This window comes from Panthera pardus, unplaced genomic scaffold (genome assembly GCF_024362965.1).
Source record: "Panthera pardus isolate Hobbes unplaced genomic scaffold, ASM2436296v1 HiC_scaffold_1, whole genome shotgun sequence".
Classification (NCBI taxonomy): Eukaryota; Metazoa; Chordata; class Mammalia; order Carnivora; family Felidae; genus Panthera; species Panthera pardus.
This window is the reverse complement of record NW_026526654.1, coordinates 37345806-37489984: the sequence shown is the minus strand read 5'-3', so window position 1 is coordinate 37489984 and position 144179 is coordinate 37345806. Positions and strand designations below refer to the sequence as shown.

The following is a 144179-nucleotide window of genomic DNA, read 5'->3' as shown; positions in this document are numbered from 1 at the left end:
CCCACCTCCCACAGGGAAGAAGAAATGGGAATAAATGCATGAACTTTCAGAAGAGGGAAAGTACAGACCTTGAAAAGAGGGAGAAAAACTTTAAAATTCCTTACTGCTGGTGGCTGTTCCAGTGTGAACTGGACCACAGAAGATGCAGTATGTTGTGAAATAATGAATATAATCACAGAAGACTGGAGGAAGGTTGCCTGCTTAGGATTCAAAGAATATCTGCCCACAAAATTGGCTTAGCCTTGGTCTGGTCCGTATATGGACATGAAAAAGTAAACTAATCAAAAAATAAAGAAAAGGGGCACCTGGGTGGCTCAGTCGGTTGAGTGTCTGACTTTGGCTCAGGGTATGATCTAGTGGTTCATGAGTTCAAGCCCCACATTGGGCTTGCTGCTGTCAACATGGAGCCCACTTTGGATCCTCTGTCCCCCTTCTCTCACTTTCCCTCTCCTGCTCGTGCACGTGCTCTCTCTCTCTCTCTCTCTCTCAAAAATAAATAAACCTTTAAAAATAAAAGAATAAAAGACTTTAAAAATATAATAATTAAAAGTAAATAAATAAATAAATAAATAAATAAATAGTAAATAAAAAGTAACATCAATGGTTAGCTTGAAAAATGGCAAAATGTAGACTTCTCTGGATTAATTAATATTTTGGGTGTTGTCTCTCTGTTTAAGTTGAGATGTATACTTTATACTTACCTCAAGTATCTCTGATATGTTCCCGGAGATTTTGTCCACTATAAATATAGACTAGTTGGGAACTTTTCACCTGCTAATTGTGTAGCCTGTGATAATATCAGAACACCATGGGCCAAAGGTACTTCAGAAAAAATAAATAAGAAAATGGTGCAAATTAAAGATGTTTATGGAGGAGTCATTGCCCTGAATCAGGGAATCTACTAAACAACCAAGAAGCTACCTTAGGAGTCATCTCTTTGGAAGACCACCCAAATAAGGGTGAGGAAGATATTTATTCACAGGAAGAAAAACAAAGAAAATGTTTGCCGAGGGTATCAAACTTTTTGGCACCCAGAATATTTCTTGGTCCATTACTCTGTTATCTTCGAATAGTGCCATTAGCTAACTTCAGACCTAAAGGAGGAAATGGGTATTGTGTATACTTAAAATTTTAGTGCACCACAGGGCTCCAAATCCACTGAAAGAAGTGGAACCAGTCCTGTCTCAAAAGACAGTTCAGTAATTTGGGAAAGGCCAGATGAAGTTCCAAGTAAAATACTGATCACAAAGGAAGGCAGATGAAACAGATTATAGCCCACAGCTAGGTTGATTTGTTTTTAATATTATATCAGTGAATTCATGATGCATGTATATCCGAAGGCCACAGCTGCTTAAAATGCCTTTGTCCTATTCAGCATAAGTTTGCATGCCTTCCCGGAGAATGGTTTCTGAGAACCTGATTTTCTTCACTCCCTGAGTCCCTCCCCTTTTGAGTAAAACAAAGGGCACACAGGCAGCATCCATCTCTTCATGTGGTTGTGTTCAGTGTCCTGATTCATGCTTATACCGAGGCTCTCATCTGGACCCCATCTCCCAAAGTAGCAAGAACATCACTGTTCTCATTTCCATTAATTATCACTGACCTTTGATTATGTGGAAAGAACCTGGGCTACAGAGTAATTTCTAACTGGACTGGGATACCAGTGCTCTCCTCTCCTGACTATGTGGCTCAGGCTAAGTTGTTTTCCCTTCTCTAGGTCTCAGTGGACCTTTGGTAGGTGAATTCTATTGCTTTTATCCCAGAAGTGCTCTTTTAGTGATTGTTGCTTTCCTGTGTGGCTACCAATGCAGCAACTTAGAAAGAAGATGGACATTGTCTCTGAGGGGAAATAATGAGTTAATGTTTGGACACGCTGGGCTTGAATAGATAGGAATGTGACCAGCCAGGTGAACCCATTGTTGTTTTCAGTTTTACCTGACGCTTAGTTGAGGATCTAAGCTAACTACCCCTGGAGTGGTATGTACATTATCTGAACTTGTTCCAAGCAGGGTGCTTTTAAAACCTCCCATGGCTCACAGCTTTCTTCAGGTCCAAGTCCAAATATGGCATGAAGTTTAACGCTATCTGTGCACCCTGCCTCCTCTCTCCAAGTGTGATGATGTTCTGTATATACGGGGTGTGAGATGACTCTGCCTTGCTGGAGATTACAGTGTAGAGCAGGCAGAACTCATCTGGGTACACACGCACAGCCTGGAGATTAAAGGTCTGTAGGCATCAAGGAAAGCAACCTGAGGGGTGACCCAATCCTTAATATTGAAGAGGAGGAAAACCTCTCATCTTATTCCCTTACAACAATGAAATATATATCCTTTGTATTCAGTATCTTTGAAGAAGAATCCTCTATACACTGTGTGTGTAGCCCATTGTTTGTAATCTTTCCAGGTACAATGCTTTTCTAGTGTCTAATTTAAATCTCTTGCTATGATATAGGCCTCCTCCCTGCTCTACTCAGTGAAATAAGTCCACTTAAATAGCATTCCTTTGTATATGTTTACATTATCTGAAGTATCTTCTCTTCCACAAAATCTGCAAACCCCATCTCTTTAACTTCTCTCAGCAATGCAATATCTCTAAAACTTTTTAGTGGAAGTGTTTCTTTTTATCTGAAGTCTCTATCAAAAGCCAAGTTCTATTTCAACAAAAGTGGATATCATTTATTACACGTAAACACACCTTTGTATAGGTAACAGAATGATGACATTCTGTTAAACAAATAATATTCTAGGAGAGATTCATGATCCATATGGAGTCAGTATTTCTTTTCTACTTAGAACCCTGTGATGGTTCTATGTCTGTTTCAGTCCTACCTTTCAGTAAAATGCTAAACTTCCATATTTGTCTTTTCTTAACCTAATTTTCACATATTTCAAGAAAGTGTTAGTGAACTTTATCTTAAAGTCTTAATCTTTATGTCATTCAAATGATACAGATGACGTTTGAGGTCTACAATAATCTCATTATGGTTATTTTTATTATTTAAAACCGAGTTATTTTAAAATCCATTCTGTGATCTTTGAATACAGGCTAAGAAAAGTGATCTTGTCTGGGAGGGATGATTTTGATTTCTTCCACTAATAGTGGAAACTTTAATGATTTGTCTAGGTCACTTAAGTGTGTGTGTGCGTGTTTCCTAATTCTACTTGACCTTGCAGTAGTCTTTATTTTCTCTTTGAAAATATTGACTCTAAATTTATTTTGAACTGCCTTATATTCATAACACATTCATCGTATTTTTGACCTCCAGTGTTTCTGATAAATTCTTCACCCTGCTAGAAATCAATATGGAAATAGATTTTGTTAAGGCTTCCATTAGGCCTGATTTTCTTAGGGATAATATGTGATATGGTAGTAAACATCTTGTTTCTGCTTCTGTGGTACTTCTGGGAATTGAACAGTCTGCCCTCAAGCAAATGCATCTCAAGCCAAGGAGGGATGCACCCTCATATTCTGTTAATTGATTGAAAGGGCAAATGATCTATAGGAAAAGTTGCATCATTAACTTAATTGAGGGCAAAGCCTAATTAGAGGGGAAATGAAGTAGACAGTGCCAGAGACCCAGCAGGCCTTCATGTGTGATGTCAACAAACAGACCTTGTAACTAGAACCAGACAGAGACTGCAGGCCTTCATTTACATCTTCAGTTTCAATGTGAAAACATTCACTCTGCGTGTGTGTGTGTGTGTGTGTGTGTGTGTGTGTGTTCAGCAAAGAGAAAGGCAAAAATTTACATAGTTAGATAGAAATCAGTTCCTCCCAGGTGGAGCTGCCTAGTGGGGAATCAATATGTTTTAAACAAGTTAACGGGGTCGTATGTGTTTGAGAGGGCAATCTGAAACACATTTGAACTTTAAATTTGGGGAAGGGGTCAATCCTATTCTCAATGATAGAATGGCCTTAGAAGTAAATCAAATACAAAGGTTTTTTTTCCAACTTGAATGTGGGCACATCACAGTGGGAATTTATTTGGGACCTGATGATATTACCATAGGAACAGATATGAACTATTTGAACACATTTTGATAGACACCAATTTATCCTATAATAAATAGCCTTCTTGAAATAGGTACAAAATTATAGTCATTACAGAACATCAGAGAGATTGATTCCACTGCAATGTAAGTTGGAAGTGAAGATATTCAGCTTCCTCTGTAGTCTTTAACTGAACTGCTTTCTAGCAACACCTGACAACTTGGGTATTAGAATCAGAAGCTGCTGCATCATAAACAGCAATATTAAAGTTTAGATGTTTCTTAAGTGTTGTAAATTTAGGTTCAGATCTGAACTGAGATAGGTGGTGATGGTCAGAACATGTGCTCTTTGTCCTTCCAGAAAATTTTCCATGTCCAACTCGCCATTGAGTGTGCTTTCCTCTGACTGCAGCAACACAAACAACATCTTTCACAAGAAATGCCACTTGAAAGAAATAAAGATTGCAAGCAGACACACTGCGGCTACAACACTAGTTGTTAAAATACATAGGCATTATTTCTCAATCCAACTGTTGTCCTTGACTGTAAAAACTGGGCCCCATTTCATATTTCTCATGCATACACAGATGTCTATATTTAAATAAGAAAATCACAACAATGTTAATAAGTAGAAAAGATGGCTAATAATATAGTTCAGCTAAGAAAGAGAAAAGTCACACATTAATTCACTAAAATTTTATTTAGCTGAGCATACCAACCAGATGCTATATTTGATCAATAAAATCAGACTTGTGTATATACGTTAAAAAAAAATCCTAATGACACTGGGGAGGACACTGGTAACAATTTGCACTGGTAGGAACTTAAACTTATATGGATACGTTGTCTTAGAAATCTGGATCAATAATGATATTTTCAGACTTGATTAGGAAATTCTCTTTTTCTTCTACCATTTATTTCTCTGAAAACTTATACTTCTGCTTTTCAATTTTGATTCATGCACAGACTGCTGACGATTTTCAAATTGTCAAAACCATATCAACAGAAAGAACTAATTGCAGACGAAGTTCGTTCTTTTTTTTATGTTTGTTTATTTTTGACAGAGAGAGACAGCGCGAGCAAGCAGGGGAGGGTCAGAGGGGGAGGGGAGACATAATCCGAAGCAGGCTCCAGGCTCTCAGCTGTCAGTGCAGAGCCAGAAGCGGGGCTCAAACCCGCAAACCATGAGATCATGACCTGAGCCAAAGTTGGACGCTTAACCGACTGAGCCACCCAGGTGTCCTGGACAAAGTTTGTTCTTACTGGTCATGTGGTCATAAAGAATGAATCTATTTTGCAGCCACTTTCTTATCATCAGTAGAAACATTCATGCTTCCACAATCAATCTTTTCTTTGTAAATTCTAAAATCACAAATTTCATCCAAAAAATAACAAAGGAATCAGTGGTCTATGTTTTAATGATTTCCCTCAACTGTAGAGCTAGAATCGAATTAACAACTGAGTGTTACATTTTGTTTAAATACAGAGATAATCTCATTTTCCTCTAGGATTGCATTTGTTGAGAGATTATTGTCAGGCAATACGACATGTAATTTTTAAAGTAATAATAACAGCATATTCATTTTCTCAAATTGAAAACCAAGGAGTTCTTGGCTTGGTATGTTTAGTAGCAATGTTTTCACTACAAATCCACAAAAATTTTTTATAGATTTTTAACATTTTTCTCATCATGTCTGTAAAACAGAAAATGTGAATCTGAGATAATAATTCAGACCTCTGGTGGATTGGTAGTTTTCGATTAATTAACTTAAGTTCCACATCATACTGCATTTGCTTCTGGAGAAACATCAGTGAGAGCTTTTGCTACCTAATGAGCATTGGAGAGGAATGCAAAGTTCAGGTTTCCATGTGGTTCAGATTCTACTGCCTGAGCTGATAATAAACACTGGCTGGAATTGGGCAATGAAGAATACAGAACATAGACCTTCCAAATCATGGAATTCAAATTCCTCCTAGAGCCCCCTTTTTTTTTACATTTATTTATTTTTGATAGAGAGAGACAGAGCACAAGTGGGGGAGGGAGATAGAGACAGAAGGAGACACAGAATCCAAAGCAGACTCCAGGCTCTCAGCTGTCAGCACAGAGCCCAACACGGGGCTCGAACTCACAAACCGCAAGATCATGACCTGAGCTGAAGTCGGACGCTTAACCGACTGAGCCACCCAGGCACCCCCCTCCTGGAGTCTTAAATTCCATTATTACAGAATCCAAACAGCACTACATAGAAGAATCTGTAGCTTAAATTTTTAAAATTTCATGAAATAATCCTGGTATTTTGTCTAGTGTCAAATCTATACGATTAATATTTTTATTTTCTTCTAAATCCTTAATATTAAGTCATCAAAATGTTCATTCTCATGTTGAGTCCCCATTCTTGTGTTTTCAAGGAAAGTATTTGGGATTCTCTTTATCAGAAAGACCTGGATTTGAATCTGAAAGCTATCACTTGCTAGTCACGTGTTCTTGACGTACCTCTGAAACTTAAAATTTTTCATATATAAAGTTGGAATAATAATAATAACATGTATCTCATCATATAATTGTAAAAGTTCATGAAAGTTAAATGAGACAGGGGTGGGGAGATGTTTTATCAAATGAGATAGGGGTGGGATCAACCTTTTATTCTAAGCACAACTATTCTCTCAGGAGTCACAACCCTTGTTCCAACTCCAAGCAAGTGGAAAAGGGAATAAACTGATAACAATAAAGGGAAGATAGAAAGTGGGGGTAGTCAGTAGTAGATAAGAGATTTCAACAAATTCTGGTTAGATAGGACCAATGGAAAGCTTCTGACCAAAGAAACAAAGGGGAGGAATCTGCATTCCAGAGAGGCCCATGAAGAAGCTTGATGGGAGCCAATCTTCTGGGCAGCAGCACTGTGGGCTCAGAGTTGACCACATGGAGAGTGGGAGTAAGGAATGGAGCTAAGAGAGGGGCATTAAAAGAACTTCTGTGCTCCACCTTTCCATCCCCAGTCCCTCAACCCTCCTGCCGACAGAAAGACTGGAATTGCAGGCCAGCATTTACCTCCAGGCTAAACAGTATAAGGCTTTATGGGAGCAAGGGGTGGAGTTCACAAGCTTTCCATTTAAAGCTAAGACTTCCAGTATGGATAAGGAAGATCAAACACTCCTTGCACTAGCCTTTGAAGGCCCAGCTGACCTCTGGCTTTCTTCCTGCCCACAGCACCACACTGTAGTAAAGTGAAGTGAAGTCTGCCAACTGAGCTGGAGAACTTCATTTGCATCCTGAATAGCTTTCCTATGTGGGGGAGAAGTCATTGTGGAAACTGACCTGTCTATAACACATTTACCTCTATCTCCATTGGCCACCTACAATAAGTCAGGCCTTCATGTTTTCTGTTTTCTGTAAAAACAGAAAAACGTGAATCATCAGGATAATGTAGAGAACCAGTAATTACAACTACAATTTATTAGTACTTATATATGATAGATACCAGTCTATGTCTTTACAGTTTTTAATAATTTAATCCTTTTAGAAATAAAATCTCATTTAGATAGGTAATTATAATTACTATTTTACAGTTGAGGAAACTAAGTCGCATTAGAAGCATAAGCATCTATCCAGAGCCACATAGTTAATAAATGATAGCGCTGAGATTGAAAGCCAGAAGTCTGACTCCAAGAAACTACATTCTTAAGAGCTATAAAGTACTATCTAGCTCTTTAAGTTCATTTTTAAAGTTTTTTTTAAAAATGATAAAAAAATATAAACAATTCAGAGAGTACAAAAAAAAGTTTACCTTTAATTACTATGCTCAAAGAGATATGATAGCTTATTTCATGAACACAGAAACAGAGAAAAAGAGAGTTCTTACAAATTAAAAATATGACTGCCAAGCATAAAAAAAAATCAATGAATGGAAGCTAGAAGCAAAAAAGCATCTGTACTGACAACACAGAGCCTGCTTGGCTCGCTTGCTCTCTCTCTCTCTCTCTCTGCCCCTCCCCCCTCTCAAAATAAATAAATAAAACTTTAAAAAAAAGGTGAAAAACATTTGCTTATAATTGAAGAAGGACCACCACAATGAAAACTAAGAATTTTTTTAACAGCTATACTGGATGCAGATAAGTCTTTGGAGTAAATCCTTTCAGGTACTGAGAGAAAATTTTCTTCAGACCATAATACAGTATAAATTCAACTATAAATCAGGGGTGGCAGCAAAAGGAAGATATTTTCACACTAAAATGGATGAAACAAGATATAGTGGCATAAGCATATTATTTGTATCTATGTATGTAACCACCAGAAAAACGAAAAATTTCAGTAGTTGAAAATGTATAATTCTGAGAAGTGAGTATGGACATAAGAATGTATGAGTCAGGAGACAATTTTAGTGTATGCCATTTTGTACTCTGATTTTATTTTACCATTTTCGATTACTTATTTTTATATGCTTTATTAAAATTGAAAATGTATTTAAAGCATTTAGTCAATTTTTAGTATAGATAGCCATTAAATGTTGGTGACCCACTCTATACCATGGTACCATTTACAAACCCTAGGTATATCACATGTTTGCTATATGAGCTTGATGAATTATTGAACTTTTCTCTGCCTCAGTTGTGCCTTCTATAAAACTGGAAAAAGGGAGCAATCATTGTACTTATATGTGCTTAGAATGTTTTACCATTCAGTAAATATTAACAATTACTAGTATCATTTTAGTTTCCTTTGTAACAAACTGACCCTGTTCTTTATGATTTTACAGCAATTTTTTATTGTCCACTGCTTCAAAACTAGATTTAGACAAAATACTTTTTAGTTATGCAGTGGGGTTCTAAACCAGTTCTGAGAAACAAGATTTTTAAATGTTAAACATTACTTGCTCTTAATTTAAACAAATTAATGCCATTCAATTTGAAATTTGACTTTATCCTCTAAAGCAGGGAACAAGACTGGGATATCCACTCTCACCATTGTTATTTAACGTAATACTGAAAGTCCTAGCCTCAGCAATCATACAACAAAAAGAAATAAAAGGCATCCAAATAGGCAATGAAGAAGTCAAACTTTCACTATTTGCAGATGACATGATATTCTATATAGAAAACCCAAAGGACTCCACCAAAAAGTTGCTAGAACTGATACACAAATTCAGCAAAGTCGCAAGATACAAAATCAATGTACAGAAGCCTGTTGCATTTCTATACACCGATAATGATGCAGCAGAAAGAAGAATCAAGGAATCAATCCCATTTGCAATTGCACCAAAAACCATAAGATACCTAGGAATAAACCTAACCAAAGAGGTAAAAAGATCTGTACTCTGAAAACTATAGAACACTTATGAAAAAAATTGAAGCAGACACAAAGAAATGGAAAAACATTCCATGCTCATGGATTGGAAGAAAAATATTGTTAAAATGTTTATACTACCCAAAGCAATCCACACATTTAATTCAATCCCTATCAAAAAAAACCCACCAGCATTTTTTATAGAGTTACAATAAAGAATCCTAAAATTTGTATAGAACCACAAAGACCCTGAATAGCCAAAGAAATCTTGAAAAAGAAAAGCAAAGCTAGAAGCATCACCAACAGAATATGGTCAACTAATCTTTGAGAAAGCAGGAAAGAATATCCAGTGGAAAAAAAGATGGTCTCTTCAGCAAATGGTGTTGGGAAAACTAGAGAGCAACATGCAGAAGAATGAAATTAGACCACTTTCTTACCATACATAAAAATAAATTCAAAATGGTTGGAAGACCTAAATGTGAGACAGGAAACCATCAAAATCCTAAAGGAAAACACAGTCCATAGCAACTTCTTACTAGACACATCTCTGGAGGCAAGGGAAACAAAAGCAAAAATGAACAATTGGGATTTCACTGAGATAAAAAGCTTCTGCACAGCGAAGGAAACAATCAGCAAAACTAAAAGGCAACCGACAGAATGGGAGAAGATATTTGCAAATGACATATCTGATAAAGGGTTAGTATCCAAAATCTATAAAGAACTTATCAAACTCAACACCCAAAAAACAAATAATCCAGTGAAGAGATGGGCAAAAGACATGAATAGACACTTCTCCAAAGAAGATATCCAGATGGCTAACAGACACATGAAAAAAGCCTCAACATCACTCATTATCAGGGAAATACAAATCAAAACCACATTGAGATACCACTTCACACCAGTCAGACTGGCTACAATTAATGACTCATGAAATAGCAGGTGTTGGAGAAGAGGATGTGGGGTGTGTGTGTGTGTGTGTATGTGTGTGTGTATGTGTATATATATATATATGTGTGTATATATATGTGTATATATGTGTGTGTGTGTGTGTGTGTGTGTGTGTGTAATGGAATATTACTCAGCCATCAAAAAGAATGTGATTGGTACACCTGGGTGGCTCAGTCAGTTAAGCATCTCGGTCTTGATTTTGGCTGAGGTCATGATCTCACAATTCCTGGGATTAAGTGCAGAGCCTGCTTAGGATTCTCTCTCTCCCTCTCCCCCTCCCCTGCTTGTATGTGTGCTCTCTCTCTCTCTCTCAAAATAAATAAATAAAACTTTAAAAAAGGAATGAAATCTTGCCATTTGCAATAGCATGGTTGGATCTGGAGTATATTATGCAAGCAAAATAAATCAGTTAGAGAAAGGGAGAGAAAGTCATAGAGAATGAACTGAGGGTTGAATGGAGGGAGGTGGGTGGAGGAGGGCTAAATGCATGATGGGTATTTAGGAGGGCACTTGTGATGAGCACTGGGTGTTATATGTAAATGATGAATCACTAAATTCTACACCTGACACCAATTTTACCATATAAGTTTCCAACTAGAACTTAAATAAAACTTGAAGAGAAAAGAAAAATAAAATTGAACTTTACCCTGATTATTTAAAATTTTATATTCATACTAACATAGAGAGTTCATATATTTTATATTTATAGAATACAGTTATTAAACATTTTTTGAATCTCAAAATTTTTTAATCTTAATCACATTTGCTTTATAATTTTCCTAAAGATTGTCTTACAGGATATGACTCTTTCATACATAAGGGTTGGCACACTGCGGTTTTGAGAATTGTGTTCATAGGTACTTGTCAACCTTGGAAGAAAGTGTCGTCATGGGAAACATATTTAATTTGTGTCCACAATATCACTGCTCCCAAGGGTGGTGGTTTAAATAATAATACAGAAGACATCCATGACCTGAAAGAGTTACTGCAACAAAGTACCGGCCATCAGAGTTGGATGCTGTTACTTCCTAACGTTTCCATTTGAAATATGACTCTAAAAAATTATCAAGACCTTTACCAAAAATACATTTTATGGTTCTGGAGGTCAGAAATATGTAATGAGTTTCACGGGGCCAAAACCAAAGTGTTGGTAGGACTGCATTCTTCTGGAGGATGTAGGGAAAAGGGGTCAGTTTCCCTGTTTTTCCAGCTTCTAGAGGCCTTCTTTACTCCTTGGCATGTGGCCCCTCTATCTGCAAAGTCCATCGCTTCAACTTCTGTTTCCACTGTCACATCTCTCCTCTGACTCTCATCCTCCCATCCCCCTCTTTTAAGGACTCTTTTGACTACATTGGGCCCAAGCAGATAATCCAGGATAGAACCCACCATCTCAGCATCCTGAATTGAATCACATCTGCAAAATCCCTTTCACCGTGTAAGGCAACATATTGGCAGGTTCCAGGGATTAGGATAAGGGTATCTTTGGATAACTTTTATTCTGTCCACCACACTGAAGTATGAAATTAATCTCAATAATAGTAATATAAAGGCAGCAGCCATCTTGAAAGAAGCCAACAAATGTCATCAAAATGAGTAAACAAATGATACACATTAGAACCAACTTTATTCTATGACTAACACCTAGAACAGAAAATACTATTTGACATATAACTATTATATTTGATTGACATGGTGACTCAGGAGTTCATATTTTAAAAAAATACTTTACCTTCATGGATGCAGTATATTAATGAATATGTGGGAGGTAGGAGGAGGCTGGGGAAGTTATGGAGGGAGGGAGTAAAGCATGACTCATTTATCATTTTATACCTAAATGACTCATGAAAGTTATAAAATGGAAACTTTGTTATCCACTAAAATAATTTCTCAATGCAATCTAAAGTAAAGGTCAAGAAAGCAGAGTTTTAATGGCATGTGGTGGAAAGAAGAACTTTGAATCCATATCCCATCTCTTATACATGACCTTGAACAAGTATCCTAACCTCTCTAAGCTTTATATCTGTATAAAATGGGGCTGTAAAAGCTGCCTTATAGATAGGTTTAAGGGCCTAATGTAATCCTCTCAATCTCATGGTATGCAGTGAATTATATATAGTCTCCTCAGTCTCTACCAATGCATTAACCCTCGATATATTATATAACCATCCAAGTTTATATTTCATACATTATCTGTCTTCAGATAAACTACATCAGACGATACTCATTTAGGAGTCACTAAACTGGAGAATCACCTTTATTATTTTTTATGGTTTCATTGAGTCTCAAAAGACATTTCTGAGGTTAATTCTAACCAATCTTCAAAAATTAATGTAAAAGCCTGCTGTCTGATTCAGACACATATGTAACTTTATTTTTTTTCTGTTTTGTACTGGTTGCATCAAAATTTAGGGCTAAGTGATTTTAAATAGCTGACTGACAGGATGTTTACTTCAGTGAAATACTGTTCACCATCATGTCTAGGACTTCCTCCAATTCTCTAATTTATTCTAATACTACAATATAATACAATACATACTATATCTAATATTGTATAAAAAACACAATCTCTACCTTTTTGCTCTTTAAATTTTGTAGACATATGAGCATTATTTTTCTATATTCCATAGTTGAAAATTACTTTGCCTGTATTACTGATTTTGACCCCAGGATCTCAACCATATATTCAGGAAAAATAAAGCCACATGAAATTATACAATCTCAGCATTATAAGGGCCCTTGACAACCTCTTATAGCAATGTTTAAATTTTCCATGGGCATACGGTACAAATATCCATTTCTTAATGAAATGTGTGATAATTAAGACTTATTGGAAGCAAAACCTCTGACATTGTCATCTAACACATAGACTATTGTGAGGTATTTTAGAACTTCTCAAGTCATACCCAGCATAGGGCATAATATCTACATACATGTTTCAAAGCTGATTATAATTTGAAATAATGACAAAATAGATTTGCAAATAGGGTTTGCAAATATCTCATGAAATTTGAAATGGTTCCCCATTTCATAAACCTGTAGTCCTGGAAAGCAACTTGTGAAGTTTAGTAAATCATCTTTAATTAAGAATAAGAACCTGGCAATTGCTTTCCGAGATCCAAGGGAGATGGATGAATTAATTACTAGATTTGAAAGATTTTTATCATTACATCTATCTATATCGATCGATAGATAGATATTTAATTTTTTGTTACCTACTGGTAATTACATTAATTTAGTCCAGTGACATTAAAAAAATTTTTTTAATGTTTATTTTTGAGAGACAGAGAGACAGTGCAAGCAGAGGAAGGGCAGAGAGAGAGGGAGACACAGAATCTGAAGCAGGCTCCAGGCTCTGAGCTGTCAGCACAGAGCCTGACATGGGTCTTGAACCCACAAACTGTGAGATCATGACCTGAACCCAAATCGAATGCTTAACTGACTGAGCCACCCAGGCGCCCCAGTCCAGTGATATTTATATACCCTCTGCTCAGAAAACAATCAATTCAAATATTCAGGTAGATTTTTCAATATTGAAAAAATAATTAAGACACTGCCATGTTAGGGGCACCTGGGTGGCTCAGTTTGGCTAAGTGTCTGACTCTTGAGATTAACTCAGGTCAGGGTCCCAGGATCATGGGATTGAGCCTTGCATCAGGCTATGCACTGAGCATGGAGCCTGCTTAAGATTCTCCCTCTGCCTCTCTTTCTCTTCTCTTAAAAACAGCAACAAATAAACGAAAGAGACACTGAAATTTTATTATCAAGGATTAATTAAAATGTATTTAAGGAGGAAAATTATCAGAGCATTAAAGAAATTAAGAAACACTGTAGTTTTTCCAGTGAATGGTCTGAGGACTGCCAGCATCAGGTGGCCAAGTGTACTTGTTAAAAATGTAGCTCCGTGGCCTATGGAACCCACTAAGTCAGATTATGGGGGAATAGCAGGAATTTCTTTGCTTAACAAATGCACTATAGTTTGCAAACTATTAATTCAACCACAAATATTTGCTGAGTACCTACTATGCACCAGGCACTATTCTAGACTGGGGATTAGCAAACTATAGCCTGAAGACCAAATCCAGCCTGCCACCTGTTTTTATGTGGTTTACGAACCAAGAATGGCTTTATGTTTTTAAGTGGTTTTAAAAATCAAAAGAAAAATATTTTCTGACACATAAAAATTATATGAAAGTGAAATTTTAGTGTCTATAAGTGAAGATTTATTGGCACACAGCTACATTCATTAATTTCAATATTGTCTGGAAGGAGGCACCTGGCTGACTCAGTTGGTGGAGTGTGTGACTCTTGATCTCAGAGTTGTAACTTTGAGCCCTAGGTTGTGTGTAGAGATTACTTTAAAAAAATGAAATCTTTACTTATTATTTTAATTGTTTTTAATATTTGTTTATTTTTAAGAGAGAGAGGGAGACAGAGCGTGAGCAGGGGAGGGGCAGAGAGAGAGGGAGACACAGAATCCCAAGCAAGCTCCAGGCTCTGAGCTGTCAGCACAGAGACCCATGTGGGGCTTGAACTCACAGACCACGAGATCATGACCTGAGCTGAAGTCAGACACTTAACTGACTGAACCACCCAGGCGCCCCAAAAAATAAAATCTTAAAAATAGTATAAAAAAATCAATATTGTCTGCATGCATTCATGCTACAAAGGCACAGTTGAGCAGCTGTGGCAAACTTGTTCATTTCACAGTGGAACGAAGCACAGCACAAATAATAGAGACATGGCTACAACTCAACAGCATGTCAAGTGTCATACATATCCCTGTACTGAGGCATTTTACCTTGATTTTTATTATCAGCATAAATCCATCATATCAAAACAACAAAATACAAGTAGACTTTGAATGTCACACGTTTAAGGCACAGATGAGTATGGATTATTTTGTCATGAAATTAAATGGCAGGGGTGCCTGGGTGGCTTAGTCGGTTAAGCGGCCGATTTCGGCTCAGGTCATGATCTCGTGGTCTGTGAGTTCTAGCCCTGCGTCGGGCTCTGTGCTGACAGCTCAGAGCCTGGAGCCTGCTTCAGATTCTGTGTCTCCCTCTCTCTCTGCCCCTCCCCCGTTCATGCTCTGTCTCTCTCTGTCCCAAAAATAAATAAAAAACGTTGGAAAAAAAAAATTTAAAAAAAAAATAAATAAACGTTAAAAAAAATTAAAAAAAAAATTAAATGGCAAAGCATTATGTTTCTTATGCAAAGGCAACATAGCTGCACTAAAAGAATACAATATGTTTCAACATTTCTAGACCAAGAACTCATTACAATATTCTCAACTTGCAGGAGAGCAGGACCGGAAAATTAGAAAAGTTAAAACAAAATGTCTCATCTTAGCAGATTTTTTTCACAAAATAAAGTACTATGCCGAGCTACAACCAGAAAAGTTGTATTTGTTAGCCATGCAAGTAAACATATTTATTGATGGTGATGTAAATAAACTGACTTTGACATAATAGCCAAAGAAACATGTCTGGAGAAAACAAACTTATTTAAGAATATTTACTCAAAAAATTGAGGATATTGAGGGCAGCATCAATAGCCAAATAAAATATGAAGCAAATGATTTTGAAAAATATTCCTTGGCTTTTGATGAATCGATAGATGTTAAAGATGCTGCGCCCTGTTTTTTACGTGAGGAGGCAACATGGAGTTCTTCAGAGGTGACTGAAGAATCAACCCCTATGAAGACTTAGCATATAACAACTATAGGTTAAAATACTTTCAAAGATGTTGAGAAAACACTAAATCAGTACAACCTGAATTGGAATCTGCTAAGATGTGTTAAAACTAATAGTGGTAAATGATTTAGTCAAAAGAAGGTAGAAAGTGTTTAAATGCAAAGTGTTTAAATCCCACTTTTATTCATTGTATTTATTTCGTCAGCAGGGCTTTGCAGAAAATCAATCTACCATAGGCTCCAAACCAATAGTGTCAGTAGCAAATTTCATTTACTCTTATGGGCTAACCATCATCACTTCTATGAATTTTTGTCATAAATAGGAGATGAATATTCTGACTTGCCTATAACGCAGAAACCCACTGGTTTAGCAGTGAGAGGGTTTTGTTGTGATTTCTTTTATGTGCAACTCAGGGTCAAGACTTTAAAATTTTTATGAATGAGAAGAATTGCCTTCAACCACTGTTTTCAAACACTGAATGGCCTTGGAAGTTAGCTTTTGCTGTGGACTTGATGCTGTTTCTTTATGAATTCAACCTAAAATTACCACACCAAACAGCACCGTATGAGAAACATGTACTGCAATAAAGTCACTTGGACAAAAACTAATACTATCTGAATCACAAGCAATGTCCAGCTACTTGGAAATTCACTTTCCAATTTTATCAAAGGTTAAAGTAAGGAGCAAGATCTCCATTCCTCCACAAATGTGTAGTAGATATATTTTCTGACCTCCAATAACATTTCTGAAACATGATTTAAGTGTGAAGGAAATTTTCATATTTCAAAAATCCATTGAACTGTGCATTTGATGGCTAAAATTAACAACTCAGGAAACAACAGATATTGGCAAGGGTGTGGAGAAAGGGGGACTCTCTTGCACTGTTGGTGAGAATACAAACTGGTACATGCACTCTGGAAAACAGTGTGGAATTTCCTCAAAAAATTAAAAATAGATCTACCCTATGACCCACCAATTGCACTACTAGGAATTTATCCAAAGGATACAAAAATGCTGATATGAAGGGGCACATGTACCCCAGTGTTTATAGCAGTGGTATCAACAATAGCCAAATTATGAGAAGAGCTTAAATGGCCATCAACTGATGAATGGATTAAGAAGGTGTGGTATATATATAATGAAATACTACTTGGTGATGAAAAAGAATGAAATCTTACCATTTGCAACAACGTGGATGGAACTGGAGGGTATTATGCTAAGCAAAATAAGTCAGCAGAGAAAGAGAGATATCATATGATTTCACTCATATGTGGAATTTGAGAAACTTAACAGATGAACATAGGGTAAGGGAAGGAAAAATAAGATAAAAATAGAGAGGAAGGCAAACCATTAGAGACTTCTAAACACAGAGAGCAAACTGAGGGTTGATGGGGGTGGGAGGTGACGGGTAGGTTAAATGGATGACAGACATTAAGGAGGGCACTTATTGGGATGAGCACTGGGTGTCATATGTAAGAGATGAATCACTGGTTCTACTCCTGAAGCCAAGACTACACTGTCTGTTAACTAACTTGAGAATAGAAAACAAAACAAAAAAACCAAGAAGACACACACACATACATACACAAAAATAAATAAATAAGTGTTTAGTGTAGTGCTACAGTCCCTACATCTCAGTGGGAAAAAAAGGACGTATTATTTGCACATAATGATGTAGTTTTCTTCAATTGTCTTTTACATGGATTACTGGCTATTTTCTAACATTCAAATAGTATATTGCCTATGCAAGACATTTAGAAAATACAAAATAATAAAAAAATATAATTACTTGAGTCAAAAAAAATAAATGTACATGTGAGGAGCTTCCAATGTTCAGGTGGAAATTAATAATCAAGTGGAAATTAATAATTAATAATGTGATCACTTGCTAAAATGCAAATATCAAGAGAAGAATCTAATAGAATGCTCTAAATGCCTTCCAAATGATGACTATGCTCAATTAAAGTCAGATGCTAATGGATACCTATCTGTCTGAAAGGACATTTTTAAAGGTGTAATATATAGAGGCAACTAGGTGGCTCAGTTGGTTAAATGTCTGACTCTTGGTTTTGGCTCAGGTCATGATCTCATGGTTGGTGAGTTGGAGTCCCACGTCAGGCTCCGTGCTGACAGTGCAGAGCCTGCTTGCGATTCTTTCTCTCCCTCTCTCTGCCCCTCCCCTGATTGTGCTCCCTCTCTCTCTTTCAAAATAAATAAACTTTAAAAAAATCATTGAAAAATCAAAATAAATAAATAAAGGCAAATATACAAAATCTCATACACATTTTACAAATCAGCATTAACAGATAAACATTTACAGTCAATTTTGATGATAGAGAACTAATTTTGTACTAACATTGAACCATAAGTAAGGAAATGCTATCACTTCCCAAGAAAGAATTATATTCTTATTAGTAGATCTATATTACAAAAATTACACTTTGTTGTTATTATTATTGAAAATGTTGTCAATGCAAAATTTGTGGAAAATTTTCCTCTCTTACATAATATTCTTCATTTTGCCTCTTTGACCACAAAGCACAAAATATATTTACTATCTGGCCCTTTACAGAAAAAGTTTTCTGACTTCTTCTCTGAATCCCCATTGATTATAATCCCTTTGAGGGAAAAGACTGGGCCCTATACATTTTGCTGCTTCCTCAGTGACCAAAACAATTGTTGCTACCCAATGAATGATAATGGTACGAGATGACTAGACAGAACTTTGCGGTGAGTTGAGAAAGGATTCCTTTGATTGACATGATGATGATGATGATGATGGTGATTTTGAGATAATATCATGTAGAAATTGCCCTCTTTAATATGTTGCTGGAAATAAATTCAAGGCATATAAATGATTAATCAAAGCAATTACAAGCAATTTCTAACAAATTAATTCTGTCAACTTCTCCACAGAGAATTAGTGGATACAGGGATATATGATAGGCAGAATCTAATTTTGTTTGTTTGCTTTATACAAAGGAAAATGATTTCCACCAAACATAACTTAAACTTTGCATTTTAAAGGAGCTCATTTCATGGTGTATGTTTACATTTCAAGTGGAAAATTATATTCTAAAAATCAAGTAATCAAATCACAGTGCTAGGAATAATGGTATTTCCATACATTAAATTTACATAATTGAGCTTTCACAATGAGGATATTTGAAGTGCTTGCAAATTATCTCTTTTCTCCCTCTACCTTATACATATTAATCTCTCTATTTTATAAGTGAATTTTTTTCTCTTTTTTTAGATGTTTATTTTTGAGAGAAAGAGTGCATGCAGGGGAGGAGCAGAGGGAGAGGGAGACAGAGGATCGGAAGCAGGTTCCAAGCTGACAGCAGTGAGCCTGATGCGGGGCTCAAACTCAAGAACTGTGGAATCATGACCTGAGCTGAAATCTGATACTTAACTAATTGAGCCACCCAGGTGCCCCTCTAACTTCTTCATTCATCCCTACTTTCACTGGCTGTTTTTTTTTTCTTTCTCATTTTTCTTCTGACTTGTCTCTGAATCATTGAGCTGGGCCACTGTTGGAGGTACAGTTATCAGGTTGACCTCACTCAACTCTTTCTCATCCATCCACCATACTCAAAATGATCTTTCTAAAATTCAAAACAGATCTTGTCACTCCCTGGCATAATGATCTCTCCTCGGTGGCTTCAGTTTAAAACCCCACATCCCTAACATGATGTATAAGACCTTTCATAACATGACCCAAGTCTACTTCAGCCCAATACCAGCCACATCCTGTACTGATTTCCCTTTTACCTGTTCTCGGTGTTCCCAAAGCATCAGGATTATTTCTCCTCCTCCTCCTCCTCCTCCTTCTTCTTCTTCTTCTTCAATTTGATACTTTGGTCATATGGTTCACTCTATTTATATCTGACTCTCTCTTTTCTCTTTCACTTTCTGGATAGTTCTTTATTTTCAAAGGTCTTGTCCTCTGAATATTTTTCCCTGAGTCTGTGTTCCCTGCACCCGAGTTAAGTGCTTGCCCATAGCTCCTATCACACTAATGCATAAATATGTGTTTATTCATCTGGCTGTCCTACTCAACATGAGCTCCTTAAATGCATCCAGTCATTTCTTCATCCATCCATTTATGTGTTGTGTTCTCATACTTATCCTAATGTCTGGAATATAATCAGTTCTCAAGAGTGTATCTTGTGAATCAAAGCCAAGCCTTTGTAGGAGGCAAGGCCCTGGTCTCCATGGAACAAAAAAGTAACTAATATTTACCAAGTGCCTTCTATGATTAAAAAAACTCTTTCACATTTTATCCTCACAGCAACACTATTAGGTAGGTATCATTGTTCCCTTTTCCCAGATGAAGGAACTGAGACGAAATATGGACTCAAGGTCATATAGCAAGGGAGTGTTATAGACAGGTTCCAAGCCTGGTCTGTCAATTATACTTCCATGTTCTACAAATCCACCTACTGGGCAATGGATTTTGACAAATATGTTACTTTTTTCCTTGGTTTCTAATTTGCTAAATCTAGCTAATCTCATGAACTACCTCCTACCATGATGTTAATGGGTTTATACACTGGCACTCATTATCACTTCCCAGAGAAAGTATTTTAACATCAAGGAAATATTCTACAGAAGCTATTTTCAGCCTAACTGGGAGACATTTGGGGGTCATGATCTTTCCAAGGTTCAAGAAATTAGGAAAGAAGCTGCCTGGTTCAATTAGTGGGATTCAGATATGTGACTTTGCATAAAAATGAACTCTAAGAGCATACACTGACATTGTTACTTATAAAGAGTAATATATGTAATATGCAACCCTCAGGTATAGTATATAATCCACACAGCTGGCCCCAGAAACGGAATAAAGAAAGTACCAGATCCTCAGACTTGTTTGCTAAAATCCCAAGGAATCTTATATAAATATATTTTAGCAAAAAAAAAAAAAGGCACACAAACAAAAAAACCACTATCGATAGCTGCCATTTGTTATATGAATATCTATTTCATTCTTCATTTACTGAGCACTATATGCTGGGTAATATGGTAAGCATTTATTTTTTACACAAACCTCTAAGAGAGATACTATTACACAAGTTACCTTAACCCTGGAATAGGCAGGTTTGAGGGTTAAGATATCTAAACTTTGTATAAGAATACCTCACATCTAGGGATATATAAATAAGAAAATGTCAAGGTTCAAAGTCAATGCCCAAGTTCTTTCCAGGGTCCTAGACTTCTTAGAAAATGATGTTGATCTCAGGACACACTCAACATGGGAATCAGATCAGGGACTTTGCAGGACTGGAAGAGAAACAGGAGGAAAGGGGGGCAGTGAGTGTGGGTGTGGGAGGGTGTGTGGAGAGGTGGAAGGGTGCATGCACAATAAAGGAGCTCCAGAAGAAATGGAGTATGGTGGGGCACTGAGGAGGTGCAACTTTACCTCTGTTTATCCAAATTTCCTCCTGACCCCCATTCTGAGTGTGAAGGAGATACGCACAAGCCCCCAGAAGGTCAGGGCTATTGGGTGCTACGGAATGCAGCCAGCTTCTCAGTACCCATGTCTACTTTTTATTAGAAGGAAATAAGGAGTGAAGGAGGACTTGGGCCATGGTAGGCCAGTTTCCACAGACCGTTTCCAAGAGGCGATGTGTCCTCAGAAAACATCCACTTATGGGTTTCTTTCTTTCTTTCTTTCTTTCTTTCTTTCTTTCTTTCTTTCTTTCTTTCTTATTTTTTTAATTTTTTTTATTTTTATAAAGTTTTTTTTTTCAATTCCAGTTAGTTAACATGCAGCATAATATTACCCTTATGGGTTTCTAACACAACAGAATCAATATATTATTGAAGAAATGAAAGATTTGCTGACACCCACCACCAACACAAATCAAAGATGTGTGTGTGGGTCTAGGTCACATTTTCTTTTTGTTGTGCTGCTCTGCCTTTAATTATTCCTTTTTTTTCTGCTGGTAGCTGTTTTATTTTAATATAAATTATTGTCAAATTGGCTAACATACAGTGTGTTAAGTGTGCTCTTGGTTTTTGGGGTAGATTCCCATGGTTCATCGCTTACATACAACACCCAGTGCTCATCCCAAAAAGCACCCTCCTCAATGCCCATCACCCATTTTGCCCTCTCCCCCTAATTATTACTATTTTTAAAAACTGCTAAATGACCAGTGCCTTCTGAAAAACGCAAGTGCTACCAGATTATGTTAGGCAGATAATGACAATGAACTAACTGCTTACGTCCTTTTCTATGTCCTTAGGAATGGCCTGTTCATGGGCTGGTACATAACTCTCCAGAACTCTTTTTTGTATACAAACACTTTTTTAAGGTTTTTTCAATGACATACTTCTATACATATTATTTGCTACCTAACTCTTCATTCAAAAGTGATCATGGACATCTTTTCATGTATCATAGACCCACCCCTCTCTTTTTCTATTTTCTTTTTTGCCTTTCTTGCCTTCTTTCTTTTCTCTCCTCCTCCTCCTCCTCCTCCTCCTCCTCCTCCTCCTCCTCCTCCTCCTCGTAGTATCCCATAGTTTGGTTATGGTCTAGTTTATTTAACTGGTAACTACTTTGGTTGCCTACAGTACTTTATCATTAAAAACAATCTAGAAAGAACAAAGAACATATTTGGGTACATATCCATGTGCCTCTGGATAAACTTTTCTAACAGGATCAATTCCTAAAAACATCATCTCAGGGACAAAGGGTATTTGCAATGAAGATAGATTCTCAAGGTTTTTAACACCAACTATCTAAATTTATGTTAGAAAAAGATCTATGAGAAAAAATGTAAAGGCTGCCAAGGATTACTCCTGTGAATTCTTGCAGATGTGATTTTGATTAAAAAAAAATTTTTTTTAAGAAAGAGTGAATAACAAAGATATGCGTGCAGCCATTAAAAACTCTGGGGGTGGGGGTGGAGTAAATAATCTGGTAATCAAGACTTGTTATCATTCTAACTTTTTTCATTCCCATAATCTATTTTGGTCTTAAAAATCTATAGTTTCTTTAAATCTTTAAGCTTTGATTTCTAAATCTAAGAATAACTTTTAAATATGGTAGTTAAATTCTTGAAAAGAGTAGCACCACAAATCAAAACTATTACATTTGTATCTTAGAGATTTAGATAAAAATTAAAAAAGGTACAAACTATATTTGTGAAATTTTCTCATGTAGTTCACAATATTTGTGTTAATTTTATCTGAAAGGGAATTTGTACTTAAGGTATAATCAAATTTGTTTATAAGGCCCGACATATCAATTGTTCCAGAAAATGTTTAGCTGGATCTCTACAGAAAGTGTTTAGTTTATACTACAGCTACTGTGATAGTTAGCACATTACACTTATTTATGAGCATATCCTTGCTAAAATGTAAATTATTTTAGTGACGTCTTTGTTGTATTTATTTTTACGGCTCCCCGTTTCAAGCACTGAACTCAATCAAGTCATCAAATATTGGTTTCATATATCTTTTTGGAGCAAGAACTGTAGAAATTGTGTGTGATGAAAGGTTTTAACTACTGTTAAAGAGAAAAAGAAATTGTGTGGTTTATATTTAAAGTGTGCACTCACACACACACACAAAGTAGTAGAGTTGAAAGGAGAGAAAAAAGAGTAAAAGTTCATTGGAACCCTGTGATTTATAGGAAAAGGCTCAGCGAGCTCACATAAAAACCAAAGGGGGGAAGTGGTCGGACATTGGGTCAAATCTCCATTCAATGTTGTGTAATAAAAGGCTGACTGTAGGCTTTCAGCCTTGCTTCCAGTCATAGACAATGGCAATTGCAGAGCAAGACTAATAACAGGATTTAGCATAAATCCACCACAGGAAGTGAACAGTTGTACTGGCAAATAATTAGCCAGGAAACATTTTATAGCAGCATCAGGATGCGTCCGTGAGCTTTCAGACTCAATGCATTTGTGATCGTGAAAACATAATTAGTTCTCGGTGATTGTAATTTTTGTGTGTGTTTGTTGTGGAATAGTTCTTTCCCCCTCCTTTCTTTTCACAAGCGGGCCTTATTTTTCCTGTCCTAATTTAGCAGCCCCAGCAAGGGTTTTGAAGTCTCAAGGGAGGGGTTTAGAATGTTCTCTTTTTTCTCCTGCTGATGCTTTTTTATTGCAAGGTGGATGGTGTTTATTTTGCACGGCTAACAAGTGAGTTCAAAGCAACACGTTGCTCTTGAACTCCTGCCAGATTCCCAAAGCTGAAAGCCCCCCTGCCTGGTAGAGCCGACCTGTACTATCAAAGCCTGACTAATTTGCAAAGGAATGTCAAAATGACTGGTGCACCGCATTTTCCACCACCCGCTTCATTTGACACTTAAAGGAAAGCTAAGTGGGAGTGTAAAAGGAAGGAAATTCATTCAAGGCAGCACACCCTATAATGTGAATTAATTTCACAAGAAAAATGGGAGCTCTCTGCTGAGTACTTCCCGTTTTCATCTTCTTTGCTCTTTCTTTTAGCTACTGTTTTAGTGAGGGCTGCTAATAAACATTATGTTTCTGTTCTCACATCATCCATATTAAGAGTAAATGCTGTCATTAGACTTGGCTCTGAAATTCTTTGTGTCAAAGTGCCTACATGAGGCTGCTTCATCTGATTCAGTCACACCACTTAAGCAGCAGCCCCATGAAGACAAACACTTGGTTCAGGCCAACATTTTTCTCCTTTCAACACTTTAAAAAAATCATTTCAATCAGAACCAAGGGATCTATGTTTATGAACAAATACAAATTGTTGTCAGAGGATGCAAGACTGATGAAACAAAGTCCTGGATGGGACTTTTGAAGGTATAATTCAGACATGATTGGAAATTCAATTCAGCTCACATATGTATTAATGCTAAAACAAAGACCACAGAGTCAGAAAAGCCAAACACAAGACCTTGATTTGATTTAGTCGGATTTTAATCTCTGTGTCCTGATTGCATTTTATAATCTCAAACTTTATTTAAAACTTGTATTGAAAATACGATATTCACATATTCTCACCAAGTAAGATCATCTACAAATCATTTCCCTTGGCCCTAGAACTTCATTTAAGCTGATACCTGATTGTTCTCCCAATGCATTCGCATAATTTATATAAATTGCTATTGTTACCATCTAGGTGAACAGTAGTCTCACCTTCAGCTTGTTCCCTGTGCTTGAGTTTTTACCATGAGTTTCTCTCCTGTTACCTTTTGCCTGACATTGAACTGTGTATCTCAACATGCCTTATCTCTGTTACCAGAATATGAGGTAAGCTGGAGGTAAATCTTCTGGCAATGCCTCAGTTGCTTGGAAGTGAATTACTGAGGTATGGTCAAGCTGTATTTGTCTAAAACTGAGTGCGTGTCAAACTGAGTGCCATGATGCCGAAGGGTGAAGGCCGTAGTCAGACAAACCCAGGTTTGGATTGCAACTGAAGCACTTAATGGTTATGTGAGCAAGACTAATTAATGAAACTTTCAAAGCCTTAGCTTCCTCATGTGTACAATGAGGCTGTTAATAGCGCCTACCTGGTGGCTTATTGTGCTCGGTGCTATTCATGTCAAATAGTAAGCACTCAATGAATATTAGCAATTGCAAAATCATAGCACATTAGAAATGATATGCTGCAAGAATCAAGAATTTCCTCAAACACTCAGGTGCCTGGGTGGCTCAGTTGACTGAGTGTCTGATTCTTGATTTTGGCTCAGGTCATGATTCCAAAGTCATGGGATCAAGCCCAGAGTTGGTCTCCACACTGAGCATGGAGTCTGCTTAAGATTCTCTCTCTCCTTCTGCCTCTCACCCCACTCATGTGCTTGCTCGCTCCTTCTGTCTCTTAAAAAATAAATAAATAAATAAATAAATAAATAAATAAATAAATAAGAAACATCTTATCTTGTGGGACAGGAATCTAGAAGTAAGCCATATTCCAGGTTTGGTGTGATCAAGTCTTCAGTTTTGTCTTGGCAATGCTGTTGGACCTCTTTTTTGGTTTAATTTTGTCCCCAGGCTGGCTCCCCTCACAGTTGCAAAATAGCTACCAGCAACAATTAAGATAGCCATCTTCTTTGTTCAAGTTCAGCAGAAGAGATAGGAGATAAAAGCCTTTCTTCAACCATTAAATAAAACTTCTCCTTATAGTATGACTGGGGACACCTTAACCTCTGTGCCCATCACATGAGGCATGATGGCAGCCATCAGCTACCCTAATTATTTTAAGCCTGTTTTTCTGGGCCCATTTCTAGTAAGAGAGAAGAGATTTTCATGATAGCCTTTACCAATAAAGATCTCACCCTGGATTTGAAGATGGTGATCATCTTTTCCCAAGGCACATAAGCTGAGACAGAAGGGTAGATGCATAAATCAATTTGGAGTCCTGTTAGGAAAATTGAAAGGAATGATGGGGTCTATCGGTCAGTGTTCCAGGAGGACAGAAATGGTACACTAAACTGAATAGTTTAATATAAAGTTCAAATTACAAAGGTGAGAGTACGGTGTTTCTTTTAGTTAGCAACAGCCAGGAGCTGTTCCCATCCCTAAACCTGAAGGAGGAGGGAGAGAAGTAGTGAGGGAAACCAGGAAATAGGAATGTGAACTGTATCAAGAGACTCAGACAATACTCCAACCATCCTGAACAAGCTTGCAGGAGGTACTTACGGGGATTTTCTGTGGTATCACTCTCCTTCCACCCCTAATTTCCTTGCTGGTATCTCCTATTGGTGGAAAGCAACCAGAAACCAGAGCACAAGGGAGTTTGTTGATGCAGGTCACAGAGGGCAGCCTCTGGGGACACAGGGCCAGGGAGAGAGACCAGTGAAAAATATCCAGGAGAGGAGGACAGAACTAGCAACTTCCTGGTAAGCAGCCAATAGATTGCCTATTTTTTCTATAAGATGGAATGAAAATGAAAAGAGAGAAAAAGGGAGAAAAGGAGAAATTGAAGTATTAAAGAAGAGTGGACGTCTGGGGAGGAGAGAGAAAACTGCACAATGAACAAAACAGAAACAGATTGGAAACCCAAAACTTAATGCTAAAAGTGTACATACTTTGCTAAGCAGAAATGGAAGAATATTTTCAGCAGTTAGGGAAGACAATCAGAAACACTCTGCTGGAAGGAAATGCATTAATTCATTTTGCAAAGATTTTTTTTTACATGCCCACTCTAAAAGGAACTACAAGAAGGTACTTAAAAGCTGGAATTTGGGGCTAGTTTCTCTGGTTTCAAATTCTGAAAGTGCCATTTACCAGCCATGCGACCTTGGGCAAATGACTTCATCTCTCTGTGTGTCCACGTCCCCATCTGTTAATGATACCTCTCTGACAGGACTGTTTGAAAGTTACATGAACTAAAATGGGTAAAAGCACTTTGAATTACCTGATACATACTAAGTATAGGATAGATGTTTAGCCTTTCTTATGACCTTGTATCAGGCCCTATGTTAGGTGTTCTTTTAAATCTCATCATCACAGGGCTTACTTTCTAGTAGAGGGATATAGGGTCTAAATAAATAAGCTCAATAAAATGTTGTACATGGTATGATGAAAATTTATAGCCATATACAGATGGGTCAGAGGAAAAAGTGGCCAGTTGGTTTAGATGAGACATTTAGACAGTGGTAATCTTTGATTTGAGTCTTCAATAAAGATTAGGTGTTTGCCAGGCAGGTTGGGGCTTGGGAAACAAAAGCATTTCAAGCGAATGTTACACAAACAAATATAAGAAAATGGGATCTTTGAGCAACTGAGTATTGGAGTTGGGGGAAGAGGGAGGAAGAGAGGAGGACATGGTGTAAAGGGTGTAACTAAATGGGAGGACACACTGAGGGAGGATATCTTATATGTGATGCTAAAGAGATTGCCATCCATAGCACCCCCCCCCTTTATCCTCAAAACACTGAGAAGATGGGGGAGTTTTTACAGCAGGAGTGTGATCCAATCAGATTTGTATATAGAAAAAATGCAGAGTGGATGGTGGAGACAGCATTGTGACTGCTCTTGGGGGTGTGGAGAGCACAGGTGGGGATACCAACATTGCAGAGAAGAGATGCTGATAGTTGGGACCAGGATGCTGGTGGTGAAAAGTCAGTGGATTCAAGCAATATTCAGTAGGTGAAATCAATGCCTTGATGTCAGATTGGATGAGGATGGGGGAGACGTGGGTTAAGGATGATGCTCAGGTGATACTGAGAGAAGAGCAGGACTGGGAAGACCAAAATGTTGTTCTGCCATGTTGAATCTTTTGGTGCCTTTGAGAAGTGAAGAGGAGATAACAAATGGTCAAAGGATAGCAAATATCAAATATGAGTGTAAACCTCAGAGGAGAGATTTGGGCTAGAAGTAAATGTTTGTGCATCAATTTTGCATAGCTGATAGCTGAATTCTTAACGCGTGAATGAATGGGGGTGGGGAGAGGAGAGAGAGAGAAGAGGAAACTGTCTGCACTAAGGGTCTACATCTACAGATAAGTAGAGGAGAATGATCCTGCTAAAGATCAGGAAAGGAGCAGCTAGAGAGGAATGAGAAATTCTGGGAGAGGGTCATCTACAGGCACTAAGTAAAGTGAAGTTAGAAGAAGGTTCACAGAAGAACCTTGCATATGATCAATGGAGAGAATCGGACAAAGTGCCATCAGACAGTACTATGGAAGCCAAGGGAGGAGAGAACTGCAAAAGGAATGAACTGGTCAAGAGTTTAACAAAAATTATACCCAGCACTGATTGTGTGCTTATGTCTGTCAGGTGTTTCATCTAATTCTCCGGCAACCCTATGTAAAGCACATCTGTAAAAATGAACTTCATTTCACAGATGAGCAAACTTAATCACAGAGAATCAAATAATTCACCCATGATGACACAGCTTCTAAGTGCTAAATACAGAATTGGAACCCACACGGACCTGATTCTAGAATCTGCAGGCAGTGTTATTTCTCTGTTGCTGCCAAGAATCCTATGATTTGAGCTATCAGAAGGTTATTGGTGATCTTTGTCATAACAGTTTCTTTGGTGCATTACAAACATTAGCCTCAGGTATATTGGGTTTTTTAAAAAGCACAGACAGTGAAGAAATGAAATCAGCAACGAATTTTGTAACTAAGAAACAGAAGCATCACAAACTCTCAGAATAGGGAAATTATTAAATACATTGTGAAATGAACTGTGATAAAATATTGCAAAGCTGCTAAATTTAGGTTTTTGAAGAATGTTTCCTGATATCATATACTCACATCTCAATACCAAATTTTAAAAGTAGAATAAAAAATGATATGCATGTTGTGATCCCAGTTATCAAAAAACACATGAACATTTTCATGTAAATGAAATTCTAAGATATATTAAAAATACTCATTTACTCTGGGTGGTATAATTTGGGGTCATTTTCATTTTTTTTAATGTGCGCATCATTTCTATTTTCTCTACAGTGAATATGTATAATTGTTATAACAAGAGAAAGTGATAACAATTATTTTATAAGGCCTATTTTTACTTACTGAATTTTTGTGTTAATTTTCTATATAATTTATGTGTGTGTGCACATACACAAACTTATTCTGTACTACATTTCATCCTTTTATTTTTTTAATGTTTATTTTTTTAATGTTCATTTATTTTTGACAGAGAGACAGAGTGCAAGTGGGGGAGGGGCAGAGAGAGAAGGAGACACAGAATCCAAAGCATGTTTCCAGGGTGCGAGCTGTCAGCACAGAGCCTGATGTGGGGCCTGAACCCAAGGACCGTGAGATCATGACCTGAGCTGAAGTTAGATGCTTAACCGACTGAGCCACCCAGGCGCCCCTACATTTCATTCTTTTAAAGATGACCCTGAGATAATTGGGAGAAAAAAATGTTTTTCTACTTAGTCACTAAGGAATAAAAAGTGCCTAATGTTCTTCTAAGAGATTTCTTTTTTTCAGGAAAAGGTTAATATTATTTAGAATCACCAATTACAACTTAAACTTCAGTTATGGTTAAAGTTTGTTTAAGTGCTGCATGAGTTTCGTTTTGTTTTTGAGAGAGAGAGAGAGAGAGAGAGAGAGAGAGAGAGAGAGAAGAGAATGCAAGCAAAGGACGGGCAGAGAGTGAGAGGGAGACACAGAATCCGAAGCAGGCTCCAGGCTCTGAGCTGTCAGCACAGAGCCTGACGCGGGGCTCAAACTCAGAAACCGCGAGATCATGACCTGAGCTGAGGTCGGACGCTCAACCGACTGAGCCACCCAGGTGCCCCAGTGCTGGGTGAGTTTTAAGGGCCAGCAATGAGATAGCAAGATGAAAAGATAATGCAGTTATCTCTAAAGGGCTCACAAAGATGTGAACAAATGTGAACACAGATGTAGATGTGCACATATACCTACATGGCTGGATTGGAAGTGGGATGAGCATTGAGGAGTCAGGGAAAAGTTCAGAGCACAGAATGGCGCGTGAGTGGAACTTGAAGGCTGGGTAGTAGCTCGCGATTCTACTGCGTAGTGTGCATATATGATGTGTTCTGGAGTTGGTGCTGTATCTGGTGAGGACTTGGGCACATCGGAAGGTGCAGAATGTGATGAGCCTGTATTTTCATGTTACGAAGAGGGAGTTACGCACTGTACACAGTGAACAGACACTACCAGACTTTAATCACCAAATTCGATGATTGCAGATTTTCATTACAGAAAGAAAATTCTAGCGGCACTAAAGAAGGAAACTGGGGACAGACAATGTTCTCTGAGGATGTACTCTGAGACAGAGAGAGAAAGGGCCTGAATCAGGATCCTGGCGTGAGATAATGTAATAAAGGGGACCCATTTGGAAGATGTGTCTTAGTCAACAAACATGTTTGGTGAATAAGGCCATGGGAGAAGTTAAGGGCGCACTGCTTTCCTACTCAATCCATGCTTCTTAAGCGATGTCCTTCACCCATGGTCAGCTGTCACATATCTGTTTATATCTTTCAAACACGTATCTTCAGGATGGCTGCACATCATCCAGCATCTCCCTGTTGTAACCAGCTGGATGTCCCATAAGCGTTTCAAAGTCAACAGACTGGATTAAAGCAGAACTTATAAACTTCCCTTCCAAATATATTTCTAGATACACTCCGTTGCTTAAAAGGTGGTGCCTCCCTGGAGTCTCCATAAGTCTTTTACTTGCCTCCACCCTTCCACTTAATCACCAAGTCTGGCTGATTTTGACCCTTGAAATATATTTTTTCCAAATCTGCCCTTGCCTTTCTGTCAATACTATTGCTATCTCCGGGTCATCCATTTCCTTCAACTCCCCTCCTTCCTTTATTCCATCCAGTTCATCAAAACCTCGTTCCAATTTTGTCTCCTAAAGATTCATTTTAATTCTATCTTGGTTCAGGTCATCACCATTTCTCAGTTTTATTAAAATAATAAAATAATAGTTAAAATAATGCTTTGTAATCTCCTCACCAGTTTGGTTCCTCAGCAAATTTCACCTAGCCTATTAAGGCACGTATAACCGGCCTCTCTGCTTCCCATTCAGGCCATTCTCCACCACCCCTTCCCCAGGCAAGTCATCTAAAACATGATTTGCCCATGCCACACCTCTGCTTACCACCTTTCATGGTCTGTCACCAACACTATGAAGGCCAAGATTTTAGCAGGGCTGACAGTGTTCTTTAAGCCTCCACCTCCTTCTCCCCACCAACTCCCACTGCTCCCGTTTTCACTAAGTAGTTTCTAATTACATACATTAGCATAACCATAAATACAAGTTTCCAAAATCAAAACTATTTAGTCATTTCCTGTTCTTTTATGCACAACCTGTGGTTCTTCAATACCTCTAATTATTGAATTAGAATATATTACCACATTCTCTACAGAGCATACAGTAGTCCAGTATTCTTGCATAATCATAATTACAAATGTAGTCCTAAAGTTCTGTATTAAGATTGTGAATCTTTAATGGCATTTCCACGATTGAATTATGGAACAATTACTATGGCTTAAGTTTATCTGGTTTATCCTTAACCCGGCAAATAATGATAGCTGTAAATAATGATGATGATGACAGCTACCATGTATTGAGGACCAGCAGTGTGTCAGCTGTTAGTAAATACGGTTGATTCCAACAGTGTGGGGGTTAGAAGCGCCAAGCCCTGTGCAGTTGAAAATCTGCGCATTACATTCAACTCCCTAAAAGCTTAACTGCTAATAGCTTACTGTTGACTGGAAGACTTTATCAATAACATAAACAGTTGATTGGCACATCTTTTGTATATTATATGTATTACATACTGTTTCCTCTCAATAAAGTCAGCTGGAGAAAAGAAAATGTTATTAAGAAAATCAGAAAATAGAGAAAATACATTTAGAGTGCTCTACTGTATTTATTGGGGAAAATCCCCATGTAAGTGGAGCTATGAAGTTCAAACCCATGCTGTTTAAGGGTCACCTGTACTTTGTCCACGTTATCTCAACAGTTCTCAAAGTATATATTATTGTCTCCATTTTACAGATGAATAGACTAAGTCTAAAAGAGCCCCACCTTCTTCCGCAGAACAGTAATGCCAAAGTGAAGATTCAATCTCAAATCTGATTCCAAAGGTCACTCTTGCAATCATGAGACAACATTTAACAAGAGTTTGTTAAATGTGTGAATAATTACATTAATTATAATAACAAAGTATATAAAGTTATCTTTAATTCTGTGCTTAAATTCATGCTTTATTTTTACCAGCTTGTGCAAAACAGTTGCCAATGCTTAAACACTTACAATAATGTTCAAAGGATAGCAACATAATATCTTTGCAGATGGCTGTAGAGTTTACACTTAAGTTAATTGCATGTCAAAAAAAAAAAAAAAAACAACAACTCTAAACATACCTGGGTGTCTGCCGGTGCTGATCCTCATGGAAGCTTCCTGCTATTATAAACTTCCTCAGGGAAGACTGCCTTCCCCCCATACACATTAGGTTAGACCCCCACTCCTTGTACTATGTTGCAAGCCCTGGTCTTCTTCTATCATCCAATTTTTAAAAATTATAATTTATAAGTTTTTCTGTAATTATTTCTTCAGAAATATCTCCCACAGAGAGATAAGAAGCCCATGGTTGGAGGGAACCGGTCTCTTCTTTTCATTGTCTCCTATCATCTAGTCCTGTGCCTGGCACAGGCATTTGCTTTGCAACTGTCAGATGAATGAATGCATGCACAAAAATGGCAAGGAATACAGATATGTGAAAATCCTTTCAATGTTAAAAATCATCTAACACGGATCACAGGAACTGAGGAATGGGAGCTGTTGAAAGAGGTAAATATCCAATTTCAGAAGACCATGAGTGCCATGCTAAAGAGTCATAAACAGTAATTAGCAGGAAGTACAATGACTAACACAGTGTGTTGATTATAGCAGTCTTACGATGGAAAGTAGTAAATGATCAATTTGATTACTTTAAGTTCCTAGTTACATGAGCTGGTTGTTTAATAGCTAAACAATAATTCAGAAAATTCACCTGATGATTACTACATATTTTTTCACTTACTGCTTTGTAAATAAAAGCCTTAACCGCATTTAAGCTTTCTCAAAGACACCATCCACATTACTCTCTCATAGAACTCTCTGTGCTCATGACATAAAGGGGCTGTGCAGTCACAACTCCCCACCTTACAACTTCTGCTGTGGCTGACATAAAATGAAACTAGGGAAGAGAGTGTGATCCAAAATTAAACAGGAGGCATTACATTTTCCATCTAAACGGTGCCCTAGTTCAATGTATGGCTGATAGGAAAGGTACATGTGCAGCAAGCCTCACTTTCTTTGCTTGAAAAACTAGCAGTCATAAATTGAAAAACATCTCATGAAGTCCAGTAACTTAATTTTTTAACTGGTACATTTTTATCATCATGTAAAAACCAATGATCATAGGGAAAAAAACTAACTTCTGAAGAGCATGAGCTTCTCATGTAGAAAATTAATTGCCACATTCAAAACCACAAAATTATGTGTATGATCTACAACAAGGCAGTTGTTTCCCAGGCCCTCATGTGGTTCAGCTTTATAACACCCGATTGCCTTTTGTGGTAGCCAGCCTCCCAAATGGTCTCCAGTGATCTTCACCTGTTGGAGTTCACAGCCGTCTGTAGCCCCTCTCACATTGTACTATGGTAAATCTGTGACCAACAACTTACAACAGTAGTAATGGTATGTCCCTTCTGAGATTAGGTTATTAAAAAGACTGCGGCTTCTTAGATGATGATGCCTTTTCCTTCTCCTCCTCCTTCTCTGTCTCTGTCTCTCTGTCTGTCCCTCATCTGGAATCACCCAGTTGCCATTAACATTAAATCAGCCTATGAGGAGGCCCAGATGGCAAGAAACTAAAGTCTCTGGCCAACAGACAGTGAGGAGGTGAAGTCTGCCAATAACCATGAAAGTGAACTTGCAACTAGATCCTTCGACCTGGTCAAGTCTTGAGATGACTACAGCACCATCTGGCATCTTGACTGTAACCTCTAGAGAGACCCTGAGCCAGAAACAATCAGGTATGTTTCCAGATTCCACCCCTTGGGAATTGGAGATAATAAGTGTTTTAAGCTGCTAAGGTTAAGCATAATTTCTTACACAGCACCTACCTCAGAAAATTCTTATGAGGGTAAAATAAGAGAAAGTACTTAGAAAAATGAAAATTAAAGTGCTATCCTAAGGTCAACACATCATCATGGCTAATTCCATTTCCCACTCACTCTAGTAATAGACACAGTGTCTCAGTGTCTGAAGAGAGATTTCTGCATAACAAAGTCAGCTATGAACATGTTCTCCTCAAATCTCGTAAAATAAAAGGTCTCTGAAATATCACCAGCTGTGTTCATTATTACAGCCAGCCTAAAATTCACTCTGTTCTGCCTTCATTTAGTGAAAATTAAACTATAGTAATTTGTTTTTATAAGAAATTTTCTTAATGTGTACTTTTCCTCACTAAAGGGATACTACTTTTTAGCACTAAGAAGATAATCCTGCTGGGAATAAAAAATACCAATGTTACATTCATAATTTTAGCATTCACTTTAAAAGCGATCCAGTGTGTGACCATCACATATGTATAACCAGAGATGTCCCCCAAGAAATACTTACCTTTTGAAGAAGCTAAAATCTTGGCATTGTTCTTCCAAACTGAAACTGGTAATAGCCCTAATAGCCTGTAGGAAAGAAAGAAAGAGATATGTCATTACTGAAAGTAACTCTAGTTTGAAAAAATATGATAACAGTTAATGCTTTATAGCTTTAAATTCCAGGAGTAATATATTTCAGAAATGACTTAACCTCCAGGATTAATATAATTCTGAAAGTAGTTAAAAGAAAACTATTTCTGGCAGTAGATAGTCTACAACAATATTATGCTTCATTTATGACTCATTTTCCACATGAAAAAAAAGTTTTAACAAATACATTTATAAGAAGCAAAATGTAATAAATAAACCAAAGAAATGAAAGTACTTTATAAAGCTGTAAAAAAATCAGATAAACAACAGGTATTAGAACATTGGCAATGTTATTATAAAAGCAAACCGTAAAATGGCATTTGGGGAAAAATGCAGACAGTGAGAAAATAAAAGCTACATAAAAGAACAAGGGAGGAAATTTAGACTCAGTCATGTCAAGAGCAATGTGTTTCTTAACCACTGAAAAAAAGCATTTCCATTAGAAGGACAGATTCAAGTGGTTTAACACTGGAAGACCATAATCTTCTGAAGGACGGAAATCTATGAAAAGATTTGTGAATAATAAAAGAATTGAAAATAGAATAAAGGGCAGAGGGAGGACAGGAGGAGAAAAATGAGTAAAAAGATGCTTCTTAACAATATAATTTGAATTTAAAACTCAAAACATCTGCTTTTATAAAAATCTGAGTGTATTAGCTTATAATAATTAGTATCTTCAATTGCAAGAAAGAAATAAAAGGACTATTAGGAAAAGAAAAAACCACACACCATCTTGAGGACAATAAAATTTTCTCTGATTCAAAAGGGGAGCTTCTTACAGACCAGTAGCAGCTGTATGTGCGTCTTTCAAAGGGCATTCTTCTGAAAGAATTTAGATCAGACAGTCCATTTATTTTTGCTAATAAAAAATTATATCTGTAAAATGATATTTGTTCTCTGTTTGATCTTCTTTTCTAACCTTACCATCATTTAAGAGCTATGCACAATAAAAAGAAGGTTCTCTTCTGTTTTAAAAAGTTAAAATTTTAATTTGATAGAGTCCTCGAGCCTATCAAAGAATTGTTAGAAATACTCCTTATCTGAAAAAGAAAAATCTAGATTCCAAATTTTCACTCAAGGCTATAAATTCTTCTTTTGGCAATAATTGCTATAAGTATTTCGTTTCCGTAAAGGTGATTTTAAAACTGCATTTTCTGGGAATTATGTGACTTATTTTTATAAATTTCTGGGAATAAGATGCATCACTATAAACTTCTTTAGGTTCTAGGGGCAAAATACCTAATAATAGTATTTACTTCCTGAGAATATTGTTTCTCCTCTTGATATAGCAAAATTCTATGACCCTCAGATTCTCATTGGTTTTCTACCTCTGGTTATATTCATCTTTGATTTTATATGTATTAAAATTACTACTTTCTAACTTGTTTTTACAAATCACCATGTTTACAGTATGCCTGAATCCCCTTCCATATTTCATATAGTTTAGAAAAACAATAAGCTTTTGTAGGATTTGAGTGTTTTGTGATCACATTATGTCTCACGTGCATCAGGTTACCATCACCTGGAAGAAAGAATCTAGTTTGAAGGAAGTTGCAAGACAAGAGGGTCCAGACAGAGCAATCTAACCCATCAAGTGCAGATGCGTAAGAGTTTTGTAGTTCTTCAGTGTCATCTTTCCAGCCCAGCCTACAGATTTCTAGCTATTCTACTTACTGCAATGGCTTAAATTGTCTACTTTACTGCCCAAATGATTGGCTACTTGCCAAACCACAAATTTGCTTTAGAAAGCACCCCTTAAGTGGAGAGTTAAGACAATTATTGAGATAATTCATCCCAAAAGAAATGCATTGGGAAAAACCTGCCTTTTTTTTTTTTTTTTTTTTTACTTTATCAAGATTGATATTGTCTACGTGGATGAAATTCATTGCACAGTTTTTGTATTTTGCCTCCTCTAAACTAGACTAGTCAGGTCTGTAAACTAGAAGAGACTTCATCCTGCTATCTAATCTGACCAGCTCTGACTTTAACTGCCTCCTGACAAAGTTTTTCAGAGGCATATCTATGTTAACACACAAGAGAGCTGGCTTTTGTGTTACCTACCTAACTCATCATGAAGTAAATGATGGAATGGATTTTTGAAAGCTCGATTGACCATTGACAAAGACCAGTTATTTTATTTATGTTGCATAAAGATCATGTACAGTTTTTTTGCAAGAGGATTTAACATTCCATCTAAACAATATTTGATAAGAAAATATATTCTGAATTTGTGTGTGTATTTGGAGTGATAAAATTGATATTTCTCCTCCCAGCTCTATTTTCATCAATGAAAGGATATCAATAATCTTTTAAACATGAAAATCATCTAAATGTAATAATGATTATATAAACTCAGAAATAGAATGACATAAATAAAATATAAGAATTACACAAAAGTCTCCCAGAGAATATATTAACCACTCATGGTCTCCATGTAAGTTGTTAGTCCTATAAAAAAAAAATACATTGTATAAATTATTTTTTTAACTTTAGTTCATATAATAGAACTTACTCTATGCTTAAGTGTTAATATAAATCCTCACAATAAACAATGAGGTAAGAACTATTATTATCACCTGGCTCCTTCATCAAATATTAGTGGTAGTCACTAGAGGATGCCCACATATGGGTCATCTAATGCTCATCCTTCTCGACACATGCTAAGTTAGGAACAAATGGATAACTTTTTTGGTCAAAGAAAGGTGTGCAAAAGTAGTCTCTGTCATTTCCATGAAAAAATTTTAAGTGTTCATGTATGATTCTCAGCATTCCTTTCCACTACCTCAATAATTATGGAAATTCTTATCAGGATGGTATTTTCATTAACCTGAATCCAAGAATGATTATGACAAATAAAGGCCCCCTGAAGAACAGCTTAAACATATAGAATAATTAGAAAAAACTGTTGTTGTTTTTTTTTCTGTTGAGTTACTGGGATTTGGAGACTTGTTTGTCGTTGCCCCATAACCTAGTTTTTCCTAACTCATACACTAATTATTTCTTGCAACTTACCATTGTTAGTCTGGAACACATAAAGCTATCTTGTTGTTGTTGTTGTTGTTGTTGTTTGTTTGCTTTTTAAAAAGATTGGAAGAGGAATGATGAGCAAGGAAGGAAGAAAAAGAGGGAGTAATACCTTTATGCTACTACTACTCCTTCTCATCTTTTCCTTCTTTCATTTTCCATCTTCCTATGATAAATCTTGAGCCCTAAAATGGAATTTTATACACTCAGGGGCAGAAGTGGAGAGAGTTTGTTTCTAGATATGGAAAAGAAACATGGAAGCTTCCCATTTAGGACTCAATAGAAATACTCTTAATTGCTATGTTGGGAATATGATGGAAAAAAACCAGCTGACTAAAATATCAAATATCTTCTTCCTACTATAAAAAACTCTGAAGAATTAGCTTGCACCATGTGAAATTATCATTCATATGCATCAAAATGACTAATAATAAAATAACTTCAAGATAGTCACCTCTGACCCCTTCCTCATATAACATTGGAAAGAATGTGGGAGGAAAAGTAGAAAAATTATGCTTATCTCTTTAATTAGTACAACACTCAATAGATTGGCAGATTGGAAGTGTGAAAGGAAAGGGAAAAGCTAAGAAGGAACAAAATTTGAAAATCATTGGAATTTCAGAAACAGGTACAAATTACACAATTTCAGTGACAGCCAACAGGGTGGATCAGGATTGTGAACTAAAAGGTTAAAGGCGAGGTATAAAGCAAGAAAATTATAGTTATAGAACAAAACTATTAATAAAAGATTTTTAGTAGTAGAAAGGGAATTTTGACAGATCCGTCAACACTTTCTCATAACTTTCCAGCATTGATCTTCAACATGGGGGCCAGAGCATAGACATTAGTTGTAGAAAGTTGCTAGTAATGGGGATAGAGGAACAGAACATAGTAAAAAGTCAAGGAGATGAGAGATGTTGGATGCCAATGAAGAGATTACTGAAATCACTACTGGAGGTCAGAGGATGTTTATATAACTTCGTGGATTAAAGTATTCTATTCTCCTGAATTTCCCACCATCTTGGGATTTTACATGAGGAAGGCAACTAGATGTGAGGATGGGCTGTTTGTTTTTTTATCTCTGTTAGAGGAGCCAATCCAATGTTTTAATCTAATTTATTTTATTTTAATGTATTCTTTCCCCCAGGCAAGAGTTTTGCTTAGGGGAGATGGTATAAAGCTAACGGATAAGATGAAATAGCTAGAAGTATTTAAATTTTCTATTTTTTAATTTTTTTTTCCAATTTTGAAATACAAATGGAAGATGAAAGCAATTCATATTAAGAGTTTTATAAGTTGAAAACAGGCTTCCTGTGAATCATGTGCAAAGTAGCTGTAAAAAAAAACAATTCAATAGAAATGGAATTGCCAAGTCATAAGAGATTCACAAATTGCCCTCAATTAGGCTGCTGAATTGATCTGTGGTCTCCATATCCACGGAGGAGGATGTTTACTGTCCTTGGCACAATAGAACAATCCTATCCAAATCACTACATCCAATCCTTGATGCATTCTTTTTGTTTTTGTTTTTGATGCATTCTTTTAAGGAACGTTGACATTTTGTGCATCCAGAGGGCAATAATGGGAGGGTACAGATGAGCAAACTAGAGTTTTGCAGCTTCAACAACTCTTGAAATATTTCAACCTTCTGTCACTTGAGAGAAAGAGATTTGACTCAGTGCTGTAGCAAAGGATTCAGCATATTTCATTTGGCTTTAAAAATCATGTTAGGTTGCTATTGAAAAAAATAAATAAAGGGCATTCAGAAATTCTGGGGAAAATGGTGGAGTAGGAGGACCCTAAACTGAACCTGGCCCAGGGATACAACTAGATAACATCCACATTAGTGTAAATAATCCAGAAAATGGAAGGAAGACTGGCAGAACAGACTTTCCACAACTAAATGTAGAGAAGAGGCCACATCAAAGAGAGTAGGAAGGGCAGAGACACGGTTGGGAACTAACAGACCAGCAGTACTGTCTGTGGAAGGGAGGACACTGCAGGCACAGAATGGGGGGTGGGGGGGGTGGGGTGGGGGGTGGGGGGGGGGGGAGAAAATAAGAGCCTCGCACCAGAAAACCCAATCAAAATAGGAGAGATAGAGTTTTTCAGACAAACCAAAGTTAAAGAAATTCATCACCACTAAACCAGCTCTGCAAGAAATGTTAAAGGTGACTGAGCGGAAAGGAAAGACCATATAGTAGGAGTAAGAAAGTAGGAAACACAAAAGCAGTAAAAATAGATACATCTATAAAAATTAGTCAAGGGATTCACAATACATGAGTGTGGAGTATTATACCATATACCTAAATCATCGTTGGTGGGGGAAGAGGAGTGAAGAACGGATTGAAACTTAAGTGACCATTAACTTAATATAGACTGCTATATGCAAAAAATGTTATATAAAAAAAAGGGGGGCACCTGGGTGGTTCAGTCGGTTAAGCATCTGACTTTGGCTCAGGTCATGATCTCATGGTTGTAGGATCGAGCCCTGCATCGGGCTTTGTGCTGAGCATGAAGCCTGCTTGGGATTCTCTTTTTCCCTCTCTCTGCCCCTCCTCCTCCTCAAAAATAAATAAGTAAACATTTGAAACAATAAAAATAAAAAAATTAAAATGCAAACAATGTAAAGTAGTATCTAATGAAGTCAGTCTCCCTCCTTTATCTGAGCCTGGTTAGATTTCTGCTCTGATAATTTGTGATTCTCTGTAAATGCCTGTCTCTTCAATTTCGGGGAAATGGTCTGTCCTGGGATCTTACTTCTCTGAAGGATCTAAGAAGAGTTGATTTTTCAGTTTGTCCAGTTTTCACTTGCTAAGATGGAGTGGTGACATCCAAGCCCCTTGCATGAAAAACTGGGATCTGGGAGTCCCTGTGCTTTATTTTCTATAGTTCCAATGGTATGTTTTAAGACCAATGAAATTTCTTCATCATATAATTTGCAGTGAAATTTTCATGTAAGATATGAGTTTTTTAAAAGTTTATTTATTTTGAGAGAGAGAGAGGCTGCATGAGTGGGGGAGGGGCAGAGAGAGAGGGAGAGAATCCCAAGCAGGCTCCATGCTGTCAGTGTGGAGCCCCAGGCAGGGCTGGATCCCACGAATTATGAGATCATGACCTGAGCTGAAATCAAGAGTCAGATGCTTAACCAACTGAGCCAACCCAGGAACCCCAAGATATAACATTTTTGACTAAATTTCCGTTTGCTCCTCATTAGATCTTCCACCATTGTCTTCATTATACTTGTGCTTTCCTCTATAATCCTTGAGTCATTTTAATATTGTTTGACAAGTCTACTATCTCTGCCATTTGGGGTCTCTTTCTGTTGGGCCCTTTTTTTTCCTGGCTGTGGGTCACATTTGTCTACCTCTTTTCATGCATAGTAATTTTTGTGGTTGATGGTCAATTCTGGACATTGTAAATTTTACACTGTAGCTTTTTAATTTCCTCTAAAGACAATTATACTCTGTTCTAGTAGAACAGAGTTAAGTTCTTAGAATCAGTTTGTTCTAAGTTAAGTTACTTAGAATCAGTTTGCTCCTCTCCAGGTACATTGTGATGCATTGTAAAGATGCCTCTTGAAATGCCTGGCTGGCTCAGTGGGTAGAGCATGTGACTCTTGGTCTCCAGGAGGTAGCTTCAGCCCCACTTTGGGCCTGGGACCTACTTAAAAAATAATCTCTTTTTCAATCCCTCCCCCTTCTCTCTGGTAACCTTCCTCCTTTTTCAGCACAACTTTCATTACTCTGCAGGCTCTGGTGTTTTCACATCAAATCATCCCTAAGAAAGAGAGCCTGGAAAACAAATTCATTCTAAGAAAGAAGTGACCCTATCTCACCAGAATGGTCACCCAAGGGAATAACCTCAAAATGATCAAGTTTTGACACTGACTTCACTGGGTAAATAGGTTTTTGAGAGTTTGATGTTCTCCAAGCTCCCTTATAAATCATAGCACATGGGAATATCTAAGCCTAACCTACATTTGAGGAATTACTAGTCTCTTTTACTCACTGTAAGGCTGTCAGCTTCTATGAGCTCCCCTCACTGTTCTGATAGTCTGGATATCCTTAAGGAACAGGTGAAACAGATTCTGCACCCAAGGGTGGGGAATCTTTTCCTAAAGAACTGGCTTTGACTTCTACTTGGGAAAATTACATGGGTGGTGCCAAATACTGAATTGCTAATGTGAAGAAGAGTGCACATAGCCAAGAGAGAGAGCCTGACATCATTACCCAACTTCTAAAAGTGGCACATCAAAGGGGGGGGGGGGGACACCAAATCAGGTGATATCTCAGTATGCCCATCTGAGCTCTGCTCTAGACCCCACGATTCTAGACTAACAAGTTATCCATGGATTTCCCATGAAATTTGGCCCATAAAAAGGAAAAATCCATTCAAATCAAATGAGAATATTTCCTTGACTCTGTTCCTTAGAGGACATATCCAGCCTTGGGTGACGTGACCGCCTTTGCTCTTCAAAAGCTACTGCCTTTCTCCACAGTTTAATGTTAAAAGTTATTACTTATTAAAGATTATGGCATGATGTCCTCAGAAACTATCAGAAAGTCCCCAAATAACCCAGGTAATTTAAACTCCTCATGACTTCTGAATAACTGTAGTCATTACAGTTACTTAGGATTTGTATCAAAAAAAAAAATTAAATTTAAAGCTCATGTTAATGAAGGCACCATTTCCCCAAAAAAATTTAACTATAACTACTCTTCAAATTGTATTTGATTTAAAATTTTTCATTTCCCTTAAAATTCATATGTAAAAGAAGAATAATCATATGAATTTTTGGTCTTTTAATAAATGCATTTTAAAACTGTACTTAGAAACTGAGAATTATGCACAGAATTATGCTGCCAAGTATAGATTTCTACTAACTGCCTCCTTATGGCAATCCCAAGGCTATTGGTTTTTGGGGAAACTTGTCAGACTTTGAAGGTAGCTGTCAATAATTTAGAAACAGATATATCAATGACAAAATGTATTATTTTTATTCAGTAACTCTTGGCTTTTATTAAGTTCTCTTTCTCATCTTGGTTGTCTAATCGGTGGCATTTCTTTCCTCCAGAGAATCCAAATATTGTATTTTAGGATAATGCAATGTTTTTCTAAGCCGTTCTCCGCATATTTCACTATTATACTAACCTTGTGAAAGAAACAAGGTAGGGTTGTTATCCTTATTCTATTAATTAAAAAAGAAAACAAAACTGAAGCACAGAGATGACAAATGACTTGTCTAAAGACATGAAGTTGGCAGTACATTAAAAACTATTATTAAAAAATGATGACTAATCTCAAAATATATTAGTGATGCAAAATGTTTACTTCTTCCCATTTTCAGAATCATACATAGCAAGAGCCCATTATATAGCTATCTTTACCTCACTTCCAAAACATGTACACTCTCATCCATCCTGACTCTCTTTTCATGTTGCTGTTACAAAATGGGTACCTGAGAGTGAGCCATGAAACGATGTCACCAAATAATCAAAAGTAAGTGAAAATCATAAAGAGCCAGTTTCTATCCATCCCTGCCCCCTTCCCCAGTGCCCACCGGGGGTAAAAAAAAAAAAAAAAAAAAACACGACAGGCTTGTAAGCATCCAGCTATGGCCACAGAGCTGTTTGATTGCTTAAGCCGGGTGGTCAGACAATAGGACCAGAAAGAATGGCTGCTTCCTTCCTTCCTGTTGAGTGTTCTGCCTGAGTGAGCAAATTCAATAGCACTTCGCTTCACAGCAACACTAGGCTCTAGCACGAGGGAAAATCAACAAAGAGCCATTCTAGGGCATTTCCAACCCCACCTAAGCCAAGCCTCTGAGCTATAGAACCATGGGGGAGGGGCTGGCCAGGTTTGGCACTCCTGGGAGTGTGTGCAGGAAAGCCCATAGACATGCAGGTTATTGTTTATATTAAGACCGCTGGTTACACAGCTTCAGGAATCTGTAATTGCCCAGTTGAGTTGTTATCATTTTGCACTTTCTAATATACAATTCTCTGAAATGTTTCAAAATGTTCCTCACTGTGGCAACAAAGACAAAATTGGTATGGACAAGTGTGATGACAGTAATTCTAGAATCACCTGGCAGCCTCCTGCAGCAAACCATCTTTCTCTTCCTCCACTGACTTTTATATCTATGTGTATAATAATTTAGCCAATTTGGCAGTTAAGAATGGGAACCAGAGAAAGTGTAAAAGTCATTAAATATTTAATACTGTGTAGTTTTAACTAAACCTAAATTTCTAAGTTAATACTGAAGTAATTTTGTATTATCTGTAGAAGCGTGTGTATATATATATATATATATATATATATATATATATACACACACATATATATATGTATGTATATATATGTGTGTGTGTGTGTGTGTGTATATATATATATATATATATATATATATATATATATATATATGCATGCTGAGTGTATAACTTCAAATATCCTCAAAATTACCTATGTTGTAATTATACATAGGAGAACTAATATTGAGGATGATTCTCTTCATGTTGGTTCAATTTTTTCCTCTTACCATTTATGTGTATATACCTATGCTGTTGACATTTCAAGAAAATGTACTTCTAAATTGCCCATCAAAAATTAAATATCATCTTACAGAATAATGCATTATGTTACTCTCCCTCCCCCTGCTCTATGTCAGTAGGCTGAATTTCTAGAGACAGTCCTCAAAATTCCACAGCCTAGTTACTGGAGCCTATGAATGTGATAAGATATTACTCCCATGATTGTGTTATGTTATATGGCGCAACTGGTCTAAAAAAAAGATTATCCAGGTGGGCCTGATCTAACCATACAAGCCCTTTTTAAGCAAAGGACTTTCTCTAGATCCCACATAAGAGAGATTCAGAGTGTGCAAAGGACTTGACCCACCAAGGTTGGTTTGAAGATGGAAGGAGCTACATGAGAAGGGGTATAGGTGGTCTGGAGGAGCTCCGTGTGACTTCCAGACAACAGCCAGCAAGGAAACAGGAGCCTCGGTGCTATCTATATGTGCTAGGAACTAGATTTTGCCAACAATCTGAACAAACGTAGAAGGGAATTCTCCTCCAGAGCCTCTAAATAAGGGCCTAGCCCAGGAGATAACTGATTCCAGTCTGTGATACCCTGAGCAAAGAATCAAGCCAAGCCCATCCAAATCTGTATCTACAGAACAGTGAGATAATAAATGGATTTTATTTTAGGCCAGGTTCGTGGTAATTTGTCAAGGCAGGAAAAAAAAAAAGGACCAAAGACAAATTTCCTTCTCTTCACTACATTGAATTTTCTTAATTGCAAGTGCAAAGTTATGAATATGAATATGTATTTTGTCATCTATTGTTATTGATATGGACACAATTTCTGCCACTGTGACATCCATGATGTTTCAATATTTCTGGCAGTGGAAGTATATGTGTATTTATACACAGACATTTCCGTAACTGGAACTTGGTGGCATCCAACATTGTCATTATAGAGACATTTAGAGTACATGAAGCTATAATATGGTTAAACTAAATTATATTATTCATCTGATGGATTTGAACTGAAACATATCTTGGATTCACAATTGAAGATGAAAGATGAGATTCTTTATTATAAAGTTAAAAGATAAGATTCTGTATTAAGTGACTAAAGAATGTATAATGCTTAATCCTTTGATATGAAAAATTGAACTCGCCATGCATTCTCATTTGTAGTCATTTACACACGACTGCATTATAGCCTTTATTTCATTCCATAAAAATGAGTAAGGAAGGGGCGCTGTTGGTTAAGCCTCGGAGATCAGCTCAGGTCATGATCTCATGGTTTGTGAGTTGGAGCCCCACCTTGGGCTCTGGGCTGACAGCTTCAGATTCTGGAGCATGCTTCAGATTCTGTGTCTCCTCTCTCTGCCCCTCCCCCACTCATACTCTGTCTCTCTCTCCTTCAAAAATAAACATTGAAAACAATTTTTTAAAAATGAGTACGTAAAATAACCTCTAATGAAGAAAAATAATTCCTACAAACTAGAAATTATGTGAAGGCCTTTTACATTGAAACTTTATTTTCTTATCTTTTTTCAAGTTTATTTATTTATTTTAAGGGAGAGAGAGTGGCTAGTGCAAGTGGGGGAAGGGCAGAGAGAGAGAGAGAGAGAGAGAGAGAGAGAGGGAGAGAATCCCAAGCAGTCTCTGCACTGTCCGTGCAGAGACCAATACTCGAACTCAGGAACCATGAGATCATGACCTGAGCCGGGATCAAGAGTTGGATGCTTAACCAACTGAATCACCCAGGCGCCCCTTTCACTGAAATTTTAAAACAACCCTTTTAAGAAGTTACTACTCTGATACCCCTTTCACAGAGGAAGCAACAGCAGCTCAGAGAGGTTACAGGATTTAACCAAGCTCACAGACCGAAGCTGGAATATGAAACAAGACGACACCAGAGCCCTGGATCTTATTTTTAATAATGTAAAATATGATTTTGTTTTGAATTTCCAACATATTTAAGAGTTGCAGGTACAGAACAAAGAACTTTTTTTTCCCTGAGCCATTTGAGAATTAGTAGCTGATCTGATATCCCATTACCACCAAATGCTAAGTGTATATATCCTACAAATAGGACATTTTCTCACATAAGCACAATACAGTGATCAACATTAAGAAGTTAACCTTGGTACATTAGCACCATCTAACCCTTAGACCCCATTTAATATTTGCTAATTGACCCAATAATCTCCTTTATGAATATGGATCCAGTCAGAATTACACATTTCACTTATGTGTCATGTTTCTTTAATCTCCTTCATTCTGGAAGAGGTCCTCAGTCTTTGCTTAATTTTCAGGACTTTTGAAAATTCTAGGCCACTTGTTTTGCAGAATATCTTTCAATTTCTGTTTTGCTGTTGTTTCCTTTTCATTACATTCAAAGTATCACAAGGTAATTCTGAGTTCTCATTATACCTTATCTAGTGGCCTACAATGATGTTGTTCACTTTAATCTCTCTCTTTTTAAAAAATGTTTATTAATTTATTTTTGAGAGAGAAAGGGAGCATGAGCGGGGAGGGGCACGTACAGAGGGGGAACAGAGGATCTGAAGCAGGCTCTGTTCTGACAGCTGCGAACTGGACATGGGGCTTGAACTCAAAAACCCTGAGATCATGACCTGAGCCAAAGTTCGACACTCAACCAACTGAGCCACCCAGATGCTCCCACTTTAATCTCTTGATCAAGGTGATATTTGACAGATTTTTGTGCTATAAAGTTTTTTTTGTTCCTTTACAATTAAAGTATTTTGTGAGGGAGGTTATTTGAAGGTATAAAATATCCTATTCCTAAGTAAAGTTTCAGTTTATTCATTTATTATATCAGTATCATCTCATAGATTTTTACTTTATTCAGTGACTAATAATCCATTACTATCATTATTATATTTATCTTTATTTTGGCCAATGGGAGGTCATATAGGGTGGCTTCTATATTCATTCATTTGACACATTAACTTTTTATTTAAATCACTTCCTTACTTTCTGATACAATTGCTTTCTAAAAAAAGGTCCCAGAATCAGCTATTTCTTCAAGGTTCTTTGGTTCCTTTGTGTAGAGAATGATATGTAGAAGCCCAGATTTGGGTGCTAGACGTATTCATTGCTATTGGGGTATTATCCTGAGATCCTTTCACAGAACTAGGGAATGTACGTATGTATATACATACACATTAACATCTATTTTTATTTCTGTATAAAATATATTTAATATATGTTAAGAAGATATATATATATATATATATAAAGATATATATAATAGATAGATAGATAGATAGATAGATAGATTTAATGTATATCTTTGTGCATTGAAATCTACGAGTCCACACCAATACTTCCTATTCCAATGCAACATCACAGGGTTAACTGTCATTTCCCCCTTTCCTCATTTATAACTTTCTTGTCAGAAAATAGGAACCTATCTCACTTTATCTACATATTCTACATTTGATCAATCACACAGTATGGAACAAAAATCATATCACCACAATTACCCCTCATTTTTATCAGGGCATAATGACCCTCTCTGAGACACCCCACATGTAGAAACCCTCCTCATCTGCTTCAGCTCTAGAACTCCATCGGGCCTTTTCTCCAAATGGAAAATTTCATCACTTTGCTTGGACTCTATACCTTACACCCAGCTGACACCCCCCTCCCACTCCCAACCACCATCACCATGTACTTGCTATTATCACCCTACGTGGGCTAAACATGCTGGCCAGCCCAACTTGAATACCCTTCCTGGGCAGTGACACTGATACCAGGACACAGCACAGGTGAACACCTTTCTCACCTTGCTTGGTATCCCACATCCTCATCAGGCCTTTCTCCTTTGGGAAACCTTCTTCACACTAGACCCTGGTTCTTATGCACTCACATGAACAAGGAGAAGGATGAAGCTATTACACTTGAATAATAATTTCATTTGTATTTGCACCTGACATGATGAGTAACAGCTGCTACTGAATCTACCTGCACAGGAAAAGACAGAGAGGATTAAGTAATTCATTTTCCCCTGAACTTAGAGATACCCTAATCAAAATAAACCAAGTTGGAGAAGTTTGCTCTTAGTGATTCCATCCTGCTCAGTTACCTTTCTTTTCCAGGACATGAGACCTTTCTCTTTGACTAGTTTCTTTAAGGCATCAGGCAAATTTAGGCTTAATGAGCAAGACAGGTTTCATTTTATTTTTTCAAGAAAATGCTGAAGCATTCACCCCTTTTTTGTCTCCTATAAATAGCTCAGGCTCTGCCTACATAAAGGATAGATTCCTTTGGTGCTAAACTCTGCTCATACATAAAAAGGCACCACTCCTAAGTCAGCTTCCAATACTATCATATTAGCTAATTGTTTCATTTGTGCTCCCAACTAATTTAGAAGTTTCAAGGACCATATTGTATTCATCTTTTTACCCCTAATGCCTGTAACACAATAGGCTCTTAATAAATTTTTAATGAATGATTGAATAATTGAGTAAATGAGTGAACAGCAGGAGCTATAAATGAAACTTCTTTCAATCCTTGGCATAGTACAAACAAATAATGAGGGTTTGTAACCAAACTGTTGGCTTACATGTAAATATATATATCCGATTTTGTCCTCCATCTCATGCTGCTGTGAGGGACAAGAATTCTCAAATTCCTTGGGTGACATGTGAGTCATTATAATTTCAAAGTCACTTCTTTCTCATTCACTAAAACACCTGAGCTCAATACTGTTTATGATGAGAAGACAGAGAGTTTTCCCTCATATCTGCCTCTGTTCCCTCCACATCATACATTTGAGCATAAAAGACCATCTCCCCAAGCACTTATTGTGCTCTGAGGGCACAATAAGCCAAACATTATCATATTTGTGCTTTAACAGACACACACAGACAGTACTGAAAAAAGATTTGCTAATTCTAGCTCCCAATCTATCAAAATCTGTTACATGCTTTCAATACACATATACAGTTCTAAAGCAAATTAACCTGTTTATAGCTATCTAGAATTCAATAAATCTAGTACTCACTACAAAATTCCCACAGATAGCTGATAAGATTCGCATAGTTAATGAGTGCTAAACAGAAAATCTTTTAGTCTGCTTGAGTAGGAAGACTGACATATATTTTAACTGCATTAACATTTTGACTGATTCAAACCACAGTATAATCAAACTAAAATGATGACAAAGCCTGTTGTTTCTATTTATGAGGAAAGAGTTATAAAGGGAAATATATCTACACCATCCAGTTAGAATACCTCTTTCAATAACCTAATTTTCATTAGGAAAATTAATAACACTTAGAGTTTACAAGAAGAATTTACTGTAAATTTTACTAAAACTTAGAGTTGAAGATTCTCAGGTGCATCGGTCTGTAAAAAGTGTCAGAGGGGCGGGGCATCTGGGTGGCTCGGTTGGTTGAGCTGGTTGAACGTCCTGCTTCGGCTCAGGTCATGATCTCACAGTTTGTGGGTTTGAGCCCCGCATCAGGCTCTGTGCTGACCGCTTGCGCAGAACCTGGAGCCTGCTTCAGATTCTGTGTCTCCTTCTCTCTCTGCCTCTCCCCTGCTCATGCTGTGTCTCACTCTGTTTCTCAAAAATAAGTAAATGTAAAAAAAAAAAAAAGTTTTCAAAAAAAGTGTCAGAGGGGCACCTGGCTGGCTCAGTTGGTAGAACACGCAGCTCTTGATCTCGGAGTTTTGAGTTTGAGCCTCATGTTGAGTGTAGAGATTACTTAAAAATAAATCTGTTTAAAAAAAAAAATGTTAGATGGTCATGAGATCAGGTCCTGTGTCGGGCTCCACGCTGAGCATAGACCTGCTGAAGGTTCTCTCCTTTGCCCCCGCCCCCACTCCTGTGCTTGCATGCTCTCTCTCTCAAAAAGAAAAAAAAAATTGAAATAATTGAAAAACTTAAAAATAACTAGAAATTTAAAAGTTAAGAGATTTGGGGAAATACACACACAGAAACAGACACAGGTGTGCCTGGGTGGCTCAGTTGGTTAAGCCTCCGGATCAGGTCATGATCTCCTGGTCTGTGAGTTTGAGCCCTGGATCCAGCTGTCTGCTATCAGCAGAGATGACTTCAGATCCTCTCTCTCCCTCTCTTTCTGTCCCTCCCCAGTTCTCGCTCTCAAAAATAAATAAACATTTTTTTAATCAAAAAAAAAAAAAGCACACAAAGACACAGTGTATACCTATTAAAAGAGGTCTGCTCAGATTAAGGTAAAATGCTATACATTGCTATACATTAAGATGCTATACACTGAGTGGTGTTATGAAAAATAGCAAACCAGGAAGCCCCAAAAGTCAATCATTTTATCCAAAGAAAAATTAAACTGGGAAAAAAAAACCATCAGGATCACTTATTTTGGAACTTGGGAACAGGATTAGACATTTATGATAACCAGAGGAGTATTTGATAAAGGAAGAGGCTGTTGAACTTCGGTAGAGAGTGACCTGTGCGAACCAGCTATCATCCGCCATACCTCAGCCTCCCCTTGGACATGGGGATGGCAACCCCTCCTAGAGCAATGGGCTAAATCTAAGGTGTGCGTGAAGGGCATTATCTTTCACATATTTAGGATTGTGTGTTTTGGAAGATCTGGCAGTTCCTTAAGGGACAAATGCAGACATTACCTTTGTTTTGTCCCCCTCAGACTGCAGGGAAGTCCCTGGCAACTGATTCTACTGGAATATTTAGACATATATACCCTTCATATATATATATATATATATACATATATATATGTATATATATATATGTATATATATATATACATATACATATACATACACATGTATATGTATATATATATATATAAATGAGAGAAAGAGAGAATTATGTGTGTATATATATATGGAGATATATATATATATATATATATATATATATATATATATATATAAATAATTCAAGCATTTAAGAAAATAGGTCATAGACTGACCTGCAGAAATAATGGTACAGAATGTTTTGTGGTCACATATAGCAAGGAATACAAACCTTGCAAAAATAGGAAAAGTCACTGTACAAATGGACAACCAAAGCCCTCAACAAAGAACAAAAGTAATCTCTGAGGAGGAAGTGAATCTGATTTCCAGGCTTACTTCATTATAATATTCAATCTGTCCAGTCCTCAACAAAAAATTACAGTGCATACAAAGAAAAAAGAAAACATGGCTCATTCACAAAAATAATAATAATAATATGATTTGACAGAAACTATCCTTGAGGAAAATATCTTAAATGTCTTAAATATGCTTAATTCAGTTAAAGGAATTAATATCTTAATGTCTTAATCTTAAGATTAAGATTAAATATCTTAAATGTCTTAAATATGCTTAATTCAGTTAAAGGAAATCATGGACAAAGAACTAAAGGAAATCAGGAAGGGGTATCTGAGTGGCTCAGTTGGTTAAGCGACTGACTCTTGGTTTTGGCTCAGGTCAGGATCTCACAGTTCATGGGATCAAGCCCTGTGGCTGCCTGTAGGCTGACAGCATGGAGCATGTATGAATTTCTCTCTCTCGCTCTCTTTCCCCCTCCCCCCTCCCTCTCTCAAAACAAATAAATCTTTAAAAAAAATAAAGGAAATCAGGAAAAAAATATATAGACAAATGGAGAATGTCAACAAATAGTTAGAAATTATAAGAAACCTAATAGATATTCTGGAGCAGAAAAGTATAATAGTTGAAATAAAAAATCCACTAGAGGGGCTTAATAGTAGATTTGAACAAGCAGAAAAATCAGTGAACTTGAAGATAAGGAAATTGAAATTACTCAGTCTGAGGAGTCAGAAAGAAAGAAGAATAAAGAAAAATGAACAAATCCTGTAGGACACAATTAAATATGCCAACACATGCATCATGGAAGTCTCAGAAAAAGAAGAGAGAAAAGGGGGAAATATTGAAGAAATAAAGGCTGACACTTCTTAAGTGTGATGAAAGACATTAATCTGTGCATTCAAAAACTTGAACAAACTCCAAAAAGAATTAAACTCAAAAGAGATCCACATCAAAACATCAATTATAGCCAAAAGACAGAGAGAATCTTAGAAACATCAAGAGAGAAAGGACTCGTCATGTACAAGGGAAGCATTAATAAAATTAGCTGATTCCCCATCAGAAATCATGGAGGCCATGAGGCAGTGGAATGACATATTTAAAACACTGAAAGAAAATAAACTGTTAACTAAGAATTCTATATCTCTAAAAATAAAGGAGAAATTAAGACATTCTCAAATAAACAAATTCAGGAATTTTGTTATGTTCTAAAAGAAATGCTAAAGGGAGTCCTTCAGGCTTAAATGAAAGGACAGCAGACAATAAATAGAAGTCATGTGACAAAAATACAGGACAGTGATAAAAATAACTAGATGAGTAAATATTAAAGCCTATATGATTTTACTTTTGATTGATGACTTCTCTTTTTTTCTTTTATGCAAAAGTGTAAAACAATGATTATAAAAGTATGTTAACAGCCACACATAGCATGTAATCTGTTATAATAATAACATAAAGGGAGTGGGCAGAGACAAAAGTTCAGAGTGTTGCATACTATTGAAACTAAGTTGGTATTAGTCAAAATAGTTTGTTATAAATTTAAGATGTTAATTGTAAATTCCAAGGTAATCACTAAGAAAATAACAACAACAAAGCAGAAAACAAAGGAAAAGAATCAAAATGATACCTTACAAAAAATTAACCACAAAAAATCATTAATAGAAGAATTGAATAAAAAAATGTATAAGACATATAGAAAATGAAGAACTGAATGGTAGAAATAAGCCCTTCCCTATTAACAATTACTTTAGACATACATAGATTAAACTCTCCAATGAAAAGACAGACATCGGCAGAATGGATATTTAAAAAAAAAAATGATTTTCTATTTATAAGAGACTTACTTCAGATACGAAGACACAAAGAAGAAGAAAGTAAAAGAATGGAGGGATGCCTGGCTGACTCAGTCGATGGAGCATGGGACTCTTGATCTCAGGGCCAATAGTTCAAGCTCCACTTTGGGCATAGAGCTTACTTTAAAATTTTTAAAATACAAAACATATATTAAAAAAAAGGAAAGAATGGAAAATAATATTTCATACATATAGTAACCAAAACAGAGCAGTGGTGGCTATATTATTAATCAGAGTTTAAATTAAACAGATTTTAAATCAAAAAGATTAAGAGAAAAATGGGGCACTTGTCTGGCTTAGTTGGATTACAATACAACTAAGTTGGATTAACATACAACTCTTGATCCTTGGGGTTGTAAGTTCGAGCCCTGTGTTGTGCGTGGAGGTTACTTAAAAAAAAAAAAAAAAAGATTAAGAACAAAGAATGACGTTATATACTGATAAAAGATGCAATCCATCAAGAAGATGTAACAATTATTCTTAAAATTATGCACCTACCAGAGCAATTAGGGAAGAAGAATAAATGAAAGGCACACAAATTGGAAAGGAAGTAAAACTATTTTTGTACATAGATGACTTAATCTTATATGTAGAGAATCCAACAAATCCATACACACACAAACGTGAAAGCAAATAAATTCTGCAAAGTTACAAGGTACAACATCAAATGCAAAGTCATTTGCATTTCTATACAACAGCAGTGAAGAATCCAAAAAGAAAATTTTAAAAACATTCCATATACAATATCATCAAAAAAGGAATAAAACAGTCAGGAATAAATTTAACCAAGAAGGATCAAGACTGGTACACTGAGGGATGCCTGGGTGGTTCAGTCGGTTGTATCTGATTCTTGATTTTGGCTCAGGTCATGATCCCAGAGTCATGGGATCCAGCCCTACGTTGGGCTTCGTGCTGAGTGTGGAGCCTACTTGAGATTCTCTCTCTCTCTCTCTCTCTCTCTCTCTCTCTCTCTCCCCCTCTGCCCCTCCCCTGTGCTCTCTCTCTCTTTAAAAAACAAAACAAAAGATTAGTACACTGAAAACTATAAAACATTACTGAAAGAAATTAAAGAGGATATACATAAATGGAAAGACATCTCGTGAGATCATGATCTGACCCTAAATCAAGAGTCAGACACTTAACCGACTGAGCCACCCAGGTGCCTCAAAAAATTCTAAGAGTTTTAAAATATATGTGCCTGGAACCTGGACAAGTACCAGACATGTTTTTGTTTTTTGTTTTTAATCTCACACATGTAAGAAAGTACTGGCAATACTATAAATTAATTCTCCGATAGAGTTGGTTTGAAGTATGAGGAAACCATGCCCAGGGCAAGGGGCTTGGGGAAAGCATCATAGAAGTGATGTGATGGAGGGAAAAATCTTGGGAGCTACATTTTCAGTGAGGAAAAACACCTGTTCAAAGTCACAGGTCCTGAAAGAAAAGGGATTATAGATGAGGACAGGCCTTGAACTTCCAGGAAGTTCAGGAGATGAGGCTGGGAGACAGGTGGGCTGAGGCTGGTAAGCCTCATCAGTGCAAAGGGATTGGGGATTGATTTTATAGGAAGCAGGGATCCCACTGAGGTCTGGCAAGAGGGGAGTGTTGTATTTATTATTTTTGAAGATAATGCAGGCAGTAACAAGAAGGATGGACTGCAGTGGGAAAGAGAAAAGAAGTAGGAATACATTTGAAAGGCTGTTATAATTTGTGTAACAAAGTTAACATAAGACGGAGCCTTGCAATGGAGATAGAAAACTAGGCAAAAAAGCATTGGACATGGTTGTTCTGTTTGTTAAGATACCTCAAATTGTAATTTGAAACGTTCACATGAGTATTGTTCTCCTCGTTAAAGGACAACAACTTCAAAACATAGTTCCAGGACCCACAATATTTCCCATAAACACTCTCTGATAGCTGTATTGTCTTGAGGATGAGGCTTAGAGGTACGTGGGAACCAACTTTGCTGTGTTGGTTCCATGCTGACCAAGAGAGGTATTAGGAAAGTGAAATAGCTCATTTTCATGAAAGCACTTCAAATGATGCAAACCGTTCTAAGTGCATAACCTGCAGGTTAGTTAAAGCAAAGTTAAAGGATACAATACCAAATGCAAAATCATTTGCCTTTCTATACAACAGCAGTGAAGAATCCAAAAAGAACTTACTTATAACTTACTTATAAGTATATTAAGCTTATAACTTACTCTCCAATAGCATTATATATGTGCCTCCTCTCCTTGTGTGCAATACAATAAATGTCTAGATCTTCCTGACATAATACCTGGCACAAAATGTGTTAACAAAAAAGTACTGAATAAACAATGGAATAAATAATACATGGATAGAATGGGCAGTTTTTAGTTCACTCAATGGAGGAAAGGACCAAATGCCAGATACTTGGCTTGGTCTGACTGGGGAAAATCCATTTCAAAATATTGCCTAGACTGTAACCCAGGGCACACTGGGATGATCAGATAAGATGCACATTTGTTTCCTTTAAAAAAAAAAAACAGTTTTATTTATTTTGAGAGAGAGAGAGAGAGAGCAAGCTAAGGAGAAGCAGAGAGAGAGAGAGAGAGAGAGAGAGAGAATCCCCATCAGGCCCCACACTGTCAGGGCAGAGCCAGATGCAGGGCTTGATCCCACAAACTGTGAGATCATGACGTGAGCTGAAATCCAGAATCAGATGCTTAATTAACTGAGCCACCCAGGTGCCCCAATGCACATTTCTTTCTTGTGTTTTTGACAACTACATTTGTCAGGTTAACCAGAGACATTATACCTAAGTGTTATTTGTTTTCATTTATTGTGAATTCCTGTATTTTGTTGTGTATAACTCACTGGTAATGCAAGATGAGTCCATTAAGCGTGTTCCCAGGATGAAAATAAACACAGCACGGAAGGGCAAATATTACTATGTTAAATTAGTAAAACTGCAGAGAGAGTGAGAGTAAATCAACCAGTAACTATTTGCACTATTAGAAGAAAGACAATAATCCCCTTTTGGATATTTTTAAAGCCATTTAAATCCTTTTTAAAAAACATTTTTATTATTCTGCCTTTTCAGTTAGCCTAATTTGAGAAATAAAAGCACTGAGACAGAATTGAAGGACATGTGTCAAACGATTATTTAAGGATCCTGTATTAGATGCACAGTTTGGACACGGATCTCCGGTTTCTGATCTTTTACTTCAGAATTCTGTTCACTAATTTACAACATTCTGAATTAAAGGCTTTTTTTTTTTCAAGATTCTTTTACACTTTCCCTTACAAAACATTGTCAGGATCGCATCTAAAAAAAATTTTTTTTTATGTTAAATGGTATCATTCACTCTCTTTTTCAAAAAGGGCACACAACAGGGGCACCTGGGTGGCTCAGTCAGTTAAGTGTCCGACTTTGGCTCAGGTCATGATCTCATGGTCCCTTAGTTGGAGCCCTGCGTCGGGCTTTGTGCTGACAGCTCAGAGCCTGGAGCCTGCTTCGGATTCTGTTGTCTCCTTCTCTGTCTGCCCTTCCTCTGCTCACGCTCTGCCCCTCTCTCTCACACACAAAAATAAATGAACACTAAAAAACAATTTTTAAAAAAAGGACACACAACTTCTAATAGTACTGATTCAGCAAAGGCAGGGATACTCTCTGTCTTTATTAGAATTCTGAATTTGGGCAAAGCTGGTAGAAAAGTGAAATTGTCCCCTAACTTGTGGTTCATAAGTGTACCTCTAGAGTGGGTTACAGCCACTCCTTCTAGTGGGTGATTTGGCATCCCCTTTAGTTCATTAAATGCTAGAATATATGTACTAATTATTCATGATGGAGCTGTCTGCTTTGCACTGCTGTTTACTCCATTATAAGTATGAGAGCACACTGTTATTTTGCTTTACAAAAAGCAGATCAGAAGTATTTAATTCATTTAGTCTGACTGATGTGCCCTCAGAAACAGAATGAAATGGTGGGTTGAAATAAATTAGGGTATTAATATTTGTAAACTATAAAGATGTCTGATAATACTTTAATCTGTGAACATTTCGTTTTCCAAATTCTATTAATAATGCAGAAAAAATGTTCTCCCTTGATTTTCATAAAATATTTACCATTTTCCTTCTTTCCTTTTTTTCCCACCCAAACTAGTAAATCTATCTCTTTTCAGGACTTATGAAAGTTCTCCTGAAGCATTTATATGCTTGCAAGGTCTTGCACATTATTATCCTTTAGCTATAATTGTAATAACTAAATAATTTTTCTAAATCCATACTTTATTTGAGGCTAACATTAGGTTCAAATGTGTGTATACACCGGAATTTAGCAGGATGTGCTATTTCTCAAAATCAGGAAGACTTTGTTAAAAGCTCCGTAAGAGGCATTCAAGGTTAAAATTCAGCTGGACTCTCTGGGCAGAGCGGGCACCTTCACTTCCACCCCCACTCAGCTCCTTGCTTTCCTCCTCTCCCCTCCCCCAGACAAGGAAGCTCATCAACATTAGCACACAAATGCAAAATAACCAGCCAGGCCTCTCCCTAGGAATACAAATTAGGGGCAGGTAGTTGAAGAGCTTAGAAAGCTGAAATCATTCACAATGAAAAGGATGAATAGATGAGAGACTGAAAGTAGGGTAAAGTGTTTAGCTTTTGTCATTTAAAGTGACGTCTTTAACTCTTTGCCTTCTAGAAACTACCCCTCACCAAATAATAGAGCTTTGCAATCAAGAGTTCCTCGGGTAAAAAAAAAAAAAAAAAAAAAGTATCGAGTTCCCTTTTATAAGATATAATGATAAAATTAGATATTGGTTTCACTAGGGCCTATGTGTGACAAAAATATGGTAGAGAACCTGTGACATTGAATAATTTAGTAGCAGACTTTTTATTAAAAAAAAAAAGAGGTCCACATTAGCTGCCTAGTGCATTTCCTTCCCCCCCCCCCCCCCTCACCCGCCCTTTGGTCACTACTTTCAGCTCAATGCAAATCCTGTTTTACTGCATTTACACTTGGCTGAGTTTTGACTTGGGAGGTGAGTTTGGCTAGAAGCTCTTGAATCTTATTTTCTAGTTAGCTCTACCTTATCTAGCAATCCATGGCAGAGACTTGACATAGGTTTTTGTAGTAATTATGAGATCGATGGCCAAGCAAGTCTTTTCCCAGATTGCAGAAGCTTTGGATACCCTGAAATTTTTATATCCTGAAATCAATACTGTAAATAAAGCAGCCAGCAGTGTGCATACACATTCTCAAATTAAAATCAAAATATTTAAGCATGATGCTACCTCAGCGGTTAGAAGCAGAACAACTCCAGAGTAGGAAGATGTCTTAGAGTCTTATTATAAGACAGACAACCAAGGGACACACATGTACGTGCTCAGGCAGCTTAACAACTGAAACCCAGGGCTTCTACGGTGGCACATTTTGACTTAGAGCTAATTTTTGTTTGTTTTGTTTTGTTTTGTTTTGTTTGTTTTGTTTTATCTAAGAGTGCATTTCCTAATTTGGGGAGACCAACCCTGCTTTAATATTGATAAAGATCGTAAATCATGTACTATAAGTATTTATTAAATACGTTTAATTTGTGTTGTGTGCCCTGCAACCAGACGGATGATCATCTCTTCAGTTTTTGGTAAGACTAGTTTAGACAAACAAGTTATAATTGCTGAAGGAGATACATGTCCTTAAAGCAGAGAGTGGGTCCACCGCAATGGTCGTTTATATGATGGTATTGACAGGGGGGTGGTTAGGGGATGGACATATTTGTGGGGTGTGGTGGACATGCATGTGATGACATGCATGCATAATTTTACAATTCTGTATGGCATTATATTCACAATATTTCCATTGCATAGAAGGGGAAGTGGGACCACAGAAAGTTTTGACAGTTCTGTTTTATGACACTCCTAACCAAAGCCCATGCATGATCTGTTTCCTCTTTTCCTCTTGTTTCTTGAGATAGATGCAATTTTTGAGACAAAAAATGTCTTCCTTTATCAGTGTCTTGCATAGTACTGTTTACAGTATTAGTGCTTAAATATTTAACAGTTTAAGAATACCACTTGTTAAAAAGGAGACAGCAGGTCCAAAATAGAGTCACTTGTGCTAAAGCCCATGTCAGCAAACAAAGACATCATACCCAGCCTAATTGCAGTTTCAAACCCACAGCAATGTAACCTTTCACGGTGCACGTGGAATTACCTGCTCCACGCAGAATTACCTGATCCACGCTAGGAGGTAACTTGCCCCATAGAACCCCCTTTGGAAGGTGACTTTGCCTGAAACAATGCATTCTTTTCTACCCCCTTTCCACCTTTAACAACCTTTCCTTTTCTGCAGCTTGGCAGAGCTCTTCTCTATCACTAGACAGGATGCTGCCCAATTCATGAATTGTTGAATAAAGCCAATTTGATCCTTAAATTTACTCAGTTGAATTTTTGTTGTTTAATAGATTTAGTGGCAACAGCGGGACTGACAGAGACTTCTGACGGCTTCCAGGACATGAGAAGCACAGGCATGGTATGCTGTGAACCCTTTCAGTTCACTGTCTTTCTTGCTGTTGCCCAAGGCTGTGGGTAGATTCTCTTCGGTTCTGAGCTCTGCTCCCTTGGCGTTGAGCTCCTGATCTAATTGGCTTTCCAGCCCAGGACTTAGTAGGTCAGCTTGAACTGGCAGATGGTTCCATCTGGAGCTCCAGACTCTAGCTTTTGGCTCAGTCTGAAATTCCCCAGATGTTTGCAATCCCTTTCCCCAGCTTCAGTCTGCTGTCCCCATTTACTGGACGTTGCTGGTTTAATCCACTCTCGATATTGCTGGTGGTGCCCGTGGCTTTCTCTTGTCAGCTCAGGTTAACATTTCTTGGTTACTGCTTGTATGTTAAATTATGTGTGTTTGTTTGTCTTGTTTTGTGTAGATAAAGGCTATTGCTTTGGTTTAAGGAAATGTGGCTGGTTTGATTATCTAGACCACTAAAACTTTCTCCATATCGGCAATAAGGCTGTTTTGCTCTCTTATCATTAGCGTGTTCACTGGAGTAGCACTTTTAATTTCCTTTAAGAACTTTTCCTCTGTATTTACAACACGACTATTTGGCACGAGAGGCCTAGCTAGCATTCGGCACATCTCAGCCTTCAGCATGACTTTTTTCACTAAGTTTATTCGTTTCTAGCTTTGGATTTAAGTGAGAGACGTGTGATTCTTCCTTTCACTTGAACACATAGAAGTCATTGTATTGTTTTTAACTGGCCTAATTGCAATATTGTTGTGTCTCCGGGAATAGGGAGGCTTGAGGAGAAGGAGAGAGATGGGGGAACAGCCAGTCTGTGGAGCAGTCAGAATACACACTATTATCCACTCGGTTTTGCTGTCTTACACTGGTGTGGTTCATGGCGTCCTAAAACAACAATTACAATAGTAACATTAAAGATCACAGGTCACCAGTAACAAATATAGTAATAATGAACATGTTTGAAATATTGTGAGAATTACTGAAATGTGATACAGAGATATAAAGTGTCCAGGCACTGTTGGAAAATGGCACCAATAGACATGCTCAATGAACGGTTGCAACAGACCCTCCATTTATTAAAAAAAAACAAAAAACAAAAAACACCGTGTCTGTGAGGTGCACTCCTGTAATTTACCATCCCTGGAAGCCCAAACCCCCTTGCCTTTATCTTCTCCTCAAATTCATCACCCTTTATTAAAATGGTCCATAAGCCTTTTGGGGTCTTCACTTCTTTTCTATGAAGCCCTTCAGAAATGTAATAATTAAAATATTAACATCAAATGAAATCTGTATACTTTTTCTCCTCTTAATCTGTTTTTCTGTCAGCTTAATTTACATGCCCTAGTTACTGAATGTAAGAGGGTAGAGGAAGAGGGGCTTTTGTTGTCTTTGTTGTTCTTTTCCTCCCCTACATACATTATAAATCCTCATACATGAATGGTCAGTTTTTGTATTCTATTCTATTTTTTCGACGTTTTATTACTGCACTGGTATCAGCTGAGTTAATTACCTTGCTTATAGGGCATAATTTATATCTGCTAAAGCAAATTACTCTCATCACATGCTGTTCCAAAACTTTTTTGCTAATTTTGTATACTTATTAGGATTAATGTACAAACTCTACCAAAATGACATTTTTATTGGAATGAAAAGAAACTGACAAATATTTCATGAAGAAAACATGTTTAAAATATTTAGGCTTCTCATTCATAAATGTGGTAGCTTTTTTCATTTCCTAAAAAGAATTTACTTTTAATTTTAAGTATATTTTAATGTACTTTTATAGTTTTCTTCATATAGGTTTTATATATTTTATTGTTAATTCCCAATTTTTTGTTCTTACTTGTTGTTCTTGTTGTTAAGAGGATATCTATACCCCATTCTCTCTAAAGTTACTTTTTTCATAATTGTTGGCCTATCCAATCCATTGCCCTGGCTTTTCAGTTGCTTAATAGCATCTCTATTAAGCATTTTGGCTTCTACCCTAATTCAGCCCCAAAGTCTTATTCTAGATCTGCACTGTCCAACATAGTAGCCAATAGCCACATGTGGCCATTAAACACTTGAAATGTGGCTAGTCCAAAATAAAATGTGTTATCAGGGTAAATACATATCATATTTCAAAGACAGTGTGGTATGAAAAAAGATCAAGTATCGCATAAATAACTGTTAAATTTTGATTACATATCAAATGGTAATACTATTGATAAATTATATTAAAATTATTTTCACTTTTAAAAAATGTTTATTTATTTGAGGGGGGGTTGGTAGGGGCAGAGAGAGGGAGAAAGAGAGAATCTCAAGCAGGCTCTGTGCTGGCCACCAGCATGGAGCCCGATGCAGGGCTTGAACTCACGAACCACAAGATCATGACCTGAGCCGAAACAAAGAGTCGGAGACTCAACCGACTGAGTCACCCAGGTGCCTCTTTTTTAAACTTTTTTAAATGTGGCTACTAAAACATTTTAAATTTCATTTTAAATTTTATTTGTAACTAGTATTACATCTCTATGGTTGGTGCTGCTCCAGACCTTGTTATTTCCAATAACTGAAACCCTCTATAATCTCAATTTCATATATTTAACTACTGAGCCATCATGTTTCAAATTTTTTTCCTCTAGTACTTCCACCCTCACAGGGATAAACAGTCCATTGATCCCACTACCTTTTCATTATACCTAATATTTTGGCCTAAAACAAAATTTTACTGTCTCTCATAATTCTTTGGTTGGACTTGGCCCAGGTGGGGTGTTCTCACTTGTGGTCTTGGGGGCAGTTGCGGATGTAGGGAGACCAGGGCCACGATTATCCTACATTCAGCCAGGCTAGACATCCAAAGTCAGCTGTTGCTAACTACAGATTGGAAGTTCACCTGGGACTGTCATGGGTCCTAGGATTGCACTTCTACCCCTCATGCAGGCTCAGGTTTAATATGGTAGAGGGAAAGAGCTAATTCCACCACTCAAAAGACAGAGTAGCAAAGAATTTGTAGCCAACTTTAATTCAGCACATCTATGTCCCTCTAATATTCACTTCCCTTCTTACTCAGCTTAAATTCTTGGTCAGTTGTTATAGACACAAACACCTTTATTTATAATTAAAAAAAATTTTTTTTAATGTTTATTTATTATTGACAGAGAGAGAGAGACAGAGCATGAGTGGGGGAGGGGCAGAGAGAGAGGGAGACACAGAATCCGAAGCAGGCTCCAGGTTCTGAGCTGCCAGCACAGAGCCCGACCCCGGGGGCTTGAACTCATGGACTGCAAGATCATGACCTGAGCTGAAGTTGGACGCCCAACTGACTGAGCCATCCAGGCGCCTCTAAATGCAAACACCTTTAATTCCTTTGCCCCCTTCTCAATTTTTGTCCTCATCTAACTAAACCATAAGCATGGATACAGCCCTCTGTCTCCTTTTTTCTGCACCAATACATCTGGACAGAGCTGGAGAAAACCATATCTCCCTGCTGGCTAGTCTCACAAAATGCATGATCACTAACATATAGTAGACTCAGTGCTGCCCAGCAGTGTTCATTCTGTATTACCTAAGAGACCAGATGATTCTTTCATAACTATTCCTTCTCTTCAAACTTAACCAAAAACTGCTTCCCTCTCGCCACTCCCAGCTGGCAATTTGCTTCGTATTTCACTGCAAAAAGAGAAATAATCAGGAGAGAACGTCCATAAATTCGCACAAACTATACACCTGTGTCTGGCTCCATCATTCTTTATTTTTCCTCCCAGTTCTGTGAATTATCTGTCCATGTTCCCAGCTAGAGTCAGCATCTTTTCTTATTTTCTAAATCCCTCTCGCTGCTTAATGAGCAATGATCTAGAAGTCCTTTGCCATGGCTCAACAACCTCTTCTCTCAACTGGATCGTTTTCAGTAGTATTTCTCCCATATTAAACTATCATTTCTCACATACTGAAACAAAACCTTTCTGGACTTCAATTCTCCCTCTAGTTACCAACTAATTTCTTTCCTTCCCTTTTCAACAAGACACAGCTTTCAATGTCTTTATTCCCATTATCTTTAACCGCAATGTTCTACCACAAGCTGCTTCGGTCAGCATCATTAGTAACATCCCATTGTTGAATCCAGTGGTTCATTCCCAGACTACATCTTATTTGTCCTATCTGCAACATTTGACCCTACAGATTATTCCCTGGCTTTTTGAAATAATTTCTTTCCTAGGTTTCCAAAACCTCACACTGTCCTAGTTTTCCTTCTCTATCTCTGGCTGCTCCTTCTCAGCCTCTTTTGCTTGTTCCTTCTCCTCATTTCCACCAATAAACAACAGAATGCCTCCCAGGACTATTTACCCTCAGTCATTCATCCAGTGATGACTAAATACAGTCTCCCTGCCAATGATCCCTAGTATATGTCTGACAGAGACCTTTCCTCTAAGCCACATAATCCTATACCTAACTTCTTTCTCAATATCCCCCCATGGAATCTAATACATATCTCAATCTTAAGATGTCCAAAACTAAACTTTGAGTATTTCCTCTCAGTCCTGGTTCTTTTACATTCTTTTCTGTCTTAGGGTATCTCTATTCTTTCAGTTGCTATGGCCAGAAATCTGGAAGAGGTTCTTTACTCCCCTCTCTCTCCTGTCACACAGCCAGTCTATCAGGAAATCCTGGCAGCTCAACCTCTAAAATAGAATTATATCACTTATACTTCCATGTGACCAGCCTAAGTTCAAACCACCTCCGTCTCTACCCTGCATTATTGCAATAGCTTTCCAACTAGTCTCCTTTTTTCTGCCGTCTACCTGTGTGGTCTGTGCACAACACATGAATGCTTTTCTTCCTTTCTTGTCACTTCTCTACTCAAAACCCTGCAAAACGTCCCCTCAAAGTCCACTCCATGAATTATAAGGCTGTATGATCTGTCCTCACTGTCTCCCTAGCTCAGTCTCTTTCAACTCTTCCCATAGTTCATCCTGCTTCAGCCTCTCTGTTCCTCTTTGTGGCCTTTCATTTCTTCACTTTACTCAGAGCTCTTCCTCCAAATATCTCTGGACTTTTTCCTCACTTCCTAGAGGTCTTTACTTCAATGCTGCATTCTCTGTAAGGCCTTCTTGGTCTTACCTCTCTAAAACTGCAACCATTACACCATCCAGCACTTCCTATAACCCTTCATGGCTTTATTTTTCTTCTGAGTACTTATCACTATCTAACATATATATTTTTTCTAATACACATTTTATTTATTTAATTATCTTATTTGTTGTCTTCTTCTCTAATGTAAACTCCATGAAGGCAGAGGTTTTCAGTTTACCGCTGAATCTCCAGAGCTAGCCACATAGTACGCACTCAACAAATAATCACTGAAAGAACAAATGGATGTAGAAGGTATCTTTTATACGTTTCTGATTCTGTGGGAATTTTCTCAGATTTCGGTTTTTTATTCTGTTACTTATCATTTATTTAGGTATATACTCTTTCTTAAGGAAATTTCTTTTGACTCTCAATTAACTTAGATATGTTATAAATGGATGTTAAATTTTACTAAATGTCACTTTTCATAAATATTGAAATAGTCACATGCTCTAGTCCTTTAAAATATATTGACCCAATCTTGCATTCTGGACAGAAACCTTGTGTGGTAATGATTCTCTAATATTATTTTGAATATTTTTGCATTTCTATCTATAAATGAGTTTGATCTATGTTTTTCTTTTGTGAGACATCTTTGTCAAGTTAAATATTACTATTTTACTGGCTTCATAAAATTAATTGAGACACTTCCTTCCTTCACTCCCTACAACACTTCCTGTGTTCTGGAATAGTTTGAATAACATAGGAAATACAATTTCTATTTGTAAGAAATTAGAAATTATGGCATGGAGAGAATAGCCTATAAATCTACTGGTACCTGACATTCTTTCAGGTATAAATCTTTAGCAATGTTTTCCAGTTGCCTCTGTGGTTGCTCATCTATTCATATTTCACTCTCCTTGAATAAATCTTGCAAACTCACATTTTCTTAGAAGAGCATTAATTTTATCCAGATTTTCAGATTGTTTAATAAACAACCCCAATTCAGTAAAATTTATGTTCTTTGCTTGCAGCATCATTGGTTTCCCCCTGTCTGTATTACATTGAATGAAACTACTTTGAAATCCCCTGTGTATCATAAAACTGAATTATAAACTTGTATATCTGATGAAGAAATAGGAGTGCTGAGGTCTTTGGAGGCATATTACTTTGGGGGGAGGAGCAGAGAGGAAAGATTATGCCTGTTTCCTTCATTGGGCCTACCACATGAGTTAGATGTTTTAAACACCCAAAAAGGGAATATACTGATTATGCCAAATGAGGCCAAGAGTGTCCTCATTCTCTGTGCAGATTAGTGGATTCTGAAACGAGGTATTTCAATTATCTTCTTTACCTTTCCTGTACCACCCACCTTGGGTAGACCCATTTATCTGTCCAAATCTTTGGCAATTTAATATCCCCAAATTGTCAAAACAATTGCTATTAAGCCACTAATCCAATCAAGTTGAAAGCTTACTATGGGCAAATGCTATAGGCCTTCTGAGAAATATAAAGAATAAGACATGGTCTTTGCCATCCAGGAACTGACAGTCTAGTTGGGAAAACTTGATTGGAAATAGCTTCATAAAAGTCAATTTATAGAAGGGGTACTAAACATCATTACAGCCTGTATTCTATTCAACAAACATCCAGTCAGTATCTATATACCAGGTGCTATCCTAGACACTATTGTATAAAGATTAATAATCCTCAAGAAGCTAATGATCCACCCAGAGGACACTCAGATACATAAAGCTAACTACACTGTGATGTGATTTATTCATGTATGTGATGAGTAAAATGGTGCATGGGAGTCCAAAAGACAATTGTGGATAGGTAAAGAAATCAGTCATGGGAATGGTCTTATTGTAGTGCTAATATTTAAGATGGACCTAGGAGAATAAGACAATGTGGTACTAGGCAAAGGAAGGGAAGATGATGATTCTGGACTCATAAAGGCTCATAAGGAAAGACGTTAAGAGAACATATGATCTTACAAGTATAGCTGACCTGTTAAAGTGTGTTTATACTGGGCAGGGGACCTGGGGTAGTGGAAAGTGATAACCCTGCAAACGTACATTGAAGTCAGTTATGAAGTATCTTGACTTTTTGAATATGGTAATAAAGAACTTAAATTTTTAAAGCAGCAGAGCAATATACATTAAATGCTCTGAGTGCCCTTTATCTCACCACAGCAAAAGAGTTGAATTTGCTTCGTCAAATTTGGAACTTCTGTTTGGATTGATGAGCCCTAAAACATAAAGTTCTTGGCATGTGTTGGATTTAAATTGGGGGCCATAGGAGAATATGTCTTCCAGTATAGCTAAAAGAGGCTTGTGTGCAGCCCATTGGGAGAGGACTAACAACAAATTAAAACACTGTGGACAAAGGAATAAATGGTGGTTTCAACTATGAGCTCTAAGAGCAAATGTTCCAAATTGCAGACATTGATTTGTAATCAACCTGCTTATTATTAGAGTTTATTTATTTCATAAAATTCTTCTTTATTTAATGATGGCTAATAATTTACCCTTTCAACTCTGAGGAGTTTAGCCAGTATGAAAGTGAGGATAATGATGATAATAATGTAATAGGAGCTTATATTTCAAGCATTTTGACAGAGCGTTTTTGTAGAATGAATTTTGTTTTGAAAATTATGTGCATTACACTGCTCAGTTATCACAAAACTCCTATGAGATGGGTACCATTTTTATTTCATTGAGCCTTGAAGAAACTGAAGCCTGAAGAGATATGTATCTCTCCCAAGGACATACACTTGGTTGCAAATCCTTACTTGCATATCCAGGTCTTGAATTCTACCTGTCTTTCAGAAAGACATTCTCAGTGATATTGTTGTTTTAGAAAGATAACTAGCGCCGCGCCTGGGTGGCTCTGTCGGTTAAGCGTCCTACTTCAGCTCAGGTCACGATCTCGCGGTCTGTGAGTTCCAGCCCCGCGTCGGGCTCTGGGCTGATGGCTCAGAGCCTGGAGCCTGCTTCCGATTCTTTGTCTCCCTCTCTCTCTGCCCCTCCCCCATTCATGCTCTGTCTCTCTCTGTCTCAAAAATAAATAAAGGTTAAAAAAAATTAAAAGAAAAGAAAGATAACTAGCAACAATTGAAAGGCAAAACAGACACAGGCTAACTGGAAAGAGAAAACAAGCAGGAGCTTAGTGCAATATTCCAGGCAAGAAATGAAAAAAGTCTGGTGTCTGACCATGTATGAGTGGAGTAAACGGAACATGTATGAGTGGAGTAAACGGAAAAGCATTTTAATATTAGTGTTTCTGAAAAAATGTGTAATATTTTATGTGAAAAGCAAAATATAATGCAAGAATCTCTTTTAACTGCTTTAAGAAAACTTAATAGCCTTAAATAAAGAGATTCCAAAACTGACATTCAACAACTATTACTAAAAATGCTTTTCATTGAGAATTTCCAGGGAAATATTATCCAAAAAAGCACACACACACACACACACACACACACACACACACACACGCACAAAATGAATAGAAAGAACTGGAAAGATTCCAGTGACATTTTAAGTAAGCATGTCCAAAAGCTTCTCCATGTCCTCTGCTATTTGCAGGAAGGTTTAGAAGTTTCACTAGCTAATGTCGGCAGTTGTTTAGCAAAGTTTTTACAGGAGATTGGAAGGAAATGTGACTTTCCCATGAGGGAAGGGAACTAGGATTCTACTGGGCTGACTTTAAGCACCAGAGACGGAAATGGAAATTCATTCTTCTGAGAGAGTTAACAAGCGGTGTACTATACTTTGCAAACTCTCCCTGGAGAGACTGTTGCTAAATTCGTGCTCAGCAATGTTCATACCTGATTCATGCTCTATAAAAGAGAGGTCAAGGGATGTTTAAATTCGTTTATTTTAACAGCCTAAGAATTTCAGTCCAATGAGATTAGAATCCCCCCTCACCTCCCTAATGAAGCCACTGTGCTGTACTACTACTATTTTTATTGTTATTTTGATCTTTCTTTCTTTTTTCTTTCTTTCTTTCTTTCTTTCTTTCTTTCTTTCTTTCTTTCTCTCTCTTTTTTTCCCTCTCTCTCTACCTCCTCCTTCCTTTCTTCCTTCCTTCTTTCCTTCCTTCCTTTCTTTCTTTCTGATTTCTTTTACAGTATCCACTGTGCTATTTATTATTATTTGAGTGAGTTGTCCAGATATCTGATTTGATTTTCCGTGAACCACTACAATAAGGAGAGATGCCATGATCAAAATCAGAACTCATAAACATGAGTTTTCTCCAGACACAGATCTTAGACACTGAGGGTTGATATCAACCAATTTGAACTTTAATATTCATAACATATAGATAGCAGAACAGTATTAAGACACGACATAAATGATCAGGAAGGCAGTTTTTCCAAACTGTGTTTGGAGACATATTCATACATTCCTTAAAAAAAAAATGACTTCTGGGGAAAATACTTCTGAAAAATGAAGAATTAAATAAAATTAAACAGGTTCCTTTACTTTAGGAAGTCTCAAAAATATTAACATAGTAATGTGTTTTGCAAATCTCCAAGATGACTATGCAGCATTGCTCAAATTTACACACTTTTCCAGAAAAGTATATTAGAACAAAGTTTAGGAAATGTTGCAGTAACAACATGAATGAATGAGTGAATGAATAAATGAATGAATGTCTAACACATTAACACTGTACTGTGCATGCTATTTGCCAAACACTTTTTATTGATTGATTGACTGATTGATTTTTTATGTTTATTTATTTTTGAGAAAGAGAGAGCACAAGCAGGGGAGGGGTAGAGAGAGGGGGACAGAGGATATGGAGGTTGAGAGTCCACTTTGGGGATGCTAGGAGTGGTTAAAGAAACTGAAGGCGAATTACTTCTTGGTGACTAGATAGGAAAACAATGGAAGAGTTTAGCTATTCCTAGTTTCTAGATTTCCCTTTGCTAAGATCAGAACTGATTATTTCGATAAAGGGTTTTGGTGACCATGTAGTATTAAGCCAGTTATCCTATTTCACAGGAGGCAAAAATGAATTGAATGACTTGCCTGCTGTTACTCAGTTGGTGACAGAATCGGGATCAGAATCCGGTTCTCCTCACTGTTGCTCCATTTACTCTGCATTTTCTGACTTAGGAAGAATAGACTACAAATGCCTTTTGTAGAGGAATAGCCCACGCCCAAGGTGCAGAGCCCTTGTGCAGATTATTTACTGCCAGTAATTTACTGTCTTATACAGATGAACAAAGCCTTTCTTGGGGCAATCAAGCAATTAAATCGTTGTTTTATAAAGCATGCTTCCTTGATGTGGCATTTGTTGTCCTGGAATCTTGTCTGTAGGATGCCTCTGCTGAACTGCTTCATGAAACTCTGAGTTTCCATGACATACAGCATCCTTATCATTGTTTTTCAATGAACAGTTTGCACTCACAAGCTTCAGACTCTTAGAGGTGATAAAAAGAGTGAGGGCAGAGGAAGCAAATCTGGGATAACGCGAGCAGTATAATGACCTTGAGATAGGACACACTCAAGGAAGTGTTATCTGGTTACTCCCTTCTCTCGTGTTATTTTGGCAGACTGAGTTCACAGCAGCGGGAACAACGCATATGGGAGGATGTAAGGAAACAGAAGCCAGTGCAGTTATTGCAGCTTCATTTTAGGTTGTCTGTAGGATGAAATGTGTCCACCTGGTGGTTTTGCACGTATGGCATGTGAATGTGGTCATGCTAGATCTCTGGAACTCCTTTTCACAGTCCAAGACAAGGTCCTGTCCCTTGGTATAGGTGTATTGTCCCTAAGGCCATAATAGTGTAATTACAAAGGACTCCCATCAGTTGTATTTTGCAGAGACTATGAAGGACCTTAGGGTTGGTTGAACTTGGAGAATCTTTACTGCAGGATCATGGTTCAGATAATGCCGATGTCCTAGCATCTCAAAAGCAGCCTCCAGGGATGCATCCAGTTTTGCGGGGCTGCCTCCCTGATACCTGAGCAACTCCAGGAAATGCTGGTCACCCTGTTAAAGAGAGAAACAACGTGAGTCCTCAAAAGGACTTTTCAGTGTAATCCTTCAGAACAGGATGAGAAGAGCACTATTGTAGGAAGAGAATTATTCACAGTATTCAGCCTGTGTGTCTTGCTTAACTACAAATCTAAAGCTGAAACACCAAAACCATGGTTAACAGGAGAGACACAGGCTGTCACATCAGAGATTGATCGGATTGGGAGATATAGAAAATTGGAGATAAAAAGGAACTAACACTTATCCACCATCCACCATGAGCTAGGTGCTAGACTTGGAAATACAAAACCTTATCATGAATTCTTATAAAACGTGACAGGTAAGTATTACTTTTTTCCTTAATAAGGATGAAGCAACTCAGAGAGCCTGAGAGCTGCTGAAGGCTATGTGGTTTTCTACTGGTAGAACAAGGATCCAATTAGGGTATCACAGACTAAAAAGCTCATGCTCTTTCTGGGACCCTGTACCAATAAACAAATAGAATAAAGAAATGATTGGACTATTTATTTTTGTAGGAAATTAATCTGTTAGTAAAATAAGCAAATAAACTAATAAACAAGATGACTCACAGGAGTCTTTTAGATGTGCTCCCTACCAGCACATGTATTCCCTGCAATGGATTAACCTACCTTGAAGATGTTGACATAATCTGTGACAGAACTGTAGTGTAATTTGCTCTGGTTCCACATGGAGCAGCTGGAGTGGAGAATAACTGAGTGAAGAAGGAGGGAGGTGGAACCAGGCTCTGGGTCCTTCCTTCTGGCCGTGATACCTGATAGATTCGTTACCTGACACTCAGAGCAGAGAGTAACACAGGGTTTTTTCCTGTATCTTCCACACTCAGAGAGCTCCCCTAAAAATCTATATCAAAAATTAGAAAGTGGTTTGTTTCTCTCTGAATGTCTAAGCTTTTCTTTTCATTTAAAAATGAATAGGGACGCCTGGGTGGCTCAGTTGATTAAGCATCTGACTTTGGCTCAGGTCAGGTCACGACCTCCTGGTTCATAGTTTTGAGCCTCGTGTCGAGCTCTAGGCTGACAGCTCAGAGCCTGGACCCTGCTTCAGATTCCATGTCTCCATCTCTCTCTGCCCCTGCCCTGCTCGTGCTCGTGCTCTGTGTCTCTCTCTCAAAAATAAATAAACATTAAAAAAAATTTTTTAAATGAATACACTACCGTCTCTCCTATATTAAATGCTCTCATATTTTCAACACCTGCAAAACAAACACAGGTCAAAGAATCCCGGCAAGGGCTATCAAACTAGTGCTAACTCATTTAAATTAGTGGAGAAAGGAACACAACAAATGCAAGTCCACAATTTTTATCTGTAAACTTTCATAGCTTAGCTTTACCACAAAACTCACACCTGTTTTTTTTTAATTCATGAATTATTCAATTAAACTTAGAATTGATAAGATGCAATTAAACTTAGAATTGAGAAGACTGACCATCAGGCTGACCAAACCAATTGCTTAGTGACTCTACCTCCATTTTCATCTCTGCTTTTGTTTACCAGTTATACTTAGTGGGCTGCAAGGCACGTCAGCTCTGGGTACAGAAAGGAGGTGAAGAAGGTGAATCAGCCTGACACCCACTCCTCCAAGCCCTATATAAGAGCCACCGGGAATTCTTACTTTCTGCTATAATGGCTGAAGTCAGCCTTTTTTGTATCTTAAGTGGGAGATAAGTTATTGTTCACTTAAAATAGGACGTGGTGATTTAGCATGGCTTTAATTGGATTTGGGCAATAAAAATACCCTTTGCTACTGAAAAAAGAATGCAAAACTTGAACATGAAGGTTATACAACCTCTTTACAGCAAAAGAGCAATCTTTTTTTTGAAAGGTTGTCCTCACAATAGAAACTGATTTTATATTCCTAAATGAGGCATGGGAGACAAAATCTGCTCTTGAAACATTTCAACTTTCTTCAGTGTTCTCTGTTTAATTATAATTACTTCCTATATGAACCTCCCCAGCTAGCAATCTAATAACCATTAACAGAATTTATTTACTGTTTAAATTGCTACTTAAAGTTTAGGCTTTGCAGCAAGGATTTCGTCAGGTAACTAATAGAAGGTTTGGCCTTTTAAGTCAAATCCTTGCCTCATCTCTCCCTTCAATGTGTACACAAGGACTTTTCTTGTAAAAAAATAAACTTGAAGTCCTAGGAAAGACTTGTTTTTTTGGGGGGTGGGTGGGTTACAAGATAAGCAGATAATTATATGTATCTAAATACCTGCAAATCTGTTGAACTTGGCAAAAGTTTAGATTCTTTTGTTCTTTTGAATAAGCACATTTGCAGATGTGAATCTTAGAGTTTAAAAATGTATGAGACTCTGACAAATTAAAACAATAAAAATGGATCTGCCACACTCAATAGGTCAACATCTTTTCATTTCCTACACAGGAGAGAAAAAAAAAAACCCACAGTAGTAACCATCCTAGAATTTAGGAAGCTTGTAATTATAACTCTAGTACGTTCCTTGGACAGACCTTATCTAGCATTTTACCAAATTCAAACAGAATATGAAATTTAGTGTTTTAGTCTTTAAATTTTAATATTTTGTCCATTTTTAGATGAGTCTGATTAGAACAATCACAATTGTGTTCTATAGTCATGAGGGCTAAGAATATCAATAAAATGGTATGTTTCCAAATGATAACTAAACAGGGAATTGAATGGAAAATTTTGAGTAAACTATTAGATAAGTTGTTCTTAAACTCAAGGACCATGAGAACATTCTTTTAAATTGTTCAACAACTTTTTCAATTATGGTTCATTAAAATGCAACACATAGAGAGGATAGAAAATATATTTTCAGGGGCGCCTGGGTGGCGCAGTCGGTTAAGCGTCCGACTTCAGCCAGGTCACGATCTCGCGGTCCGTGAGTTCGAGCCCCGCGTCAGGCTCTGGGCTGATGGCTCGGAGCCTGGAGTCTGTTTCCGATTCTGTGTCTCCCTCTCTCTCTGCCCCTCCCCGGTTCATGCTCTGTCTCTCTCTGTCCCAAAAATAAATAAAAAAAACGTTGAAAAAAAAAAAAGAAAATATATTTTCATAATTTTCTCTTTCGATGTGTTTCCAAATTGATCACTAATCACTGAAGGAATAGTAGCAATGTTGATGGCAATTATAATTAAAATAGTATGAGACACCATATAAGAATATAATTTGTAATATCTTAATTTTGAATGATAATTTGTTACCTGTGTATGAAGACGCTAGAAGAAAAATGTCATCAGTACAAAATGCATTTAAGAGATGTTTCTCTGCAAACATTGATAGGAAGAAGCAGCTAGGATATGATCAAAACATGAGACTTGGGGTCGAAAGTCTGGGCTTGGAGGTGTTTTCACTTGCTTACTGTATGATTTGGAACAATTCTCTCATCTACAGAAATTTCAATTTCCTCTTATGTAAAATAGGAATATGAATATCTGCCCTATAAGCATCTCCAGGTTAGCAGTGAGGATCAAAAATCAAAATGAGATATTGCATGTGAAAGCAACAGTAGAGTTCTGTTCAGTTATGTTTTGCACAGATGTGGCCTCAGTTTCCATATTGAGGTTTGGATCTAGAACTCAAGGGGAAAAACAAAGGTAAGGTACATTGGTACATAATGGTATTTAATTTAAAATGGTTTTATTTCTCTCCTACTTAACCCTGCAAAAGAAGGGAAGTGGTGGTCTAACAGCAAAAGCTGCCCTTTATTAAGTGCTTTGTTTATTGCCATGTGTTTGCGCTGCAAACATTGCAAAACTAAAGCACATGCTAGACACTGAGAATACAATATCCTTTGCCCTGTCCAAATTCAAGAAGCTTAAAGAAGACAGTGGTGATGCAGTATAGTGTTAATAATGAAATAGTTCACAAAAAGAATAGTCTTGGGGCATCTGAGTGGCTCAGTAGGTTAAGCATCTGACTCTTGATTTTGGCTTAGGCAATGATCTCACAGTTCGTGGGATCGAGCCCTACGCTGCGCTCCGTGGTGCTGACAGCTCTTTTTCTCTCTGCCACTCTTCCACTCATGCTTACTCTCTCTCCCTCTCAAAATAAATAAATAAATACTTTTTAAAAAGAATAATCTTAATCCTTCTTTATATATGAGTAAATTGATCTCAGAGATATTAAGTAACCACCCCAAGGCCAGTCAGCCAGCAGGTGGGAGCACCAATGTGAGATACCATCCATCAAGTTCCAAAGCCAATAATTTTGACTGTACATTTGTATTGCATCAAAATAATTTTTTTGGTGCTTCCCTAGGGACCCACTAAAAGCTCTAAAAGGTAGTTTGGACATTAAACTATTCCTTTGTAAAGTTATTTATGTACATAATGATGTTTGAAATGTCAGTTTTCAGAAGAGAAATATATTTTATATTCTTTAATATGACTTTCTGCTTAATACAGCAGTCTTAAGCTCTCATTAAAATTTTTTAAGTATATATTTTAATGTTTATTTATTTATTTTGAGAGAGAGAGAGCACGAGCATCAGAGGGGCAGAGAGAGAGGGAGAGAGAATCCCAAGCAGGGTTCATGTTGTCAGTGTGGAGCCTGTCACGGGGCTTGACCCCATGAACCGTGAGATCATGACCTGAGCCAAAATCAAGAGTTGGACATTCAACTGTCTGAGCCATCCAGGTGCCCTTTAAAGTCTCATTTTTTAAAGCCCCATTTTTTTTTTGTCATCAAGCAGTTAATGTATGATGCATTGCTAAAGTCCTAAAGGCAAAGCCAATTAGACATAACTATTTTAATTAAGAACCAAGTGTTTTCCTAGATCCTTGTTGTTTGTGATGGTTAGTTTTATGTGTCATCTTGTCTAGGCCATGGTACCTAGATATTTGGTCAAACATTATTTTGGGTGTTTCTGGAGGGTTTTATTTGTATGGGATAATTAACATTTAAATCAGCAGATTTACTTACTAAAAAAAATTTTTTAATGTTTATCTATTCTTGAGAGAGAGAAAGAGACAGAGCATGAGTGGAGGAGGGGCAGAAAAAGAGAGGGAGCACAGAATCCAAAGCAGGTTCCAGACTCTGAGCTGTCAGTGGAGAGACTGACATGGGGCTTGAACCCACAAACCGTGAGATCATGACCTGAGCTGAGGTCAGACACTTAACCAACTGAACCACTTAGGTATTCCTAAATTGGCAGATTTTGAGTGAACTAGTTTGGCTTCCATAATGTGGGTGAGCCTCATCTAATCAGTTAATGGCCTCAATAGGCTGACCTCCGAAAAAGAAAGAAGGAATTCTCATAGTAGATGCCTTTGGACTTGAATTGTAATATTGGCTCTTCCCTGGGTCTCTAGCCTGCTGGCCTATCTTACAGATTTTGGACTTGCCAGCCTCCATATTCATTAGTGAGTTCCTTAAAATAAATCTGTGTGTGTGTGTGTGTGTGTGTGTGTGTGTGTGTGTGTGTGTGTGTATCCTATTGATTCTGTTTCTTTGGAGAACCCTAACTAATACACTGTCCAAAGTGTGATGAGCAGACCTGCAGGATCTGTATAACCAGCATCATTGAGAGTTTGTTAGAATGCAGAATGTCAGGGGCGCCTGGGTGGCTCAGTCGGTTAAGCGTCCGACTTCGGCTCAGGTCACGATCTCGCGGTCCGTGAGTTCGAGCCCCGCGTCGGGCTCTGGGCTGATGGCCCAGAGCCTGGAGCTTGCTTCCGATTCTGTGTCTCCCTCTCTCTCTGCCCCTCCCCCGTTCATGCTGTGTCTCTCTCTGTCTCAAAAATAAATAAACGTTAAAAAAAATTTTTTTTTAAAAAGAATGCAGAATCTCAGATCCTTCCCTCCTTGACCTATTTTTTAGAATCTGCATTTTAACAGTGTTTCCAGGTGATTGTGTGCAGAGCTAAGTTACAGAAGTCCTACCCAGGATGATCAGAAATTCAAGATGCTTTTTATCTCCTTCTTTTTCCTTTTCTTTTTATGCTTGTATCTCTGCTAGACTTGGCACGTGTCTTCATAGCATGTGAGGGTTTTTTGATTTCAGGTTGGTTGATTGCTCTGGGGCAAGGAAAAGGTTAATGAGGTAAATTTTTGCTGGTTCTATTTGACTACTACCAAAGTTTCAAAAAAAAGTAATAAAACTCTTTCCAGTTCTGTAATCTAACTTATTGCCACTAGGAAAGCTTGTTCATCTCTCTTTGGGTTGATGAAATAGAGGCAGGAACTGCTCAGCTAAGGAAAACACAAATATATTTTAAAGGGTCATGAGTATCTGAGATAAGAAATGTATACATATAAAATCATAATAGACTCATCTCTATAATTGTTGGATTGTGTTAATAAAATCCCATGCAGAGAGTGCTTAGCTCGCTCAGTTGGAAGAGATTTCGACTCTTGATCTCAGATCATGGGTTTGAGACCCACATTGGGTATAGAGACTACTAAAAAAAAATAAATATAAACTAAAAAAAAACTCATTCAAATGATATTTGGAGAGCACCTATTTTATGCTAGGCATGTGATAAACACAAGAGACAGAAATTTTCATTTGTCTTTTTATTTTTATTTATTTTTTTAAGTAGGCTCTGCACTGAAAGGGCTTGAACTCATGATCCTGAGATCGAAAGTCACATGCTGTACTCATTTCTGTCTTTAAAAACTTTACAATCAGTTCAGTAGAAGGATAGATGTGTAAATAAGGAAGAGCAGTAACATAGTACAGCTGCCCCCATAAATTGCCATGAAAGGAGGAAGTCAAGTTTTCTTCAGCTAAATTCTTACTCTTGTAATTTATTCCACCTAAAATAATCAGCGGAGTTTTCTAAAATGGCTACTTCTTCATACCTTTCCTTTCTTAGAAACCATGAGTATATCTTTACTATTGATTGAATTCATTCATTCACTTCTCATCAAATACTTATTGAGCACTTCCTATGTACCAGGTGCTGAGCTTGGCCCTGGAAACCAAGCTGTAAACCAAATAAAAAAATGTCTGATGGAGAGAAATAGTCCACAAGTAACCACACAAATAATTATATAGCTACATTTGTATTATGTGCTATGAAAGAAAAAGACTTAATATGACAGCCAGTTACAAGGGAATGTTATTTAGATGAGGGATTAGAAGAAGCTTTCCTGGGAGGTGTCATTTTCACTAACTCTTTTTTTTTTTAACGTTTATTTATTTTTGAGACAGAGAGAGACAGAGCATGAACGGGGGAGGGGCAGAGAAAGAGGGAGACACAGAATCGGAAACAGGCTTCAGGCTCTGAGCCATCAGCACAGAGCCCGACGTGGGGCTTGAACTCACGGACCGCGAGGTCGTGACCTGAGCCAAAGTCCGACGCTCAACCGACTGAGCCACCCAGGTGCCCCTTTCACTAACTCTTAAAGGAGGAGTAAGACTTTCCCAGGTGAATGGATGTAGGATGAGGGTTAAGCATAGAGAAGATTCCGTGTAAAAGAAATACTATTTGTGAAAGATGTGTTGAGGGAAGAAAAACTGATACTGGAAAAAGAGAGAAGGTGGACCTTGATGGCTGGGGTGTAAAGGGACAAAGGAACAGGTATCAGAGTGGAAAGAACCAGATCATTCAGAGTCTTGAAAAAACTGGAACTTTGTTCAAAGAGCAAAAGGAAGTCATCACATCTGTTTAAAAAGGGATCAAATGTTTAGAATACACTTTTGAAGGATCATTTTTACTGTCCATTGGAAAATGTTATGGAATGGCCAAAAATAGATTTTGGGAGACATGTTAGGACAAAATCCAGGTTCTCTAGTTTGACATTCAAATTTCTCAGACTTGAGGCCAAATCTGTTTCCAGTCTTCGTTATCACTTCTCTCTCACATGAATGTGCATTTCAGCCAGACCCATCCATTCTCTCTCCCCTGAACAGGACTTGCTCACTCCTAATTTTTGGCTTTCCAGAACACCTCTTCACTACATATTTTTTTCAAGAACCAGACAAAATTTCATCTGTCCTCAGTACCCTGGTTGAACATTGCTCATTTCTGTAAATATCTCAAATGGCTACCAGGTTGAAAATTTAAGACACCACGGATTATAACAAACACCAATATTTTGAACCATGAATAAAGTGAATGTACTACTGAAAAATTCATGACAAAATCTTAACATTAGACTGCTGAGATATGTAAAGTGGTCATTTTAGCTTAGCATTGCTTTGAAATTTCTCCCATCTATTCATGTACTTATGGGTTTCTCCCTTTCTTAGGTTCTATAAAGCACTTAATTGTTTTTTCAAGAAAAGTTTGATCACAGTAGTTTGTCCAGGAACACGTTTTTTCCTTACCATTAAGTTTAAGGCCAATAGCACAATATTTAATATCCTTGCTTATTGGATACATGATACCTTTTCATTTCCATGCTGTTTCATGAAGACATTTTAAACAACAATTAAAATAGGGGTGTCTGGCTGATTCAGTTGGTAAAGTATGTCACTTTTGATCTTGGTGTTGGGAGTTTGACCTCCACATTGGGTGTAGAAATTACTTTAAAAAAAATCTTTCTTTGGGTCATCTGGGTGGCAGAGTTAAGCATCTAACTCTTGATTTCAGTTCAGGTCATTATCTCATGGTTGGTGAGTTGAAGACCCACATTAGGCTTTGTGATGACAGTGCAGAGACTACTTAGGATTCTCTCTCTCTCTCTCTCTCTCTCTCTCTCTCTGCCCCTCCCCCACTCTCACACATGATCTCTCTCTCTCTCTCAAAATAAATAAATTAATTAAAAAAACCTTAAAATGTGTAGAAGCAAAAATGCATACTAACTCAATTGGAGTGGAATAATATGAATAGCAATGATCAAGGTTAAGCACTGCAAACAATGAATGATAAGTATGCCATGACTGCTGCCTAGCCAATGACAATTGTAAAACATCATTCATTGTGAGATGCATCCTGGTTTCAGAGGTGTGTAAGTGAGAATACCAATGTTCACCTTAGAATCGAAGACCTATATTATATTTATACCATTCAATTGATACTTACATTTTACCATGTATTATTATTCATACCTTTTCTTTCTTAGACAGCTCCAGTATACTTCCAGTATACTTTCTTAGCTTCCAGTATACATTCATCTAGTCATCCACTCATCAAAAATCTTTATTGAGTATGTCCTATATGCCAGTGTTGGACTCTCCCCAAATGGACAACCATCACGAGCCCCACCACCCTTACCACCACCATCCCCACCCTGCCAAAACACACCTAAATCCATAGCATTGCCATAAATCCAATCATGAAGTTATTAATGTAAAGATACAGTACTTGGGACTATGAATGAATTCCTAAATTTCTTCTTCTGATTTTTTTTTTCTGATAGTGCTCTCAAATTAACATTGGATAAAACTGAAGTATATAAATCCATTGGCAAAGCTGTTTGTTTTAGTCGAAATGTTACGAGTCTATATATGCATGCAAACGCATGAACACAGATATACGCACATATATGCATATACACATTCTCTGTGGAGAAATTGTAGTCTATTGAACATATAACTACATTATTAGCCATACCTATTTAACGTTTCCCTGTTAACAGGTACTGTATTTAAAGGGAAGTATCTCATTTCACTGTCAGGCCCCTCATGAGGTGTGTATTATCACCCACTATTTGCAGGGAAGAAACAGCCCCACAGAGGTTAAACAACTTGCTCAAGATATGTGGCCAATGTTCCTTCTATTAAGCCACTTTTAATATCTTATAGGTGGTTAATATCCAACAGTAACAGTTTCACACAATTTTTCTTTTCAGACTTTTATCTTAATTATGTTATATGAAAACTTTCATTGCTTTACAAAGGGACTTACCTGTGGCTTTTTTGCAGTAGAACTTTGTTTTAAATGTATGCTTCAATTTGTCAACTACATAGGTGAGCAAGAAGAAAATAACATGGTAGTGCCTAGCAATAATCAAAGATAAATCTATAAAGAAGGGGCTTCTGAAAAGATCTTTAATCTTAACAACACAACATCTTTCTTTTAACTAGAATATTATTTAAAATGATTGATAATCTACCTTTTTTCCAAGAGCTTTCAAATAGCTTAAGATAAAAGATAGTATTCACACCACAAATTAATTAAAACTGGAGTAGGATAGCTAATAATTTCATTTACAGAATCATCCTAACATAGGGTTTTCATTTGGTATACTTTTTTGGTGACAAAGGGATCTTGTGAATTTTATGGGATAGTTAACTAAGTTTGCTACTTGAAACAAACTTATGTCCATTAAGAAATGTCAGAGGCAATTACCACATCAATAAATTCTAAAGATGTGCATCTCTTGAGTACATGTATATAATCACATACATGTATATACATACATATTGATTAGAAGCTAATTTTCAGGACCAAATTTTTTATAAAGAAATATTTGCGTGAAATTTATCAATCCATTGGGCTTCATGTCAGTTCTTTTTTCTTCTTTTACATTTAAGAAAGAATATCTTTCTCTTTCACACCTGGCTGTCTGTGGACTCCTTACCCACCACCTCAGTTTTAGAGATCCATTCAAGTTCCTTTACAGACATTACTCCCTCTGAGAAACTTTCCTGATCCCACATACCACACCCAAGATAGAGTTAATCACTCCCTCTACATATATATTTTAAGTCTGTTATCACATGTATTATGCTCTATAGCAAATACTTGTTTATCCGTCCTGTAGACAAGTTCTAGGAGGGCAGGAGATATTGTCTTATATCTCTAGTATTTAACATTGTGCCTGAGGTTAAAAAAAAATTCAACTGAAATACAAAATAATAATAAATACTTCTTTAGTACTTACTTTGAACCAATCTCAAGGGTTAATATTTTACACATATCTCTTCAACCTTCACAAAAACCTTTGGGTCAAGAGTTACTATCTCTCAGAGAAGGCATTAGGCTTAGGGAAGTTAAGTAACTTGCCTGTAGCTGCACAGCTAATAAGTAACAGAAGAGGGCATTTGCATATAGGCTTATCTCCAAAGCACGTGAACTTAAAGTATTACAGAAAAGTAGGTATATTGGACATATATAGATATTTACAAATGTAGGGCATTTTTCCATTAGAAGAATTTCAGAGGCTTAGCACTCAGAATGGAAATTCCGAAGTTGTGGTCCCAGCAATCTCCCCAAGTCCTTTGACCTCACCCTCCCTCACACAGCTGACAGCTTTCCTTGCTGTGTCAGGATATAGTACATTTTCCACTACTCCCCCAGCTTCCTCTATAGCAAGATTTCTGAAACTTAGCATTATTGGCAGTTAGGGCTAAATAATTCTTTGTGATAGAGGACTGTACTGGGCATAGTTAGTTGCTTAGTGGCATCCTTGGCCTCTACCTCTACCAATAGTTCCCTAGTTCCCTCCCTTGCACCCCCAGTAGTGAAAAACATAAATATCCAGATCTTGCCAAATGTCCCTTCGGGGATCAAATTGCCTAGGAGAGCAAGTGGGTAATGCTACCAGTCATTTTCTGTGACTTAGAATCTAAATCCTAGATAATTAGCTTCCAAAGGGCTATGAACATCATTCTTAATCCACTAGTCCACAATCACAGACCTAGTGAATGCTTTCCTCTCCACTTACTGTAACATCCTTTACACTGAAGATACACAATGAACATTAACTCAGTAACAAGCGATTGCACCCTAGGCTTGTAGTTTTGATTGCTCAGGTGGCAGGGCAAAGCCCCAGAAGACACATTATTGGGTTCTTTTCTTGTGACTTTTCACAGATGATTACAATCAGACCAATAGTCTGTAAAAGAATCCATTTCCAAAGTTTAAGCTTAAAGGTAGAGTGCTAGTGAATGTTTGAACTAAATCAATTAGGCTGTATCCTAATTGGGTAGGTGAGAATCCAGGTGATATCTAGACCTGATGCAGATGTTGACTGTATGGTTGCTCCTGCCTCCGGACAGTTCCTCACTAGCACAGTGACAGGTTGGAAACATACATCCCGTGGGACATCCTAGCCATTAGCTCAACAACATAGTGGGTACTAAATGTATCCCAAGGCTCTGTATGCCCTAAGGCTTGATGCATGCTAGGCCTCTTGGTTACTAGGCTTTATACTGTTCACAGTGACCATTAGATACGCATCCTTAAATGCTGTTCTGAACTTACAAAGATGACTTTCTAACAAGAGTCTCAGGAACAGTTTTCTGGTATGACCAGCTAGATATTATGACTACTTTGTGCCTACTTTCGAGCAGGAAAACCAGGTTTGGGCTACAAAGAGTTCACTGAGCCTGTTAAGAGCTTGGAGTAATGAGAGATGATAAATATGGTATTTACCAGAGCCCTGCTTGACTGTAAGCCCCACTGATGCAAGTCAATAAACCAGATGCTATTTGGAGCACAAAACCATGTCAAAATGTGTAACTGTGTTACCTTAAGTGCTAGAGATGGTCACCTAGGTTTGAGAGTCACATGAATCTGAGCAGCCCGGCCTCAGGTATTGTTTTTTGTTCCAAAGCTCAACCACTTCCCTTCACACTATGACATATACTCTTTTTTCCCCCTCTACTTGATTATCCTCAATTTGCTCTTAATAAGTAATTATCCTTTTCTAGGTACAAAAGCAAACTAAGATTATGAGCTAAGGGCAAGAGGTAAATTCCAGCAAAAACTGGAAGAACAAGAATTGATGAATTGTTTCAACTTTTTTCTTCGTTCTATATCTTAAAAATGTATTTTTTACCTTTTTTTTTTTTTTAGGGAAAGGTTTTAGTGAATCATGAATCTTAAAATTAAGAATGAACATAGCAGGATATAGCTGCTTAACTATTAATCAAATATCTCTACATTTCATTTAGGATTTGGGATATCAGCATGGTGAACATAGTTTTATTTAATGAGTAACATTAATTCTGTTGCATCTCTCTTGGCAGAACTCTTTGGCTATTTTGGTAGCCATAACCATTACCGTTGCAAAGACCTGGAGACCAAATCCGCTATTGAGAATGCGTCCATGCTTTTCCAATTTCTGTACTCTCACAGCACTTTGCTTGTGCCTTTGCTATGAAAGTCCTGTCTTGCATTAAAGTCACTAACACTCTCCTTTTGTATTGCATCAACTAGCTCTATGATTTGTAAAGTGTAAACATCCAAATGAATTGAAATGCCAAGTTATTTCGGTGCCTAAATTCCATTCCAAGTGGGTCCTTGTATTAAGCCAAATCATTTATTCTTCTCTGTACATTAGGATTGTTTTGAGAAAAAAGCTTCTTTCTAATCTCCTTTAATAGTTTATTTTTTAAAAGTTGCCAAATAAGCCTGGCTTTTAAAAATTCTTTAGGTCAATCAGAATGCAGTTTTAGATAAAAATGTAAAACATTTTCTAGCCATAGATATTTCAATGCTAACCTTTTTTTGTTTGCTGTACTTCTATCCCCCCCCCTTTTTTTTTGACTCTAAGTGAATATTTCGAGTTTAATTTGACCAGAGATGCACTCTCATTAGTGGTGTTCACATTTGTCTCTCATTCACATGGTTGTCTCTCGTGTTGTACAGAGGGTGATGGTGTGGCAGCCAAATGAAATCCAAGTATAGGATGTATATAGTCTGACAGCTTTATCCTCCTAGGAATGACCAAACCAGTGATTAAATGTTCCAGATGTATAATCATTCTGATAATCAGTTGGTCCTTATTTTAAAATTCTGCTCTGGTCTTCTATCAGTGGAAACCCACCCACCCTTGGTAGGTCACAGAAAAATAAGGCAACTGTCTTAATTAGAATAGAAATTAACATAACTTTTACCTTAATGGATATTGAAAACCAATATTGATACAATATTGAAGTAGCTAGTTCATGATACAGTATTGATATAACAAGGTAATGCCATATTTTTCTTTTTTAAAAATTATTTATTTATTTTAGGGAGAGTGTGTGAGCAGGGGAGAGGGGCAGAGGGAAGAATCTCAAGCAGGCTCCATTTCATCCTGGCTTAGCATGGAGCCTGACGGGGTAGGGGAGCTTGATCCCAGGACTCAGATCATGACCTGAGCCAAAATCAAGAGTCAGACTCTCAAATAACTGAACCACCCAAGCGCTCCTCCCCCATTTTTATTTTTCTTTACTAAAATAGTGGGAAATATTCTGCACAAGATGACAAACTGTTCTTGATCTATAGTTTAACCAGTTTTCAAAGTTGAGACTTTTGCATCTGTATCTGGGTCCTTGGGCACATTTAAGAGAGGGAGGCAAATGGCCAATTGTGGGTATAAATGCTAGTGAAACTCTAAACCCATTAAACCTTTGAAGAGTTTGACCTATATGCTCAAGTTAATAAATTACATCAAAACTCATCAGTTACTTCACAACACTGTGCAAAGATCAAATTCTTTTCTCTGGCATCATCAATATCTTAACTGATACATCCTGGAGGCAAATAATCCTGGAGACAAAGTGTATTGGAGAAAGAAGTTATGCGAAAAGTTTGGGTACTTGGTTTTGTCTTTCTTTCACCCACAATCCCCAGAGCCTGCTCCAACATGGCAGAAATTTGACAAGGCCTTAAAGTCTCAGTGCACATAAATGAATGTTTAAAGTAACAACTAAAGTAACAACTGTCATCTTGTCATTCTTAAATGAATCTCAATAGAGAGAACATACAGGTTTCTTAAAAGAAAAAAAAATTGAAAGGCAAGAAACCAGAAATATAGCTAAGATCTCCCTAACTGCTTAGCAGTCAGTTGACAGGTTTGCTGCATCATACTTTTAACCTCTCACAATATCAAAATAATGGCCACTGGATTATAAACTCCTTATATTTATATAGGACTTTTTGTAAACTTTATAGAGATTAAGAACCTGGGGTGGTTATTCCTCCATCTCAAGATGACCTACAACATTTAAAAACTCTTTCACTCACTCAAGTTACAGTACCAGCTGCTCTCAATCTGTTTAGATAGAAATTTAATTTTCCATATTCTGAAAATGAATTTTATACTGTTATATATTCTAAACATTTAACAGTTTCATTGGAAGCATCTTGAGGAATCAGTTTTCCTGTTTATCTTTAAATAGTTTTCATCAGGACTTAACATGTACTTATACAGTCTCTTCGAATTTCAGTTGGTTATCACTAGATTGTGCATTTAAGCTAGTGAATTATGCTTTATATCCACTCCATTAAAAAAAAAAAAAGGCGCTAAATTAGGAAGCAGTTCCTTGGGTCAGTAATTTTTCAAACTGTATATGACTAGTGGAGTGATTAAAAATGCAAATTCCTAGGCAATACTTTATGACTCTGAGTAACCATGAGGGAGGGTTCTTAATTTACTTTTTCAATAAACACCCAACTGTATCTGATGCGATGTGTCTGTAGAACACTTGGAAAGCTGCTTGCATGCTGAAGAAAAAATGACTCAATTTCTATTCCAAATAAATCCTATCAGCACGTATGGCAGTTTTTGATGAGTAAAGCTAATTAGTCAAAGTTTCTGTGCTTTACAAATCCTGAAAACCATACAATGAACAAGAAACTCTGCCCAACTTTCAACATTGTAATTTCTCTTAGACTATCAGGATTAAATCTAAGAGTATTAGAATTGCAACACTCAGGATCCCAAAGTTGAAGTTTAATTTTAGTAAACCATTTCTAAATTAATTTAACCTAGTGTTTTCTGGAGAAAGTTCATAGGACTATGAAGGTCCTTACAGCAAGGTCTTGGTTTAGAAGGCTGCATATTTCCTTGAAAGCAGATTTTAAAAAACACAACAAGACAGCCTGTACTATGATAAGACCTAAAGAGGAGCCTCAGAAACAGGACCCAAGATTAAACAGTGACAGGTAAATCATTTTCTAGACTTCCGGTGATTCTTGGCAGCAAGAGGTTTGCTTTGGAAGAAACAAAAAAAATCCTCATCCACAAAGTGACTAATTAATGAAGTGACATAATTATTGCCAAGTAAGAAAACCTAGTATTTCTTGAGATGGGCTATAGCAGCCTGCAGTGTATTTGCTACCAAAAGACAAATGCAAACATGGGGACTTCTTGCCGGGTCGCATCTTTTTCCCAAAGTACAATTTAACCACTTCTCTGGATAATTTGATTAAACAAGACAGGGCCTCTCAACTGGCTTCCTTGGACTTGAATTATGAGGCCTAGATTGGATGAAATTTCATGATATCCAACACCTGAATCAAAACAAGTTATGATTTCTGTGTCTTTCCTAACATAAGAAAGTTGTGGTATCATGGTGATAAACTTGAGTCTGAAACCAAGACTGGAAAAAATACAGCCATAACCGGCTAAGTGAAAAAAACATTTTTGCCTCAATTACAAGCATTGATCTGTGTATGCTGCATGCCTGACACAGAGGACATTCAATAAATGTTGAACTAAACTCGTTTTTCTGGTCTTGAATTAGCCTCATGGCTATTCTTAATACTTAATTCTGTATATAAAGAAAAAAATCTAATTGTTAATCTTTTAGGGAAGTCTCCTGAATGAGTTTAAGATTTAAAAGAAAAAGAAAACAAGGAAAACAAAGGGAAGCCAACAAATCTGTAAAAGGCAAGAACAGTAACAACGATATGGCCAAAACAAGCACTCATGATTAATACAGGTGAGTCAAATGCTCGGTTATTTCTCTCCTGATTGCTAGAATTATCTCTGAAAAAAAATCACTGAACCTCCTCTTTGAAGAGTTTATAGATAAGTGAAACTATTTCATGGAAATGCTAGCCTTAACATAAAATGTGGTCTCTTTCACTTCAAAAAACAAAAACAAAGCAAAGGTAAAATAAGACAAAACAGCTCAGTTTAATTTCAAACGTTAATATATTTTCTATTTTATATTGAACATATGCATCTGTAACCCCTCATTTGCAGCAACTATCACATCCTCATAAAAGGGGCAAAATTTGTAAGATGCCTCTTAAAATAAATATTCTTTTTTATAAAATAATAAAACTTCAAATAAATATTCTTTACACTAAACAATATGTTGAAAAAATTAGAAAATAAAGGTTGAATTTTACTGTAACTGTACAATATACATGAAGTCCAAAGGGAAATCAGAGTCTTACAATAAAGGCTTTTCTGTAAGGCAAAATACAATCTAAAAACATACTGATTGATTCACATTCTTCCGAATGTACAACATATTAGTATAATATTTTGTGACTGTGCCATATAGCATGACACAACGTGTTTTTCACAGTTGCAAATATTATTGTATATACAAAAATATAGCACATTATCTCTGGAGAAAACAATGGGGAAAAAAAAAGTCATCTGCTAATTTACAAATTTTGCAAGTACTATTCACAAACAAAAACTTTGCCTGGGAGTGTCTGTTGTTTTAGCTTATGCAACACGTGGGTTCCCAAGTTCTGTATCCCATACCTTGAGCTCCATTAGCTGAGTTCTAACAAGCGTATCAGTTAAAACGGCACATGGACAAAAAGCATTTCACTGCAAACAGCGAAGGCTATCCCAACCCTCTATTAACAGTGCCAAGATTCTAACTGTTTAGTTGGTTGCATATGCGTTAAAAAAAACAAAAACAAAAACAAAAGACAATCCTTATTACTGTCATATTCCTGATTAATGGTGCTATGTTGGTTTTTCAAAGTTCCTGGGTGGGACAGTGGGAACTTTGCAGCAAACCGTGTTTGAGTTTTTACAGCGGCATCCAGGCCGGTTAACCCGGTCATAACACCCCTGGCACAATTTAAGGCAACCCTTGGCTGGAAGGTAACACCATAAACAAGGCAAAAAGAGGGACATGACGCCCATGGCAGACCAGCGTGTACAACAGTGAGACTGGCTGCAAGAACACGGGTTGTCCGCACAGTTATCCTCGTCATCATTAGAACAGTGATAGAAGAGACCTTTCACACAGCACACGCAAGTCCCATAGTCAATCACGTTTTGGGCTGAGCAAAGGCACTGCTTGTCGCAGATCCAGTCTGATGGCAGAGGCCTAGGATAGGTGCACTCCTTACACTTGCACTTGCCACAGTCCTCACACCTGTAGGCGTGCAGGCCCAAATCTTCCTTGCTCAGTGGCTTAAGCTCACCTGGCTTGAGCTCTGATTTGGGCTGCACGCGGATTATCCCATCAGCGACGGGTCCCGAGGAGAAAGATGGTCCCAACAGTCTCTGTTCAGAGGAACTGCTGCTGGTACTTGTCCTCGTACTGCTCCGAGACCCCGAACTGACTGTGCTGATGGATCTGGACAAAGAGGCTCGTGCGGAAGAATGGACCTGTGGGTGCTGGAGCCTGGGGGGCTGGCGGTGCTCGGGCAGACCATGGAGCCTCTCGTGTTTGTGCTGAGTGGAGGGGCGAGGAGCAGGCTTGAGCCCAGGTCTCGGGACCACAGTAGGCCCCTCTGTGTACTCATTGGTGTTTCGGATGGCTCTGATCTGATCCAGAGACAACACGTGTACCTGCTGGGTGAGGGCATCTCTGGGGTCGGGCTCCCCGCGCTGCCTGCCACCGTCACGGGGTGTCTGCAGCAAGGACTGCGACCCGCTGCCACTCTGAGCTCTGGCCTCCATCAGGTCTTGGAAGTGTGGTCACTCCAGCGGGCTTAGAACACATCTGAATTCCTGCGGAAACCAAGAGGAAAGAGCTGGTTTACACTCCAGGATACTTCCCACTCTCCGCCTACCTGGATTAACTCTTGGCTTTCCACTCCCCTAGAGAAACAGGATTTGAAATGGAGTGGCTATGGAGGCTACCAGAATAGCCATATGACCAATACCATATCAAAAAGTGCAGGTTATGGCAGGATTAGACAATTCTCTAATCCTGTGTTGTGTAGTTACACAAAGCTGATCGTTGTTTCAATCACACAGGTAACGATTCCTTATTCAAATGAACATAAAATTGCAAGGTTCAGGCTCAAAGTAAAGATTGCAAGAAACTAACGTTAGACCATAACATTGCCGCCGACATACATGAAAGTTGAATACTTTTTCAAAATTGGAAATAGGTTTTTAAGTTTGTTGTGGTCATTTTTGCCTTAATAAATGCAGCCCAGAAATTCTTTCTTGGTTCTTATTGTGTCTGTTTTTACATCAGATACCTTTAACTATGACTTATCCAGTATTCAGGAACTTTTTAGAATACCGTAGAATGAATGTGACTTGCAAAAAAGAAAATAGTCACCCCCCCCCAAGGAAGTCACAAATTTTACAACAGTCATGCATTATTAAGTATACAGTAGCAAAAGTTATAAATTAAAAACAAATCCATTCAAATCCTGTTAAGCGCCAGCAACACAAGAAAGCAAACTTACACAATCATCAACCAGCAGCCGAATTTATTTTCAACTTCTCAACAACTTGAGGATCAAATATTTTACAGCCCGATAGCCTAGGAGAACATCTTAAATTCTGTAGCATACAGATTGTTCTGTTTTAGAAATAAATTATGTCAAAAATCTTAATGGCTTTGCCCGTTTCCAAAACCTTAATAGTTCAGGACATAAACCGACTAGTGATCACAGGAAGTGTTTCAAAAATTGGTGTCACGTCTCAAATCTATCATTCTGACAAGTAATTGCAATCCCTCTGTGTATTTCAAAACTATCATCCCCTCTGGCAAGTCTACAATGAACAAAAACGGGCAAAAGTGGACCTTCATCCACTCTCCGATTTTTATAAAAGAGAGACGCAGGCAGGTGACACACGCCTCCCAACTCGGAACAAGGCAGAGCTGGAAACCGGATCTCACTTCCAACAGAAAGGCAGACAAGACAACGTTGATCTTTGCTTTCACTCCGTTTTATCGGCTCTATCGGCGTCCCAACACCGTCCCCAGCAGGTGGGACTCAGTCGGAGCCCCGGGGGACTTTTCTCCGGGGAGACTGACGCAGCCCAGGGGCTAAACTGCCCTCCCCCTGCACACAATCCGAAGACTGCCAAGCAGGAGGGGGCGGGGGGGGGGTGGTGCCGGCGCCTCCCTAGGGGACGTGCCTTGAAACGCTGGAGCACACTTCCCCCTCCCGACCTACGGGCTAAAATATACCCCACCCCAGAGCACTGGAGGGAGCCACTCCGCCCCCAGGCAGGGGTCACGCAGCCCACCGCAGGGCGTTCTGGCTAAGGCCCTTGAGTGTCGGGCACAGGTTTCGAGCCCTGCCGCCGAAAGCCCTGACTTACCCGCTGCCCGGACAGGTCTAACCCACGTACACTGGGCAACTCCACCACGCACTGACCGAAGGGGCATTGCCTGCGATCCGCACACCCATCTCCTTTTGGGTGGAGAGAAAAAGTGAAAGGAAAATTGCTTTATAAAAGAAGGGCAAGTCCTAGGGCCTCACTGAACAAACCGGGTCTGCAGGACGCAGATCCCTGGTCTGGAAACTTTCACGCAGATTTGCTTGCAGTTTTAGCATCTTTGATAGGGGGGTTGGGAGGGATTTTTTTTTTTAACAAAAATGACTGCTGCCCATTTCTGGCCTCCTTCGCAGCGCACGCCACCCACCCCCCACTCCCCACTCCGAAAGTGCTTAGAAACCCCCATGAAGAACTGTGTGTGATCAGACTAAGGATGAAGGGGAAAGGACTTCAGCACAAGGGTGGGGCAAGCACAGAAATGGCTTTGTAAAAACGCACAAGATCCCGAATTCAAAGCAGCAGCAGCGACTAAAAAGTAAATCAGCCCTTCAAAGGAAATAAAACTATCCTCTTTTGGTACCTATTTTCAGGTAATGGAAAACGATCGCGACCGCTTGATGACTTTCTTCCTGTGCTAGGTCAGCCCAATCTTCCAAAAATAAAAAAAAGCGTGACCCAGGCCGACCACAGAGAACGGAAAAAAGAAAGAGCTGCCACTTCCGAAGCGTAGCCCCGGCGTCCGGCAGGGCGACGTTCCCACCCGCACCCGGCTAGCCTCGGTGCCGGGCACCCTGCCCAGTTTTCACTCGCGGGGTCTCGCTGCCCCCGTGAGGCGAGCGACCCGACCCGCGAGTCCCCGGTCCCGCTGGCGCCCCTGCCTCGGGACAGCCTCACCCAGAACCTGCCTTCCCCGGAGCGGAACAGGTTAGAAATGCGGGCGCCTACAACGGGGACCTGGAAAACACAAAGTGTTCCTCCTCCCTCTCCCGCTCTCAGCGCCGAATTCGCGGTCAATGTAGGGCCAGCAGCCGACTCGCGACGAGCGGTCCGCCACCCCAACCCCCCAGAGCGCGGGCGCGTGGGGTCCTGGGGCTGGGGACACCGTACCCGGCGCGCACTGCTGCCCCCGCCAAGGCAGGCCGAGCCTGGGGCGAGGCAGTTCCACAGGCAGCTCCCTGGATCCCCCCTGGGAACCTGCGGGGTTAGAGAAAGGGAGGCCTGAGGAAAGACAGACCCCACTCCCGGTCCGACTGCATCTACTCCATGTTGCCCACAACGCGCCGGCCACGGCGCCAGGAGGGTAAGAGCCAAACGTGCCTCACCGTGATCGCGGCTTTGCACCAACCCCTCTCCGTTGGATTCTCTTCTTCCAAGCGATGTGCAAATAAAATCCAGCCCCGATGCAAACTTTTCCCCCTTCTTCCTAACTCTGCTTCAGTCCAAGTTCCGAGCGATCGGCGGGAGGAAAAAAGGCGAGGAAAATCCCGAGCCAAGTCCCCAGCCGATGAACACTCCGGGGTTCGGGGCTGGGGGCGACCCCCCTTCTAGAAACGCACGCGGAGTATTTCCTTTTTCTCAATGAACTGGAGGCCGAAGCGCCAACGGCGAGTCTCCTTTCCCGGCAGATGAGCGAAGGAGAAAAAGAAAACGGCCTTACACAGAATCTAAGGCCAGATGGCCAAGTCGTGCGGCCGCGGCCGCGTCGGAGCGGAGGTGGCGCGGGGGCGCGGGCCGGGCCGGGCGGGCGCGGGGGCCTGGGCGCTGCGCGCTCCGCCGGCCCCTCTCCTCCGCTCGCGCTGCGCCGCGCGGCTCTCGGCGGTGCAGACTGGGCGTTGTGGAGGCGCGGCGGAGAGGCCGAGGCGGGGGCGGTGGGTGCGGAGGAGGAGGTGAAGGAGGAGGAGGAGGGTCTGGGGCCCGGCCGGGGGGGCTCGCCGTTGGCCTGCGCCCTCGCCTTTCCGGAGGAGGCAGGGAGCTCTGCGGCGGCCGCGGCAGCAGTAAATGGCGTCATGTGGATCCGAGGCGGAACAGAGCAGTTGTTGTCCCAGAGGATATATCGCATCCGGTCCCAGCTCATTGGCTCCGCGGGGCTACATTCACTCACACTTCAGCGCCCGCCAGCGCTCCGAGCCGCAGGAGGCATTCAAAAGGGCAACCGCGCCGCCCCGCGCGTCCCCGGGCCGGTCCTGCAGCCCGGGCGCCGTCACGCGGGACGCCCGCGGGGCCGGGCTGGGCACGGCGGGGTCAGTTTATCTAGTTTCAAGGAAACACTGACCTTAAGGTTCCCCAGAGGCCATGAGGACGAGCTTTAGGCTCGGACTGACTTATGGAACTTTCTCCTTGCCATTAGGAAAAAAGGGAATGAACATTTAAAACTAATCCGGGCCACGCAGTGTTAGCATTAAAACAAGTTGCAGGTTTTAAGAGTTTATTCGGAATCCATTTCAAGCCCACCTCTCCCCTTTTCTGTTCCCCCTCGAGGGGGCGACGGGGAGAGGAGAGGGGGGAGGGGAAGGGGAGCGGGAAGTGAGGTGGGAGGGCTATTGGTTTATTCTTTGTCTTCTGGATTAACCCGATTATACACCAGGCACCAGCACAAACCGCCTCCCCCACCTCACAGCCCTGTAGGAGAGGAACGGAATGCAGATTCGGATTTCAAGTACTTTATGCTCTGGCCGAGATTTGCTTTTAATTGTGTCGCTCTGTAGTTTTTGTTTTAATATTAGATTTTTTTTTTCAAGAATTAGCTATAGATGGAGGCTTTTTGAAGATCTTTCTGTTTTGTTTGACGCAGTAGGTGAAGGAAATTCTACAGTCTATGCCTTATAAAAATTATTTAATTCAATAACACAAGATAACTCAAGGTCGACATGACGGGCTTCTGAAATGGGAGGGGGCTCACTGTTCCACTGCAGATTTCCTTCACTCAACCAGAAGTCATCATTTCCGACTCCTCTTTGTCACCTAGAACGTATTCCAAAAAGATCCTATTGTACGTTTTGAAGGTGGTCTGTATTTTCCCACTTAAAAAAGTAGAAACGTAAAGATAGAAAACGCGTAGATAAGCATTGCTCTAACTGCCGTTCATTTACTAAGAAACATGCTTGCACGTGGGAGCACCGGTGGGAAATTACCGCCCCCCCCTCCAAGACACTCCTGTTACTGGATTCTAATAATTTACAGAATGTTTTTACTTTACAGGGAAGTACGGTTAAATCTCCCGAATAGCACCTGCCCCCGTGAGGGGTGAGAATTCTTGAAATAATGCTAGGAAAACGTGGTGCTTGATTCCCCGGGTCCCGCGCCAGCTCACATCCGTTCGTAGCTACCCTGGCACTCGCTGCCTTCTCCCGAGCTCTAGCTCTAGAATGTCCCGGGCGCGCTCCCCACTGCGCTGCGCTCTCGCCCTCATTCTCCATGTTTCTCTAGGGCTCTCCCCACTCGTCCCGGGTTTGGAACAAGAGATGGCAGGGGAAGTGGCATACATTATTTCCGGGTGCTGGCCTACGTTACCCCCACCCCACCCCTCGGTGAGGGTGGACAAGGTTAGGTCGGCCCGCTCCGCTGTGTCCCTGAGGCTAAGGGCAGGAGAGAGTCGAGTCTTCCCAGCCCTGGCTGTTCGTCCAACGCCCAAGTCCTTTGAGCCTCCGGGTGAATTTAGGCGCCGCTGCGTTTACAGCCTATCCAGCCACCAGGGGGCGCCCAACCGGCGCAGGGCTGGGGCTATATTCTTCCCCGGCACTGGACTAGGGCAGGAGAGGGAGATTGCCGTCCAAAATGTATATCCTGTATGTAGTCTGGTTCAAAATGAATAAAATTCAGATAGCCTTCTCTACCATCTCCTCGGACACATTCCGTTTGGAATACGAGATGAGGTACCAAGGTTCTGAAGAGCTCCAGCTTTTATCAATGGGAAGAAGGAATTGGGGGCCAAAGGCAAGTTGTGCAAGGCTAGTGGGGTACTCGTTCCCGTGTGAGGGCAGCAAGTCTCTGGCAGAACAGGTGGAAGATACGCCTTCTCTTAGTCTTCTCAAATCCCTGCACCCAGTGACTGCTCTTTAGGAGACACTTGTGCCCGTGTTATTCTCCCAGCACTACAGGAACTTTTTGAAGACACACTGTTCTGGATCAAAGCATAAAATGGAATTTAAATTAGGAGCTTCCAGCTGGTCAGAGTACCTTATATTTTTATTGAGTCAATAGAGAAGAATCTAGGAGTTTATATTTCTCTTTCATGAGCTATAAAGAATCCCACGTTATCTAGCTCTCCCATCCTTCCCCCACAGCATTTAACTGGGCAAACATTTAACCTATAACTTACGCACAAAGTAAAAACAAGAACCTGGTGGATTCTTTCTAACTTACTCTTTATTATTTTATTTAGTGAAATTATTATTCTTTTTAGATGTAATGTATAGAACAATATATTGTGCCCCCAAAATTTGCTTGGTGAATTATAACCCCAGAGAGGAATTATGTTTATGTGTATGCATGTGCATGTGTGCATATATATATATATATATATATATATATATATATACACACATACAGAATACAATGTTGGGTGCAGCTCTTGTAAAGTATCCCCAAATTAATTCTCACATTGCATTCCAAAGTTATAACTGGGATTACTTTTGGAAGATATTTCAGAATTACAAAAGAATGTTAATGTAAAATTTCACAGTGAAGCCCATTTTCAAAGGTGTTGTGCAAAGTTCCAGAGAAGCAACCCTGATGCATGAACAGGTGTTGCCATTTTCCTAATGTTGAAAAAAACTGAATCCATGGAAACACTTGCTGCACCAAAAGTCACTTCTAAGTTCTCAGGTTACACCAAGTAACATGCTTTCTTAGTCCTAGCTATTGAACAGGACTGTGTGACATACATTTGGAATCTCATCTCTGCATTCATTTTATTTTCTGTATTCATTTGGATTTACTTCATTTTATAAGTATAATTGTCCTCAATACCTTTTTTTCTAGATGAGGCATTGTATAAACCTTTGTGAATTTTGCCTCCAAGTTTTAGTAAAAGGCATCAATAGGGACAGTGTAGACATGTTTCTTTACCAGTAGGTATGCTGGCTGAGTTAAGTCAGTATTTTCAAGGTTGTATTTACTCATCTAAGCTTCTGATTTATGTTGTAGTAATGGGAAAATGTAGCTTTAAAACAACTCTAGTTCCAGTGTCTTTGTGAAATTGAACAAACCACTTGGCCTTACTGGCTTCAGACCCAGTTTTGATGCCTACAGGGAAATTCTGCAGTGATATGATATGTGAGAGAAAGAAAAATTAATAGGTACTGACTATTTGGTTGTTTTGTTAGTTTTATAATCAAGGCAATTTATTTATATATTCACAATTAAAACTGGCCTGGAACACAATACTGTATACTGCTTCCAAGGGAAACTATTTAGGTCTTTCTCCTCACATCCCAAATGCAATAGAAAACTTAATTTATGCATGGTCTCTACTAGGAGGGACCTTCCTAAATTCAAGGGCTTTGCCATCATGGACCTTTTAAAGATTTGGTGGCCATGATTGTGGTCATTCAATTTTTGAATTGCTTTGATTTTCCAAATTCCATTGATACTGCCTCTAGGAGAGATTGGGAGTGACTACACTAAAAGATGCCAAGGAATTCAAAATAGACCAGGAGAGTTCTTATCTAGATAGCCTGGAGAACTGGAAACAGTTTATCTCTGCATCTAACCTTCTTTGATGATGTCCTTTATCCCTAACCAAACTGGTAGAAAGATCTAGAGTGGTTAAGAGGGTGGTCTTGATGAGTTGACTTTGAACTGGAGGCTCCCGGGAGTCTTGTCTTTTTCAGAGACCTTATATCCAACCTGAATCCACCTAGTGGTTTCTACTGGTAAATCAATCTTCCAGCTATGACCATGCAAGTTATTACTACAATGTATGCAAAGTCAGATGTGGACTGAAGTTCTCTAACAAGGCAAAACAGAATCTCTTTGCTGGCCAACATGATTTTCTCATTATATTTTTAATACAGTATATTTGTCCCTTGACCTGAAGATTAAGCCTTTTCCTTTGTAGGACTGATATGTGCAAAGAATCTCTAATCAGTGTAAACACTGCATTGTTGCTTTGCCTTTACTCTAATAGCCTGAGGTTTATTTGTTTTTCTGTTTGTTTTTAACATTTGATCCACTTTGTTCTGCAATCTTTTTAACTCAATGCTAAAGCTTCATATAAGTGAAAATCATACATTAAAATGAGTATTTGGATATTACTGGCCAAGCTTAGTAGCAGTAGGAAGATTTTAGCCTCTGAATAAATAAGAGATTTGGGTTTTATACTTTTCATTATGAGGACACTTGATCAAAAGAGCATAGGAAGTTCAACTTGTTTTCTAAGGAAGATGTAGTCAAACACATTCCACTAAAGTCATTCTTATGGACCAGATGCCACAATATAGAGGATGCCAGCAAGCCCTGACTTAATTTCAGTTAACAACTCAAATCTAAAAATGTTTAATTTGATAAATGGAGTAAGAGTGCATGCAAATTTAATTTGTTTGCTTCTTTGGACAGGAAGTGTTTTGAAGCTACAGGGAGTTGTGAATCATTTGAGGATATTATGGTGTTTATATAAAACCGCTTTTCTCTTTTATTTATTATTTATTTATTTATTTATTTATTTATTTATTTATTTATTTTTGAGAAATTTATTTTTGAGAAGGGGGAGGGGCAGAAAGAAAAAGAGAGACAGAGAATTCCAAGCAGGCTCCGTGCTGCCAGCACAGAATCCTCCACACTCAGTGCTTGAACCTACATATTGTGAGATCATGACCTGAGGCTAAATCAAGAGTCAGATGCTTAACAGACTGAGCCACCCAGATGCCCCTAAAACAGCTTTCCTGTACACACTCTGTGTTGAGTATGACTCTTCAAAAGGGTAGACTATCCTAGGTATCTTGGGAGTGTATATAAGAACTGCCATATACTTCTTTGTTAGAGGCCTGAAACTACAATAGAAAGATTCTTCACCCTCTCAATCTTAAAAAAAAGAAAACACACACTCTGATCTTTGTAAACATTAGACGCTTAGTAGTGCTTTTCAGTTAACGAATGAAATTAATGAGTGTAATTAATATAAGCAAATATTTTTTCTTAGTTTGGTAAGTTTTTTTGAATTTTTTTAAAGATTTTTTTTTCTTAGAGCGAGAGAGTGAGAGAAAGAGACGGCACGAACAAGGGAGAGGGACAGAGGGAGAGAGAGGAAGAATCCCAAGCAGTCTCCAGGCTCAGTGCAGAGCCCAACACACAGCTTGAACTCACCACACTGGGATCCTGTCCTGAGCCAAAATCGAGAGTAGGTCCCTCAACCGACCTAACCATCCAAGCACCCTGAAATTTTTAATGACAGAATTTAAGAGTCATTCCGCTAGCCTGGACATTATCATGGAAGTGAATGGAACACGTTTGTTAACACCATGATTTTCAATCACTGAAATAGCAAATATTATAAAGTTAAAAAATAAATTCTGGGGCGCCTGGGTGGCTCAGTCAGTTTAAGTGTCCAACTTCAGCTCAGGTCATCTAGTAGTTCATGAGCTCGTGCCCCATGGGGCTCTGTGCTGACAGCTCAGAGCCTGGAGCCTGCTTCAGATTCTGTGTCTCCCTCTCACTGCCCTTCCCCTTCTCTCTCTGTATCTCTGTCTCTCTCAAAAATAAATAAACATGAAAATAAATAAATAAATCCCTATGGAAGTTTTGTGTAATAGGAAGGAAGCCTGTAGAGAACACCTATTCTTTTTTTTTTTTAAGTTTATTTATTTATTTTGAGAGAGAGAGAAAGTGTGCAAGTGTGGAAGGAGTAGAGAGAGAGAGAGAGAGAGAGAGAGAGAGAGAGAGAATCCTAAGCAGGCTCTGTGCCATCAACGCAGAGCCCGTCATGACATGAGAGGAAATCAAGAGTTGGACGCTTAACCAACTGAGCCATCCAGGCGCCCCAACACCTATTCTTAAAGTATATAATAAAGCAGTTAATAAACAGGCTGGTGATGGGTGGCTAGAGAATATAGGTAAAAGTAAACCCTTGTGAATTTCTTACTTTGAAAAGTACATTTGGCAAAAATATGACCATATTAATAATTAAAATTAAGTACTAATCTGTAGTGTCAAATTAAGAAGTTAGCACTGGGGCACCTGACTGGCTTAGTCAGAAGGGCATGTGACTCTTGATCTTGGCTTCCTCAGTTTGAGCCCCATGTTGGGTGTAGAGATTACTCAACAATAAACAAACAAACAAACTTGGGCGAAGAAAGGAGTTAGCACTTGTTAACTTTCAAGAGCTTATTTTATACACAGTTGCAAGAAAGCCACCAAATAGTGAACAATTTTGACTTTCATGTTCTATATGAAAATCTCCTTGCCATTTTGCTAAATATTCGTCTCACCCTAGTTTGACATCATGCAGAGACAAAGTTGCATTATACCCTAAAAGATACTAAAGTCATGCGTTTGAAAAATGAGAAATTAGGGCTTCAAAATTATTAATCCTTGTTTTTTTTTTTTTTAATTTTTTAATTTTAGCTGTAATTGCTAAAAGAAAATGATACTGAAGGTAGTATTCTCAAATATCCTAATAGGTTTTGGAGGCTTTGGGAGTTCAAGACCTGGATTTAGATTTGGTCTCAGTCACTTTGGGCAATGCGATCCCCTAATTCTTAAATTCCACCCTGGCTTCTCATTACTCCTAGGATAAAGATCCAAGTCCTTAACCCAACTTCAAGGTCCTACCATCCAGCCAGCCCCTTTCCCATCCCAGCATCCTGTTACACCGCATTCCTCTGTTGTCTGCCCTATGGCTATAACTACTACCTTTTGGGTGCGGTGCTCAAAGTACATCTCTCCTGCAACGGGGCCTTTGTATATGCTATTCTCCCATTCGCTTTTCTGGCCTTTCCCATATTAATTCCTACTAATCTTTCACCTAGCAGTTATCTTGTTCTCAGGGAAGCTTTTCTGACCTCTCTGAATAGGTCAGATCTCCCTTTTTCCTCTCCTGACCTTCTCTGCTACAAGCATACATGTGATTAGGTAATCAATTAGTAACTGTCCCCTTCACTGTATTTTAAGCTCCATGAGGTCAGGAATCCAAGTTAGATTTTTGCCTACCGTTTTACCCACAGCACTGAAGGGCCTGGCACAAATAAGGAACTCAAACATTATTTTTAAATGCAATGAATGAATGAATAAAGAATGAATGAGGTAATAAACCTTAGCTCCCATTTGTAAAGGGGTTGCTATAAGGATCGGATGATATAAAGCCTACCATATGGGGAGCTCTCAGTGGGCCACCATGATAATTTCAATTAACTTGGGCTAGGTGGTTTATTTGATGAAATTAGCTGTTTTGCCTTGACATTTTAAAAAAAGTTTTTTTTAAATCACTAAGCACAATTTGCTTTACTTTATGTATCCTATTTGCACTTACGTGGAAATAAGAACCCAGGTTTAGAACAAGTTTTAATGACTGTATTTACCTATATTCAGCTATTAATATTTCTATAGAAGCTTTAAGCTTACATTGATTTTTTGTTGTTGTTGTTTTGTTTTGTTTTCATGTATGATCTCCTCAGAGTAGGTAAAGTACTTTAGGGACAAAGGGACCTATTTAAGCTGATGTGGTTGTTTCAGACTGGGATGTGTACTCATTGAATTCCTTGTTCAAGAAATCTGCAAGCTAGAGAAGTGTGAGTTCCTTCTTATTTGAGAGTGACTTCAGCATTTGGGCTCTTGTCCCACACTGAATTTCACTGTATATTTTGGGGATGGAGCCTTGTGTCTGAAATGGTATTGAAGCCCCATCTCTTGTTGGGTGGAAGATGTATGTTCACTTACATTAAATGTTGTCTGCAGAGATATTTGTTGTATATTAGAATGCTCTATTTCACTGTCCTAAATTCCTTAGATTATTGTGACTGTGTAAAGGTGAATTTGCATATGACTCAGAATAATAACAGTCAAATGCAATTCTTAGGTTGAGAGTCTTGCGCTGTGTAAGGAGTCCTATTCTACAGCGTTTTGGGAAATCAAGTAGATATCAAGTGCTCTCTCTTATTTAATATCAGCAAGTACATATCAAGTCCTCTTATTTAGTATCAATGTGGTGTGGCCTTCTAGGAGCAGAATTCCTGTCTTCATGGCCTAGGCCTGGGGAGCTGCTGGCTCTATGACTTTGATCAATGGATGTGAGATGAGCATTACCTACTTTCTTAGAGCAAATCTAATGAGGAGATGAGGCAAATAGCCATGAAGGTACCGGAAAGCCATTCGAGGGAATCTACTAAGCCAATTTTCAGCTGGGTGCTACTGATGCTTGAGGGTATATTGGGTCAATAGAGGTAACGCTTAACAAGGCTCATGAAGGAGGCAGTCTCTGAACAAGACAGTTGGCTAGTTGATTTCTTTGGTCCCCAGTTTACAGGTCTGGCATTTGTTTTCGTTTGTTTGGTTGGTTGGTTGGTTTGGCAGTACAAATTTTAAGTGTTTTGTTAAAGCATTTAACGTTTCTCTGAATACATACAGAGAGTGTGGGTGAAAAAGGCCCTTATGTTTGTACAGGGCGCCTGGGTGGCTCAGTCGGTTAAGTATCCGACTCTTGATCCCGGCTCAGGTCATGATTTCACAGTTTGTGAGATTGAGCCCCACGTTGGGCTCTGCAGCCCAACTGACAGCATGGAACCTGCTTGGAATTCTCTCTCTCCCTCTCTTTGCGCTTCCCCTGCTTGCTCACTCTCTCTCTCAAATAAATAAATAAACTTAAAAAAAAAAAAAAAGACCCTTATGTTTGTAGTACTGTAACTTTATAGTGGAGGTCAACTAAGACAGTTCTAGATAGAAGGTGAAATATGTTAATTGCATTAAAAAGTCCTATAAGTAAGTATATTCAAGACATCATAGGGGCATTTCAAAATCAGGCAGTGCCAGGTTTGGGGGCAAAAAATGATTGTGTTCCTGTATTTGGCATGCTTTTCTCAAGAACTTTATAGAATTGTTAAAATAAGTTGCTTTCATGCCCTATCTTCTTGACCACTTTTCCGGTTATTAGTGGATCATGATACTTCTGAAATTTAAGATAATGTCAGACATCCTGCGTCCATGGTACTTAAGTGGCAAAAGGCATCTTCCATGTGGTAGTCACCAGCATTCCTGCTCAGCATGTATTATAAATCAAATCAGCTGGGATTGGGAGGGATTTAGTGTACTTCAGTAATAGAGTGGGGATTTTACCAAAAATCTCTAGTATATTTTGATGACTTCCATCAAATCCCACTTATGCTTAATATTTGATGAATATTTATTTTAAAAATCCTTTATAGAAGTGTGAATTAAGTTTTATTCAAGACCTAACATAAAGTTAGCCACATTCAGTTGGCAACCTATTAAATATTTTTTTCAAATAACAAGAGTCCTTGCTTTGTTTTCAAATTCAGTGATTCTCAGCCCTGACTGCATATTAGAATTCCACTTGGAGATTTAAAAAAAATCAGATGATAAGATCTTTTACATAGTCTGATTTAGGTTGATCTCAGAGGGAGGACTTGTATAAATTTATCCATCTTCCACTGTCTTAGTTTCCTTTCCCCCCACCCTCACCCCCCACACACAGTGGTAGTAAAAAGTGAGGATAAAACTATTCTTATGTCCAAGCATCATTGTGAGGGATAATGCGTTGGAATTTTAGAAGTCTGACCTACAATAACTCTTCAATAAATGAAAGTCATTGTGTTAATTATAACAAGACTGTAATAGAGATTCATAGCTCACCAAGAACAAGAACAGAAAATAGAATAGACATCAAACAAAGTATAGATAGATGAAGATGCTAGAACAGGCTCATACCTGCTTGCAAGGGCCGATTGTGGATATCTCTTCTCGTCTCTACACCTAGCAATATTAGGTTTGAAAATCAGCCAAGATGGGTATGTTTACAATAAAGAAACCACTGAATGCTAAAATCAAGGTGTTCTTTTCTTTCTTTGTTTCTTTGTTTCTTTGTTTCTTTGTTTCTTTCTTTCTTTCTTTCTTTCTTTCTTTCTTCCTTTTTTGTGCCCCAGAGATCTAGTTATTGACATTTATATTTACATGACAGGGCCAAGGCAGTTGACAAGGAAGTCTGGAGTGAAAAACAAAACATATGTACTACTTGGGCCTGGCCAAACATGGCGTATGCCATTCATGGTTCCATGGCCTGAGCTTTGAGTCCCAAAGGGTTCTAAGTGAAAGAGCATGGTGGTCTTCACTTGGTTTTGAATCGAGAATCATTAGACTGTGAATGAACTTTACCTAATCATTAATTCTAAGTTTTGAGGTAAATTACTTAAACCTGTTCTCAACAACCTAAGGATTTAAACTCATAGAAACAGAGTGTAGAATGGTGGTTGTCAGAGGCTAGGGGACGGAGAAAATTGGGAGAGGTTGGTCAAAGGGTATGAACTGTCAGTTATAGGATGAATAAGTTCTGAGGTTCTAACTTACAGCATGATGACTATGGTTAAAAATAGTGTATTGTATACTTAAGTTTGCTAAGAGAGTAAATCTTAAGTGTTTTCACCAAAAGAAAAGAAAAAAATCCAAACAAACCAGTTGCTATGTAAGGTGATGGACATGTTAATTAACTTGCTTGTGGGAATTATTTCACAATGTATACATATATCAATCATCACGTTGTACACTTTAAATATATTACAATTTTTTAAATTATACCTCAGTAAAGTGGGGGGAAAACACTAAGGATTCACAGGATATACCGGGGGACACAGGCAGCCATAAGAGAAACATGGTGTGCGTAGTTTCATTCACTTAAATTCTTAAAACACAAGCAGCTAATAATGACCATGATGATGATGAGGTGATGATGATGATGATGATGATGAAATCCCACTTGAGACCTACTTAAGGTTAATTTTGGAATGCTGCAGGAGCATATTTACAGTCCTTTGCCTTCGTTGGATATTCCAGTGGAAATAGTTGGAAAGTATTGAAAAGTACTGGAGCGTCTCTGTGCCTCAGTTTCCTTATTGATCAGAATGGGATGTTTGTCACAATGAAATGAGATAATGGATTATAATCGCCTAGTACTTGTAGTTACCGCCTCAGTTTTAAAGAATATTTGTTGGGTCAGTTTATGACCTAAGAACTTAGGGTAAGGTAAGGCACCCAGCCCAGAGTCTGAACTTTGACTTCGGGCCTCAGTAGCCCTCTGTACTCCTTAAGACCATGAGTCCTAATAGACTCAGTAGAGCTAGATAAACCTAAAGAATCTCATTGTCTAAAATTTGTATGTGGAAATTTATTTTCCACGTAAATCAGCATTTTTTTATTGTTCAACTTTACCTTTCGCTAACTTGCTTTAACAAAAGAGACATAGTAAACATTTTCTAGTAATGACTGAAACATTCTTCACTTAGGGAATTACAATGGTTTTTTAAAAAGCAGCTTGCATCATTCTGCTACTTCGTAATAGATTTAAAATGTGCAACATTGTTATTTGGGATTATTTCCTATGAATCTGTGTATAAAATCATGCATGTAAAAATGTCAATGTGATACTTTTAATTTCTTAATAAAGAAAATCCAAACCAAGATTTTATTATTGTAGCAAGAAAAATAAATCTCCTAATACTGAGTTATACAGTTACTCAACTAGAAATTTACATTTTTATAATTTCTCCTCCTGGGAAGCAGCAGGTATGTAAAATTATTACATATTGTGTTTATGCTGCATGCACATAAAATTCAGTAGAAACCCCAAAAGTAAGCTCTTTGGAACCCAGACTTGATTGCCAGGCTGAATACCCTCAGAAAACAAACTCTCTTTGTCTGAACATATGAAAGGTACCAAAAGAGAGTGAAAACCAGTTTTACTTTTTTTTTTTCTTTTCTTTTCTTTTTCTTTTTTTTTTTTTAACTTTTTGTTTTTGTAGGAGAACCAGCAGTGGAAGAAAAGATCACTTCCTCCGTAGACACTTTATGGGTTTCGGATTCTGTAAACTCTGCCATGTAACTTGACCCCAAAGCTAATGAAATCCTGTTAGATTTTCCCTGCCCTCCTTCCTGCTTCCACCTTTTCGATTGTCTCACCTTTTAAAAACTTGATTTGTATTTGTATATATGTGTGATCCTCATGTCATTGTTTGGCTTTTTACCCAGGAACTTTTCACCTACATCCTCTCCTTCCCTCATTTGGCAGCCGGTTTGGGCTTCTTCCTGCCTTGAATACCACATTCCCTAGTTATTCAAGCTCAGTCATTAGCACCCTGTCCCCCTACTAAAATTATGAATGAAAAGCCTTGTTGTTCTTTACAAATAACTCAGGCTTCCTCAGTCAGTCAAATTCGGATGGCAGTGACTGCCAGACAAAGGGGCGGGATGATGGACAGTCCTCACAGCAAGTCGTCAATGCCCACAGGAAGTTTCTAAGCCACAATATAGGTAGAGAGGGCTGGGCGTTCCTGGAGGACAAGCCTACAGAAAGGGGCTGGGAGCGGGGCACTCTTTGTGTCTGTATGGATCTTAGAAAAAAAATGTCCACGGAGCCCAGAGACAACAATATCCAGAGTCCATTTTGCCCTAGCAAGAACGTAAAAATCCTTCCATGGAGACACCTACCTTGCAGTAATTCTGGTTGGAGCTGACACACGCAGACAAAAGTGAAGGCACCAGGCATTTACTTGGATTTGAATGCGGAACGGTGCGAGAGGGGGTTACGTGCTGGAGCCGCACACCTCCCTGCTGAGAAGTTGCATTGTCTTGGGTCCCTTTTTCACAACAGGGGAAAAGGTAATTGACAGCCCGATTGTTTGGCCGGGACCCCTGCTGTTTTAAAATCCTGGAAGGCCCCAGTCACACGTTGTCAATAATAGCCGTCGGAGGTGCAGAGTGAAGGACTGTTCAGGAAACAGTTTGAGCCCTTCAAGTGGACAGGCCTCAGTGACTTTTCTTGCACTCTGGCTGCCACAAGCAGCTCATTCAAAAATAACCTTAAAGTAATAAATCAAACTCGTTTCCTGAACTATACAAGGAACAGCTGGTTATTTTTCCTCACTTTTTTTTTTTCAAAAACAAAAAAAAAGAAGGTTTTTTTGTTTTTTTTGTTTTTTTTTTTTTTTACTACAGGAAGTCAAGCATGTCAAAATTTGGCAAAGCAATTTGGATGATTTAACAGCTAAACACTTCTCTTTTTAATGTTATGCTTTCATCGGTCTTTTTTTTATTTAGGCTTTCCAGTTTTGCATTCTGTTTGCTGCGATGCGTGTCTCTTATCTATTCTCTTCTCACTTTGGAAAGGAAAATGAGCCCAGTCTTCAGTCAGAATAGTTTCGGTGCAATTTCTAGTGTATTGGTCAAGTTGCTCAACATGGACAGCTCAAATTTGTTTTCTTTTACAGGCAGAGTTTGGTTGTAGATCTACAGCTTCACGAATTTGTTTCTCGTGAGATCCATATATTTCGAAGTTCTGATGACAAGGCAGTTTTTCTTCAGTCTGTTGATTTAGAAACCCCAAGCTAGTACATATGTCGTAACTGAAGTAGTCTGGTATTTTAAGAAAGTACATTGTGGACTCTTTTTGTCTCTTTGTGTCTCTGTGTGTGTCTCCCTTGTTTGAATATGTTTGCCCTCTGGATTCTGGAAAAATCTGCCAACTTCTGATTGACTTTAAGAATAATTAGAAATTTGAGTATAAATAAGTGACATAAAACAACTCCCTTCTGTGATGATTACTCTTTATTTCATAGATGACTGGTACTTTGAACAGATCCATTCTATATGGAAATATTGTATGATTAGTCAGTGTGTGTGTCAGAGATTAGCTTTTCACAACTTGTGGACATTTAGAATTAGGAAGGAAATGTATTTGAATATCTGTCAAGTTTTAGGGCACTACATCTCTTTTAATCAATTTGAATATAATTAAACAGTCAAGATTAGATATAAAGATTAGGTAACACATCTCTTTCATATGCTATTTTGACCACTACTTGAAAATTACAAAAAGAATTACTGATCATAGCTTAGCATTATGTAAGAAACTACTTAATTATATTTCGGGATGCTTTCTTATCTGTATCTGTATGATAAGTTTATTTTTCTCCTTCATTTTGTTAAAGAGATTACTCATTTATAATAAAACAATTACAGTAAAAAGTATGTTTACAGGAAGATAATAATGGAATTTACATAGAATTAAGCTACTGTAGGCTTCTGTTTCTATTCTTTTCTTCATCTACTTCTTTTTCTTTGTGTTTTGAGTAAATGACAGTGCCATAACAGCACAATAAATCCGTCTTTGAGCTGTAAGCTAGACTGGCACACTTTACTTTGTATATACACCATGGCTCAGGTGAAGCCTGTGAACGCAGCAGTGGGTGTGGTGTCCGTATAAATGTTCTTGCATATATGGTTGATACATCCTGAACCTGTTTAGATGTAACATTTCTTTACTTTCAGCATTTCTAACTTCAAACATGTGATAAGTGACTGGATAGACTTCCTTGAGAACTGTATTAACAGGTTTCAAAGAGTTCAATTCTGAGGTTAATACCATGTCAGAAAACAATGTTCCTCGAAAATTTGCACAATAACTATGTATACGATCATATAAATGATTACAGAATACAATTCAGAATTCATATGTGAGTCATATAAATCACGTATTCTGAATGATACGAAATACCCACTTCTGTAAGTGACTCCTTCCCTCCTGGTTAAGTCACAGCCTTTCATTTTGCTAAGAGATGCTCAGGACTCGATGAGTTAAGTGGACTCTCAACCTGCTGATGTTCCCGACAGCCTCACATCTCCTCCCATGGTCCTGCAGACTCTGGCCGCTGCAGGGGTGAGATAGCGAGTGTAGACTGAAAGTGCTCTGCACAGACTTGCTTTCTAGCCTCCCGTTCAGCTGCCAGTCTCACAGCTTGCCCTGAGAATGGACTTCCTGTGCTGTCATTTACACTCAGTATCACACTAAGCACTCTTTGTCACTCAGCCTTTGAGAAAGAAGGGGGTGAGATAACAAATCTAGACTGCTTGTGTTGACTTTGTGGATAAAGTAAAGGGCTGGAGTCAAGAACCCAGGGTCTTATCCTAACTTTGTGACTGCCTTTCCTGTGACATTGAGCCAGGCTTTTGACCTCTCCATTCCTCAGTTTTCCTCATCTATCAAATGAGGATCAGTATGCTGTGTTCTCTTATTTTCTCACGAAGGCGCGGTCATTGAAAAAATTTTGGTATCCCTAAGTCCCTTAGCAAAAAGGAGAAAAATAAATCAGATAAAATGACTTTTTCTGCTTTGGGGAGATGGAAAGGAAATCACGGCTGATTAATTACTCCCCGCTTCCGGAAGGAATTCTTTCTATAATCCTCCCTGTAGGGAATTTCCCTTCCTATCCTGGTCAGCTTTCTCTCAGCCTTTTCTTTTGCTCTTTTGCTCTTTCTCTTCCCTTCTCTCTTTTCATCCCTTTCTTTCCCTTTCCTTCCACCCCTGCAATGTTTCCTTCATAGCCACATGCTATATGATCAAGGTGCATAGGGAACTGGCAAAGGTGAGGGAAACCTCTAGTAGGTTCTGTCTAAAGTGGGTATTCAGAGACACAGGAAAATAAGGAAGGCTGTTTGAGTTAACTGGAAGGGGGGAGACAGCCAGGGCTATGGAAGTTTCTGCAACTTTCCTGAGCTCACAAAGATAAATCTTCAGAAGTTAGCTACCAGCCGGCTAGATAGGTCTCTCTGGGACCTGGAACCAGTTATTTAGAAGGTTCTCTTTGCAAAGAGGTGAGGTTGGATGAGGGTAGGAACCTATAGAGAAATCCATGGATTCTCTCAATGGGATGGGATGGAGGGCCTCTTCTGGCCATATCTATGGCTACATCCTTTTTTCTTTTCCAGTTAAATTATGCAAATGAATGGAACACAGCTTTGAATGGAAAGGGTTTGGTCCACTACTTCAATTGGAATATGTGAAATATTGTGAATTTGAAAAAAAATCCATTTTAATACATTCCGCTTTTTAAAAAGTTTGAGTGGTTGAGTTTTATTATGGTTGTCTTGTTTTCCTTTTGTTTTGTGAAGAGCTTGGTAATATAAATTGTATACTAGAAATTAACTCACCTAGTATTCCTCATGGCATTTTAAAAGGGCATTGAGCATTCTGGCTTGTTTATTTGTTTTTCCAGATCCACACATTCATTGAGATGTGTTTAGATTTTTTTTTTTTTTTCCATGTGGAAGGCACTGATATCATTTTGGTATTCTATGCTTTTGACCCTCTGTACACACATGGTTTCTATATGGCTTGACACTGTGTTTATTTGATACTTCCTCTTGAATCCACTGCATATTCATGGATGTTTCATGGTATTTTGCTACCTACAGATAGGCTTTTTTTAGTAGGACCCCACTTAAAAAAAACAAGTGAGGAACTCCTATAACTTTTTCCCCCCTTGTTTTAATGAGGATATGAAAAGACACATACAAGTCTGTTTATAACACAGAGGATCTCAAGGGGAGGTAAGAGATTATTAACTTTTTAAACTTCTTTTCCTGATTTGTTTCACTTTGTACAAAATGTGTTACTTTCTTAACTAAAATATTAACAAAGAAAATGTTTCAGTCCTGATTTAATAAAAAGGATTGAAAAGAAAATTTATCAGTCACAAATCATATTTGTATTTTACGAAGGTTTTGCCAATCTTGATAAAGTGTCTAAAGTGTAAAGAAGATAGTCCCTTTGTTTTTAGAGCGCACATACAAAAAAACAATGGTCGGTGCTCCCTCTGCTGGTTTCCTGCAATAGTTAGCTCACCAACTTGCGAGTGAAAAGACAGCAGAAGAAATTATAATTGTTTGATCTTTAAATACCCTTTCTACATACAAGTTTTTCCTTGATTGGAAACATGTGTCAATGTAGTTTGTGAAAATAGATTCTTTCCTAACATTTAATAGTGATACTGTAGTTGGGCTATCTAGATAATTATAATTCTTTTTAAATTTATTTTTTCAAGTTTATTATTATTACTATTTTTTTAATAGTCTCCACACACAGCGCGGGGCTTGAACTTATGACCCCGAGTTCAAAGTTCCATGCTCTTCCGACTGAGCCAACCAGGTGCCCCATAATCCTTTTTTTTTAAATGAACTTTTCCTTTCTCATATCATAAAGGAGGACATAAAAACACAACTATTCTTAATTTATTAGGGTGAGTATTAGTCTTGTATAACTAATTCTCAGTAACCGGATCTAGTAGTCAGTAGGCTATTTGAACATCTTTACGCTAGTAAATAATATTGACGGGGGAGTGAATTATCACTGGACAATTACCTTTTTTTATTAAACGCCTTGTTGTATCAGTACTGCAATCTATACCTTCCTATATAGAAGATATTTGGAAATTCATTCATTTAGTTAATATTGCTGTCTGAACTATAATTAAAGATTTTTAGAATTCATTGAATTCATCAGTTGGTTTTCTGGGACTCCTGACTTTCACGGAGTAGAGTATGTTAAGCCATATATATTATTCATTTATCAAATACTTGTATTAAACCATTTCTAAATCTTTATTATATTCTTTATTATAGTACTATATTCTGTGTCTTAAAGGAGTTTAATGTGAAGATTCTGTCTATACATATTCAACTTTTTCTGTTTCGCCTAGGGATATATGCATTTAATAAGGAGCTCTGGAGAATCTCTAAGCTTTCAAAGGAAGTGTTTCTAATGGTAGGTTTCAGAGACAGTGCTGCTAGTAAGATAGAGCAGACGGGAGAAAGGTTGCTTCTAGAAAATGGACAGGCCCTTGGGAATAGAGTGGAGAATGAAGCAATCTCCAAGCAATAGACAATAAAGAGTGGGGGAGGTGCTGTTTAGAAGGGAAGACAAGAGCTGCATTTCCTTGATAGAAATTACAATACTTTCCTCTCAAAAAGGCATCTTTGTGAGGAGTGCTCCGTGAATGGTGAAGGAAAAATAACAGGGTAGAAAGCCAGAGCTCCTAAGTCAAACTTTACCCAACCTTGATAAGCTGGAGGGTCAGATCATCCTAACACCCCAGACAACACCAGGTAAAGATGTAGGCAAGTGGCAATGTTAGCGAGAGGCCGAGATCCAGCCATAGCTACCAGAGTTTAGGTATGGGATTTCTACGCTCTGGAAAGAACGGGGAGGGTGAGTGTTTGAAGTGTGCGTATATTCTAGGACTCCAGTGCTGGAAGGCCTGGAGTACCAGGCATGAATTGAAGTAAAGACAAGACACAATTCCTGAAGCGGGGCTCTGGGGTCAGGAGGATTTATGGCAGGATCCCAATTCTGGATCATGGGGTAGGAGCAGTCAGGGCTAAGACTGATTTGATACTGACCCCAATGTGCTGCTATGTTCCTTCATCCTGAGTTTGGAGAGGGTTTGTACACATGAGTGCATGTTCAGTTAGGACCTACAAGCCACATAGACAACTGCCCCAAAGTGGGAATTTTGGGAGATATTATTGGAAGGGGGGGTCATGCCCTTTCCCTCTCAAACTGTGATATGTGGACTAATGCTTACTTAGCTTACTTATAAAGTCACTCTGCATTAGAGTGTAGGAATTAAAGAGACCAGAGCACCCCTTCTTCAACTTTTACATTTACTATTGGACTCACATAATTGTTCTCTAATTTTTTTATGTATTTGTTTTTAGTTCTGTCTTTTCAGATGATATATTTTAAGTTTGTTAAGTCCAGCACTGCTTTTCACATCTTTTGCATTTCCCTAAGTGCTTAATTTAATTTTCTACCCAGATTATTCTAATGATAGAGCTATTAGGGTTTTTTTTTCTTTTTTTCCTTTTTTTTTTTTTTTTCCAGTGATGCTCTATAGAGCTGCAACAATCCACATAATGCTGGGGAGGAGGGAATGGAGCTTTGACTTTACATATTTGGCATTTGCATAGTATTTCTCATGAAGAAAGAATTACCTTAAAAAATTTCAGAAAACTATGAAGGTGTTCTGCTGATGATCAAATTGATACTTCGAAGCAACTGAACTTGGAAACTTTTCACTGAAAGCTTACATTTTTCTAAGATGGGTTCTTTAGGAATTAATTACTTTATGAATAAATCCTTTATGAATTTTTCATCCTATGTAAATCAACTTAAATGTGTTCACACATTTTGTTCACAAAAGCTATTTTTTAAAATTTATTTATTTATTTAAGTGATCTCTACCTCCAGTGTGGGGCTCGAACTCAGGACCCCAAGATCAAGAGTTGTATGTTCTTCCAACTGAGCCAGCCAGGCACCCCCATGAAAGCTATTTTTAAAATTATGTTTCTTATTGTTAGAAGAACTATTAGTGAAAAGTTTGCTCATAAGTCTCATAGTCTAAGAGATGGCAGTTTGCAAAGAGAAGAGTTCCTCTGTATTCCCAGGAGTTCCACATGGAATAGATTAGATTATATATTTAGATGGGTGCACGTTTTTCCCACCTTTGGACCATATCAAATCTAACACTAAGCAAGGCATTAATCTGAATCAGGTTAGGAAGCATATCAGGTCCTCTTTAACCAAAACTACCTTTTAGCTTTATTTACATTATCTGAGAAATATAGGTGGATCAGCTATCTTCTTCCCTGCTTCTATCTTTTTCTGGTCAAAAGGACAGGAATCCTTTAGGGATACACTGTTAACAGTAGCCATTAGCCATATGTGACTACTGAGTACTTGAATTGTACTGTAATGTACACCATATTTCAAAGACGTAGTACAAAAAAAGAAATATCTCATTTATATACTTTATACTGACTATGTGTTTAAATGACAATAGTTGGGTTAAATAAAACATTGTTAACATTAATTTAACCTGTTTCTTTTTACTTTTTCATTACTTAACAATATTTGTTACATAAGCAGCTCACATTTATAATGGAGAGAACTCGTCTAGACCAAAAGTTCTTCAACTTTTCTTGAATAATAATGAATTCCCTTGAGAATCTGCTAAAATTCAATAAATTATAGAGATGGTAGATATTGTCAGTCCTACTATTCCTAACATATGCGTTCCTAAGTCTCACTATGCTATGCAAAAATCATGCAGTAGAAGCTATAGGGCTGGGATTGGGGTAAACACTCAAAAATGGGGCACCTGGGTGGCTCAGTAGGTTAAGCATCCAACTTCAGCTCAGGTCATGATTTTGCGGGTTCGTGAGTTCAAGCCCTATGTCGAGCTCTGTAATGACAGTGTAGAGCCTGCTTGGGATTCTCTCTCTTCCTCTCTTCCCCTGCCTCTCCCCACTTGTGCTCTCTCTCAAAATAAATACATAAACTTAAAAAAAATTTCATCAATGATACATTATAAAAAAGAAAGTAACATAATGAAAAGGTAGCATGGTTTTATCCATGGTAAATGGTGAAGAAATACATCAACTGAAATAAATATGTCACTTTACCTTGAAAAATGTCTCCTTTGTCTATGAGAGTGAGCACTCCTACAATTGCTCACAAGGCATGCCCACCTTGTTCCCATGGCTCCCACCCTATGTGCCAGAGGAAGAGAACAATAGGGAGGTAGAAAAGGAGTGAGAGAAAGCAGAATAAAGAGAGAAAAAGAACAGAGAACAGAAGAAAAAATACAAAATAGGCCGAGAGAAGAGAGGAAAAATGCAAGGGGAGGAGTAGGGTCAAGTGGTTGGTAGGCCAGGGTTGCAGCTTGTGAGTCATTGAAAGAGGTTTCCTGAAGTCAGATGGAAAGCTGCAGGTGTAGAAAGTTGCAGCAGTAAATGAAACAGCACATGTGGAGCTCACTGTCCTCAAGAGATGAGTGTGTGCATGCGTTGCGATGGTTCCTGTGCAGCCCAGTTCAGCCGGGTGCAGTTTTTTGTATGGGCCTGGTGATTAAACTGGCACAAGCAATTGCAAAATTAGCATGGTCCTAAAATTTCTCCTAACTTTGTCACATTGGAATAAATTCTCATTTTCAAAACAGGCATTATAGCGGAACTGACTGTAGGTCCGCACACCACAATAGATTGTTACGTACAGCTCATGCCAGCGACCTCCAGACTGGAGGACTGCTAGAGCATGCCAAGCATTAGGAATCAAAGCTGAAATGCCAACACTAGGTTCTTTCAAGGGGCTACAGCCATGAGGGATGAGATGGACAGCCTGATGAGCAATTTGTGGAGCCCCGAGTGGACCATAGAGAATGAATATGTAATTGGGCTGGATCCATGAAGGTAGAGGAGATATGTTTCACAGGGCAGAGAAGGTAGATTCCCTATAGATATCAACCACAATGACTTAGCTGCACAAGTCTTTTCTAATCTATGCCCAAATAAGTCAGGAAGACCCATTTGTGAATGGGCCTATCACATTTGTTCCCGGTGATAGTAAATGAGTAATTGGAAATTCCAATAGGTAGCAGAGAAAAAGGGCAGATGCTGTCTTAATTTTCTGCTTCTGCTTATTCTAGGATTTAGTTGTAATCCACAGAATTTGGTTCCTGTAAATTCAGAGAAATAGGCCTCAGTATCTGTTAAAGGGAAGTGAACTGCAAGGATCTTTAAGTCACTGAGAATAATGAAGTAACTTAAAATTAAATCAAAGCATTGAAGGTGATTGCCTGTCAAACAGGATTTGAGGATGAGGGGAGGAGGGGGAGGAGGAGGAGGAGGGGGAAGAAGAGGCAGAGCTGTTATTTATTGGGTTCTTAGTATGTGCTGGGAACTGTACTATGTTTTATGTGTTTTATTTTGTTGATTATTCACAACATTTGGGGGTAGGTTTTGTTGTTACCGCTTTTCATGGATGGAAATAACTCAACCAACAGCCCATTGGTAACAAGTAGCTAATTTGGGACTTGAATGCAGGCAGTCTAAAACCAATGTTTTCATGGAAAACATCAGACTCTTTGGCCTTATGAGTGGTATTGTTGGGGCCTTTCATTGTCTGTTATTGTATATTCTGGTACTATTTGAATTTGTGTAGTTAAATTATATTGAATTCTATTCATGTATTACTATTACTATTATTTTAAGGTTTATTTATCTTGAGAGGGAGAATGTGTGCAGGAGGGACAGAGAATGGAGGGAGAGAAATAATGCCAAGCAGGCTCTGCGCTGTCAGTGCGAGGGGCCCGATGAGGGGTTTGAACTCATGAACCCATAAGATCATGACCTGAGCTGAAATCGAGAGTCAGATGCTTAACCAACTGAGCCACCCAGGTGCCCCTTGCATGTATTATTTTTAAAGCAGGAGAAAAATACACACACCCACACCCCCCCCCCCCACACACACACCAAGGTTTACAAGAGGAAACCTACAAAAAATGAATACGGTAAAAAGGATTTTAAGAAGTGAAAATCAGCTCCTAAATTCTATATTCAGTGTTTATTTATTTATTTTTAAAAAATTTAAAAAAATGTTTTTATTTATTTTTGAAGGAGAGAGAGAGAGACAGAGCATGAGCGGGGGAGGAGCACAGAGAAGGGGAGACACAGAATCTGAAGGAGGCTCCAGGCTCTGAGCTGTCAGCACAGAGCCTGATGCAGGGCTCGAACGCACAAACTGTGAGATCATGACATGAGCCAAAGTCGGACGCTTAACTGACTGAGCCACCCAGACACCCCTATATTCAACGTTTAATAACACATGTATTTGGGTAGCATGACTTGAAAATGTTGATTTTACACACGTGTGGAGGGGGCTGTCTATCCATGTATAGGCTCCTCAGCAAACTCCCTTTGCCATCAGATGCATAAGGGATACCAATCATAAATTATAGCAACAGTAGGCAATATAATCAATTTTAAATTGCTGTTTGGTTTTACAGAAGAAATATTTAATATGAGGCTATTAAAGCATTAACAAATGTCATTCATAATTTTTCAGAAATGGGAAAAGTAATCATTTTTCTATGTCTAATTAAGTTTTCTTGTATGTGTTACAAGGATGTTATGCTGCACCAAAGGTAATATATTACTGTAAACTCTATGGGTTTGTTAAAATTATTTTCCATTTATGATCTTTGCTTAGATTCTAACTTATAAGAAGTCCGTGGTGAGATATATCATATTTAAGCTAAAGCTAATTTCTTTAAAGATATTATTTTTAAGTAATCTTTATACCCCACATGGGTCTTGAACTTACAGCCCTGAGATCAAGAGTCACAGGCTCTAGGGGTGCCTGGGTGGCTCAGTTGGTTAAGCCTCTGACTCTTGATCTCAGGGTCTTGAGTTCAAGGGTCTCAAGTTCAAGAGTTAAGAGTTCAAGCCCTGTACTGGGTGTGAGACCTGCTTAAAAGAAAAGAAAAAAAAGAAAAAAGTCACATGCTCTGCAGACTGAGCCAGCCAGGCTCTCCTAAGTTAAACCTATTTTTTTTTAATGAAAAAATTTTCCCGCAATTAACAAGGGTAATGCCTCATTTTATTTCCCCTTATTAATAATATTGATGACTATTAATAAATGTATTAATAAATAACATTATTTATTAATAATAGTTTTATCAATCCATTATTTCTCCAGGTAATCAGTTCTCTTTAGTGGATCAGCAATGGGGGATTTTCGCAATGAGAGTAAAAGACTATCCCTCTTCTCTTCCTCTTAGAATCCCTCGTTTCAGATGTTACATGACTTGCAGCGTGTCCTGTCACAACCTCCCTTCTTTGTTCTCTGCTGTGTGAGAGGAAATGGGAACACTCATCGGCAAAGGGAATTTCTTAAGGAACTCTTATTGCTGGTGCTGCTGTTGTTTGAGACTTCCAGAAGCCCATTTTCTCCTGTTATTGGATGGTGAGTAACCAGTGAGGCATGCTCGCTCTTCCTCCTGTCCCTCCTCAGATTTCCTCAGAGAAAAGCCGCATACCTGGTTTGCTCCCACATTGCCTCATCTCCTTACCTGGCTCCGCAGACATTCTTGGCTGCAGTTCCCAGAAAGATGGTGTGTCTGAGACTGCTCCAGGGAAGCTGTTCGGTGCAGCTGCTCTCCCCTCCAGTGCTGGCCCCCATTCGGCTTCCCCGAAGGGAATATTCCTACAGCGCTTCTTAGATGGTGTAACTCGTGCACTTCTGCCAGCAGCCCCGGCCAGGGGCCAAAGGAGAGAGAACAGGGGGTGTCTTCTTCAACACCCCAGAGGTACCTTCCTGCCCTGAGTGCCGAAAGAGGACTTAGTTCATCTCAGAGCACTGTGGATGAAAAATAAAGAGTGGCAGGCGGGAGCTAACCTTTAATAAAGGAATATGCTTTCCTGAACAATACGATACTAGTAATTTGTGATAAAGGGTTGAGTTCTAGTAAAATAACATTGATGCCCATGTATTTGTGATGCCAGACTAGTGGACATTAGGCTGGCAGTTTCCCTTTGAGTCTGGGCAAGTGCTAGCATTTCCCTCAGAGGCTGTTATTTCTCTAGCCTTGATCATGAATTGAGGCATGTCTTGGTTGCCTTGGCATTACCATTACTTCTTCCAGGGCACCAGGAAAATGGTGCATAATTAAACTCATTCTTTGACAGGGGAAAACAAGTTGATAATCGTATTGGAGGACGGAGTTTTCATCTCTGACCTCCTTATTCCCCTTATGTCCTTCCCGCTTTCCCACAGTCTCCAGTCCATGGTCACAGTTAAGGTGAGTGCCTCGGGCACCAGGGAGCAACACACTGAGTGTGGCAGGGGAAGCCCCATGAATCCCAGCATGCGTCCCTACAAGTCAACTCGCCCTCATGACTAACAGCTATGAAGGAGATTGGGGCTTCTGTTGGGGAAGGTCATCAAAAAGACATGGCCACTGGTTGATCCCTGAGCAGGCTCTGGGGCTCTCAGAAGCTTCTCACCCTCTCCCCTCTCCTTGGAATGTGGGTGCTCCTTCCTTTCCTGCCCTCAGAGGCTGCTCCAAGCACATAACCTCGAGATAGTGATTTGGTATTGACAACGCCTGCACGGTATATGTGACTGAACCTAGTTAAGGTCTCTACAAACTTTTAAGATATGGTGGGCAGGTGCAGGGATCCACATATCTTGCCGCCGCCCAAGACAAGCCTCGTATGTAAGTTCCCTCTGCTTATTAAAACTGCCACCTACCAACCCAAGTGGCCTTCCCCTTCCTTTGGTCTCTCCCTGCTCTCTGCATTCAGAAGCTGGTTTCAGATTTCGCCCAGGAGGCTCCTGAGGAGCTTATAACTCCTTCAATAATGTATTGCCCATGGCATCTTTTGGAAACAAAATTTAAAAACGCAGTGATAATTCTAGCACCATTCTCCTCCCACCCACACCAGAGGATTGGAATGGATTGATGAAGGGAAAAATAGTTGTCCAAGTCAACTTCTGTGTACGCTAAGGAAAATAAAAAGCTCATGCGCTAATTGAAAGTCATCAGGCATATCAAGGCATGTCATGTGGAAGAAGGCAATGTGTCTTGCAGTACTGGTTAAATATTTCAGCCTGCATTTTTAAAAAAAATTTTTAATGTTTTATTTATTTTTAAGATAGAGAGACAGAGCGTGAGTGGGGATGGGGCAGAGAGAGAAGGAGACCCAGAATCTGAAGCAGGCTCCAGGCTCTGAGCCGTCAGCACAGAGCCCGGCGCGGGGCTCGAACTCACGAACTGTGAGATTCACAAACTGAACAGAAGTCGGACACTCAACTGACTGAGCCCCCGCAGGCACCTCAATTTCATCCTGCATTTTAACTATTAAAGCTCTCAGATGAAAGCAGAAGTTAGTAAGTTTCTGAGGTTCGACATCCTGAGGCTCTACATTGTGGCAAGTGCAGCCTTTAGCAGTACTCCTGGTACTTCCTCCTCTTCCTGGATAGCGTGAGTGTATCCTGGAAGCAGGCCAGGAACCTTGCCCAGGTGTAGGTCATTCCCTTTCTAGAGGGCAGTGGGGGGCCAGTGATGTTCTGAGGTGAGCCCAAGGTTTAGGAACTTCGTACAGTACTATAAAAGGAAACTGTTTTTCTCCTCTATTACCAATAGTTCCAATAGCAGCTTTGCAAATTTTTCCCACACCAAGTAATTCTCCAACTTTCAGTGGACACTGGCTGGGTGTCCTATAAATTTAACTCAATTTTGACACTATCTATCTGGAGATATCATTGGATCCCACAGGTCAAGGCCTCAGTCCCGTAAGACTGCCCTCACTTCAGATGCCAATTACAAGTCCAGATTGCCACCTATACTTACCAGCTGGAATTTGTGACCCCCTCCATAGGTTCAGGAATTTGCTAGAATGGCAAATGCTTACTTACATTTACTGATTTAGTATCAAAGGATACAACTTGGAAACAACCATATGGAAGAGATGAATGAGGCAAGATGTGGATGGGGGAAGGGGCATAGTTTCCATGCCTTCCTAAGGTGGCTACCCTTCCAGTTCCTCCATGTACTCACCAGTTCCGAAGCTTATCAAATCCTGTTGTCCCAGAGTTTTTATAGAGCTTAATCTCTACCTACCCTCATTACCACCTTGGGGTGTGAAGCTGAGTTCTCCCACAGAACAGGAGGGTGCCAGTCATTTAGGTGCATTTAGGTATCTTTGTCATGTTTATTCTATCTCAGTCCCATACATGGATGTGGTCTTCTGTGCCTAAAGAAAATACTTGAAGACCTAATAGGAATAAGACTGAGTTGGTTCCTGTAGGAAGCTCCACAGAAGTTGGACCTCAAGCCTAGAAAAAGATGAATTGGATCATTCAACAATAGCCTCAAAATAATCATCCCACGGGGCACCTGGGTGGCTCAGTCAGTTAAGCTTCCAATTTCAGCTCAGGTCATGATCTCAGGTTTGTGGGTTTGAGCCCCACATCAGGCTCTGCACTGCTTGGAATGCTCTCCCTCTCTCTCTACCCCTCTCCTGCTTGCATGCTCTCTCTCTCTCTCTCTCTCTCTCTCTCTCTCTCTCTCTCTCTCTCATAATAAATAAGTAAACTTAAAAGAAAGTAAAAAACAATATGTAACTCATCCCACTTGAATGGATAGGAGACCCGCACTTCTTACTATGCAAATTGACTTCGTTTGCTAAGGCTGCCATAGCAAAATTCTGCAGACTGGGTGCCTTAAACAACAGAAATTTATTTCTAACAATTCCAGAGGCTGAAAGTCCAAGATCAGGGTGTTGGCAAGGTTGGTTTCCTTGAGTCCTCTCTCCGTGGCTTGCAGATGATTTCCTTCTCGCTCTATTCCCATGTGATCTTTCTTTTGTGTGTGTGCATGTGCATTTCTGGTGTCTCTCTGTGTGTCCTAATCTCCTCTTCTTATAAGGACACCAGACCTTGATGGTCTCATTTTAACTTAATTTCCTCTTTAAAAGTTCTGTCTCTAAATACAGTCACATTCTGAAGCACCGGGGGGTTAGAGCTTCAATATATGAATTTGGGGGGATACAAATCAGCCCGCAACAGGAATAATTTCCCTTTGTTCCTCCTAAGAACACCCAAGCAGTAGTTGACTTTGGCTTCACCCTCTTCTTTTGAAAGGCAGGATGGTGTTCTTGGAAGGAGCGTGAATTATGAAATTCAACTACCAGCGGTGTGAATCCTGATTTGATCACTTGCTCCTTTTTTCACTTTGGGGTCTCTGGGCCTCAGTTTCCCCATTTGTAATATGTGTGTACTCTTTACTTGGGGGTTAGATGAGATAACCTATGTAAAGTGCCTGGGACAGCAATACAGGCTGTAAGTTTAGTTCCACTTCTGTCTCTTAAAGGATAGGTAAAGGTTTCTGTTACACTGAAAGAAAGATATTCTCCCGTGGCTTCTCTAGTGAGAATTCAGTACCTCTCTCCAAAGGAAACAACGTGGCAAAGGAAATAGGTGGAAGTACCTGAAATACAATTTTAGGTATACCATCCAGAGGTATATGGATGACTTGGGCTTTTGTGGGTTGGACCTACTTAGGCTTTTGGGATTAATAATCATTAGAACCCTGTATTTTAGGGAAATGACATTCAGTTCGGAAATTAAAAAAAAAAAAAAACAGTTTCAAGAGCTAGTGTTTTGGACAGGAGTTATAAAAGTTGAGTAGGGAATTAAGGACCCAACAAAATGTTGACTGAATAAACCAATACAGAAAACTCAGTTGCTGGGATGGAACAAGCATAGCAGGGGTTTGAGGAGCAGCTAGTAAACGAGTGGATTTCAAAGAAAACCACATTTGGGGCCACAAAACAACTTTCAGCTTGAACCTACTGGTGGTTCTAGGGCTTCTGATACATTGCTAAGCAGCTTGTTTGCCACAATTGTAAGTCTTTAGAATTTGTTATCAGAGTAAGTCTGGGGAAGGTAGGATGTGGACAGTGGTCTGCCATTAGATGACAACTAATAAGCATTTTCTGAGTGTAATTATTGCTCCGACACTTTGCCCATTTATCTAATCATAGAAATAACAGACTGGATAGTCTATAATTATCACCATGTTACTTTGACCTTCAGATCACTTCTAGAAAACATTTCTGATGATTCTTTTTAATTTTTTGCTATCATAACGATTCACAGTGGAGCTGGATAAGGAAGAATAAAGGAATAAGGTTAAGTAGAAAACTCAAACACACTATGGACTGGTAATTTTCCACTACTGAAGAGAAAATGTCACTTTTCTCCCAAACAACCCAATCTTTACTCATACCACCAATGTACGTAACATGATTGATATTGCATATCTGCTACATAAACATTGCTTTAATATTTTTCATTACTTTTGCCCAAATGACCCTGAGTAAATGTAGTATCTGGCACAAGGTGCTAGAGTCATGGCACTGATTCAAAGCCAGTGGCTTTGTTGCACAACATGGAACTCTCAGAACTTTGGCATAGCTAGAGGTTTTTTTCCTTAAAAAAGTTTTATTTGATATTTCACCTTTATTATCCATGAAGCTCTATTGCCTAGCAATAAGACACTAAAGGCTAATGGGAACCAAACAAATGAGATATTTTAAATTCCCAAATAGGGAAATGATAAAGAAATACTCTACATGTGAATAGTGCCCAGCAATTGGCAAAATATTTTAATTTACACACACACACACACACACACACACACACACACACACTCTACCTTATTTGTGTGTGTGTGTGTATATATATATATATATATATATATATATATATATATATTTTTTTTTTTTTTTTTTTTTTTTTTTAAGTAGCCTCCATGCCCAGCACTTTAGAGCTCACTGTGGGGCTTGACTTCAAGACCCTGAGATAAGACCTGAGCTGAGATCAAGAGTCAGAAGCTTAACTAACTGACACTCAGGTGCCCTACCTTTTTGGTAGTAATAAGAACTGATGTTAGCAAGAATAAAGCTTACCTTCTTACAAAAGAAGGGAATGCTATTCTCTTCTTTCTATAAATGTCCTCATATTTACTGATAGCAATATTTAGAGAAAAGTTTTTAAACCTTCTGAGTACAACCTTCACAGTTGTACTCTTATTCAATGAAGGCCAGCTATCTGCACCCTTTGGACTGAGTCAAGAACATTTCAAGGACATTTAGATTTCCATGTGATGCCACATGGGGCTGAAGCACACATTTTATTTTGTTACAATAAAAAATCAAGTGGAGGAAACTTTTGACACAATCTTTAACAGTTCTATTTTATTTATTTATTTATTTAAAATTTTATTTTAACGTATATATATTTTTGAGAGAGACAGAGTGCAAACAGGGGAGGGGCAGAGAGAGAAGGAGACACAGAATCTGAAGCAGGCTACAGCCTCTGAGCTGTCAGCACAGAGCCTGATGCAGGGCTTGAACTCACGATCCCCGAGATCATGACCTGGGCCGAAGTGGGATGCTTAAACGACTGAACCACCCAGGTGCCCAAACAGTTCTGTTTTTAAAAAACTGTAATTTCACCTTCTTCATGTCAAAAAGACATAAGTGTATACATCAAATGATCCTAGCTCACATAAACCAGTTGTTGGAGTTTTTCTATGCCTACAAATATTTTATTACAATTTCTTAAGAATTAATTTTTTAAATATAAAACATTTAAAAAAAGAATTTTTAAATAAAAGCTTAGTGGATTATTTAAAGACACCTCTCAAGTGTTCATCCATACTTCTCACAATGCAGTCATCAATTCTATGAAAAAAAAATTTTTTTAAATCACACTAATGGTATTTTAATGCATTTTATTTATTTTTTAAATTTTAAAAATTTTTTAAAAAGTTTATTTCGAGAGAGAGAGAGCACACGTGCATATGCATACACACAGTGGGGGAGGGACAGAAAGAGGTGAAGAGAGGGAGAATCCCAAGTAGGCTTTGTTCTGTCAGCCAAGAGCCTGATGCAGGGCTCTATCTCACAAACATGAAATCATGACCTGAGCCAAAACCAAGACTGGGTCTCTTAACCAACTGATCCACCCAGGTGTCCCTAAATTTAAAAAAAAAATTTTTTTTTGAGTAAGCTCTAGGCCCAATGTGAGGCTTGAACTCAAAACCCCAAGATCAAGAGTCCCATGCCATAAGGACTGAGCCAGCCAAGGGTCCCACGCTAATGGCATTTTAAATAGATTGGGCATAATCTCCATGATCAGAAAGCTACAAACACCCTGGAAATAATCACCAGGTTATTTTATCTTTATCACCATTGTCATCTTCTTCACTTATCATTCTAGGTCCTGGTGAGCAGAACTCTTCCAGAGAAGCTTTCACCCTATAAAAATATCCCCCAATCCTCTTAAAATGCAAGTAGTCCAGTTTTCTTCATGTATGGAGGGAAAACTGTTTACGACAAATTTACTTAGATGAACTGAGAAAGTGGTTGAATGAGAGGCAAAGTCCAAGCCGACGGAGTGGGACTGGGATACACTGTGAGTGAGGAGTCCGGATGCCTGGCTTCTCCATCTCACTTTGCCACTTCAAAGTTGTTTGGTCTTAGATAAGTCTTTTAACCCCATCTCCATCCCTGCCCAGGACCTTGGTTTTTACATCTATAAAATGGAGATGCAATACTTTGTTCTGCTTACTTTGTGGCATACTTCTAGGATCAGATGAGATGGTGCATGTGAAACGCTTTGATATTTCCAAATGTCATAAAAATGTAAGTGATTGTTGTTATTTCTGAATAGAGGGAAATGCTTGATGAACCTGTTCAGAAAACCCAAGTCTAAGTTCCCATTCTTCCACTTACTAACTAGGGGGACTTGAGCATGTTGGTGAATCTTTTTCCATGCCTCTACAAAAAAGGGTAAAAATACCTACTTCACATATATAATATATAAAGTCTCTGTAAAATCCTAAGTAATCTAGTTTTGTTCCTGTATAGAACATTGTCACAAATGCGATTAAAGTAAGAAAGAATTTGTGTAAGAGGTGATATGCAAGTTGTTAGAGTTTTTAAAACGTAAAAAACAGTAAAAAGAAAGTGTTTTTAAACTGTAAAGCTGCTTGCAAATCTTAAATCCACTTGCTGACAGTGCCTACATTTTTCCATAGGATGAACTAGCAGTAAGACCGGGCTTGAAACAGCACTGGCATAGGACTGAACCTGAGAGTGAGCAAATGTTCATGGTCCTTAACAAGGGGCAGGATAGAAAGCCTTCCTAACTGGGAGCTCACCAATTCACTTTGGTGCTGCTACTGGGACCCTCTATTGAAAGTCAGGCAAAAAGATCTAAGATTTCTTTGCATGAAAGAGTCAGATTCAGCTCACTAAGAGATTATTTAGAAAACAAAGAACATACAAGTGGAAATTTCTTTTTCTTCCTCTCCTCTCCTCTCCTCTCCTCTCCTCTCCTCCCCTCCCCTCCCCTCCCCTCCCTATCTTCTCCCTCTCTCTTCTTTCTTTCTTTTCTTTTCTTTCTTTATTTCTCTCTCTCTCTTTCCTTTTCTCTCTCTTTCTTCCCCTTAATTATTTACTAAATACAGACTTTAAGAACGTAAATAAAATTAATTTACAGGAAATAGAAATGGAGTTTTTGATAATAAAAATCAACAAAGTTTCTAAATCTAAAAATTAGTGTATCATTGCTAATATCTCATGTTAATTTTTGATATTAGTAAATCATTGATAATATTACTTCTGATACAGCCACATTCAAAGGGAGGGTGTTTCAGATATATTGGAGCAACTCCCTACATTAGCACTCATTTCAGTTACAAAAACTCCAGTGCTATCCTGGCTGTCTAGTTTTCTTCCGAAAGTAGTTCTCCTAGCTCTCCAGTTCTGTAATCTTCCTACTTCAGTTCTGTAAATTAACTTCGCTGCCAGCAACCAGCCTATTTGGCTTTGGGTATGTTTTAATAAATGTGGTGTTTGGCAATAGAAAGCAGGCAAGGAGTCAGAAGACCTTCAACCAGATAGCCTTTTATGGTTATGAAAATACTACTGCTAATGCCTTTTTTCCCCCTTTTCTCTCTCTGTGCTGCTTCTGATAAAAAATTACTAAAGTGAGAGCAGAATTACCAAGGACCCAAAAGATCCAAGGAAGTCCTGTCTCTGAATCTCAGTGTAGAAGAGGACATGAAGTGCCTGGGGAGCTGGTGATAGCAGATTTCCCCACTTGCTTGCCATAATCCAGCCAATGCAGTGTTCTTGGTGCACTTGCAGGGTGCCCAGAAGAGGCGTAGGTACCCCATGTGGGTTCTGTGTTACCTCTTCTGGAAGATTAACATGATCACAAATCAGCAGTTGTAATGACTGGAGAAGAACAAATACTTCATTTTCCCATGTATTGAACTCCCCCAAGAAGAGTGACATGAATGAATGAATGAATGAATGATGATCAGTGCCACACAACATTGATACTTCTGGCAGGAAAAGATACTTTCAAATCAGTTACTAGTTAAGGACACTTTTTTTTTTTAGCCATTAAAGATCTTCACTGACCATTGACTTATCTTTTGGTAATAGCTCTTTAATTTTTATAATGTAAGTACATGATTTATTTTGCATAAATTTTTATATACGGTGTGACATTTAGGTCAAGTTTCACTTTCAAACAATTGATATCCAATTGTTCCAGTACCATCAATTGAAAAGGCTTCACGGAATTTCTTCATGGGTGGAAGTGGAATTCGCAGCGTTCCATTTTATTTATTTATTTTTTTTAATTTTTTTTTTTTCAACGTTTTTTATTTATTTTTGGGACAGAGAGAGACAGAGCATGAATGGGGGAGGGGCAGAGAGAGAGGGAGACACACAGAATTGGAAACAGGCTCCAGGCTCCGAGCCATCAGCCCAGAGCCTGACGCGGGGCTCGAACTCACAGACCGCGAGATCGTGACCTGGCTGAAGTCGGACGCCTAACCGACTGCGCCACCCAGGCGCCCCTTTTCTATTATTTATTTTTTTTTTTTAATTTTTTTTTCAACGTTTTTTATTTATTTTTGGGACAGAGAGAGACAGAGCATGAATGGGGGAGGGGCAGAGAGAGAGGGAGACACACAGAATTGGAAACAGCGCAGCGTTCCATTTTAATGTGCATGTTTTCTTTTTCCTTCAATGCAGGAAATTTTTTCCTATTATGCCTTTGAATATTTTTCCATTTCCATTTGTTGATTTTAGAGAGATATATCCTTCAGTGTAGAGGTAGCTTGATTAGTGTCATTTCACTCCTTTTACTTAATCTATCCCAGAGAGCAATCAATGATGCATCTGAGCTCTGCATTTTAGATGAATAACTTAAACCTGCTTGTCTTGGTTTCCACTCTTTTTCTTGTGGAGAATAAAAGCCCGAGGGAAGCAAGAACCAGGAAGCAGGATAACTTCAACCTTCCATGCAGTAATTCTTACTGGATCAGACCACCCACGTCCCATCACAAAGACCACAACTCTCATCAGTGCTGCCTACGCCTGAATAAATAAGTCTGCTTGATTCTAGGGTTCAGTTAGCAGGTACATTTGGCCATCACACTAAATCGTGTCCTCTACTTGGGGCTTTATCAACTGTAAAGGTGAAATTTTGGTTGTCCAGCAGCTAAAATGTCTCCTTTTTGAATTTCTAAATAATCTCAGCAGGAGAGAGGGGTGGTATTTATTAACCCTTTGAAAGTCCTAGCATTGTTGTATAGGTCAGAAATATTGCATGATATAACAAAGAATAGAACTTGGAGATGAAAATTAATACAGGAAGAAGCTTTATGCGGCTTTGGACATTTGATTTTTATTTTTGAATATTTTATTTTTAAGTAATCTCTACACTCAATATGGATCTGGAACTCACAATCCTGAGATCGAGAGTCACATGCTCCACTGACTGAGCCGGCCAGTCACTCCTGGACATTTGATTTTAATGTATGTGTAGATTGTTTTGTCTTGGCACTTTGTAATTTATATATTTAAATTAAAAAAATATTTATTTATTTTTGAGAGAAAGAGAAAGAGACACATTGTGAGCAGGGGAGGGGCAGAGAGAGATGGAGACACAGAATCTGAAGCAGACTCCAGGCTCTGAGCTGTCGGCACGGAGCCTGACACGAGGTTTGAACCTACAAACCGCGAGATCATGACCTGAGCCACCCAGGTTCCCCTATTATACTAGCTATCTGATGGCACGTGGTATTTGACTTTGGTCTGTGTCTTAATAAGCTTGAGCTTTTATAACAAAATACCATAGACTGGGGGGCTTAAACAACAGAAAGTTATTTTTCACAATTCCGAAGGATGGGAAGCCAAAGAATGAGGTGTCAGAAGATTTAGTTCTTGGTGGGGGCTTGCAGATGACTGCCTTCCCGCTGGCAGAGAGAAAAAAACTCTGGTGTCTTCCTTTTCTAATAAGGACACTAATCTCATCATACCCTCCTCTAAACCTAATTACCTCCCAAGGACCCCACTTCCTATACCATCACACTGGGGGTTAGGGCTTCAACATATGAATTTGGGGGACACACAAGCATTCAGTCCACGACAGCCTGTAACTGTAGTATATAGGGGCTTGATGCCCGGGTAAGGAACAGTTTCTGTATATTCAGGGAACATTTAAGGATTAAAAAAAAACAAACAAAAAAACCTGCCCATGGACTCTTTGCTTCTTTATCAAGAGTGTACAGACATCTTTTTAGGTGCCAAGTGTATACAGGGCTATGAGACCATTTTAAAAAGCTTGTGGGAATGAGATTCTTGGCAGGAGTGCAGAGAGGCAAATGGGGCCTTGACAAGGGTACACAGATCCTGGCAGGTAGGCTGTAAACTGTCATCATCAAATAACAACCATGTAGGGGGCCAGAACCACATCTGTAAGCAGGTTCTAGGAAAGTTTATTTTTTTTAATTTTTATTATTGAAATATGGTTGATATACAATGTTTTTAAATTTTTTTTTTAACATTTATTCATTTTTTGAGAGAGAGAGAGAGCACAAGCAGGGGAGGGGCAGAGAGAGGGGGAGACACAGAATCCGAAGCAGGCTCCAGGATCTGAGCTGTCAGCACAGAGCCCGATGTGGGGCTTGAACTCATGAAACGTGAGATCATGACCTGAGCCGAAGTCAGGCGCTTAACCAACCGAGCCACCCAGGCACCCCAGATATACAATGTTACATTAGTTTCAGGTGTATAGCATAATGATTTGACAATCCTTTTCTTTTTAATTTTATTTATTTATTTTAAGTAATCTCTATACCTAGTGTGGGGCTTGAACTCATAACCCCGAGATCAAAAGTCACATGCTGTTCTGACTGAGCTGGACAGATGTCCCTGATTTGACAATTCTCTACATTACTCAGTGCTTATCATGATAAGTGTAGTCATCAATCTGTCACCATACAACATTATTATAATATTATTGACTATATTTCCTAAGCTGTACTTTTCATCTCCATGACTTATTTATTTTATATCTGGAAGTTTGTACCTTTTAATTCCCTTCACCTATTTTTGTCCCTTACCCTTCTAGCAAACACTAGAGGAAAGGTTTTAAAGTACAAAGTGACATAGCTTGTTATGCAAACTTAACTTAGGCGTATTAGCTAATACATTGGTTGCACTGATTAAATCATAACATTGATAATTAGTAATACTTAATCAATTAATGCATGAAGTACACTGATGGTCCCTATTTTTCATGCCATCTGTATGTATGCCTTTTGGTAATGCTCTCCCATACTGATTCTGGGCTTGCTCATATGATTTTCTTTGGCCAATGGAATAGTAGCAGACATGATACAAGCAGTAGTTTGAAAAAGTACTTGGGTGATTCTGCTCCCTTCATAGAATCCTGCTGTTGCTATGAAAACAAGCCTGTATAGTTTGCTGAAGGAGAAGAGACCACATGAAACAAAAAAAGGTCATGAGTCCCTGACCGACTCCTTCAGCTGACCACAAATGTATGGAAGAACCCAAATGAGAGCAGCTAAACCTAGCCCAGGTCAACAAAATGGTCCAGCTGATATTTAGACCCATAAGAAATAATAAATAGTTGATATCTTAAGCCTTAGAGTTTTTAAAAAATTAATTTTTTAAAAAATTCCACTGACTTAATATGCAGCGTTGTATTAGTTTCAGGTGTACAATACAGTGATTCAACAAGTCTATGTATTACTTAACGTTCATCACGATAAATGTACTCTTGTTTTAAAAAATGTTTTATGTTTATGTATTTTTTGAGAAAGAGAGAGAGAGAGAGAGCATGCTTAGAAGGGGCAGAGAGAGGAAGAGAGAAATCCCAAATAGTCCCCACGCTGTCAGCAGAGCCTGATGCTGGGCTCGAACCCACGAACCATGAGATCATGACCCAAGCTGAAACCGAGAGTCGCACCATTAACTGACTGAGCCACCCAGGCTCCCCTCAATAAGTGTACTTTTAATCCCCATCACCTATTTCACTCATTCCATCCACCCACCTCGACTCTGGTAACCACCAATTTGCTCTCTATAGTTAAGAGTCTGTTTTTTGGTTTCTTTCTTTTTCTCTTTGTTCATTTGTTTTGTTTCTTAAATTCCACAATGTGTGAAATTATATGGTATTTGTCTTTCTCTGACTAATTTCACTTAACTTTATACTAAGTCCATCCATGTCATTGCCAATGGCAAGATTTCATTCATTTTCATGGCTAATATTCCCTTGCTTATATATACCACATCTTTATGCATTCATCTACTGATGGTCGTTTGGGTTGCTTCCATATTTTGGCTTTTGTAAATAACGATACAATAAACATAGGGGTGCATGTATCTTTTTTAATTACTGTTTTTGCTTTCTTTGGGTAAATACCCAGTAGTGGAATTACTGGATCATATGGTAATTCTACTTTTAATTACTTGAGGAAACTCCATACTGTTTTCCACAGTGGCTGCACCAGTTTGTATTCCCACTGATAGTACATGAGGGGTTCCTTTTTCTCCACATCCTTGCCAATACTTATTTCTTGTGTTTTTGATTTTAGCCATTCTGACTTGTGTGAGGTGATATCTCATTATGGTTTTGATTTGCATTTCTCTGATAATGAATGATATTGAGCATCTTTCCATGTGTCTGTTGGTCATCTATATGTCTTCTTTGGAGAATGTCTGTTCATGTCTTCTGCCCATTTTTTAATTGGCTAATTTGTGTTTTTGGTGTTGAGTTGTGTAAGTTCTTTATATATTTTGTATACTAACTCCCTATCGGGTATATCATTTGCAAACATCTTCTCCCATTCAGTAGGTCATCTTTTTGCTTTTTGATTGTTTCCTTTGTTGTGCAGAAGCTTTTTATTTTGATATAGTCCCAATAGTTTGTTTTTGCTTTTGTTTTTCTTGCCTCAGGAGACATATATAGAAAAATGTTGTTCCAGAGTTGTCAGAGAAATTACTGTCTGTGTTCTCCTGTAGGATTTTTATGGCTACAAGTCTCACATTTTGAGTTTATTTTTGTGTATTTTGTGTATTTCAAGTAAAAGCCTTGAAGTTTTAAGATGATTGGCTATACAGCAATAACTAACTGATACAGGAATCAAAGTTCCAAAAATAGAGAAAAGAGATTCTTTAGAGGCCGTTTAAGCATGTTTGGCCATCTCTCTGCCCTGCAGTCGCTTCACTTGAACTACAAGGCAGCTGAGATTTTGGTTTTATATTCTTACTCTCAGGCCCAAGTAGTCAATACCAGATAGACTGACACAAATACAGCTAAATTTTCCTGACAGGAGTAGAGGGAAAAAAATATAATTGAAAAAAAAAAAAAACCACATAATAAAGAAAGAAATGCCTCACAGAATCTGGAACATTGCATGGATGTTGCCCTTTGGGGGTTTCCTGGGCGCTCAGTCTTAAGAAATATCTGCTTCCAATTAGGAATGTGTTAAAGATGATTTTTCCAGTTAAATGTGGAGACAAGAGGAAAACTTAATTGTGAGGCTTTTTTTCTTTTTTAAATACCTAAGCCATTCTATAACAAGAGACAATACCCATAGAGGTATAGTGCTGAAAATGCCCAGTCATAGGAATTTGTGGATGCTATCTTACCAGGTAGAAGCCATATCAAGTTGAACAATGGAGTGAATAAAAGAGAGATTTTGAGGGAAAATCTTGGAGGAAAAAAAAGGGGGCCCTTGAATAAGACCAGGTGAACAGAGCTGCCTCCACCACAAATTTCTAATCTTTGCAAGAAAGTAGCATACATGTCAGGATGTACTAGATGGTGCTGCGGTAATAAGCAACTTCCAAATCTCAGTGGCTCTTAGCACAACACAATATAACTTTATAGCTTTCACTTGACAGTGTTCTCCATTAGTTGGAGGGCCTCTATTCATTGTAGTCTTTCAAGGACACAGGCTGATAGATACCCCATCTCAACCCATGCTTTCATAATTGCCAAGGCAAAAAAAATGAAAGGAGGAATGTGGTGAGTTGCATACTGGCTTTTTTTTTGTTTTTAAGTTTTTATGTATTTATTTTGAGAGAGAGAGTGCATGAGCTGGGGAGGGACAGAGAGAAAGGGAGAGGGAGTCCCAAGCAGCCCCCACATTGCCAGCACCAGAGACTGATGAGGGGCTCACACCCATGAACCATGAGATCATGACCTAAGAGTCAGATGCTCAACTGACCTAGCCACCCAGGTGCCTCTGCATACTGGTTCTTAAAGCTATTGCCTGGAAGAAACATATGGCACTTTTATTTACATTTTACTGGTCTAAGCAAGTCATGTAAGAGAGGGAAATACAATCCATCTGTTTGCCTGGAAGGAGAGGGAAGCAGAACATAACCTTAATATCTCCTACAATCTTTCTGTGCAACAAAATATTTGGTTCAGGCTCCTTTTTATGTGCAAATACACTTGTTCCAACCCTAAGGGGGGGAAAAACTATACAAAGCCGCATAGAGTAATGACACCAAATACAATATTGAGGCTATCAGGTGATGTGCTGTCGTCTCTACAGCAGGTCTAGAAATGGTGCCTTTTGGTCCAGAGACTTTAGGGCTAATGTGGTAAGTTTTCTCTACATATCCAATGTACAATGATGGTATTGGGTGGAGAAACTGTACAAACTTTCCCACTCAGAAAGACAGCAGTTGGGAGACACACAGTAGAAGAATTCTAAAATCCCATGGCATAGACATTTTGAGAGCCTGTTCACTGTGGGCGAACACTGTCCCTCTTGTAGTGTGTGTTCCATTAGTGTAATTCACATCCTCTGTCCACCTCTTGCCTCATTCTATCCTCAGATAGAATTACTTATTGTTGATAATTTTGGAAAATAAGTTGGGGATGCTTATGTCACTTCTGTCTCTCTTCCCTGTGGCAGTGGCACAACATACTTTTGGGGAGCAGCCATTCACCTGATTAAGTACCCTGTCCTCATAGCTTTTGGGAGAAATGGTCTGTTCTGACTCAGAATTGCCTAATGGATAAGGTAAGCATGCCAAACACTGTGATTTGGATAGCAGGTCTATTTAGCTGCACAGCTAAGCTATATACTTAGCTTTTATAAACAATGGTGGTGATATTTTGATTCTCTATCACTGGTCTACTTTATTTCTCAGTTTTTTCAGATGGGAATGATTAAGCAGGTTTTTGTCAGAGAATTCAACAGTTGAGTTTTCTATTTCAGAAATTCCAGTTAGCCTTATGTTGGAATGTCTTCACCGTCAGTATTTATGTTCTTTTCTCTAATTGCTCTGATCTGTTTGTTTTATCCTTTTCATTCATGATTATTTTTTTTAGGATTTTCCTTAATGTTGGAAATTATATGTTTAGCATGCTTCTATTTCTGTTTCTATTTTTTTAGTTCTATAATCATGTTATTTTAGCACTAAATTAATTTTTTTGCAGACTCCTCTTGTATGTTGTTTTGCTGATATTTGAGTATAGTCCAGATATAGAAGTGAGATGAGATCATTTCTGTAGATCCTGATCAATTGAATGGGGAGATGAGGGAAACAGAAGAATAAAGATAATTCCTAGATGTCTGGCTTGAATAACTGGGTGGTTCTGTTCATCGATACAGAGATTTCAGCAGGAGGAAAATATTGACCCCAGAAATAAATTTCTTTTACATATTGGACCTGATTTTTTTAGCCAGTGACACCTCAGACCTGAACAGTTAGGAATTTTCATAGGGCATACCTGACTGTGTAGCTTCAGTGGGACGGAGGGGGACTTAGGAGGCCTGTAAACACTGAATTTCTAAAGACACAGCCTCCAGCATGTTAGGGAGGGGTGCTAAAAAATGATTGGGACAGTGACACAGATGAACTTAATGAGTTTCAGAAATTTATCTCAGATTTTAGAATCCTGAATTTTAGGAAAAAGGAATCCCTCTCTCTTCTTCTTATGGTCTGTATATAGGATGACTCCAAGCTCCCCCAATCCAGTATTCTCTACAAAACTATAATTCACTCATGTGTTAGAATTGCAGGTTAATATTAGATTCTAAGGGCTATTTACAAAATGGGGAAAATAAGTTTCAATTTCCAAAAATAAGACAATGTATAAGAAAGTGCTAGTTAAACTGAATGTTTTTTTTTCAATATGAAATTTATTGTCAAATTGGTTTCCATACAACACCCAGTGCTCATCCCAACAGGTGCCCTCCTCAATGCCCATCACCCACCCTCCCCTCCCTCCCAGCCCCCATCAACCTTCAGTTTATTCTCAGTTTTTAAGGGTCTCTTATGGTTTGCCTCCCTCTCTCTCTGTAACTTTTTTTTCCCCCTTCCCCTCCCCCATGGTCTTCTGTTAAGTTTCTCAGGATCCACACAGGAGTGAAAACATATGGTATCTGTCTTTCTCTGTATGACTTATTTCACTTAGCATAACACTCTCCAGTTCCATCCACGTTGCTACAAAAGGCCATATTTCATTCTTTCTCATTGCCATGTAGTATTCCATTGTGTATATAAACCACAATTTCTTTATCCATTCATCAGTTGATGGACATTTAGGCTCTTTCCATACTTTGGCTATTGTTGAAAGTGCTGCTATAAACATTGGGGTACAAGTGCCCCTATGCATCAGCACTCCTGTATCCCTTGGGTCAATTCCTAGCAGTGCTATTGCTGGGTCATAGGATAGATCTATTTTTAATTTTTTGAGGAACCTCCACACTGTTTTCCAGAGTGGCTGCACCAGTTTGCATTCCCACCAACAGTGCAAGAGGGTTCCTGTTTCTCCACATCCTCGCCAGCATCTGTAGTCTCCTGATGTGTTCATTTTAGCCACTCTGACTGACATGAGGTGGTATCTGAGTGTGGTTTTGATTTGTATTTCTGTGATGAGGAGCGATGTTGAACATCTTTTCATGTGCCTGTTGGCCATCTGGATGTCTTCTTTAGAGAAGTGTCTATTCATGTTTTCTGCCCATTTCTTCGCTGGATTATTTGTTTTTCGGGTGTGGAGTTTGATGAGTTCTTTATAGATTTTGGATACTAGCCCTTTGTCCGATATGTCATTTGCAAATATCTTTTCCCATTCCGTCGGTTGCTTTTTAGTTTTGTTGGTTGTTTCCTTTGCTGTGCAGAAGCTTTTTATCTTGATGAGGTCCCAATAGTTCATTTTTGCTTTTAATTCCCTTGCCTTTGGAGATGTGTCAAGTAAGAAATTGCTGCGGCTGAGGTCAGAGAGGGTTTTTCCTGCTTTCTCCTCTAGGGTTTTGATGGTTTCCTGTGTCACATTCAGGTCCTTCATCCATTTTGAGTTTATTTTTGTGTATGGTGTAAGAAAGTGTTCTAGTTTCATTCTGCACGTTGCTGTCCAGAATGTTCTCTCAGCACCATTTGTTAAAGAGACTGTCTTTTTTCCATTGGATATTCTTTCCTGCTTTGTCAAAGATTAGCTGGCCATACTTTTGTGGGTCCAATTCTGGAGTCTCTATTCTATTCCATTGGTCTATGTGTCTGTTTTTGTGCCAATACCATGCTGTCTTGATGATTACAGCTTTGTAGTAGAGGCTAAATTCTGGATTGTGATGCCTCCCACTTTGGTTTTCTTCTTCAAATTACTTTGGCTATTTGGGGTCTTTCGTGGCTCCATACAAATTTTAGGATTGTTTGTTCTAGCTTTGGGAAGAATGCTGGTGCAGTTCTGATTGGGATTGCATTGAATATGTAGATTGCTTTGGGTAGTATTGACATTTTAACAATATTTATTCTTCCAATCCATGAGCATGGAATGTTTTTACATTTCTTTGTATCTTATTCAATTTCTTTCATAAGCTTTCTATAGTTTTCAGCATACAGATCTTTTACATCTTTGGTTAGCTTTATTCCTAGGTATCTTATGATTCTTGGTGCCATTGTGAATGGGATCAGTTTCTTTATTTGTCTTTCTGTTGCTTCATTATTAGTGTACAAGAATGCAACTGATTAAACTGAATGTTAAGATGATATAGGAATTCAGAAAAAGGTCATACCAAGGTAAGAAGGAAAAATAAGATGAAGGCAAACAAAGAAGAGAGAAGAGGGTATTCTAAACAGAGACAAGGGTAAAAAGGACAGAATTAAAATTGGGTATGAATGTGTGTGTGCATATAAAGAATGAGAGAGAGAAAGAGAGAGAGAGAGAGTGAGAGAGCAAGAGAGAACACCAATAAGTGAAGTAGAATGCAATAAGAAGACAAGCTTAGCTAGAGAAAAGTTTTCATGGGCAGAAGTGGAAAATAATGATAGGCCTTACAGAATGTTGGTCTTCTATGGAAAGACTTGGTAGGAGTTCATCTTCATTTAGTGGGTAAATCGGAGACATTTTGGAGTGTTTTAGCAGGAGGGTAATGTAGAATTGTTTTTGAACAACTGGACTGGGGGCAGAGCCGTGTGCAGAGCAGACTGATGTTGGGAAATAATGGAAGACGTGGAGATGGGTGTAGAGGCAACTGTAATCATTCAGAAGGAAGGAGATCAGGGCCTAGAAAAAGTGAAGCCATGGGAGAAAGCATGAAGACAAGAGGCATTATAACTATCAGATCATGAACCTGGTATTTAGGGTGGTAAAGTTTATGGAAATCAGTATCCTCGGGGCAAAGCACAGAAAGTACCTTAAAGAAAAATAACAACAATTTACTAGCATGCACACCCAAACTGTGGGGAGAGTGGTATTGAGACTGTCCTTGGGGATAGTTAGAACAGGGAGCAGATCTCTGTCTCTCATTTCTACATCCTGGACTCAGTCTATGTCCATGAGGTAGGGAAGCAGGCTGCCACTAGCTAGGGAGATGGCTTTTTACTCAGTATTATACAAAATCATATAACAATATTTTTTAAAAAATTAAATGGAAAAGTAAACAATTAGCCATAATTTTATAACCTTGGGGCAGTTATTGGAATGTTTTAGTCCTTTCCTTATCATTGTTTGTGGATTTATATTTTTTATGTGGCTATAGCTTTAAATTAGTTGTTTTCCACTTCATCAGTAACACAAGCACTTTTTTATATTGTTACATAGTCCCCACATTTAACATTTAAAAAATTTTTTAATGTTTATTTATTTATTTTGAGAGAGAGAGAGAGAATACAAGTAGGGAGGGGCAGAGAGAGAGAGAGAGAGAGAAGAGAGAGACAGAATCCCAAGCGGGATCCACATTGCCAGTGCAGAACCTGACACGGGGTGCCATCTCATGAACCATGAGAACATGACCTGAGCTGAAACCAAGAGTGGGACGCTTAACTGACTGAGCCACCCAGGCGCCCCTCCCATACTTTTCTTTTGACAGGATAAGTAGTTGGGTACTGAGTGGTTTTTAATATTTAGCCATTTAAAATAATACTGTTATGAGTATATAGATATGGATAGGTCCTTTTTCTCTTGTATTTTAACATAGAATAAAATTCCCACAAGGAGGGGCTACCGGGTATAATAATGAATATATATATATTTTTTGCTGTGTATTGGCAAACTGCTCTCCAAAGGACTGTATAATGTATGTTGCCAGCAACACTGTGTGCATATATTTTGTCAGCATTGCATTACCTAATTTTAAAGGCAATAATTAATAATTATTACTAGGCAAAAGCTATTATATAATTTTAAAGGCAATTATTATTGGGCATAAAATTATATCTTATTGCTTTAAAATATTGCATATTTTTTGGTTACTGGTAAGGACTAGAATATTTTATTTATGTACTCATTGTATTAACTTTATAAAAAATTATTTATTTTGAGAGAGAGATAGAGATCAAGAGGAGGAGGGGCAGAGAGAAGGAGACAGAATCCCAAGGAGGCTCCGTGATGTCAGTGATGTCAGAGCCTGATGCGGGGCTTGAACTCACAAACCATGAGATCATGACCTGAGCTGAAATCAAGTGTTGGATGCTTAATCAGCTGAGCCACTCAGGTGCCCCCTCATTGTATTAACTTTTATGTTAATTGCTCATCCATATTTTTGGTCAATTAACTGCCTTGTCATTAAGTTTTTGTGTAGTTAAATCTGTTAATTATTTTCTTTTGTTGTTTCTATTATATGTTAACTGTAAGAAGCCAACACCTTCTTGAAGAATTGGTAAATGTGAGTTTCTCTTTTGGTTTTCCATGATTTGACTAGATTTATAAAAAGCAACGTACTGATCCAACAGAAAATATTTTTCTGCATAATGTGAACTATATTTCTACATTTTTTTTGCCAAATTTTTTAACCATTAGTACTATGAAAGGTTTTTATAATAATCAGAACTGTCTAGAAATGTACTGGTTTGCTGTTTCTAGAGTGGGGACCATATACTGACTACTGGCCTTATTGTAGATGTCAAGTTTCAAATGGGTTGAATTTGGAAAATGTTTTAAGAATTCTTTTGGGGTTGCCTGCCTGGCTCAGGCAGGAGGAAATGTGACTTGATCTCAGGGTTGTGAGTTTGAGCCCCATATTGAGTAGAGAGATTACTTAAAAAAATTTTAAAAATTAAAACAAGATTTTGAAAGAACTCTTTCAAATTTGAAGTTCAGGAAAAAGGTGAGTTTAGAAGGGAACTTAAATGTGTCTATTTTTTATTTATGGGAGATTTCTTAAGAAGAATAAACTTTTCATTGCTGTTCAAATGAGGAACAGAAGAGAATTGTGATGGAAGGTAATTTGAAAAAAAACCCACTAAACGAATGATCTCTTTTATTGGAAAGCAGTTTCCTTCTGGGGCACCTGAGTGGCTCAGTCAGCTGAGTGTCCAACTCTTGATCTTGGCTCAGGTCATGATCTCACAGTTTTGTAGGTTTGAGGCACGCATCGGGTTCTACATTGGTGGCACAGTGCCTGCTTGAGACTCTCCCTCTCTCTCTGCTCCTCCCCCACTCACACTCTATCTCAAAATGAATAAATAAACTTAAAAAATGATAAAAAAAAGAGAGCAATCTTCTTTAAAAAGGAAGTTATCTACCTGCAGTCACAAATTAAACTTCCTACACTTTATTCGATGTTAGTCTTTATAAGAAACTCTCTTTGAAATGCTCATCATTAGCCCCTACTGCTTGATCTGCCACAGGGAAGAGGTTAATGACGTATCTTTTGGGCATTTAGAGAGAAAGCTTCTTTGGTCCTCTAACGAATTCTTTCTCTTAGGTACAAACCTCTCGTCAGCAGCAAATAATACTCAACTGTCTATGCTCTGAAGCAGTTGCTGATAGAATTTTGTTGCAACCACTTTAAATTCCATGTTGAGTGTGTTTCCTTCGTGGCTGTGTTTCCTGTATCTGGAAGCAGAATGGGGCAAAGATAAGATAATTTACTTATTGGAGACCTCTATGATGTGAGAAGCACCAATTATCTCTATTTACCAACAAAAACCCCTGCAAGATCTGAACTTTGTTATCAATAGCAGAATAATTTAGTTTATTGAACAAACACTTGTGTAGTGTTATTATGTGCTAGATAAATTACAATCTGACGACCTGAGTATTCTTTGTTATTCCGATTTTAAGATGAGAGAGGTGAGGCTCAGAGAAGTTAGGAAACTAGCACAAGTCACACAGCTGGTAAGTGGCAGAGCCAGGATTCAAAGACAGGCAGTCTGGTTCTGGAGAACTATATTGTTCACCAATCGATAAGGCTACAACTAGGAACAAGATCTCCTGACTTGTGATTTAGTCCTCTTTGCAGTAAACTAGGTAAGTGCACATTCAAAGCCAGATCCACATTTCTGTCTAATGAACCTCCTTCACCAAGTTTTCACCAAGTATTCTTGCTAATCAGGCTCCTTGCACTTGATCTGCTGCTGGTCTTTATAAATGACTCTACCACAAAAGGGAAACAAAATCAATTCCCTTCTGTAAGGAGCTGAGCCACTGAAAAGTACTGAAAATTTTTGCTGGAAGTTATACTCTTTGAAGATATAGGTGTTAAAGAAGGATTTCCTGCTTGGCTGCTTCAAAGAGATAAAAAAGGAAACTAAACACAAATATGGTCAAGCTAAAAAGGACCAGAAGATGCCCATGCTTTCTCCTACAGGCAACTTGAAAGACCACACCAACTCTATTCTCATCAATGCACTTGTTCACAAATAACACGAGGGCAAGGTTAATTAACCCCTGGAGAAGCAAGAGAGTTTAAGAAGAGTTCTTAACAGTCCATTATTTAATAGACTATGCAAGAGGGTTTCGATTATCAGCACAGTGATTTTTGCCACCTCTCCTTGAATCTGGATTCAATTGCTACAACTACAAATTCTCAACCAGCTTTGCTATGAATATTTATAAGAGAGGAAGCCATGAGTTTATGAATATTACCTTCGATTTGTATTCCCTTGGATTCCTCACTTCTTAAATGGAATGCAAATCTTAAAGCATTATGCTAAAATGTATCATCAGTTCAGGTCTCTTTGAAATATCTAATTCTTAGTTTTTCTGATATAAAAAAAAAATAGAAGAAAACAGAATACTGCGTAAAATGCCAACGTTCATAACATTCTGAGGTATCAGTATTGTTATTCATATACCCTCTTCTCACAGTAAAAGCCTTACTTTTTTTGTGTAATGAACTCAAGCATTGCTTTAACCAGAACTTTGAACTGCTTGCTTAGGAGAACTGCAACATATGGTTTTCCTCTTCCACTTTTTAATATTTTGGTCTCCGGTGAATCCGCATACAAAAGCTTCCTTCCTTTAGCTGGAGTCCACAAATGAAAGGCTTTTCTTTTTCTGATTGTAGATTAGCCTGCCAAGAAACAAACACGAGCTGGAGAACATCACTTTAATTTATTGATGGGATACAGATGACAAGAAAGTCTGTCCTCTTGTAGGCTTTTGGGAACGCTTCAAGCTGACCCAGCACAGCCGAGTTCATACGGCAAAGACAGACTTTGCCAAAAACCAAAGCCAATAGTCATTGCAAACCTCTGAACCAAAACATTCCTTTAGTGCTTGAATTTCCCTATAATTTGTGTAGATTCCCTTTTTGTCAATGAAGCTAGCAGTGGATAACTAGCTTAGTGCAATCAGACAAAACAACCGTGCCATTCATTCAGTAATTAGATGAGAGCCGGACTGCATGCTTTATGGTTTCCGCTCTTCATTCTTTCCTTTCTTTTCAAGTCCTTGGAGACAAACTCTGGGATGTTTGGCAGAGCGAGGCCCTTGTTGAAAATATCCTGTCTTTTTTACTTCAGGGTTGCTAATAAGTTCTATTCTCAGAGGCAAAACATTAGATGCACAAGCAGGGAGGTTCAGCCAAGTTAAAAAAAAGTTTGGCGCTTATGTGTGTTACCTTTTGCCTCACTTCACCGTTTTGCCTCACTCAAGACCGAAGAAGGGGGAATTCTTTCTTATATCTAACGGCACGTAAATGAATTTGATACTTAAGCTAAATGCTTATAGCAGATCTTACATACGTTACCTTTTAAACTTTCAAACATGAACCTTGCATGAGAAGTGAAGCAGAGACGGAGAGATGGGGAAAAATAAAAGGACAGCAGGTCTGTGTGATTAGTTTAGCTGCTTTGAGGAGCACACAGTGCATTCAATTTCTGAGAGGCACCTTGGGCTGATTGTGCTAATACCTTTCCCTCTATTTTAAAAAACTTTTTTTTTTTTTTTTAATTTCCTAAACCACTAAAAGGGAAGGGAGGGAAAGCTTCTACCAGAAAATAGGAACAGCACTTCAGGTTTTGTTGCCTTGGCTGCTGTGATGATGTAGTGCTGTCAACATCCACAGAACAGGTGATGTTGGCTGCCTTCCCTGAAGGTCATCTGGCCATGGTAGTCAGGGGGCTTGGTTGTAAGAGATACCTCTTGAGCTACTTAAGGCAAAAGAGGGACATTTTTGGCTGCTGTACCTAAATTATAGGCATGACAAGAGTAGGTGTCTTTATGGTGACTGGAATCACAGACCTAGGGCCTGTCTTTTTCCTGTGGCCACCCCCCTACCCCACCCCCCCCGCCCCCCGACGTGCTTCTCTTTTGGCTTGATCTTTTTTTTTTTTTCTTTTCTTTCTTCTGGGCTACCTGGAACCACAGCTAGAAATATGGTGTTAAAAATAAACTGAAGCATATGAAAAGTTTTAAGAGTTTATTTGAGCCAAAGTTGATTCGAAATGGATAGTGCCAAACTAGAGGTCGTTAGAAGTGTTCCTCCAACAAAAGCTTGGTAGAGGGACTTTTATAGGGAGAAGGTGGAAGCAAAGTAAGGTAATCATTGATTGGTTCTAGCTTAAAGCCTGATTGGCTCATTGTGATTGGTTTTCTTTAAGTTTCAGTTGGTAACTTTGAGGCATTTACAGATTTAGGTTTTTGTTTGTTTGTGTAGGCAGCTGCAGTATTAATGGCACCTCAGTCTCATGGCCTTGAAGGGGAGCAGAGTATGACACCCAAAATATGCCTCTTTGGCATGAGGATTATCTTGAGCTGATTACTTGGGAATGCCATAAGTTGAGATTCTCCCCTGAAAATACAGTAGAAGCGAATTTACCAAATGGAAATGTACCAAGTATATCTTAGTGGTAACATTAGGGAGGGGGAGAGGGCAGTCAACTGGGCTGCAAAGGAAATAAATGGTGTTTATAGTCATTGGTTTGACGTAGGAGCACAAGGGAATTTTGTAATTGCATCAAGTGTAAACTTCCCTTCCACTCTAAGAAACATTTGAGGATTTTTTTCTAAGCATTACAAAATAGTACATTGCCATTAAACAAAAATCTAAGTTTTCTCATTATTCAAGTAGAAAACAAGTTGGTCTGAAGGTGCACTGTAGTGTGTAAGGTGCAGAAGGGAGTATGAGACTGTCAATTTGCTCTTGAGAGGGGATCAGCAAACTTTTTCTGTAAGTGGCTATATAAGAAATATTTTTTTGCTTTGCAAGGCATAGTCTTTACTTCAACTGTGCAACTCTGTTAACACTGAGGGGGAAAAGCAGCCATAGACAATAGGAAAATGAAGGAGAGTGGCCATGTTCCAACTTTATTTACAAGTAGAAAATATGCTCAATAGCATTTTGTTGACCTGACATACATAATATATGCCTAAGAGATGTATAAATTGAAATATTAAATAAATCCTATGCATTACTAGCATTACTAACATTAGTGACCTAAGGGTAGATTTATAGAAACAGCTTGATCAGAACATTGGTTATTAAATATAAATATGTTTAAAATGGTATTTCTTGGGTAAAACATAACTACAGTTAAACTATTTTCATTATTGAAAAGTGCTTGCAGATTCACCATTTATTTTATAATGTTAAAAAGTTCTTCAAAAATGAACATAGCATTGATTGAAATTCAAATCTGATCTAACCCCTTGGGATAAAATGTGTTTTTCACAGGATGGGCATACCTAACTTTTTATCTGTTTTACTTCTGGGACAAAATGGTTACTGGCAATATATGTTGTAAGCAAATTTATTCCTTTATTTGTAATGCTTGCAGTCATATGAGCATGCCATTATTACTTGACATTTGAAATATGTCTCAATTGAAACATGAAACCTTTTATGAACTGAAAAACTTGGAAATCCTTCAGGCAGAGGATTATATTTATGATATAACTTTCAGTATTTCCATTATATACCTTTATTTTTAAGCATTTAATAGGTAGCTATAAAAAATCACTTTGGGACCAATTTGATGTGTTTCCTAAATGTGATGATTATACCGAATAAGAAAATGCATTTTCCATATTTCATCAATTCTAAGACACATTTTTTAAAAAAACATTTTAACATCTTTGAAGACAGCATTCTTCTAATGATGGAAAACATCTTAGAAATTGTTTTACTCATGAAACCGTTGTAACTACCTGCATGAAATTGATCCCTAACTCCTTTCTTGGAACTTTATGGTAAGCTACAGAAAGCATGAAAATGTACAGTATGAAGGTCAGTGTCATGGAAGAAAATTCTTGAGACAATGGTGGTGTGCTCTTTTAAGGAATGTGCAAGATGCCCATCTTCATGTCACAAAACAGTCCTTTGTAGAAAGTCATAGATTATCAATGAGGCTCAATCAAATTGTGATTTAGAAGACCAGCTTCTGACTGCAGAATAGTTTGAAATACCTTTACTGATGTATTTTTTTAATATGAAATTTATAGTCAAATTGGTTTCCATACAACACCCAGTGCTCATCCCAACAGGTGCCCTCCTCAATGCCCATCACCCACCCTCCCCTCCCTCCCACCCTCCATCAACCCTCAGTTTATTCTCAGTTTTTAAGAGTCTCTTATGTTTTGGCTCCCTCTCTAACCTTTTTTTTTTTTTTTTTTCTTTTCCTTCCCC

At 38.4% G+C, this 144179-nt stretch overlaps 1 protein-coding gene and 1 long non-coding RNA gene across 3 annotated transcripts; one reads left to right on the top strand and one right to left on the bottom strand.

The window, feature by feature from the left end:
- The first annotated feature begins 32981 nt into the window (after positions 1-32981).
- On the top strand, positions 32982-88512 carry LOC109264189 (uncharacterized). Its single transcript, XR_002078642.2, has 3 exons — positions 32982-33135; positions 34151-34364; positions 87500-88512. It is a non-coding gene; the product is annotated as an uncharacterized LOC109264189 (long non-coding RNA).
- Positions 87828-93307, bottom strand: SPRY2 (sprouty RTK signaling antagonist 2). Of its 2 annotated transcripts, XM_053895312.1 has the most exons (3): positions 92460-92571; positions 91180-91271; positions 87828-89622 (listed from the first exon to the last, which is right to left on the bottom strand). In XM_053895312.1, exon 3 carries the CDS (start codon positions 89569-89571, stop codon positions 88624-88626), a length of 948 nt encoding a protein of 315 aa, XP_053751287.1. In that variant the 5' UTR covers positions 89572-89622; positions 91180-91271; positions 92460-92571; the 3' UTR covers positions 87828-88623. The 2 variants fall into 2 exon arrangements, 1 of the variants encoding a protein (XP_053751287.1); XR_008419576.1 differs by lacking the exon at positions 91180-91271 and having other exon boundaries at positions 89507-89622; positions 92460-93307.
- Positions 93308-144179: the final 50872 nt, after the last annotated feature.

Bases quoted from the DNA above. Each gene is read 5' to 3' on its own strand.
- SPRY2 (XM_053895312.1), bottom strand. From the start codon at position 89,571: ATGGAGGCCAGAGCTCAGAGTGGCAGCGGGTCGCAGTCCTTGCTGCAG.